The sequence below is a fragment of the Cherax quadricarinatus genome, chromosome 8 (assembly GCF_038502225.1).
Source record: "Cherax quadricarinatus isolate ZL_2023a chromosome 8, ASM3850222v1, whole genome shotgun sequence".
Lineage (NCBI taxonomy): Eukaryota > Metazoa > Arthropoda > Malacostraca > Decapoda > Parastacidae > Cherax > Cherax quadricarinatus.
In genome coordinates this window covers 16,223,989-16,368,167 of record NC_091299.1, presented here as the reverse complement: position 1 = coordinate 16,368,167, position 144,179 = coordinate 16,223,989, and the positions used below count along the sequence as shown (strand labels likewise).

At 40.8% G+C, this 144,179-nt stretch overlaps 2 protein-coding genes and 1 long non-coding RNA gene across 9 annotated transcripts in view; 2 read left to right on the top strand and 1 right to left on the bottom strand.

Annotated features, from left to right (window-relative positions):
* LOC128685193 (fatty-acid amide hydrolase 2-A) overlaps nt 1-1,967 on the top strand; it is a gene marked incomplete in the record, with an annotated part of 125,261 nt that extends 123,294 nt beyond the window's left edge. For both annotated transcript variants that reach the window (XM_070082905.1, XM_070082904.1), the window contains 1 exon segment: nt 1-1,967. This exon segment is cut by the window's left edge and continues 730 nt beyond it.
* A 698-nt stretch (nt 1,968-2,665) lies between these two features.
* On the top strand, nt 2,666-24,798 carry LOC138852405 (uncharacterized). Its single transcript, XR_011391729.1, has 2 exons — nt 2,666-6,344; nt 24,099-24,798. It is a non-coding gene; the product is annotated as an uncharacterized lncRNA (long non-coding RNA).
* Nucleotides 24,799-57,229: 32,431 nt separating this feature from the next.
* Nucleotides 57,230-137,184, bottom strand: LOC128685387 (uncharacterized). 6 transcript variants are annotated; one of them, XM_053771908.2, is made up of 6 exons: nt 137,008-137,184; nt 135,215-135,353; nt 121,572-122,564; nt 97,225-97,360; nt 66,687-66,893; nt 57,230-58,088 (listed from the first exon to the last, which is right to left on the bottom strand). In XM_053771908.2, the coding sequence occupies exons 3-6, from the start codon at nt 122,548-122,550 to the stop codon at nt 57,716-57,718; spliced, it is 1,695 nt and encodes a 564-aa protein (XP_053627883.1). In that variant the 5' UTR covers nt 122,551-122,564; nt 135,215-135,353; nt 137,008-137,184; the 3' UTR covers nt 57,230-57,715. The 6 variants fall into 6 exon arrangements, with proteins under 6 accessions (XP_053627883.1, XP_053627880.1, XP_053627879.1 ...); XM_053771905.2 differs by having other exon boundaries at nt 135,193-135,353; nt 137,008-137,182; XM_053771904.2 differs by lacking the exon at nt 135,215-135,353 and having other exon boundaries at nt 137,008-137,177.
* Nucleotides 137,185-144,179: the final 6,995 nt, after the last annotated feature.

Here is a 144,179-nt window from a genome sequence, read left to right as displayed (position 1 = left end):
TAGGTGTACATCTTTCAGAGAATTTACTTCAAGCAACTGAGCCACATTAAGCACTTATGCTACCATTACTTCCTCTATGATGCAAGGAAGAAGGGTTGGAGACAAATGATACGAAAACATTGAATGTATTAGTCATTCGCCTTGTGTGGAGGACAAGACAGGTACATTTTATAACTCGCAGGTTGCTACACGCTGTATATGGTGCTCCTCAACTTACGATGGGCTCATGTTCCGAAGAATTCATCGTAAGTTGAAAATATCCTAAGTCATATATGAATATATGATAAATAAATAAGTAAATAAATAACTACTGTCACTGAATAAGTAAATTGCATTTATGGACTTAGAAAAGTCATATGATAGGGTAAATAGGGAAGCATTGTGGCAGATGTTGCAAGTATATGGAATAGGCAGTAAGTTACTAAATGCTGTAAAGAGTTTTTATGAGGATAGTGAGGCTCAGGTTAGGGTGTGTAGGAAAGAGGGAAATTACTTTTCAGTAAAAGTAGGTCTTAGACAGGGATGTGTATTGTCACAGTGGTGGTTTGAAATATTTATAGATGGGGTTGTAAAAGAAGTAAATGCTAGGGTGTTGGAGAGAGGAGTGGGATTAAATTATGAGGAATCAGTACAAAATGGGAGTTAACACAGTTACTTTTTACTGATGATACTGTGATTTTGGGAGATTCTAAAGAGAAGTTGCAAAGGTTAGTGGATGAGTTTGGAAGAGGTGTATAAAGGAAGAAAGTTGAAAGTGAACATAGATAAGAGTAAGGTGAGGGGGAGGGAGGGTATCAAACAAGTCAGGTAAAGAAAAATTGGATATCACATTGGAGGGGAAGAGTATGGAAGAAGCAGACTTGTCAGCTGATAGGTTTATGAAGGACAAGAAGGGTGGGTAGTGCATTCAGGTATCTGTGGAGACAACGTTATCCATGGAGGCAAAGAAGGGAATGAATGAGAGCATAGTGGTACCAACACTCTTATATGGGTGTGAAGCATAGGTTATAAATGCTGCAGCAAGGAGGAGGCTGGAGGCAGTGGAGATATCATGGCTAAGGGCAGTGTGTAAATATGCAGAAAATTCATAGTGTCGAAATTAGGAGGAGGTGTGGAGTTACTAAAAGTATTATTCAGAGGGCTGAAGAGGGGTTGTTGAGGTGGTTTTGTCATTTAGAGAGGATAGAACAAAATAGGATGACTTGGTGGATGTATATTTAAATCTATAGTGGTGGGGAGGAGGGGTAGGGGTCATCTTAGAAAAGGATGAAGGGAGGAGGTGAAAGAGGTTTTGTGTGCAGGGGGCTTAGACATACAGCAGGCATATGTGAGTGTTTGAGATAGGAATGAATGGAGATGTGGCAGTAGCTAATTAGAGTTGACCCGATGTTGGTGAAAGGGTCATGATCCAAGGAATAGAAACTATCTACCCCTTTGTCAGATCAAACCTGATGATATTCTATTCCCTAGACACTGTTTGACCCCCTACAGTTTTAGTGCTTCCCCATGAATATAATAACTCAGAATGTTGGTGAATGCCAGCTGGGTGAGGCACTGTACATATGCTGCTACAAAATTTGCACACTTCAGCATTCATTTAGCCTGTTACACCTCAACAATCAGATCTTGCCTGTTGATATTTTGTTCTTTCATTCCCTTCAAGGGTGAAGGAATGCCTTGAAGCTTGTGAAGGAATCTTCATGCAAGAAATTGTAGCTACCTCTACCTACCTGAGATCAAACCAGGTTACCTACCATTCTCCTAATAGTAGTAGTATTATATTTAGTTGAAAAGCTAAACCTATATGGGTCATAGAGTGCCTGGGTAATAGGAAGCAATCAGGTTTGATCCAAGAAAGTGGAGGAAAAGTCAAAGGTCTTTCACAATCACCAAGGAACCTCAATTGAGTAAAGTTTATTTTCTTAATACATTGTGTTACATTATACACAGGTTTTACCATACGTGGAAAAGCCCATAATTACGTAATATATTTATGGCAGATTTAAGATTAAATGTACCTTAAAATAGTTTATATTATCATAACGTGGAGTTAAAAGATAAAGAATCACACACAAAGTGGGAGTTGTCACAGCTGCTCTTTGCTGATGACACTGTGCTCTTGGGAGATTCTGAAGAGAAGTTGCAGAGATTGGTGGATGAATTTGGTAGGGTGTGCAAAAGAAGAAAATTAAAGGTGAATACAGGAAAGAGTAAGGTTATGAGGATAACAAAAAGATTAGGTGATGAAAGATTGAATATCAGATTGGAGGGAGAGAGTATGGAGGAGGTGAATGTATTCAGATATTTGGGAGTGGACGTGTCAGCGGATGGGTCTATGAAAGATGAGGTGAATCATAGAATTGATGAGGGGAAAAGAGTGAGTGGTGCACTTAGGAGTCTGTGGAGACAAAGAACTTTGTCCTTGGAGGCAAAGAGGGGAATGTATGAGAGTATAGTTTTACCAACGCTCTTATATGGGTGTGAGGCATGGGTGATGAATGTTGCAGCGAGGAGAAGGCTGGAGGCAGTGGAGATGTCATGTCTGAGGGCAATGTGTGGTGTGAATATAATGCAGAGAATTCGTAGTTTGGAAGTTAGGAGGAGGTGCGGGATTACCAAAACTGTTGTCCAGAGGGCTGAGGAAGGGTTGTTGAGGTGGTTCGGACATGTAGAGAGAATGGAGCGAAACAGAATGACTTCAAGAGTGTATCAGTCTGTAGTGGAAGGAAGGCGGGGTAGGGGTCGGCCTAGGAAAGGTTGGAGAGAGGGGGTAAAGGAGGTTTTGTGTGCGAGGGGCTTGGACTTCCAGCAGGCATGCGTGAGCGTGTTTGATAGGAGTGAATGGAGACAAATGGTTTTTAATACTTGACGTGCTGTTGGAGTGTGAGCAAAGTAACATTTATGAAGGGGTTCAGGGAAACCGGCAGGCCGGACTTGAGTCCTGATGGGAAGTACAGTGCCTGCATTCTGAAGGAGGGGTGTTAATGTTGCAGTTTAAAAACTGTAGTGTAAAGCACCCTTCTGGCAAGACAGTGATGGAGTGAATGATGGTGAAAGTTTTTCTTTTTCGGGCCACCCTGCCTTGGTGGGAATCGGCCAGTGTGATAATAATAAAAAAATATCATAACCAAGTTAAAGGCTAAAGCTAAAAGAGTTGTAAGTGCTACAATTTAATTAAGCTACATGGAAATAAAAAATTCACGTACAAAGATCATTCTAAGCGATAGCTCTTGATTGTTAAAACCTGTATGTCAGAATGAAGGAATTGTGACAAAATGGTAGAATTTATGGGTGTAGAAGAACAGTAGTGAGGGGTGCATTATCTGGAGAGTTTATCTGGAGAGAGTTCCGGGGGTCAACGCCCCCGCGGCCCGGTCTGTGACCAGGCCTCCTTAGGTCATTGTCCCAGGATGCGACCCACACCAGTCGACTAACACCCAGGTACCCATTTTACTGATGGGGAACATAGACAACAGGTGAAAGAAACATGTCCAATGTTTCTACTCTGGCTGGGAATCGAACCCATGTCCTCATAAATATAACACTAATACCATTTCAGGAGGAAAACTGCAAAACTCTTCTCTTTTTGGAAGTAGAAAATGTCAGGGTGCAACCCATCTTATTGTCAGCCCAGTACTCTTATTGTAAGTCATGGATACAGTACATTCATTAAAGGATCCGTACATATAGTTGAGAGTCTGGCTGTATGATGTGAGATTGGAGCAGATATGTTAGGATTCAATAAAAGAGCATAGCCCCTTTTATGTGTGGCTTTTTTTTTTTTAAATGACAGCCAAAAAATGAGTGAGATACTTAAGTCCCAATATGACTCGGTGTTCAATGAGCTGCTGCCCAGACTAAGGGTCAACGATCCAAATGAATTCTTCATGAACGAGACCCAAAATTTGGTCATCTCAAAAATCTCGGATATTATCCTAACACCACAAGACTCTGAAGAAGCAATAAATGACATGCCCATGCACTCTGCCCCAGGCCCAGACTCATGGAACTCCATGTTCATCACCAACTGCAAGAAGCCCCTATTGCGTGCCTTCAGCATTCTATGGAGAGGGAGCATGGACACGGGTCATCCCATACTCACCAAAAACAACAGACATAGCCCCACTCTACAAAGGTGGCAGTAAAGCAGTTGCAAAGAACTACAGACTGATAGCACTAACATCCCATATCATGAAAATCTTTGAAAGGGTTCTAAGAAGCAAGATTGCCAACCACCTAGATACCCATCAGTTACACAACTGATGGGTATCTAGGGTTTAGAGCAGGCCGCTTCTGCCTGTTCCAGCTACTGGACCACTATGACAATGTCCTGGATGCTGTAGAGGATAAACAAAATACAGATGTAGTATACACAAACTTTGCAAAAGCTTAACTCACGAAATCGTAATGACATGATTGCAAACAAACCATACCACGGACGGGTTTGAGGGGACTTGAGCTAGAGTTCATCTGTAAAAACTTGCATTTGTGGTAACAGTGGTGCCTATACTAACCTTCCTATGGTGTAGAAATATGCCTAGTTGGATGAATCTTATTGTGGCTAGCTGGCCCAGTGGCTAACCTGATGGTCTGGAGTTTCGCGACTCTCTGATCGCGGGTTCTATCCCCGTCCGTGGTATGGTTTGCAGAAGCTTTCTACAAGTGTAACCATGGTGTAATAGTGCACAAAATGTGTGATAAAAGAATAACAGGAAAAATTGGTAGATGGATCTATAACTTCCTGACAAACAGAACACAAAGAGTAATAGTAAACAGAGTAAAGTCTGAAGCAGCTATGGTGAAAAGCTCTGTTCCACAAGGCACAGTACTCGCTCTCATTCTATTCCTCATCCTCATATCTGAATAGAGTTGTAAGCCATAGCTCCATGTCTTCCTTTGTGGATGACAGTCGGATTGCCATGACAGTGACCTCCATCGAAGACACAGCAAGACTCCAAGCGGATATCGACCAAATCTTCAAATGGGCCACTCAAAACAATGTGAAGTTCATTGAAGAGAAATTTCAATTACAGTGGAACCCCAGTTTTTGTATGCCCCAGCTTGCATGTAAAACTAGAGTTATTCTCTATAAAATGTACTTTTTTGATAATGTTTCCCATAAGAAATTATGTAAATTCAATTAATCCATTCCAGACACCCAAAAATATTAACAAAAAATACATTTTATGGAGAATAACCATGGTTTTACATGCAAGCTGGGGCATGCGAAAACCGAGGTTCCACTGTACTCAGATACGGAAAATTTGAGGAAATTAAAACTATCAGGGTATACGAAAAATTCTAACCATACAGTAGAGCAAAAAAGTAATGTGAAGGACCTGGGAGTGATAATGTTAAGAGGATCTCATCTTCAAAGACCACAACAGTGTATCTATTGCATCTGCTAGGAAAATGATAGGATGGATAATGAGAACCTTCAAAACTAGGGATGCCAAGCCCATGATGATTCTCTCCAAATCACTTGTTCTCACTAGGCTGGAATACTGCTGTACACTAACTGCCCCCTTCAAGACAGGTGAAATTGCTGACCTGGAGATTGTACAAAGAACTTTCACAGCACACATAAGTACAATAAGGCACCTAAATTACTGGGAATGGTTGAAGGCCCTTGATTTGTATTCCCTGGAATGCAGGCATGGGAGATACACGATAATATACACTTGGAAAATCCTAGAGGGATTAGTACCAAACTTGCACACGAAAATCACTCACTATGAAAGCAAAAGACTCGGCAGGAGATGCAACATTCCCCCAATGAAAAGCAGGGGTACTACGAGTACACTGAGAGACAACACAATAAATGTCCAGGGCCCAAGACTGTTCAACTGCCTCCCAGTATACATAAGGGGGATTACCAATAGACCCCTGGCTGTCTTCAAGTAGGCATTGGACAGGCACCTAAAGTCAGTACCTGACCAGCCAGGCTGTGGTTCATACATCAATTTGTGTGCAGCCAGCAGTAACAGCCTGGTTGATCAGACCCTGATCTACCACAAGGCCTGGTCTCAGACTGAGCTGCAGGGATGTTGACCCTGAAACCCTCTCCAGGTATGTCAAATCTTTCCCAGCTATTTCTGTAATTTAATATTAAATATTAAGCTAGTATACACTAGGCAAGTCAGTTCTGATAATCTTTGCAGGAACTTCTTGGTGAAGATGGGGTGCTCCTGTTTCCAAGTCATCCTACAACGGCTCCATATCACACCCAGCCAATCTTCAGGGCTTTCAACTTTGCTTACACTGCCATCATTAATGTGTTGCTGTTTCCATCAACACAGTGTCCTCTAGGCTTGAGCTCAAATGGTTTACCACTTGGCATCCAGGTTTGTCTTGGAAGATTCTTTGTGTCAGTATTTTTTTTTTTTTAATTTAATTTTAAATCAAAATTTTACACAGTATTTAACCCCATAACTGTCCAAACGATTGTATTTTTACTGCTAGTGATCCAAACGTAGATCAGCGTTTTATTTTTCCTGCGCCCCGAATATTTTGAAAAATAAAAAAATCATTTTTTTTATTGAAAAAAAGAGCACATTTTTCTAAGTGTTATAGGATAAAAAAAAAATTTAGGGTCAGTATTTATGGAGATATGAGGCCCAGAAGTTGGCACTGGATGCTCATGTGACAGCAACATAGAGTCCTGCCGCTTGCAGAAGTGTTGCCGATATACCTTTTTTTCTATTTTTCATATTATTTTATGTAATTTTTATGTTCTGATAATTACAATTTATAGTAGTTCTTGTCATTTCATAACCAATCTTCGTTCTGACACTAGTATTAGGTACTGAAATTGTACTCAAATTGTCACAAAGACATTGACAGGTGAACATTTACACCTGCCTTAGCCATTTATACTATTGTCTTGGAATATAAACAAAGTATTTATAGGTCCCAGCAATGTTTTGGATATGTTGAAGTATATAATAATAATGAGGAAGAGGAGGAGGAGGAGGAGGAGAAGGAGGAGGAGGAGAAGGAGGAGGAGGAGGAGGAGAAGGAGAAGGAGGAGGAGAAGGAGAAGGAGAAGGAGGAGAAGGAGAAGGAGAAGGAGGAGGAGGAGAAGGAGGAGGAGAAGGAGAAGGAGAAGGAGGAGGAGAAGAAGGTGACATGATAAGGGGAGATAACATCTGATAAGAGCTGACGTTTGATGAGCATAAACGAGGGTGGGGGAGGGTGCAGCTGATAAGAAAAGATTAGATGACCATCCACCTCCCTTTGTTTTTGCTGGCACACAAACATTTCTGTCTGTCTATTTGTCTGTCTGTCAAGCTCTCTGTCTCAGAGGAAGCCACAAGACTGCATCATCACCTTTACTCACATCTTCAAGCAGAGTATAGCACTTTGTCTGGATTTTTGGGTTATCCTAGGTAATTTATGCTACATATACTTGTATTTATGTGTATTTGTGAAACAGAGATAGACAAAGACATTGAAAGAGATAGACAGAGACAAAGAGATAGACAGATAGACAGAGACAGATAGACAGAGACAGAGATAGACAGACCCTAAACTTGGGGTTAACATCACTTTCCTCTTAAAAGAGAAGTGTTAATATGACATTACATCAGTGAATCCTTGGTGTTTGATGCACTGTTTGCTCTAACTGGCGCTCAATTTAACTGGTGCTCCCACAAGGTACTAAGTGGTCCCAGATTTTTTTAATACTGCGCACACCAAGTGTTAAGACCAATTCTATGCTGACCAAGCATCTCAGGCCAATCATGCCAAATTTGGAGGCAGGAAAAATAAAATGTATATATACGTTTGGGGTGCTATGCGAGTGAACGTATATATACGTTTGGACCGTTTAAGGGTTAAAAAAAATCTTGGTTGTATATAAGCCACCAGATGCAACCTCCCAATAGTTCAAGGAACAGCTACTGAAAATTGATTACTGTCTGGAAAGCCTTCCAGCTCTATCCCCAAACATCTTACTGCTTGGTGATTTCAACCCAAGGCATACAAAATGGAATTTTGTATGCCTTGGGTTAGGCGAAATTATCGTTAGGCGAATTAAGTTTCCCCATAAGAAATAATGGAAATCAAATTAATCCGTTCCTGACACCCCGAAGTATGAACAAAAAAAAATTTTTACCACATGAAATATTAATTTTAATACACACAAACTGAAGAAGACGTGCACAGTTACATGACACTTACCTTTATTGAAGATCTGATGATGATTGATGGGATGGGAGGAGGGGAGACTGTGGATGGTGTTAATGTTCAGAAGGGGAATCCCCTTCCATTAGGACTTGAGGTGGCAAGTCCTTTTCCGGGGTTACTTCCCTTCTTCTTTCAATGCCACTAGGACCAGCTTGAGAGTCACTGGACCTCTGTTGCACAACATATCTGTCCATAGAGGCCTGTACCTCCCGTTCCTTTATGACATTCCTAAAGTGTTTCACAACATTGTCAGTGTAATAGTCACCAGCACGGCTTGCAATAGCTGTGTGAGGGTGATTTTCATCAAAAAAGGTTTGCACTTTAAGCCACATTGCACACATTTCCTTAATCTTTGAAGTAGGCAACTTCTTCAATTTCTCTATCCCCTCCTCCAAAGCAGTTTCCTCAGGTGTGGCCTCTTGCTGTTGAAGATGATCTAGCAGCTCATCAGTGGTTAGTTCGTCATTGTCCTCCTCCACCAACTCTTCCACATCCTCCCCACTAACCTCCAACCCCAAGGACTTCCCCAATGCCACAATGGATTCCTCAACTGGCATAGGATTCCCAGGGTTAGCCTCAAACCCTTCAAAATCCCTTTTGTCTACACATTCTGGCCACAGTTTCTTCCAAGCAGAGTTCAAGGTCCTCTTAGTCACTTCCTCCCAAGCCTTGCCTATAATGTTTACACAATTGAGGATGCTAAAGTAATCTCTCCAAAACTCTCTTAGAGTCAATTGAATTTCTGAGGTCACTACAAAGCACCTTTCAAACATAGCTTTTGTGTACAGTTTCTTGAAGTTGGAAATGACCTGCTGGTCCATGGGCTGCAGGAGAGGAGTGGTATTAGGAGGCAAAAACTTGACCTTAATGAAGCTCATTTCCGCAGAAAGTCATTCTGCCACGTCTGAAGGATGACCAGAAGCACTGTCTAATACCAGGAGGCACTTAAGGTCTAATTTCTTTTCAATTAGGTAATTTTTCACAGTGGGGGCAAATGCATGGTGTAACCAATCATAGAAAAAGTCCCTAGTGTCCCATGCCTTACTGTTTGCCCTCCACAGCACACACAAATTAGCCTTGAGGACATTGTTTTTCCTGAACACTCTGGGAGTTTCAGTGATACACCAATAAAGGCTTCACTTTGCAGTCACCAGTAGCATTGGCACACATCAACAGAGTAAGCCTGTCTTTCATAGGCTTATGTCCTGGGAGTGCCTTTTCTTCCTGAGTAATGTAGGTCCTGCTTGGCATTTTCTTCCAAAACAGGCCTGTTTCGTCACAATTAAACACTTGTTCAGGTTTCAGTCCTTCACTGTCTATGTACTCCTTGAATTCCTGCACATATTTTTCAGCCGCTTTGTGGTCCGAACTGGCAGCCTCACCAAGCCTTATCACACTATGTATGCCACTACAATTCTTAAATCTCTCAAACCAACCTTTGCTGGCCTTAAATTCACTCACATCACCACTAGTTGCAGGCATTTTTCTAATTAAATCGTCATGCAACTTCCTAGCCTTTTCACATATGATTGCTTTAGAGATGCTATCTCCTGCTATCTGTTTTTCGTTTATGCGATCTCTGTTTCGAAAACAAAGTTGCACCTTTGGCAAGAACAGCTTCTTTGATTGCCATTTTCTTGGCCACAATAGTAGCAATGGTTGATTGGGGTTTTGTGTACAACCTGGTCAGCCCGGAGACATGCACTCCACTTTCGTACTTAGCAATGATCTCTTTCTTCATATCCATAGTAATTCTCACCCTTTTTGCTGTAGGGTTGGCACTAGAAGCTTTCTTGGGGCCCATGGTGACTTATTTTGCAGGTGCAATCACTAAAATGGCTGTGATAATATGAAATGTTCTGATTGTATGCTTGGAAGCGACCGCAGTAGCTGGCTTGTAAACACTGGCACCCACGGAACAAGTGAGGCGGGCTCAGGCCGCACGTGGATGCGTCTCGAACGAATCACGTTGAGCGAGTTTTTTAGCGCTAGCTAAGGCAAAATTTTTGCGTTAAAATGTATCGCTAGGTGGATTTAACATTATGCGATGCGTTCGTTAGGTGAGGGTCCACTGTATATCCTTGAGATAACCAGTGTACAACACAGTGACAAAATACCAGTGATAAAATAAAAGGAAATAAAATAAAAAACAATAGTGAAGTGTGGCAATGGTGGGGCAATCTACTTGTCCTGGTGTTGACATGTGACAAGTGATACACCAAGGTTCCAGTTACCACATACAGTGGACCCCTGGTTTGCGAAGCCATCGGTATCCAATAAATCCGGTATCCGAAGCATTATATCGCAAAAAAATTGCCTCGGTTCCCGTTACAAAACCCGGTATGCGATACGATTCGTGCGAGACGTGTCCAGTGTTTACAAGCCAGCCAGTGTGCGCGCATCTAAGGATACATTCGGTACATTCTGTATTATCCATATTATCACTGTTTTTGGTTCTTGTTTCTGCAAAATAAGTCACCATGGGCCCCAAGAAAGCTTCTAGTGCCAACCCATCGAGATCAAGGGTGCTAATGACTATTGAAATTAAGGAAATGTGTGCGAAGTGGCTTGAAGTGCAAACCTTTTTTGATGAAAATCACCCTGACACAGCTACTGCAAGCCGTGTTGGCAACCTGTACACTGACAATGTTGTGAACCACTTTAGGAAAGTCATAAAGGAACGGGAGGTACAGGCCTCTGTGGACAGATATGTTGTGCGACAGAAGCCCAGTGACTCTCAAGCTGGTCCTAGTGGCATTAAAAGAAGAAGGGAAGTAACCCTGGAAAAGGACTTGCTACCTCAAATCCTAATGGAGGGGGATTCCCCTTCTAAACATTAAAAACTTCGACACTCTCCCCTCCTCCCATCCCATCAATCATCACCAGATCTTCATTAAAGGTAAATGTCAATTATTCTATTGTGATTATTCTATTGTTATTATTGTTATTGTAATTATTATATTGCATTAAACTTAATATATCATGTGGTAAAAGTTTTTTTTTCATACTTTTGGGTGTCTTGCATAGATTAATTTGATTTCCATTATTTCTTATGGGGAATATTGATTCGCTTCCCGATAATTTTGGTTTATGATGAGCTCTCAGGAACGGATTAATATCGTGAACTGGGGGTCCACTGTATAATGAATAGACTAGGATACCGAGACATAGTTAGGTGTTACCACACAGTGGGTCGTGTTTTGTACCGAAGGTCTGTTTCTCATCTCATAAGGAATGTAGTGAATATAGTGCATAATATACGGAATTTATTCATGGGTCGACCATCACCTGCGGAAAAAAATAAATTGTCAGAGGTGACAGTGAAGTGCAAACTATCATACAAGTGTTATAACGAGGAAAAAAGGATACAAATAGGCAGTGATATAGTAAACTGAACCTATGGGTAAGAGTTAATCCTTTTAATCCCGAGTGTAGTGTAAAACTGTGGTATACAGTGGACCCCCGACATTCGATATTAATCCGTTCCTGAGAGCTCATCGAATGTCGAAAATATCAAAAGTCGAATTAATTTTCCCCATAAGAAATAATGGAAATCAAATTAATCTGTGCAAGACACCCAAAAGTATGAAAAAAAAAAATTACCACATGAAATATTAAGTTTAATGCAATAGAATAATTACAATAACAACAATAACAATAGAATAATTGACACTTACCTTTAATGAAGATCTGGTGATGATTGATGGGATGGGAGGAGGGGAGAGTGTGGATGGTGTTAGTGTTTAGAAGGGGAATCCCCTTCCATTAGGACTTGAACTGGCAGCCTCACCATGCCTTACCACACTGTGTATGCCACTACGATTCTTAAATCTTTCAAACCAACCTTTGCTGGCCTTAAATTCACTCGCATCACCACTAGTTGCAGGCAATTTCTTTACCAAATCATCATGCACTTCGACACGCACTCAACTTTCGTACTTGGCAATTATCTCTTTCTTCATTTCAATAGTCATTAGCACTTTTTTTCTCTAAGGGTTGGCACTAGAAGGTTTCTTGGGGCCCATGGTTACTTATTTTGCAGAAACAAGCACCAAAAACAGTGATAATATGGATAATATGGAATGTACCGAATGTATCCTTAGATGAGTGCACACTGGCTGGCTTGTAAACACTGGCACACACGGGGCAGTTCAGGCCACACGTGGACACGTCTCGTACGAATCGTATCGAATGTCGGGTTTTCCATCGGATGTAAGGCAAAATTTTTGCGTTAAAATGCATCGAATGTTGGATTTATTGAATCTCGATGCCATCGAATGTCGGGGGTCCACTGTAACTATATGGGAACAAGTGCGCAAGTGCCACCCACACCCCACCTCCAAGCCCCCCACCTTGTGCCCTCAACCCATTCCCCGGATCCTACACCACCCACCCAACAATCCCACCCCCTGGCCCCCCTCCTTGCACCCTCACCTTCTTTCCACAGACCCCTATCTCCCAGCTTACCACCCCACTGCACAACCCCCTCCTCCTATTGTCCCTACCCTCTACCCAAGGATACCCACCACCCAGCCCACCCCACCTACCAGCCACCCCATACTGAAAAGTGAAAACCTAGAAAGCGTAAGGAAGTTTCTAAGGAGCTTGCCAGAGTTATACAAAGAGTGGAAAACAGGGGAAAAGGAACAAGAAAAGGAGGAAAATGCAAATAGAGGTGAAAACCAAGGAGTGAAAGTAAGAGTAAGAGTAGAAAACGTCATATAGAGCAAGTCGGAAAAGAAGGAAACAGGGATACATAACATAGCGGAAAGGGGAAGGGAGGATGAGAAAACTAAAACAGGAACAAACAAAAACGAACAAAGGGAAGAAATTAGCCTAGAAGAAAGTGAACAAGAGAACTCGGATCAGGTGGCAGAACTTAGGAACGACACAGAATCAATAAATATAGGTAGTCAGAACATTTGCAGTTACTATGCTAAAGGTATGTGTCTATATGGCAGAGATTGTTGGAATAAATACACCAGAAAATGTGCGAACATGTTGAGGAAGGTAAAGTGTCGTTTCAACAAAAAGCGCAGGTACTTCCATCAATGCAGTCCAGGGAATGTTATGACCTGAGCTGCCCAGACCATCATGTAAAAGGAAAGTGGTGCTACAGAGTTAGCAGAGAAAGGGAAATTGAACAGCATTCTTTTTAACCCTTTGAGGGTCGACAGGCCCTCTCCGAAACTCGTTCTCAGGGTCAGCCAAATTTAAAAAAAAAAAAAATTATTTTTTCTTATGAAAAATAGAGTTTTTTTTCTAAACATTATAGGATAAACAAAAAAAATTTACCATCAATACTTACGGAGATATGGATGCATGAAGTTTGCAGAAAATGAGCCGCGTATGGCAACAGCGGCGACTGCCGCTCACCCGGTAAACTTTAGTTTACTTGTATTTGAAGGTTTGTTGTTTTTTTCACTATTTTATTTTTTCACATAACTTATGTGGCCTATGAGACCAAAGTAAGGTGCAATGTACATATATACACTCGTTGTATACAACACAATAAGCACACAAACATAATTATCAATATATTGTTTACAAAACTTGTTTACAAAAACAAACAATACAAAACATTGTTTATTATTATTGTTCTATAATATATATACCAATATACAGTCACTGAACATATTCCTATTAGTTCTGCAGCTTGTGGAACTCTGAAACATGGTGTCATACACAATGGTGTTTTATCTTTCTCCCTCATTCTATCTCTTTCAATCTGTCTCTCTCTTTCTATCTGTCTGTCTATCTCTGTCTCACAGGTACACATAAATACAAGTATACATAGTATAAATTACCTAGGATAACCCAAGAAATCCAGACAAAGTGCTATACTCTGCTTGAAGATGTGAGTAAAAGTGATGACACAGTCTTGTGGCTCTCTGAGACAGAGAGCTAGACGGATAGACAGATAGACAGGGAGCTTGACAGACAGACAAATAGACAGACAGAAATGTTAGTGTACCAGTACCAGTGTACTAGTGTTCCACCCTCCTCCTCCTCTTCTTCCTCTTCCTCCTCTTCCCCCTACTCTTCCTCCTCTTCCCCCTACTCTTCCTCATACTCTTCCTCTTCCTCTTCCTCCTACTCTTCCTCTTCCTCCTACTCTTCCTCTTCCTCCTCCTCCTCTTCCTCCTCCTCCTCTTCTTCCTCTTCCTCCTACTCTTCCTCTTCCTCTTACTCTTCCTCCTCCTCCTCCTCTTCTTCCTCTTCCCCCTAATCTTCCTCCTACTATTCCTCTTCCTCTTATTCCTCTTCCTCCTACTCTTCCTCTTCCTCCTCCTCCTCTTCTTCCTCCTACTCTTCCTCCTTCTCCTTCTTCTCCTCCTCCTCCATAGTGTAAATTACCAGGAGTCGGCAGCTGTCAAAATGACATATTGTCTCATTAGTCACTCCCCCCTCCCGCCTGTCAAAACAATGGGGTCGGATGCTGCTTCCCTTCCTCCATTCTATCTAATTATCTTTCTCCCTCATTCTATCTGTCTTTTTATCTCTGTCTCACAGGTACACATAAATACAAGTATACATAGTATAAATTACCTAGGATAACCCAAGAAACCCAGACAAAGTGCTATACTCTGCTTGAAGATGTGAGTAAAAGTGATGACACAGTCTTGTGGCTCTCTGAGACAGAGAGCTAGACGGATAGACAGGGAGCTTGACAGACAGGCAAATAGACAGACAGAAATGTTAGTATACCAGCAAAAACAAAGGGAGGGCGATGTTTATCTCATCTTTTGGCATCAGCTCTACCCTCATTTACCCTCATCAAACGTCAGCACTTATCAGATGTTATCTCCCCTTATCTTGTTACTGTCAGGGGTGAACATTTATTATTACATATTATTATTATTATTACCTATTATTATTATTATGTATTATTATTATGTATTATTATTATTATGTATTATTATTATTATTATGTATTATTGTTATTATGTATTCTTCTTCTTCCTCCTCCTCCTCTTCTTCTTCCTCCTCCTCCTCCTCCTCCTCTTCTTCCTCCTCCTCCTCCTCTTCTTCTTCTTCCTCCTCCTCCTCCTCCTCTGCCTCCTCCTCCTCTTGCTTCCTCCTCCTCTTGCCTCCTCCTGCTCTTGCCTCCTCCTCCTCTGCCTCCTCCTCCTCTGCCTCCTCCTCCTCCTCCATTCTTGGAACAAGTTTGAAGAGCTTGTAGTTCATAATCACTATCACTATCATCACCAATGCTCACATCTGAGTCTGGGATTTTGGAAAATAGGAGTTTCCTCTTTGATTCTGGTACAACTGAACGTGAACAAGATGGCCCAGCACCAGAGGTGGAAGGCTGTGGGTTGTCTGGGTTTTCCTCACTATTACCCATATTATGGTCATTAGTTTCGGTCAAAACCTCACCAGAACCTTGAAACTCATCTTCACTGTCACTTCCATCTGTCACTGGGGAACAAAAGTGTCCCAATTCGCCGAGGAGTGAGGAACTTCTTACCACAGGGCATGGTGGAAATTGTGTACTATGATGGCATTCCCACAATGCACCACTGGGTCCCAGATTTTTTTCCTACTGCGCACACCCACCACACAGACCCATTCTCTCACATCTAGGCTTATCAGCCTTTTCCTGTGAGATTTGAGGCCGCTAGAATTTATGCGTACTAGTACGACAAAAACCCCTACGCGTAAGACGTACTAGTACGACCAAAACCCTCAAAGGGTTAAAGATAAAAAGAGAAAAGATCAAAACAAAGGAAGAGACAAACAAGGGAATGTACAGAGAGGACAGGTGGGCAGTAAAATGGGGCGTACCAAACCTGGCATCAGCCCGTCAAGGCCGAATAAGCAAACAAACGTGAAGCCAGTACTGGAGAAACCAGGGGCGTGTACACCAGGGGACATACCAGGTAGTACACCATCAGTGGTACTAATGAAACACAAAGCAAGACGAAACATCCCACTTGGTAATTCCTGCTTCATATTTGCAAATATAAAGGGTTTGAAATCAAATAAAAATGACAAAGTTAGTTATGTCAGTGGGCTCCTAATAGAAGCGAATGCCATGTTTGGAGCATTTACAGAAACACATACAAGGGATGTTTTGGACGTAGAGATAAAGATAGAAAACTACAACATGTATAGATGTGATAGAATCAATAGGTCACAGGGAGGAGTAGGAATCTATGTAAAGGATACTTTCTGTTGCACAGAAGTGCTGAATTCTGCGAATGATGTAGTAAAAATTTTAGGCATTAAAGTTGAAAACAAAAATTTGGTAATTATCCTAGTATACAAACCACCATCGGCAACTGCTGAGGAATTCACAGATCAGTTAAGTAAGATAGATAGCTATCTGGTTAGGCTAGAAAATCCTACACCAAATATTTTACTCCTTGGAGATTTTAATCTCCCTCACGTAAAATGGAAGATGGTGCAACGTAATGTTATACCAGAAATATCCCCGGGAAGCACCCTGGCTCAGCAGGTACATACAGCAGGGCCCCACTTTACGGCATTCCACTAATACGGTCATTTCAAATTATGACCAAAACTCGCTATATGGCTCCCCCCACCTGACTTTCTAATACGATCACCGCGCCCCACCTTGTTTGTTTACATTCTTCGTGAGCTCAGTAAGCACTAAGTCTCTCCATTTTGTCTGGAAACTCCAAAATTTCAAATGTTTTTAAAAGTTATTTCATATTTTATATATACTCTGATAATTATACTTATGTATACCTGTACTTAAATAAACTTACATACTGTGCTGGCGTGCAGGTAAACATTAAAATCAGTAAGAGTGTCTTTTGTCTCCAGACGTCATATTAGTAATGATGATAATAATCATCGAGTCTCATTTAAATGTCGTATATTACGTTAATATACACATTTTCATTAATCCATCTATGATATTTTTTCAAAATTATATAATAAACACGATGCATAACATATAAATAAGATAAATACACCCCACAGTAGAATAAATAAACAAATGTGAGATGTGGCAGCAGACGACTTGCACAAGTGACGCCATATTAGAAATAATAATAATAATCACCGAGTCTCATTAATGTCGTATATTACGTTAATATACACATTTTCATTAATCCATCCATGATATTTTTTTCAAAATTATATAATAAACACGATACATAACATAAAAAGATGATAAATACACCCCACAATAGAATAAATAAACATAAATATGAGATGTGGTAGCCAGATAACTTGTATAAGTGACGCCAAGAATAACATTTTCTCTAATCTAACATAAGAGAAAATGTGTTACTGGGAGTAACTGTAGAAAATTATTCCTTTCGTATGTAAGTAAGTTTATTCAGGTATACATAAATACAGTTACATAGATTATCATACATAACAACATATGTGTAGAGAACCTAGGATAACCCAAAAAAGTCAGAGTGACTTATTTCCATTACCTTCACTCAGAGCATCATTTCTTCTCAAAATGATGTTACATGAGAATGGGAGTGTTCTTCTTTATTTATTCTACCGTATCAATGTAGAGACAACCTGTACACAATGTAACTTGTACACAAACCAGACGTGTACACTTCGTTTACAAAACTTACCTTCGCCTGGTTTGTTTACATAACTCTGCGCCTGTCCTCTTCTCATGCACTCATTCTCTCTCTCTCTCTCATTTATTCATTTTATCTCATTTACTTACTCCTGACCCTACATTAAGACTACAAATATTTTAAGGTAAGTAATGAGTGAACTGTATATACATTTTATTGCTCTGGGATGCTTAAATATCATAGAATAGTATGTGTGGGTGGGTTGGCCTGGTATGGTAGCCTGGCTGACTACCATACATACCACACTTGATTTTTTACAATAAATACTACTCATCTCACCCTATATTTTAAGGTAAGTAATGAGTGAACTGTATATACATTTTATCACTCTGGGATGCCTAAATATCATAGAATAGTATGTGTGGGTGGGGTGGCCTGGTATGGTAGCCTGGCTGACTACCATACATACCACACTTGATTTACAATAAATACTACTTGTCTCACCCTAGATTAAAACTATAAATATTTTAAGGTAAGTAATGAGTGCACTATGTGTGTATTGTACTTTTTTATTGTTTTTTGATGCCTGGTTCTATTGCTAACTTAATATATGTTAGTGTAAACTTGTTATCTAGTGTTTTTATGCATTTATAAGTGGAAAAAAAGGGTGTTCCACTTTACGGCGGTTTCCGCTTTACGGCGGTAGCCTGGAACCTAACCTGCCGTATAAGTGGGGCCCTGCTGTACCAGGGAAATAATGAGGTTTTGTGAAAAGTACTCTTTAAACCAACAGGTAATTGATCCCACTAGAAATGAAAATACCCTGGATCTGATATTCACAAACAACGAGGAACTGATCAGAGACATAACAGTTTCCAAAACTATTTACTCTGATCATAACATCATAGAGGTTCAAACTAGTATTAACTCAGTGGTAGGAAACTGCATTGCTAAAGTTAGAGACGGGATGTTCAGTAAGTTTAATTTTAACAACCATAGAATTAACTGGGAAGAAATAAACCAAGAGCTATCAGACATACCCTGGGAATCAGACATGAGCACCCTAAATCCCCACCAGTGCCTAGAGAAGCTGAATACAGAAGCATACAAAGTATGTATGAAACATGTACCATTGAGGAAACCCAGAGGAAGTTCAGATATAGAGAGAGAACGTAGGAGATGGTACAGAAGAAGAAAACGGGTTACTGAACTGCTTAAAAACACAAATATGCTAAAACAGAGGAAAGATAGACTTAGCAGAGAGATCACTGAATTAGAGCAAAAACTTAGGATGTCATACCTCACAGAAGAAGTACAAAGGAAACAAAAGGCCATACAGGATATTGCAAGAAACCCAAAATATTTCTATTCCTACGCAAAATCCAACCTAAGAACTAAGAATTGGACTACGAGAGTACAAAGAGACTGTATACTGAATTGGACCACTACTGAGAGGAGACTCGTATACTGACGACGAACAGGAAATGAGTGAAATCCTAAAAGAACAGTGTGAGTCGGTGTTCAGCATCCCACTAAATGACAGTAAGGTAGAAAATGCAGGAATATTTTTCACTCCAGAAGAAGGCCGCGTAGACCAACTAACTGACATTAGTACAAATCCCATAGATTTCGAAAAAAAAATGGAAAATGTGCCCACTCACTCAGCACCTGGACCAGATTCATGGAATGCTCTGTTTATAAAGAAATGCAAAGTACCACTAGCACGAGCCCTCAGTATTCTTTGGAGAAAGAGCTTAGATCTAGGTGAAATACTGGAGGCCTTATAAAGTGTAGACATAGCTCCTTTGCATAAGGGAGGCAGTAGAGCACTAGCTAAAAATTACAGACCAGTAGCCCTAACCTCTCACATCATAAAAATCTTCGAAAGAGTGATGAGACGGCAGTTTACAAATTTCATGGAGCAGCACAACCAACGTAACCCAAACCAGCATGGTTTTAGAGCAGGACAATCATGTCTGTCACAGCTGCTGAACCATTATGACAGAATTACGGAGGCACTGGAAGATGACCAAAACACAGATGTGATTTACACAGATTTTGCAAAGGCGTTTGACAAATGCGATCATGGAGTGATAGCGCACTAAATGAAGGCGATGGGCATTACGGGGAAGGTAGGCAGATGGAGTTTTGGTTTCCTAACACACAGAACACAAAAAGTAGTAGTGAACAGGGCAAGATCCAGCATCAGCAAGGTCAAAAGCTCAGTGCCCCAAGGCACTGTCCTGGCACCTCTGCTGTTCCTCATCCACATAGCAGACATAGACAAAAACACCCAGCACACTTTTGTATCATCATTTGCAGATGACACTAAAATAAGCATGAAAGTCAGTACGGTAGAGGACACTGAAAAAGTACACGAAGACATAAATAGGGTTTTCCAGTGGGCAGTGGAAAACAACATGACGTTCAATGGTGATAAGTTCCAGCTGCTTAGGTATGGAAAGAATGAAGAACTCAAAAGGAGCACTATATACAAAACTCAAGAGGGTCACCAAATAGAATGTATGGAACACGTAAAAGACCTAGGAATAATTTTGTCAGCGGACCTTTCTTTTAAAGACCATAACAAGACAAAGATCACGACAGCCAGGAAAATGACTGGGTGGGTATTGAGAACTTTCAAAACAAGGGAAATAATGCCGATGGTCACACTTCAAATCGCTAGTGCTCCCTCACTTGGAATATTGCTCAGTGCTGACGGCCCCGTTCAGGGCAGGAGAAATGTCGGAGCTGGAACAAATACAGAGATCGTTTACGGCTCACATTGAGCCAGTTAAGCACCTAAACTACTGGGAATGCCTGCAAGTCTTGAACATGTACTCATTGGAGCGGAGGAGAGAGAGGTACATAATAATATGTACCTGGAAGGTACTCGAGGGCTTGGTCCCAAATCTGCACACTGCCATAACATACTGGAGTGAGAGATACAGGAGGAAGTGCAAAATAAACCCAGTGAGGAGCAGGGGTGCAGTGGGGACAATAAGACAATAAGGGAACACTGTATCAACATCCAGGGTCCCAGACTTTTCAACATCTTACCAGAAGATATCAGAAACACTGCTGGAACAAGTGTTGAAGCCTTCTAGAGGAAACTAGACAAGTATCTCAACCAGGCTGTGATGGATATGTGGGGCAGCAGGCCTCCAGCAGCAACCGCCTGGTTGACCAGGCAAGCACCAGACGAGCCTGGCCCATGGCCGGGCTCAGAGAGTAGATATACTCTCGAAATTCTTCAAAGGTATATAAAGGTTCACCTCATCGTTGCACCAATTGCTCCTTTTCCCTCCCGCATCCACCCTCCTGTATCCATTAGCTTCTGTTGCACACCCTAACACTACTTTCTTACTCTACCCTATACTTCTTCAGCCTCATTTCCTATACTCTCACTAGCCTATTTTTCTCCCAACAGTTAAGATAAGATAAGATTTCGTTCAGATTTTTAACCTCGGAGGGTTAGCCACCCAGGATAACCCAAGAAAGTCAGTGCGTCATTGAGGACTATCTAACTTATTTCCATTGGGGTCCTTAATCTTGTCCCCCAGGATGCGACCCACACCAGTCGACTAACACCCAGGTACCTATTTGCTGCTAGGTGAACAGGACAACAGGTGTAAGGAAACGTGTCGAAATGTTTCCACCCGCCGGGAATCGAACCTGGGCCCTCCGTGTGTGAAGCGGGAGCTTTAGCCACCAGGCCACCGAGCCTGGTGGCTTTTTATCTTACCCTAACTACTTGCTTTAGGAAAATAAATGTTACTATTACCAGTGTAAATTTAACCAAATAACAGTACTCTTTTTCAGTAATACAGGATGTTCTTTGGTTGACTGCTTTAGTAGCACTAAACACCCCGAGTGTCTTATGATGGTTGCTTTCTTTGTGTGTCTTTAAATATTTATAGAGGTCATAAAATGCCTGAGAAATGGGAGGTAATCTGGTTTGATCTGAGAGATGAATAAAATCATAGAACAGGTGGGGCTTGAACCCATAGCAGGTGAGACCTAAAAGTCACAGGTTAGTGTACTAACCACTGGACCAACTTCAGACAAATGAATATTAACCCTTTCATTGTTGGTTCCATGATATTACAGCTTTGAAGCCAGTTTCGGTTCCGTAATACTACGCCAAAATTCTAGCAGCTTCCAATCTTGTGGGAGAAAGCTGGTAGGCCTCCCTATGTGAGAATGGGTCTGAGTGGTCAGTGTGCACAGTATAAAAAAAATCCTGCAGCACACAGTGCATAATGAGAAAAAAAAAACTGCAACCATGTTTTTGGCTTTAAACAGTGACTTTGCGGTGTACAGTGGACCCCTGCCTAACGAACGCATCACATAACGTTAATTCCACCATACAAAGCATTTGAACGCAAAGATTTTGCCTCGCCTCACAATAAAAAACTTGCCCAACGTGATTCCTCCCAAACCTGTCCGTCCAGCCTGAGAGCCTCAGCTGCCCTGCCGTCATTGTTTACAAGCCAGGGTGGCCGGTTGCATGCATACATTCGATACATTTTGTATTATATTCCATTGTTTATAGTGCTTGTAACTGCTAAATAAGCCACCATGTACCCAAAGAAAGCTTCTAGTGCCAACCCTGTGGTAAAAAGGGTGAGAAATACGTACTATCATACCACGGTCAGCTGCTGCTGCGCCACCGTCAGCTGTTGCTGCACCACAGTCAGCTGTTGCTGCACCACCGTCAGCTGTTGCTGCACCACCGTCAGCTGTTGCTGCACCACTGTCAGCTGTTGCTGCACCACCATCAGCTGTTGCTGCACCATCGTCAGCTGTTGCTGCACCACAGTCAGCTGCTGCTGCACCACCGTCAGCTGTTACTGCACCACAGTCAGCTGCTGCTGAACCACGGTCAGCTGCTGCTGCACCAAAGTGAGCTGTTGCTGAACCACAGTCAGCTGCTGCTGCACCACGGTCAGCTGCTGCTGCACCATGGTCAGCTTCTGCTACACCACAGTCAGCTGCTGCTGCTGCACCACTGTCAGCTGTTGCTGCACCACAGTCAGCTGCTGCTGGACCATGGTCAGCTGCTGCTGCACCACGGTCAATCTGTGAAAGACAGGCTAACTCTCATGTTTTGTTGTAATGCTAGTGGGGATTGCAAAGTGAAGCCTTTACTCATGTATCACTCTGAAAATCTCAGTGTGTTCAAGAAAAATAGTGTCTCATCACTTGTCAATACTCTTCAATAAAGGTAAGTGTCATCTTAACATTTATTTATGTAGTTATTGTGCATGTCTCATTGTTTTCTTTGTAGGGAAATGTATATTTTATGAAAAAAAAATTTTTTTTAATACTTTTGGCTGTCTGGAACGGATTAATTGGATTTCCATTATTTCTTATGGGGAAAATTAATTCGGCTAACGATAATTTTGGCTAACGGATTAATATCGTTAGGCGAGGGTCCACTGCATTTTCGCGTGGTTGTATTCTCATTTTCTTGGTATTTTTATAGAATGGGAGATATATTACAAAAATAGAGATGATTTTGAATGGTTTACAGACTAAAAGTAGCTTGAAAGTGAGCTCAAAGTAGTGGAAATGTTAAATTTCTGACGATGTTCATGAATAAACAACCTCATGCGTCCAATACACATCAACTGGTGGGTCTAATGTGCATTCACGAATGCGCCGATACTATTCATACACTTATTTCAATTATGCAGTAGTCTGAATAATTGTAAATCTTCTATTTTTTTGTGTGAATAAAAATTCAAAATGAGAAGCAAGTGTAATATAAGAGGCGCCCTAGAGATGTGACTGATGAACAGAGAAAATGTTATTTTAGTGCCAGGAATGTCTGCATTGTTTATTCTGGCCCCTGTTTTGAAATTGGCCTTTCTTGAATTTTGTGGGAAATTGGCCAAATTAGTAATTTCTGGTCACTTTTTTTGGGTAGTTGAAATAGGTGAATGGGTGGTGTCTTGTACTGAGTTGATAGAATAAAAGGAGTTCTAACAAAATAGCTGTGAGTTTGGTCGAGTGGAGCAAAGGATTTGGCCCAAAATAGGCAAAATCGCTGATGCACAAATATCACAGAGATCGCTAACTTCACAAGAGCATAATTCTGTAAGTTTTCCATCAAATTTCATACTTTTGGTTTCATTACCTTTGGAAAAAGATTGACTATCATTTCATAGGATTTTATTTTTTAATTTTTAGACACTATGAGCAAGTTTGTGAGCAGGGGTCTCGACACTCAAAGGGTTTACATTACAAAATTAATATTTTTTATTACAAAAATATTAGGCTGACTTCTGGTAAAGTTGCCAAATTTTGGTGCAAATAATAAAACTTTATACCTTGTTTATTTTCATATCTGTATAACTTTTTATCAAATAATACAGATCTTTGTTTCAGGTTGTTGCTAATCATTACCATGATCATCTCAGCCTGGCTGTGGCTGGGGAACTGGAGAAAGCCTTTGGTGGTTGGGTCTGCCCTTCGGAAGTGCCATAACCAGTCGAGAGACATTTGGAAGATACATGAGAATGGAGTTTCTCCCTATTTGCACCATTGTGCCTCATTGCATAATCTGTAATCAGTTGGGGATGTGTTAGGGTGTTAGGACAAACATTTTGCATATGGTTATTATGCGACTTTGCATGTCAAAAAAAAAAAATGGTAGCTAGAAGAACCATGAAAAGAAACCTGTTGGTATTCAGATTTATTTTATATTCATTACAATAATTAACATTTCATTCCTTAAAAGTTCCTAGGTGGACATATTTTCAGCTAGTTTTAAGTTATTTAAATTTGGCTTTATATTTTTAATGTATAATTTATTTTGTTTATATTACATAACTGAATAGTTGTTGATGCAGATATTTTTTTTTTTTTTTAATATTATGATACCCTGTTTACCTGATAATGTCTCCTACACTGCATATGAGACTTGAATAGCTGGCAGTGTTCTACCAAAGAAGTAACATATTTTATCAGAAGACTACAGCCAATTGAAAGTCTTCCAATCAATTCAGGAAAGTTGATATGGATATAAACTAGAATTTTTTGTACTTGATAGTTGCACTCTGGTATGAATAAAAGTTTGTAAATTAAATTTTGATTTAAATACACTTTCACAGTGGGCTATAATTTTTTTTTCAACAAGTTGGCCATCTCCCACTGTTACAAATAACGCGATTTCTAATAAGCATAGAGATCTCCAGTGAATACTAGAAAGGTCTGCCCTTCTAGCATCCAGCCTGTTACTGGGTTTTTGTAACAAGTAGTCAGTATCCTGGTCCAATTATCCATTAGAATTTAGTAAGATTCCATAGTGCTTCAGGATTACAACTGGTAGGCTACTAACTAAAGAAATTAAAATTTAATAAGTTTATTAAGTTGTCTAGGTGTATATTATCAAAGTAAATTATAGTAATAAATTGAATATAATATAGGATACAAGTTCCTACACTTCTCTCGTGTATAGTAGTATTGTGCTGAAGGCACATATCTCATCTTTATGGCTTTTAAGTACCGACTGGTACATTGTTAGCATTTAATAACATAATACAAATATATACAAGTAAGTTTGTGTGTATGTATGTAAGTGCTCTAAGTAGTTCACTATGTCTAAAGACTTGACTAGACTTAACCAATGACTGACAAAGTCCTCACATAAACTAACTTCTTGACCAACCTGGCAATCAGAACAGCTTGCTTGAACAATAAAGCAACTGATAAGCCGAACAGCTATATAACAAGCAACAGGGACACAATCAGAAACAAGAAGATAATATAACGACACTAAGTAGGGACCATCTGCAGATCCTCCACAAAAGCCGCAAAACTCCCATACTACTGAATCTAAGTTCAGCATTAGAAAATCCCCGACTGTGACAGTACACAGATACCAGTACAACTTAGGTCAGAAGCTACAGCTCAGGACCTGAGTTTCTCAGAGTGTCTATGCGACACACAACCTCAGTACAACGTCGAAAATCACTAAGTCTAGGCTATGTTCTGTGAACAAAGTTACACAGAGCCAACAACAAGAAAACGACAGAGACGATCTCCCAACAAGGGCCCACAATGGAGAGAGGAGTAGAGGGACCTCTTGCTAGAATTAAATTAAATAATCAAAAAGAAGCGCTAAGCCACAAGGGCTATACAGCGCTGCAGGGTAGGGAAGGAAGCGAGGGTATCGGGCGACAGAAGGGAGGAGGGATGATCAGAAGGTTACAGAAAAGTGTGAGGCAAGGGATAGTACGGGGGTAGAGGGTAGCAAGAGATTGAGGTAGAAAGGGCTGAAGGTATCAGAATTTGTGAAGTCAGTCAATTGTTGTCAAAAAGTCAATGAGAGAGTCCGGATGAAAGGTGGGTCCATCAGAGAGAAGGGAAGGTAAAGAGAGAGCAGCGGAGTGAAGACGACGGAGGTAAGTTCTGCGTGCTCGTTGATAAAGTGGGCAGTCCAACAGAATGTGGCTGACTGATAATGGAGCCTGGCAATTCTCACAGAGAGGAGCAGGGCGCCTCTCCATGAGATATCCATGAGTAAGACAAGTATGGCCAATGCGAAGACGGGAGAGAGTAGTCTCCCAACCTCGACACTGGTGATAAGAAGACGGCCAGTAACCTATACTCGGTTTAATAGATTGAAGTTTGTTACCGAGCATAGTAGACCAACGTTGTTGCCAACGGGTGTGAAGGTGGGAAGATATTGCAGCAAAATAATCCGTAAATGGAATACCTCTATATGAAACTGGTAGGTCATGTACTGCTGTCCGCGCAGCAGTGTCTGCCTGTTCATTGCCTTGTACGTCAACATGACCAGGGACCCAACAAAAAACAATATTTTTATGCTTGGTAAAGATGCAGCGTAGCCAAAGTTGGATACGGAGGACTAAGGGGTGAGGTGTATCAAATTTCTGTATAGCCTGTAGAACACTAAGGGAGTCTGAGACAACCACAAATGATGACACAGGCATAGATGCAATACGGATAAGTGCTGCAAGGATGGCATACAATTCAGCAGTAAAAATACTAGCCGAAGATAGTAAATGCCCTCGTATGACGCTGTCCGGAAACACTGCTGCGAATCCTACGCCGTCAGAAGACTTAGAGCCATCTATGTACACAGCAATGGCATGAGAATGAGAGTGGAAGTGGTCAAGAAAAAGAGAGCGGGAAGCGACCGTAGACAGTTGGGCTTTCGAGCAAGGGAGAGAGAGAGAACAGACTCGAACAGCTGGAACTTCCCAGGGGGGTAAGGAAAAGTGAGATGTTACATGAACATAGAAAGGTCGTAATTGAAGAGAAGACAAGAGCGAATGAAGGCGAAGAGAGAAGGGACGGAGTAAACAGGGGCGGCGAACAAATAAAGAATGTCTACTAATATCAGTGACCATTCTATAAATGGAAGGATTGCGGAGATCATGAGAGCAAACATAGTAGCGAAGGCAATGGGCATCACAGCGATCGGATAAGGATGGAACATTCGCTTCTGCATAGAGGCTCTCAACACGGGAAGAGCGAAAAGCACCAAGGCATAAACGTAATCCTTGGTGATGAATGGGGTCAAGGCTAGAGAGAGTAGCAGGAGATGCCGCTGAATAGATCTGGTCACCATAATCAAGTTTCGATAAAATGAGGGTGGAATGTAGGCGAAGGAGGGTTCGACGATCAGCTCCCCATGAAAGATGAGCAAGGGTTTTAAGAAGGTTCAACCGGCTGTGACAAGTTGCCTTCAGAGAGGTAATGTGAGGTTTCCAGGATAACCTACGGTCAAAGAGGAGGCCCAGAAACTTGACTGTATCACGTTCAGGGATACGGGAGCCATAGAGGTACAAAGGATGATCGGAGATGACAGAGCGTCTAGTGAAAGTAATTTGGTGGGTTTTAGTGCTGGAAATTTTAAACCCCTGTGTGGTGTCCCAATTGGAAACACAGTCGACCGCATGCTGGAGAGAAACTGTAATGAGGTGACAGTCAGCGCCTGCACAGGCAATAGCGAAGTCATCAACATAGAGTGATGACCAAATATTTGATGGAAGACTAGAGGCAAAATCATTAATAGCAAGGAGAAAAAGTGTTGTGCTCAGAACACATCCCTGGGGGACACCTTCAGCTTGGATAGAGTCCGGGGAGAGCACATTATTAACCCGAACACGGAAATGTCTTATCAGTTAAAAAGTTCTTAAGGAAGGATGGTAGATTGCCTCAGAGGCCTAAGGAGTGGGCTTGGGCCAAAATATTATACCTCCAAGTTGTGTCATATGCCTTCTCAAGGTCAAAAAATATGGCAATAACTGAGTGGTTATTCGCAAAGGCATTACGAACATACGTATCCAAGCGTAATAACGGGTCTATGGTAGAACGTCCCTTACGAAAGCCATATTGACGAGTGGAGAGGCTGTTGTGTGTCTCTAAATACCACACTAAACGTCTATTTACCAGGCGTTCCATCACCTTGCAAACTGCACTGGTAAGAGCAATGGGACGATAGTGGGAGGCTTCATGTCCCGTGGTGCCTGGTTTGCGGAAAGGGGGAACAATGGCAGATTTCCACAGCTGTGGAAGAACTCCTTGTGACCAAATAAGATTGAAAAGGCATAATAGGACTGCAAGGGCTGACTGATGTAAATGTTGTAGCATACGAATATGAATGTCGTCGGGCCCAGCTGCCGATGAACGGCAAGCTGAGAGTGTTGCCTCCAGTTCTTGAAGTGTAAAAGGCACATTATACTGTTCTTCTCTGAGAGAAGAAAAGTCCAAGGGTGCTAACTCTGGCAGACTTTGAGGAAAGAAACGAGAGGCATAGATGGAGCCCCTGAGAAATACGGACCAGATGATTGCCAATTTCATTGGCAACATCTAGTGGGTTTGCTATATCAACACCGGCAACCTGCAGAACAGGAGCCGGGTCAGGAGAATATTTACCACTCAGTTTTCGTACTTTTTTTCCAGACTGCACTCATAGAGGAAGCAGAGGTGATGGTGGAGACATAATCTCGCCAGCAAGTGCGTTTAGCATCACGGATGACACGGCGAGTGATCGCACGCTTCTGCTTAAAATCAAGAAGTCTCTCCGTGGTTCTATTGTACCGGTACCTGCCCCATGCAGCGCTTTTCAAACGTACTGCACGAGCACAAGCAGGAGACCACCAAGGCACGCATTTCTGAGAATGCCTGCCCGAAGTTTGGGGTACAGAATGAGAAGCTACGGTTAAAATGGAGGACGAGAAGAGGTGTAAAAGCTCATCAATGGAGGACGAAGAAGGAACCTCACTAAAAACAGTTAGTTGTGAGTAAAGGTTCCAATTTGCCCGATCAAATTGCCAGCGTGGGTTACGAAGAGGTGGTGAATATGAAGGGGAAGTAAGAATGATTGGAAAATGATTGCTGTCATGTAAATCCGGGAGAACAGACCAGGTGAAGTCTAATGCTGTGGAGGAAGAGCAGACCGAGAGATCGATGCAAGGGAGAGTGTGAGTCCGAGGATCAAAATGGGTGTGAGTACCTGTATTTAAAACATGGAGGGGGTGGGTGGCAAGAAAAGTCTCTAACTGAATGCCACGGGAATCACAGTGAGACCCCCCCCCAGAGGAAATGATGGGCATTAAAATCGCCAAGTAACAGAATCGGTGGTGGTAATGACGAAACAAGAAAGGCAATATCCGGAATAGATAATGCCCAAGAAGGAGAGAGAGATAAAGAACAGAGCATATACCACCTGTACAAGTGGATATGGGCTGCTGTGTAATGCAGCGAAGTACGAACAAATAGCTGATGGTATGGAATATCAGTGCGTAGAAGAAGGGCACTTTCATTAAAGGTCCCATCAGGAAAAGGATCTGAAGAATACAATAAATTATAGCCTGAGATGGGAGAGATAACAGCAGAGTGTAATTTTGGTTCCTGTAAGCAAACACCAACAGGGGAAAACTGGGATAGTAACATCTGAAGCTCACCCCGATTACCCCTGAGGCCGCGTATATTCCACTGTAAATAGGCCATGACTGGCAATGATAAAGATACTTGAAATCCGCAGGTAAGGGTTCCCACGGACTAGAGGGGTTAGAAAAGTCCACATGCGGAGGCAGCGGAAAACGTTCAAGCAGCGAAGGAACGGTGCGCTGTGAAGAAAGTTGCGCAGATGGAGGAGAGGAGAGAGAAGGAACAGAGGGTGGATCAGTGTCCATTGATGGTTTGGTCTCTGCAATATATTCAGAGATTGCTTCAAGTGTTTCGGAATTCAGAGACGTCGTATGGGAGACAATATTGGAGATGGCAGGGGGAGGATGAGCAAAGATTGGAACAGTAATGGACTGTACCAAGGTACAGGGGGGGAGCGCAAAAGGGTGGAGGGAACTGGAGAAGAAGCGTGGAAGGGGGCAGAGGCAGAAACTTGGGAGGTGGCAGAAGAGGAAGAAACTTGGGAGGGAACAGGGGAGTAGGTATAGTACGAGGAGGAGGGTGAACCTCTACACTTGTAACAGAGCCAGTGAGAGGGGAAGAACCCGGTACAGAGACAGGGAAGGTAAAATGAGGAGGTGGAAGAAGGAAAGGAGGGGTTAAAGGACCTTTTTTTGACTTCTGAGAAGTAGAGGGACGTTTGGGAGGAGGTGTCGTACGAGGTCTCGTCGATACTGAGGCTTGTGAGGGAGAACACGAAGCGTGAACAGACTGAGGCATTGAAGTAGGGATGTCTGAGCCTAGGACAGCAAAAGAATTAGATACAGGAGTGACTATGGGAGAGGTAACCACAGAGGAGGCTGCAGAAGATGGGACCCCAGAAGTGGGGGGACGTTTTGAAACACGGGAATAAGAAACACGAGGTAGTCTCCCTTGGAGGCAGAGATGAGAAACTGCCATGGCATAAGGGGGACCTTTTGCCTCTTTGAGGTAACGGATTTCCCGCTCATTTAAGTAGACTTGGCAACGGCGAGAGTACAAAGGGTGAGCCTCATGACAATTAAGGCAAGAGGGAGGGCGATTGCAAGACGAATAAGAATGGTCATCGGCACCACAGACTGGGCATTCGGTTATGGATCTGCAATATTTTGCTGGATGGCCAAATCGCCAGCAATTTCTACACTGTTGCGGTGTAGGGATCACCTTTCGAACTTGTAACCGATGTCCTGCTACATAAACTGAGGATGGGAGTTCACGGCTGTCAAAAGTTAACCCTTTCAGGGTCCGTCCCGTAGATCTACGGCTTTACGGTGAGTGTCCAAACCGTAGATCTACGCCATGAGCTCAGCTCACTCTGATAATCTGCGAGTGGTACATTTGGGCCTAGATATGAGAGAATACATCTATGTGGTATGTGTGCACCACATAAAACAGATCCTGCAGCACAATGTGTATAATGAGAGAAAAAAACTTAAATCATGATTTTTCGATTAAAACAGCAACTTTGCAGTGTTTTTTCGTATGTTTTTGTAGTTGTATTTGCGATTTCTTGGTCTCATTTGATAGAATGGAATAGAGATGATTTTGATTGGTTTTAGCACTGGAAATGGCTTGAAACTGAGCTCAAAGTAGCAGAAATGTTAATTTTTTTTTTTTTTTTTTTTTTTTTTTTGCTGATATTCAAGAGTAAACAAACGACCTCACACGTCTAATACATGCCAGCTGGTGGGTCTAATATGCATTCACAAATATGCTGATGATATTTATACAATTATTACAGTATTGCATAACAGTAATCTTCTATTTTTTGGTGTGAATAAAAAGTCATTATGTGAATAAAAAATCAAAATGGAATTTATTTGTAAAGCCTCAAAACGTAACTAATGAACAGAGGAAATGTTAGTTTAGTTCCAGGAATACCTACATTGTTTATTCTGGACCCTATTTTGAAATTGGAATATTTTGAACTTTGTGTTAAATTGGCCAAATTAACAATTTCCGATCACTTTAATTTGTAGTTGAAACACTGTATAGTCCTTGTGGCTTAGCGCTTCTTTTTTTATTATAATAATAATGTAGTTGAAACAGTTGACCTGGCGATTTCTTGTGCTCAATCGATAGAATAGAAGTAATACTAGTGAAATAGCTAAGAATTTGGTTGACTGGAATAATGTAATTGGCCTAAAATGGGAGTCAAAGTCGGCAAAATTGCCGATTCGTAAATATCGCTGACACTTCAAAATTCGCGAGAGCATAATTTCGTCAGTTTTCCATCAAATTTCGTACTTTTTGTTTGATTACCTTCACAAAAAAATTCTCTACCATTTCATAAGAAAAAATAACAAATTTTTTTTTTTTAAATTCTTGGACACTGGGGCACCACTTCAGATTTGGGCCTTGGACCCTGAAGGGGTTAAACAAGCCACATTAATAGGGTATTGTCTCCGCCCACGGGCAGGAAGAACATAAGTGTCTACCTTGAGGATTGGGAGATCTTGGAGTTCCAGCTGTTCAAGAATGTCATTGCCACATGTCTGGAAATTTTGTTGAACTGTGGTATGGGGCAGAATGACGGTACCACTACAAGAATTGAGGGAATGATGTTTTTCAATAGTGACAGGAACAGTATATGGGAAAGAAGAGAAAGATCATGAGCTTGGGTAGCATTCTGTACAGTGATGATGCGCGTACCACTCTTAAGAGCATGAAAAGAAATATCTTTACCAACATGGCATAGGAGTGCCTTGCCAATACTGTGGTCGGAAAGATAGGCGGTAGAGGAAGTCGGTCGTAAAGTGAAGAATTTAATCCATTGTGCAGTCTGAAACTGAGCGTGGAAAGGGAGTGCAGGACGTGTCGATCTTTTCTGAGAAGAACGAGAAGGTGGAGAAGTATCATCAGCAGGTAATTGTCGTTGGCGTTTAGGCGTGGGACCAGAGTTGGTCCGACGTGGAACAGGCCGGCGATTCGAAAATTGCTGCACCGTAGAGGGAGAGGCCGGAAGCATAGTCAAAGGAGAGTGGAGGTCAGATAAATCAAAGGAGTCAGTCAAGACCTCAGTACCTGAAGCAGGTGAGGAAACAGCACCGGCAAGAGGTACAGAGGCATGAGGAGTGTCCGAAGAGTGGTCCAAAGACGAGGCGGGGTCAGAACGGGGTGCGGTATCAAGAAGGTGCCCGGGGGTAGCAGGTTCATGGATTGGGTTCTCCATGGTTAGGTTACTTCTTTCTTTTTGTTTTTAAGAAAAAAAAAGAAAGAAGAAAAGAAAATAAAAATAAAAAAAAGAATAAAAAATGGGGGGGACTGGGGAGGGATAGTTCCTAGGAGGAATGAAAGGGCCAGAAATCTCCCTCCGCGCCCAAGAGGACCTCAGCACTGCAAGTAGCGTAGATGCAGCATGGAACCCATGCTATACCCTACCCATCATGCCAGTAAACCAGCAATCCGGGATAGCAACCTCACATCTGCCGAGCTACCTCGGTGGACAAAAGAGAGGGCGGCCGGATATCCGCCACAAAGCATACATCCTTCGGCCACCACCCCCGAAATCCGAAAGGTGGCTTCCAGAGATACACCCGTCGCCCGAAAGACACCCAAAGCAACTCTCCGGGATACCGGAGAGGGATCGGGACATCCCCAGGCAATCCAGATTCCACGGCAAACTACGCCACCGCCAAGAACCTCAACGGAATGGGATGGACCTTGGTACCCTTTCCCCTACCTAGGAACTAGCGCGCCTGTGGGAAAAATCCCAAAGGCCAAAAAGAGGAAGGGCAAAAGGGAGGGGTGGGGAGGGGGAGGATAGACCAGCGCAGGCCAGCCAGACTATTCCAGGTGAGGTGTGATCACCTCCCCTGATCACATGACTCTCCATGGACTGCTGCTGCCTAGCAACACACAAGCCGGCAGCGTAACGAGCGGAGAGAAAACACAGTAGTTAGACAATGCTGTCAGTTACTTAACACGAACTATGAGCACTGAATAATATATAAATGTTACATCCTACCTAATAATATAACTAAGTTAAATAATAATATAAAGCAATATATTTACAATTTAGCTAATATCGCAAGTATAAGCAATATAAAATTATATGAACAGGTAATATACACTATATACATTGTGACCCATTCAGGGGTCGCAATACCCACCTAGGCAGGGTAACCCAAAAAGAAAGAAAATCCCCAAAATGAAAATACTTTCATCATCATTTTTGTAGAGGCACCCAGATACAACAGTTTAGAAGCATATATAAAGATATATTACACATCCCTCCAAACTGCCAATATCCCAAACCCCTCCTTTAAAGTGCAGGCATTGTACTTCCCATTTTCTGTACTCAAGTCTGGCTAAATAAAAATAACAGGTTTCTCTGAATCCCTCCACTAAATACTACCCTGCTCACACTCCAACAGCTCATCAGGTCCCAAAAACCATTCGTCTCCATTCATTCTTATCTGACACGCTTGTGCACACTTGCTGGAAGTCTAAGCCCCTCGCCCACAAAACCTCCTTTACCCCCTCCCTCACCTTCCTTCCCCTACAAATTTATACGCTCTCCATATTCTACTCTGATGCATTCTCTCTAAATGACCAAACCACCTCAACAACCCCTCTTCAGCCCTCTAATACTTTTATTAACTCCACACCACCTCTTAATTTCCACACTTCATATTCTCTACATAATATTTAAACCACACATTACCCTTAGACAGGACATCTCCACTGCCTCCAACCACCTCCTTGCTGCAGCATTTACAACCCAAGCTTCACACCCATATAAGTGTGTCTGTAACACTATATACTTTCATACATTACCTCAGAGGCGTCGCTAGGGTTGGTGTCACCCGGGGCGGAATTGCTGGTGTCACCTAGGGCAGCATCTTTGGTTTCACCCCCATGAAATTCAAGGGTGGGGGGATGGGGGGTAAACTCCAGTTATGTCACTACAGCATGACCAGTAACTAATGTTTATCAATGAGAACGTTTAAGGGTCATAAACTGAACAGGAGAATACTTCTCAACTTTATTAATGATAAAATAAATAATCGTAGTAATATTGAGGAAACAAACTCAACTACCACTCTGAGTACAGCCAACAGATCCTACATTTATTCATCCTCAACAATACAAAAACAAAAAAAAAATTGAAAAATAAAGGAAATCATTGCAATATCAGAGAAACACTAGTTCCGATTTGACCTTGAGTACAGGTAACATCGCAGTAAATCTGAACTTACATTTCCTTACCTTCAATTATGCAAAATCATCTATCACGTCATCAAAATCAATCTATTACATCAAAATCAACGAAGGATTCTTCTCTATGTTGGTGAAGCACTGTTTTGGGCATTAGTGTTACCTTCTTTAGAGGCTCTATGGTGTCACCCGGGGCGGCCCCCCCCCTTACGACGCCTCTGCATTACCATCTTTGCCTCCATTGATAACGTTTTTTTGTCTCCACATATACCTCAACGCACCACTCGCCCTTTTTCCCTCATCAGTTTTCTGGTTAACCTCATCCTTCATAAACCCATCCACTGATACAACTCCCAAATATCTGAAAACACACTTCTTCCATACTCCCTCTCTCCAATGTGATATCCAATTTTTCTTTATGTAAATCATTTGATACCCTCATCACCTTACTCTTATCTATGTTCACTTTCAACTTTTTACCTTTACACACCCTCCCATAAGCACAGTATCATCAGCAAAAAGTAACTGTGTCAACTCCCATTTTGTACTTGACTCCCAATAATTTAATCCCACCCCTCTCCCCAACACCCTAGCATTTACTTCTTTCACAACCCCATCTATAAATACATTAAACCACATTACACATTCCCTGTCTAAGACCTACTTTTACCGGGAAGTAATCTCCCTCTCTCATACACACCCTAACCTGAGCCTCACTATCCTCATAAAAACTCTTTACAGCATTTAGTAACTTACTACCTATTCCATACACTTGCAACATCTGCCACATTGTTCCCCTATCCACTCTATCATATTCCTTTTCTCTTTCCATAAATGCAATGAAAACTACCCTACTTTTATCTAAATACATGACCATAACACAAGGCACAGGTCACTCTTTGTTCCTCGTGTCCATCGCACGCTATGCAAAAACTCAATGCACATAAAAGGCCCTAAAATCTGGAATTCATTACCTGTGAATATAAAAGAAACACTATCTGTTTATAAATTCAAGTCTCTTCTCAAAAATCTCTTACTCACCCACAACTAAATCAATACTGAATAATTGTATCTCATAAATTGTATCTCTTATATCTATCTCATTATTGTATCTCATAAATGTCAACCTGTGACCCAATCAAACTTTGTTACTATTTAACTTCATTACCTAACAGAATACTCCATTCTACTGATTACACAGCAACACAGTAAATGACCATATGACCTGTCTTTGTAATACTCATTTGTACTAAATTGTTATCTGTTTTACAATAATATTTGTACCACTGAATATATCATTGCTTAGTTAATCTTAAGTTAATTTTAAGCCTGCCCATAATGCTCTGCATACAAGGGGCTTTGGCATGCTGCACTTTAAAAATTGTATTCCTTGTACTTCTCTGTATCATGTTCAAATTAACCCTTTGAGGGTTTTGGTCGTACTAGTACGTCTTACGCGTAGGGGTTTTTGTCGTACTAGTACGCATAAATTCTAGCGGCCTCAAATCTCACAGGAAAAGGCTGATAAGCCTAGATGTGAGAGAATGGGTCTGTGTGGTGGGTGTGCGCAGTAGGAAAAAAATCTGGGACCCAGTGGTGCATTGTGGGAATGCCATCATAGTACACAATTTCCACCGTGCCCTGTGGTAAGAAGTTCCTCACTCCTCGGCGAATTGGGACACTTTTGTTCCCCAATGACAGTTCTAATACAGATGGAAGTGACAGTGAAGATGAGTTTCAAGGTTCTGGTGAGGTTTTGACCGAAACTAATGACCATAATATGGGTAATAGTGAGGAAAACCCAGACAACCCACAGCCTTCCACCTCTGGTGCTGGGCCATCTTGTTCACGTTCAGTTGTACCAGAATCAAAGAGGAAACTCCTATTTTCCAAAATCCCAGACTCAGATGTGAGCATTGGTGATGATAGTGATAGTGATTATGAACTACAAGCTCTTCAAACTTGTTCCAAGAATGGAGGAGGAGGAGGAGGCAGAGGAGGAGGAGGCAAGAGGAGGAGGAGGCAAGAGGAGGAGGAGGCAAGAGGAGGAGGAGGCAGAGGAGGAGGAGGAGGAGGAGGAGGAAGAAGAGGAGGAGGAGGAGGAGGAAGAAGAAGAATATGTAATGATAACAATAATACATAATAATAATAATACATAATAATAATAATAGGTAATAATAAATGTTCACCCATGACAGTAACAAGATAAGGGGAGATAACATCTGATAAGTGCTGACGTTTGATGAGGGTAAATGAGGGTAGAGCTGATGCCAAAAGATGAGATAAACATCTCCCTCCCTTTGTTTTTGCTGGTATACTAACATTTCTGTCTGTCTATTTGCCTGTCTGTCAAGCTCCCTGTCTATCCGTCTAGCTCTCTGTCTCAGAGGGCCACAAGACTGTGTCATCACTTTTACTCACATGTTCAAGCAGAGTATAGCACTTTGTCTGGGTTTCTTGGGTTATCCTAGGTAATTTATACTATGTATACTTGTATTTATGTGTACCTGTGAGACAGAGATAAAAAGACAGATAGAATGAGGGAGAAAGATAATTAGATAGAATGGAGGAAGGGAAGCAGCATCCGACCCCATTGTTTTGACAGGCGGGAGGGGGGAGTGAGTAATGAGACAATATGTCATTTTGACAGCTGCCGACTCCTGGTAATTTACACTATGGAGGAGGAGGAGAAGGAGAAGGAGGAAGAGTAGGGGGAAGAGGAAGAAGAGGAGGAGGAGGAGTAAGAGGAAGAGTAGGAGGAAGAGGAATAAGAGGAAGAGGAGGAGGAAGAGGAATAGTAGGAGGAAGATTAGGGGGAAGAGGAAGAAGAGGAGGAAGAGTAGGAGGAAGAGGAAGAGTAGGAGGAAGAGGAAGAAGAGGAGGAGGAGGAAGAGGAGGAGGAGGAAGAGGAAGAGTAGGAGGAAGAGGAAGAGTATGAGGAAGAGTAGGGGGAAGAGGAAGAAGAGGAGGAGGAGGGTGGAACACTAGTACACTGGTACTGGTACATTAACATTTCTGTCTGTCTATTTGTCTGTCTGTCAAGCTCCCTGTCTATCTGTCTATCCGTCTAGCTCTCTGTCTCAGAGAGCCACAAGACTGTGTCATCACTTTTACTCACATCTTCAAGCAGAGTATAGCACTTTGTCTGGATTTCTTGGGTTATCCTAGGTAATTTATACTATGTATACTTGTATTTATGTGTACCTGTGAGACAGAGATAGACAGACAGATAGAAAGAGAGAGACATTGAAAGAGATAGAATGAGGGAGGAAGATAAAACACCATTGTGTATGACACCATGTTTCAGAGTTCCACAAGCTGCAGAACTAATAGGAATATGTTCAGTGACTGTATATTGGTATATATATTATAGAACAATAATAATAAACAATGTTTTGTATTGTTTGTTTTTGTAAACAAGTTTTGTAAACAATATATTGATAATTATGTTTGTGTGCTTATTGTGTTGTATACAACGAGTGTATATATGTACATTGCACCATACTTTGGTCTCATAGGCCACATAAGTTATGTGAAAAAATAAAATAGTGAAAAAAACAACAAACCTTCAAATACAAGTAAACTAAAGTTTACCGGGTGAGCGGCAGTCGCCGCTGTTGCCATACGCGGCTCATTTTCTGCAAACTTCATGCATCCATATCTCCGTAAGTATTGATGGTAAATTTTTTTTGTTTATCCTATAATGTTTAGAAAAAAAAAAATATTTTTTCATAAGAAAAAATAATTTTTTTTTTTTTTAAATTTGGCCAACCCTGAGAACGAGTTTCGGAGAGGGCCTGTCGACCCTCAAAGGGTTAATAAATAAATAAATACTGTTCACATATATGCTTTAATGTAAACACTTGATCTACACATCCCCTAAGATAGTTTTCTTTTTCTTTTTAGTAAACTATAAGGGAAAAGGGGTTACTAGCCCACTGTTCCGGGCATTTTAGTTGACTTTTACAACATGCATGGCTTACGGAGGAAAGATTCTTATTCCACTTCCCCATAGATATGAAAGGAAAAGCAATAAGAATAAGAACTATTAAGATGAAATCAAAGAAAACTAAGATGAGTGTGTATACATAAACATGTACATGCATGTGTAGTGTGACCTAAGTGTAAGTAGAGGTAGCAAGATGTACCTGAAATCTTGCACGCTTATGAGACAGAAAAAAGACACCAGGAATCCTACCATACATTACCTTTGATGAGTTTCGAGAGTTTATCTACTCTGAGCTCGGCCATGGACCAGGCTCGTCTGGTGCTTGCCTGGTCAACCAGGCTGTTGCTGCTGGAGGCCCGCTGCCCCACATATCCATCACAGCCTGGTTGATCTGGCACCTGGTGAAGATACTTGTCCAGTTTCCTCTTGAAGGCTTCTACACTGGTTCTAGCCCTGTTTCTGATAGCTTTTGGTAAGATGTTGAATAGTCTGGGACCCCGGATGTTGATACAGTGTTCCCTTATTGTCCCCACCTCACCCCTGCTCCTCACTGGGTTTATTTTACACTTCCTCCCATATCTCTCACTCCAGTATGTTGTTATGCAGTGTGCAGATTTGGGACCAAGCCCTCAAGCACCTTCCAGGTACTATATATTATCATGTACCTCTCTCTCCTCCACTCGAATGAATACATGTTCAAGACTTGAAGGCGTTCCCAGTAGTTTAGGTGCTTTACTGGCTCAATGTGAGCCGTAAACAATCTCTGTATTTGTTCCAGCTCAGATATTTCTCCTGCCTTGAACGGGGCTGTCTGCACTGAGCAATATTCTAAGTGAGGGAGCACTAGCGATTTGATGAGTGTCACCATCAGCATTATTTCCCTTGTTTTGAAAGTTCTCAATACCCACCCCGTCATCTTCCTGGCTGTCGTGATCTTTTTCTTGTTATGGTCTTTAAAAGAAAGGTCCGCTGACATAATTATTCCTAGGTCTTTTATGTGTTCCTTACATTCTATTTGGTGACCCTCTTGAGTTTTGTATGTAGTGCTCCTTTTGAGTTTTTCATTCTTTCCATATCTAAGCAGCTGGAACTTATCACCATTGAACATCATGTTGTTCTCCATTGCCCACTGGAAAACCCTGTTTATGTCTTCCTGTACTTTTTCAGTGTCCTCTACCGCACTGACTTTCATGCTTATTTTAGTGTCATCTGCAAATGATGATACAAAAGTGTGCTTGGGTGTTTTTGTCTATGCTATGAGGATGAGAAACAGCAGAGGTACCAGGACAGTGCCTTGGGGCACTGAGCTTTTGACCTCGCTGATGCTGGATCTTGCCCTATTCACTACTACTTTTTGTGTTGTGTGTGTTAGGAAACTGAAAATCCACCTGCCTACCTTCCCCGTAATGTCCATGGCCTTCATTTTGTGCACTATCACTCCATAATCACATTTGTCAAATGCCTTTGCAAAATCTGTGTAAATCAGATTTTGATGATGTGAGAGGTTAGGGCTACTGGTCTGCAATTTTTAGCTAGTGCTCTACTAGCTCCCTTATGCAAAGGAGCTGTCTGCACTCTTAAGGCCTCCGGTATTTCACCTAGATCTAAGCTCTTTCTCCATAGACTACTGAGGGCTTGTGCTAGTAGTATTTTGCACTATTTATAAATACAGTGGACCCCCAGTTATCGGTCATAATCCGTTCCAGAAGGTCAGCCGACAACCGAATTAATATTTCCCATAAGAATTAATGGAAATACAATTAATCCATTCCAAACAAAAATATTCACAAAAAAAAATAATTTTTTTTAACAATTATGTAAGTACACCTACCATCCGACTTACAACCTGCTCGACTTACGACCACTCGACTTATGACCGTGTTTTTTTTTTGCCAAATTTCTGGGAAATAAACAACTATTTGTGTTGTACACAGTGTTTATCCTAAACCTTACAGTATAAAATACAGTACTAACAGCATAAAAAGTAAAGTAAAACATGAAATACCTAAATAAAACAATAAAAAAAGTCATTACAAAAATGTGATGTTGATATTCAGTAGTAAAGTTCGACTTACATCGATTTTGACTTACGACCGGTTTCTCGGAACCGAACTCGGTCGTAAGTTGGATGGTAGGTGTATTACATACCTTTATTGAAGGCTAATGCTGGCTTCTGGAAGATAGGGAGGAGTTAGTGTTTGGAAGGGGAATCCCCCTCCATAAAGACTTTAGGTACACAATCTGGCCACAATTTTCTCCAAGCAGAGTTCAAAGTCCTGGAAGTCACTCCCTCCCAAGCCTTACCTATAAGGCTTATGCAATGGAGGATAGTGATGTGATTCCTCTAAAACTCTCTTAGGGTCAACTGAGTGTCTGAGGTCACTTCAAAGCACTTTTGAAACTGCTTTTGTGTAGCGTTTTTTGAAGTTAGAAATGACCTGCTGGTCCATGTGCTGGAGGAGAGGAGTGGTGTTAGGAGGCAAAAACTTCACTGTGATGAAACTGAGTCCCTAAACACTTGGTCTTGCAAGTCTGGAGGATGTGCAGGTGCACTGTCCAGTACCAGGAGGCACTTGAGTGGCAATTTCTTTTCCAGGAGGTATTTTTCACACTTGGGCCAAACACATCATTAACCCACTGAAAATTTGCCTTGTGACCCATGCCTTATGATTAGCTTTCCACATCGCACACAATCAATTCTCAATGACATTGTTTTTTTTGAACACTGGGATTTTCTGAGTAATACACGAGTAAAGGCTTCACTTTGAAATCCCCACTAGCATTACCACACAACAAAAGAGTAAGCCTGTCTTTCATAGGCTTGTGTCCTGGCAGTGCCTTTTCCTCCTAGGTAATGTAGGTCCTGTTTGGCATTTTCTTCCAAAACAGGTATAATCCTCCGGGTTTAGCGCTTCCCCCTTGATTATAATAATAATAATAATAATCTTCCAAAACAGGCCTGTTTTGTCACAAATGAACACTTGTTGGGGTTCGAACCTTCAGCCTTTACGTAGTCCTGGAATTCATGAACATACTTTTCAGCTGCACATTTGTCAGAACTTGCAGTCTCACCATGCCTTACAACACTGTATATGCCACTACACTTCTTAAATCTATAAATCCATCCTTTGCTAGTCCTAAATTCACAAACTGCAGCACTTGTTCCAGGCATTTTCTCTGCAAGATCCTTATGCAACTGCTTTGCCTTCTCACAAATAGTAGACTCCACTACACTGTCTCCCACTAATTCTTTTCCTTAATCCACAATAATAATAACTTTTCCATCTCTTCCATTATCGGTGTCCTTTGTTTAGTTAGGAAAGCTACTCCTTTTGAAACATTAGCATCTTTGATTTGTTCTTTCTTTGCCAGGATGGATGCAATTGATTTATTCTTGCTGTACATCCTGGCAAGTTCCATCACCTTCATACCACTCTCAAACTTTTCTATCACTTCATGCTTAAATTCCATGATGTTTCTCGCTTTCTTTACCACAGGAACTTTACTAGGAACTTTCTTTGAAGCCATCTTTACTTATTTCGCAGTTGCACTGCAAGAAAAACCACTAAAAACAATGGTAAACAAGTGAAAGGTTTGGATGTATGAGCAGAAGCTTCCTCAGCCACTGAGAGACAAAGCCAAACTGAAGCGCAAGCTGCCCCAGCCGGCGAATGGACATGTCCAAAACGGCCGATAACTGAGTTGGCTGATAACCAAACTGGCCAATAACTGGGGGTCCATTATAGAGCATTCCATGAATCTGGTCCAAGTGCTGAGTGAGTGGGCATGTTTTCCATTTCTTTTTCGAAAACTATGGGATTTGTAATGTCAGTTGGTCTGTGCGGCCTTCTTCTGGAGTGAAAAATATTTCTGCATTTTCTACTGTGCTGTCATTTAGTGGGTTGCTGAACACCGACTCGTACTGTTCTTTTAGGATTTCACTCATTTCCTGTTCGTCATCAGTATACGAGTCTCCTCTCAGTAGTGGTCCAATTCTACAGGTAGTTCTTAGCTTGGATTTTGTGTAGGAATAGAAATATTTTGGGTTTCTTGCAATATCCTGTATGTCCCTTTGTTCCCTTTGTACTTCTTCTGTGAGGTATGACATCCTAAGTTTTTGCTCTAATTCAGTGATCTCTGCTAAGTCTATCTTTCCTCTGTTGTAGCATATTTGTGTTTTTAAGCAGTTCAGTAACCTGTTTTCTTCTATACCATCTCCTACGCTCTCTCTCTATATCTGATCATCTTCTGGGTTTCCTCAATGGCAACATGTTTCATACATACTTTATATGCTTCTGTATTCAGCTTCTTATGGCACTGGTGGGGATTTAGGGTGCTCATGTCTGATTCCCAGGGTATGTCTGATAGCTCTTGGTTTATTTTTCCCAGTGAATTCTATGGTTGTTAAACTTACTGAACATCCCATCTCTAACTTTAGTGATGCAATTTCCTACCCCTGAGTTAATACTAGTTTGAACCTCTATGATGTTATGATCAGGGCATATAGTTTTTGTTACTGTTATGTCTCTGATCGGTTCCTCGTTGTTTGTGAATATCAAATCCAGGGCATTTTCATTTCTAGTGGGATCAATTACCTGTTGGTTTAAAGAGTACTTTTCACAAAGCCTCATTATTTCCCTGGTATGTGCCTGTTGAGCCAGGGTGCTTCCCGGAGATATTTCTGGTATAACATTACATTGCGCCATCTTCCATTTTACATGAGGGAGATTAAAATCTCCAAGGAGTAAAATAGTATTTGGTGTAGGATTTTCTAGCCTATCCAGATAGCTATCTATCTAACTTAACTGATCTGTGAATTCCTCAGCAGTTGCTGATGGTGGTTTATGTACATGTACTAGGATGATTACCAAATTCCTATTTTCAACTTTAATGCCTAGAATTTCTACTGTATCATTTGTAGAATTCAGCAGAATTCATGTAAAACAAAACAGAGGCTTCCTTTTTACACTCACTTGGTAGGACAGTAGTACCTCCCTGAGTGGTTGCTGTCTACCAACCTATTACCTATTATTATTTTTATTTTGGTTCATTTCTATTCAATCTTATTTCTTCATATGGAATAAATGTTCTTTGGGCAGCATGTATAGCGTTTAGATTGCTGTCATACTGATAGCTCTCTTCATTAACCCCATCCACAGATGATAGGTGTTCTCTAAGCCTGTTGTAATCTGCTAAGCAAAAATCTGGGACCATTACCAAGTTATCCCTACTATCATACAGTGGACCCTCCCTTTTTGTCAATCTCCGTTATTGCTGATTTCCGTTTTCGCCAACTCTTTTCGTCAAAATATTGGTTCCGTTTTCATCGATATTCTCTGTTTTCATCGATGGTACGGAACCTGTCCAGTGCCCAGCATGCAGACAAAGCTGCCTCCCACATGCATTCTCAGGCAGTGTGAACATATCCTGCCAGGTCATATGAAACATTTCGTAATAATCCATTGTTTTTGGAACTTGTTTATTGTGTGTGACTGCTAAATAAGCCACCATGGGCCCAAAGAAAGCTCCTAGTGCCAGTCTTTTGGTAAAGAAAGTGAGGAACACAATAAAATCAAAGCTTTCAGGGTTGGTGCCGTACTAGTACGGCTTACGCACCAGGGTTGGTGCCGTACTAGTACGTGTAAATTCTAGCGGCCTCAAATTAAGCGGGAAACAGCTGGTAGGCCTAGATGTGAGAGAATGGGTCTGCGTGGTCAATGTGTGCACTAGGAAAAAAATCAGGTACCCAGTGGTGCATTGTGGGAATGCCATTTAGTACGCCTTGTTCACCATGCCTCGCAGTAAGAAACACCACTCCTCGGTGGGACACTTGTTCCCCAGTGACAGTTCTAATACAGATGGAAGTGTCAATGAAGATGACTTTCAAGGTTTTCAGCAGGTTGTGACCAAAACTAATGACCATAATACCGGTAATAGTGAGGAAAATCTAGATGACCCTCAACCTTCCACCTATGGTGCTGGGCCGTCTTGTTCACGTTCAATTGTACCAGAACGAAAGAGGAAACTTGTATTTTTCCATATCCAGGACTCAGATGTGAGCAATGGTGATGACAGTGATAGTGAATATGAACTCCAAGCTCTTGAAAACAGTTCCAGTAGTGAGAGTGAGGTGGAATATTCTCCAGCGAGGCGTCAGTATATACGACAGTATATGCGCTCTGGAAGTGTGCCATATGCTATTTCAAGGGTAAGGAGTACATCTCAGAGTACATCCCATGGCTGTACAACAGGCACAGGTAGTGAAAATGAAGATGATAGTGTTGCAATTGGGTTGAGAAATATGGATGCAGCAGCAGATGGTAGTGGTTACAGTGGGGCCAGCCGTGAGGCACCAGCAGTGGGCCATGCTGTTACCCATGCCGCTGAGTCAGCTCAGTTACAACAAAGACCAACCTCCACAACCACCTGTCAGTATCCAGTACCCACCAGCAGATCGCACCTGGGATTGGCAGGAAGCTGCCAATTTTGTTCCCAATCCCCATCACTTTGATGAGAGTCAGAGTGGAATACGGCCATCTTGTACACTTGGGAACAATGCCACTGAACTGGAATGTTTCGAGTTATTCTTTGGCAAACCCCTGATGGAAATTATTGTCAGGGAAAGCAACATATACTTCGATTACACCATGGCAAACAATACTTTCACTAAAATCACACCTACACCAGTGAAAGGAGACAACTGTTGCTGAGATGTATCTTTTTGCCACAATAATGCTTATGCCACATGTGTATAAGCAGTGTCAAATCATACTGGTCGACAGACCACCTGATTGCAACACCAGGTTTCAGTGATATTATACCAGTGAATCGATTTGTGCTGCTGTTACGCATGCTTCACTTCTCAGACAAAACCAGGCCTGACAAACAATAGATTAACCCTTTCAGGGTCTGTCCCGTAGATCTACGGCTTTACGTTCAGGGTCCAAACCGTAGATCTATGCCAAAATTCTAGCGCCGTCAAATTTAGCACGAGAAGGCTGGTAGGCCTACATCTAACAGAAGTTCACAATTTTGCCATTATATTCCAAAGCTCATTTATTTGATTACCACTTTATTGTTCACCACAACTTATATTAGTCCCTTTTATATTATAATTTTATACTATAATTCTAACTTTAAAGAATTACCTTTATAGTACTACCTACTATCATATTCCCAAGCTCCATTATTTGATCATCACTTTATTTGTATTAGTCCCTTTTATATTGTCCCCTTTATTTTAGCTTAAAAAAAAAAAAAAAACTACCTTAGCTCATTATTTTACATTTGTTAAATAATTCAGGTGCTATTTTTTAGCTTAAGACTATTTACTTTGTTTTATACTTAATTCTAACTATAGATTCACTACAAATCTTATGATTACAATTATTATTATAATCAAGGGGGAAGCGCTAAACCCGGAGGATTATACAGCGCCTGGGGGGGGATGTGGAAGGCATTCAGGCTTAATTCGGGGAACTGGAGCACAGATCCAATTCCCTAAATCAAGAGCCCCTCACCAACATCAAGGAACCTTCCTTGAGGGGTTATGATTACAAGCATTGATCCTGATACCAACCTCTTATTTAATGACTTAAATGAATCAAACAGTTACTGTAATTACTACACTGCAGAACAATCAAAGGCACTTCTCAGTGCCAACAACAACATAACTATCTTTAACTACAATATCAGATCTTTAAGCAAGCATTACGATGACCTCATAGCATTACTAAATTCCTTACATGCCAATATGTCCATCATTACACTAACTGAAACCTGGCTAAAGCCTGATAGTACAGATGTCTATGCCATTCCTGGTTACACAGCCATACACAACTGTAGGCCAGACCAACAAGGGGGTGGCACAGCCATATACTACTCAGACCAACTAGAATGTATCACTAATACTTGCACAAGGGATGAACATGGGGAATATATAATAGCCAAATTCAAATCCAAATACCTACAAAAACCTCTCACATTGATAAACATCTACAGAGGTCCACAGTCAAACATTAGCCAATTTAGTCAAAACCTAGGAAGTATGATAACTGATGCATGCATGAACAAAGATCACTTACTACTCTCAGGTGACTTCAATATAAATCTCCTGCAAGACCAGGACCCACACGTTACTGAATTCACAAACACAATGAGTAACTGTATGTTGCTACCAACAGTAACAAAACCTACAAGAGTTACAGAGACTAGTGTTTCCCTACTTGACCACATCTGGACCAACACCATATCCCCTTTAAAATCAGTCTCATAAACACGCATAATTACAGAGACAAACATTGACTGACCCAATACCTCTATAACAAGCACTGCCCTAAAAAAACTAAACAGATGACAGCTAAGAGACTGAACAGTCCCTGGCTAACACCCAGCATTCTCAAATCCATAAATACAAAACACCAATATGAAAAACAGTACAGAATGGGTCACATAACCAGAGACCAAACAAAACGTTACTCGTCAATCCTAACCAGCCTGATAAGAAGGGCAAAAAAATTGTATTATGAGAACAGATTATCCAACTTACGAGGTGATATAAAAAAGACCTGGAAAACCCTATCAGAAATTCTGGGAACAAAAAAGATATCACGAAATAGCGAAATAAAATTAGCAAAATCAGATGAACCCCAACTCCCACCAACAGAAACAGCAAACAGACTCAATGATTTCTTCTCCACTATAGGACAAAACCTTGCCAATAAAATCCCAAGCTCAGATACCCCACCAAATGACTACCTCACCGGCAACTACCCGAACACACTGTTCCTAGCTCCGACTAACCCATACGAAGTCTCCCTTATTATCAACACACTAAAAAACAAGGCAGGAGATTTAAATACCTTACCACCCTTTATATACAAAAAAGTGTCACAAGTGCTATCACCAATCATTGCAACACTCTTTAACAAATCCATTGAATCCTCCACCTTCCCTACAGTACTCAAAATAGCAAGGGTCACCCCGATCCACAAAGGAGGAGACCAAACAGAGTTGAATAACTATAGGCCAATATCCAACTTACACCCTCTCTCAAAAATCTTCGAAAAATTAATTCATAAACGAATCTACTCCTACCTTATCTCCCAAAACATACTCAACCCCTGCCAATTTGGATTCAGGCCTAATAAAAATACTAATGATGCTATTATACACATGCTAGAACATATATACACTGCAATAGAGAAAAAAGAAGTCCCACTGGGGATCTTCATTGACTTACGTAAAGCTTTTGATACAGTTGACCATGACTTGCTCCACGTAAAATTGTCACACTATGGTATAAGAGGGCACTCCCTCAACTACCTCAAGTCATACCTCAGCAACAGAAGCCAATATGTGTATGCAAATGGGGCAAACTCTTCTGCACAACCAATTACAGTTGGTGTCCCACAGGGAAGTGTCTTTGGCCCTCTTCTCTTTCTCCTATACATAAATGACCTACCAAATGCTTCGCAATTACTCAAACCCACTACATACGTCTTCTCCCACCCGAGCCCAGTCACGCTAGCCAATACTGTAAATACCGAATTACAGAAAATATCTACCTGGATGAGGACTAACAAACTTACACTAAACATTGACAAAACCTACTTCATTCAGTTTGGTAACAGAGCTACAGATGTCCCTCTTAACATAATGATAAACAGATCACCTATCACAAAGCTAACAGAGGGAAAATTCTTAGGAATCCACCTTGATAATAGACTCAAATTTCATACACATATACAACAAATTTCTAAGAAAATTTCCAAGACTGTAGGCATACTATCGAAGATACGGTACTATGCTCCACAGTCAGCCCTCCTGGCCCTATATCACTCTCTTATTTACCCCTATCTCACCTATGGAATTTGTGCATGGGGCTCAACAACAAGTAACCATCTCAGACCACTAATTACCCAACAAAAGGCTGCAGTTAGAATGATAACAAATTATCACTACAGGCAGCACACTCCACCAATATTCAATACACTCAACCTACTCACCATACAAAACATCCATACTTATTACTGCACCTATTACATACATAGAACACTTAACTCTGATATTAACCCTCCCCTCAAACATCTCCTTGCCAACCTCAACAGAACACATGACCATAACACAAGGCACAGATCACTCTTTGATGTTCCTCGTGTCCATCTCACGCTATGCAAAAACTCAATGCACATAAAAGGCCCTAAAATCTGGAATTCATTACCTGTAAATATAAAAGAAACACTACCTGTTTATAAATTCAAGTCTCTTCTCAAAGATCACTTACTCACCCAAAACCAAATAAATACTGAATAACTGAACCTTATAAATTGTATATCTTAAATGTTTCTCACAATTATATCACATAAATGTTAAACCTAAAACCCAATCTAACTTTATTATTTTTTAAATACACTACCTAACAGAATACTCCATTCTACTGAATGTACAGCAATGCATGCAACCATATAACCTGTCTTTGTAATACTCACTTGTGCTTTATAGTAATCTGTTTACATTAATGTTTTATCACTGATTTCATCATTGTTTAGTTAATCTTAAGTTAATTTTAAGCCAGCCCGTAATGCTATGCATAGTATAAGTGGCTTTGGCATGCTGCTCTTATCTGTATTTTTTTGTACCTCTGTATGTGTGCTCAAATTGTAAATAAATAAATAAATAAATAAATAAATGGGTCTGGGTGGTCAGTGTGCACACCATAGAAAAAATCTGGACGCCCACATGGCATTGTGGGAATGCCGGCAAAGTAGCTTTGTTCATAGTGCCTGGCGGCAAGATGCTCTCACTCCCCACTCACTCTCTGGGTGAATTCTGACTCTCCTCTTCACAACTTACAGTTCTAAGACTGATGGAAGTGGAGCTGAAGACGAATTCTATGGTTTTGAACCATATGGTACAATTGTGCCATATGGTACAATGGTACCATATGGTACAATGGTACCATATGGTACAATGGTGCCATGTCATACAATGGTATCATATGGTACAATGGTATATGGTACAATGTACGTATAGTACATTGTACCATATAGTACATTGTACCATATAGTACATTGTACCATATTGTACAAGGTACAGGGACCCTAATGGAAATAAATATGTCTGACTTTTTTGGGTTATCCTAGGTTCTCCAAACATATGCTGCTAAGTATGATATTCTATGTAACTTTATTTGTGTATAACTAAATAAACTTACTTATGATGCCACATGCACTTGAGTAAGTTTATTCAGGTGTACAGAAATACAATTACATAGATTATCATACATAGCAGCAAATGTATAAAATCCTAGGATAACCCAGAAAAGTCAGGGTGACTTATTTCTATAGTTATCCCTGTATCTGTACCATATGGTACCCTATGCCATATGGTACCCTGCACCATATGGTACCCTGTACCATATGGTACCCTGTACCATATGGTACCCTGTACCATATGGTACCCTGCACAATATGGTACCCTGTACTGCATGGTACCCTTTACCATATAGTACAATGTACCATATGGTACCCTGTAACATATACCGTGTACCATATGGTCAATAGGTGTTGGTGGCATGAGACACCAGCCAAGACTGAGTGAGTGGTGACACATGTTAGCTACTGACTCCCCAGTTTCCGAGACAAGTGCTTTGTCATCCACCTCAAAGAACACGTAAAGTTCCTGTACACTTGTAAATATGTAATAGAACATTACTAATATACAACATTTTTGCATATTTTTGTTGTAAACAACTATTGTAAACAAAATAATAATGAAAATATTAGTGTGTTGAATACAACAGTACCATATGGTACAATGAACCATATGGTATCATTGTACTGTATGGTACAATGTACCATATGGTACCGTTGCATCATATGGTACCATATGGTACCATTACACCATATGGTACCATAAGGTACCATTGCACCATATGGTACCATTGTATCATATGGTACCATTGTACCAAATGGTGTCATTCTACCATGTGGTACCATTGTATCATATGGTACCATTGTACCAAATGGTGTCATTCTACCATGTGGTACCATTGTACCATATGGTACCATTGTATCATATGATGCCATTGTACCATATGGTATCATTGCACCCTATGGTACCATTGCACCCTTTGGCACCATTGTACCATATGGTACTATATGGTACCATTGTACCAAATGGTGCCATTCTACCATGTGGTACCATTGTATTATATGTTACCATTGTATCATGTGCCATTGTACCATATGGCACCATTGTACCATATGGTACCATTGTATTCAACACAATAACCTCACTAATATTTTCATCATTTTGTTTACAATAAACTTGTAAACAAGTTTTGTAAGCAATATAATGATAAACAAATTAGTGCAGTTATTGAGTTGAATACAATGAGTGTACACTTATACAATATACATTATACTGGTCTCACAGGCCACAAATGTTATTAGAAAAAGAAAAAATTAGAAAAGAAAAGAAAAAAGTATAAAAAGCATAAAATAAAAAAATGGGATTTTGCGGAAGTTACTGATGTTGCCGCCACCCGGTCATTTTGGGTCAACTTCCCACCGCTGTATCTCGGTAAGTACTGATCAGAAAAAACTTTTTTTTGTCTTATTACCTTCACAAAAATATACTCTTTAATTCTGCAAGAAAAATTTTTTTTTTTTTTTTTTTCAAAATTTCTTGGACACTGGAGCACCACTTCAGATTTTGGCCTTGGACCCTGAAGGGGTTAAATAAGATTAGGAATGTGTTTGTGTATCTGAAACAGAAATTCAATATGTATTTTTATCCCTTCAGGAAGCTTGTTATTGATGAGTCTTTGATTCTGTCGAAAAGAAGACTGTCGTTCAAGCAGTATATACCAAGCATGAGGAAACGCTTTGGTATAAAGTTGTTTGTGCTTTGTGATTGCTACAGTGGTCTTGTATTGGATATAATTGTGTACACTGGAAGTAATACATTGCAAGATACCACAAAGCTACTGGGTATCTCTGGTGATGTGGTTAGAACAATGATGGAACCATATCTTGGTAAGGGGCATATATTATATACTGATAACTGGTACACAAGCCCGTTACTCAGTGATTTCTTGTGAGTGAACATGACAGATGTGTGTGGCACAGTGCGTGCAAAATGTAAACATATGCCCAGGTTCGACACTGGCACACGCAATGGTGAGGTGCAGGCGTTTACTGCCAATGACATCATGGCATTTCGGTGGCATGAAAAACGAGATATCACACTGTTGTCATCAGTTCCTTTAACGAAATGGCAGACACTGGCAGGCAGCATAGAGAGCAATGAACCCATTCTAAACCTGCAGCTGTGATGGACTACACCCTCAATATGCATTCAGTGGACAAATGTGACATGCAGATTGGGTTTGCTGATTGTATTCACAAGAGTTATAAGTGGTACATAAAACTTTTTCCATATTCTGGACATTTCCATGCTCAATGCTTATAATATGTATAAGATGAGGACCAGAAACAAACCACCATATGGTGAATTTTGCTTGTCTGTCATCAGACAAATAATAATCAAGTACCAAGGAACAACAACTGCAATAGAAAACTGCCCACAAAATTATCAACAACTACCTTCTTGTCTGAGGCCTGGTGAACACTTCCTAATGAAACTGCCTGCTACTGCTTTCAAGAAAAAGGTTCAGAAGAGGTGTTACATCTGTGCACATGCAAAAAACACCCACAACAATGCAGACACACTCATTTTGTGTGTGAGGAGTGTAAACACCATTGTGCATGACATCGTCTTTCAAAAACTTCCACAGGCTGCAGAACTTCTAAGAACATGTCCAGTGACTGTATATTTTTTTTTTTTTCAACAAGTCGGCCGTCTCCCACCGAGGCAGGGTGACCCAAAAAAGAAAGAAAATCCCCAAAAAGAAAATACTTTCATCATCATTCAACACTTTCACCACACTCACACATTATCACTGTTTTTGCAGAGGTGCTCAGAATACAACAGTTTAGAAGCATATACGTATAAAGATACACAACATATCCCTCCAAACTACCAATATCCCAAACCCCTCCTTTTAAGTGCAGGCATTGTACTTCCCATTTCCAGGACTCAAGTCCGACTATATGAAAATAACCGGTTTCCCTGAATCCCTTCACTAAATATTACCCTGCTCACACTCCAACAGATCGTCAGGTCCCAAGTATCATTCGTCTCCATTCACTCCTATCTAACATGCTCACGCACGCCTGCTGGAAGTCCAAGCCCCTCGCCCACAAAACCTCCTTTACCCCCTCTCTCCAACCCTTTCGAGAATGACCCCTACCCCTCCTTCCTTCCCCTATAGATTTATATGCTTTCCATGCCATTCTACTTTGATCCATTCTCTCTAAATGACCAAACCACCTCAACAACCCCTCTTCTGCCCTCTGACTAATGCTTTTATTAACTCCACACCTTCTCCTAATTTCCACACTCCGAATTTTCTGCATAATATTTACACCACACATTGCCCTTAGACAGGACATCTCCACTGCCTCCAACCGTCTCCTAGCTGCTGCATTTACCACCCAAGCTTCACATCCATATAAGAGTGTTGGTACTACTATACTTTCATACATTCCCTTCTTTGCCTCCATAGATAACGTTTTTCGACTCCACATATACCTCAACGCACCACCATGTATATATAATATAGAAAAATTTTAATAAACAACATTTTATTTTGTTCGTTTGTGTAAACATGTTTTGTAAATAATATAATGACAACAGTGTTTGTGCAGTGATTGTGTAGTATAGAAAGAGTGAATATATACAAAATAGTCCTCATGTTGGTCTCACAGGCCATAAAAGTTACTTGAAATGAAAAAATATTAAAAAATAATAGAAAAAGGTAGAAAAAACAAAATAAATGATGACCGGGTGACCGGCAATCGGCGATGTTGCCATATGCAGTTCAATTTCTATCAACTTCATGCCTCCATATCTCGGTAAGTATTGATGGCAAAAAAATTTTTTTAGCCTATAAAATTTAGAAAAAAAAAATTTCATAAGAGGAGAGGGCCTGTCAACCCTGAAAGGGTTAAAGAAAGAAATTGTAGCAAAGTACCAAAGTGGAGGAGGAAGAGAGAGGGGAGAATGTGCCTTCTTCAGTGATTCTACCATATGTATGATACTAAAGTAACACGAGTCGATAAAGGCTATAGCTCCAGCCAAAGATAAAGTGTAGCACTGACAGTGTAGCAAGTAAGTTAAGCAATTAATCGATAGAAAAAGGACAGCACGAACCTAACTCTTCCAATGATGTTGGAGTTATATAGGGCTACTGAGAATACAGCCGTCTCTGCTGCTGCCTTCACCAGCACTATGTACAGCTTATGCTCTCAATGGCCCTTATACACCCAACAACAACAACACAATGCCTTTTGTGACATACATATTTTATTCATTCTAGAGTACATGTATATGTCATGTTTCTAAGTTATTAATATTGTTTATGTCATATTAGATGAATCATGATAGATAAATAAGCCGTGGAGTTTATATTAGTATTGTATTGAAGCATACTGTCTCCAACAATAAACTCGCCTCTCCTTCCTCTGCCATACACCAATAAGAGTCTTTAATAAAGGTAAGTGTGATGGTAAATGTTCATTTATATATTTTATTAGTGCTTTATATTTATTTGTCATTCTTTTCTGCATGTAAATCTATATTTAAGCTAAAAAAAATTTTATTGTTAATACTTCTGGGTGTCTGAAACGGATTAACTGGATTTGCATTATTCCTTATGGAGAAGATGGTTTCCGTTTTTGCCGATTGCTCTGGAATGGATTAAACATGAAAACCAAGGGTTCACTGTACTTTCATTCAATGCTAAAGGTAATTAACTGAATTGTGGTCACTTGTGCCAAGTTCCTCTTTAATTTCTAAATTATTAACAAGGGTTTCCTTGTTTGTCAGGACCAAGTCAAGCACGTTATTTCTCCTTGTGGGTTCTGTAACAAACTGCTTTAAAAAAATTCCTGAACTACCTCTAAAAGGTCATTAGACTTGAGAAACAAAGGGAGGTGCCCGTATAAAAACAAAGCAATTGCAGTTAAGCTATGCACACTTATTTACCACACTCAAATTGATGCATGGTGTATATACAGATATATCCAGTCTTTTCTCAGTTCAACCCTGATTTTGTAAATGGAAAGAAGCAGGCAGGTGGTCCCTCAGGAACAAAACATACACTCATAACCTGTGACTTGTTAATGTACGAGTTTAATAACCAAACTAATGCACATTTCGCATATAGAACTTACTGTATTGACATGAAATTCAGTTTCCTCTCATTTAAATCCAGAATATGTAAATGAAAAAAAAGCAAAGGATTTACAAATCTTGAAGTCCCTCTGAATTTGTATAAAAACATTATTTCCAGTATCCTTACAATTTAGACCTAATGATGCAGAGGCTACGAAAGCACTGAATGTAAAAACATTAGAACAGCAGAGTACCATAGTAGTAGGCTTACTGGTCCATGCAAAGCAGATGCAATGCATACTCACCCACTTCCACTCACGTACTTGTCGAAACAATTTTTAAAGCTACCCAAAGTTTGGCGATGGTTGTAGATTTACTCCCTTCTGCAAGGCCTCAAAATATACCTCCTCCTCCATCTTATGTCTAGGGTTGAGCAAAAACCTGATTATTTGAGAGACAATATATCCCCTTCATTTGGCTGAGATAGATTTATGGTTGGTAATATACAGTACATACATTTGCTCACAGTATAAGGGTTAAAGGGCAAAAAGCCTGGTGAGTATACCAGATAAAGTGTAGGGCAGAATTATTATTGAAAGAGTTAGGAATGAGACATAAAAAAGAATTACTGTACAGAGGAACAAGGAGGAGTTTGGAAGGGTAAGGGACATGCAGATCACACATTTACACTGAAGTATTAGTAAACAATTCTTAGATAAGGTAACCAACTACTTGAAGCATTTATGTAATTAGAAAAGGCACATGATAGGGTGGGTGAGGAAGCTATGTGGCAGATGTTGCAAATGTACTGAATTTGTAGGTTACTAAAAGCAATAGTTTTAATGAGCAGAGTGAGGCTTAGGTTAGGGTATGTAGAGGAGAAGAGAGCTATTTTTCAGTAAAATCAGGTGATAGACATGGATGAATGAGGTACCTATGGCAGTTTACCATATTTTTAATTGAGGATGTAATGGAAGTGAGCAAGGTGTGGCAGTTAAAGGATAACAAATCTGATATATACTTGAATCTGTCACAGCTGCTTTTTGCTGATGACAGTTGTTGTGGAAGATTCCAATGAGAAGTTCAAAGGTTGGTGAATGGGTTAGGAAGGGAATATATTAGAAAGAAATACAGAGTGAACACAGAAAAGAGCAAAGTTTATAAGTAACAAAAAAAATTTAAGCAATTAAAAATTTGAAACTAGATTGGAAAGAGGGAATGTGGAGAAAGTGAACATATTTAGATACAGTATTTGAGTGTGAACATGTCAGCAGATGGGTCTATAAAAGACGAGGTAAACTATATAAAAGACAAAGGAAAAGGGTACAACGAGTGTTGAAACATCAATGGAGAGGAACAAGTTTATCTATGGAGGCAAAACAGAGGTATGTATCAGAGTAGAGAGATGCCAACCCCTTTGACATAGGTGTACAGCAATGAAGAAAAGACTGGAGGAAGCAGGCTGCAAACAGCAACAGCCTGGATGATCAGGCAAACATTAGAAGTGACTTGACCCAAGACCAGACTTTGGGAGTAGAAAAACTTTCGAAACTCATCAGAGGCACATCACATTTGAGAGAAATGTGTGGTGTGAATACAATGAAAAGAACTCCAAATATAGAAATCAGAAGATGGTGCTAGACTGCAAATCATTCAAAAGGCTGAGGGGGTTGCTGAAGTAGTTGGGGAATTTATACAGGATAGAGAAGAATAAGATAACCAAGAAACATAAATCCTGGATGGATGGAAAAATGGGGTAGGTGTCATCCCAGGAAGGGTTGGACAGTGGGTATGAACTGTGAAGGTTTTGAGTGGTAGGCACTGGAGTATCCAACAGATTTATGTGAGCATGTTAGATCAGGCTGAGTAGAGACAAGTGGTTTTAAAGTTTTGATATGCTGTTAGTTTGAGAGCAAAATTAACATTTATGAAGAGATTCAGGGAAAACTAGTTAGATGGACTAGAGTCCTGGTAGTGGAAAACAGTGCTTGCACTTTGGAGGAGTAGGGTGAAAGATATTATGTTTTGGAGGATCATTTGAACTGTGATGTCTGTCCACTTCTGGAAAGGCAGCTACTGATTTTTTTTTTTTTTTTTTTTTTTTGGGGGGGGGGAGGTTACTATTTTGGTAGGAAACAGCCAATGTAGTAAAAATATATGGTTAAGATGACAGATTAGCACAAGGTACAATCCCTCTCAACAAAAATATACATACAAATACTAGTGGATAATAAAAACTTACCAATCAGAACCAATTTTATAAACCACAAAATCTTTACACAAAGTGGGTGACTAGTACAGTATATACTAAATATTTTTTATATATTAAAGTTTCTTAATCTGTGTTTCAAGGCACAACTTCATCAGCTTTAAAAGCTGCCCAATATATAGTATATAATAAAATTACATTAATCCTTTACATGTGAACATTACCCACATGAGTAATAAAAAACAAATTACCTGTAAATTTATCCCCAGACAAGTCTGAATAATACACTCTGAAATAAGGATACATGATTGATTTTATAGTGCAATAAAAAAAAATTTAAATATCATACAGTGAAACATCTCAAATTAAAACTACAGTACAATACATATTTCTTCACAGCCTACCCTCAAGGCAAGAAAGGGTATGAGACACAGACCTTCAATAAGGCAAGATAAGGTATCAGACACATCACATTAGAGAACACAGCTGTATATCACTAATGAATGCCATTAGTGCAAAGTTTCAACTTGGAGATGATTCATTACTTTGACTTTTGAACACCCATTGTTGTGGAGGCACATACTTTACTACCCTTGACCCACCAGCACCAAGAACAGCACCCTGACCCTGAGGAAGATAAAGAGGTGACTGCCCTCTCTGTGGGTATGATGGGGGTGGAGCACTAGGCCGACGCCAATCACGATATACCATGGCTATTAGCAAGTACATGCCACCAATTAATTTCTCTATAAAAGCAAGTAAAGACTGCAGAAATGGAGTGATGTTGCGTAAAAATATGCCTACTTCCCGGATGTAACGCAGTCCAAGATTGTGAGTGTCTCTCCAGAATGAAAAGAGACCTATCACCAGCGTCATAACCAGTACAGCAACGAACCTGCCAACAAAAAAAAGTTGAATATATACTGCCTTACATTTAACAAAAGCTGAATATCAAAAAATTGGGTTAATATAAATTACCATCAAGTTCCGAGTTAAAAAAGGGACCTCATACTATTTAAACCCTTAACCCTTTCAGGGTCCGTGCCGTAGTTCTAAGGCTTTGAGTTGAGGGTCCAAACCATAGATCTACGCCATGAACTCTGCTCACTCTGATAAGCTGTGAGCGGTAAATTTGGGCCTAGATATGAGAGAATGCAGCTATGTGGTATGTGTGCACTACATAAAACAAATCCTGCAGCACACAATTCATAATGAGAGAAAAAACTGAGACCGCAATTTTTGATTTGCGATTTCTTGGTCTCATTTGATAGAATGGAAGACTTATTACAGAAATAGAGATGATTTTGATTGGTTTTAGTACTGGAAATGGCTTGAAACTGAGCTCAAAGTAGTGGAAATGTTAAATTTTTGCTGATGTTCAAGAGTAAACAAATGACCTCACACGTCTAACACATGCCAGCTGGTGGGTCTAATATACATTCACAAATGTGGTGATATTATTTATACAATTATTACAATATTGCATAACAGTAAATCTTCTATTTTTTGGTTTGAATAAAAATTCATTATGTGAATAAAAAATCAAAATGGAATTCATTTGTAAAGCCTGAAAATGTAACTAATGAGCAGAGGAAATGTTAGTTTAGTGCCAGAAATGCCTGCATTGTTTATTCTGGACCCTATTTTGAAATTGGAATATTTTGAACTTTGCGTTAAATTGGCCAAATTACCAATTTCCGATAACTTTATTTTGTAGTTGAAACAGTTGACTTGGCGATTTCTTGTGCTGAATTGATAGAATAGAAGTAATACTAGTGAAATAGCTAAGAATTTGGTCAACTGGAATAGTGTAATTGGTCTAAAATGGGAGTCAAAGTCGGCAAAATCGCTGATGCGTAAATATCGCCGACACATCAAAATTCAAGAGAGCATAATTTCGTCAATTTTCCCTCAAATTTTGTACTTTTTGTTTTATTGCCTTCAGAAAAAGATTCTCTACCATTTCATAAGAAAAAATAACAATTTTTTTTTTTTAAATTCTTGGACCCTGGTGCACACTTTGAAATTTGGCCTCTGGACCCTGAAAGGGTTAATACAGTTCTAGTGATTCAAATCATACATCTCCAATGCCCCAGTCTCTGAGCAGACCTTAATTAAAAAGGAAACATTACAGGACTAGAAATTATTAGGAAACACAAAGAAATATATACAAGTAAACACTGAATGTTATTAGAAGTTTGAAATTTGTGCAGTTTACCATAAAGAAGTTAAGAGTTTTTTGTTCTAACAATTTAAATATTTCTCAATATTAGAAGCTGTAATAATAAATTCAATACACTTGCATTAAGAAGTTTTGCAATAATTTGTTGACTGTTAGCACGAGGCATGGGACGATGCCAAATTTTTATCCGACACCGATACCAACGCCAAAAAAATTAGCAGATACCTTCTGCTACCAATACTTAATTTTAGGTCAATATGGATAATACTAATACTCTGGCACACCCCTAGTTAGCACTTTCACTGCTACGTCAGCCACAAAAATCTTAGCAAACTTCTTTTATACTTTAGTTTCCAAAATGATATTCAATTAGAAAACCAAATTAATGTCAATATACCATTCTACCAGATGAGTATAGGATGGAAACCTGTAATTCTTTACACAATGCTAGAACTGCGGGTGTCTTATTCTTTCTGTTTCATAAACATGCAAGATGACAAGTGCATCTTCCTGCTTCTACTTATACTACAGTGGTACCTTGAGTTACACAGCTCCCAACTTGAAAAACTATGTAAGTGTATTTTTGTAATTGCTTTTGTAAGTGTATTTTTGGGGGTCTGAAATGGACTAATCTAATTTACGTTATTCCTTATGGAGCAAATTCGTTTGGTATCAGCACTCGAACAGCCTTCTGGAATGAATTAAGTTCATAACTCGAGGTACCACTGTACTTAGTGTATACTACACATGCATGTACATGTATGTGTATACACAAATAACCAGCACATAGGAAAGAGAAGCTTACGACTACATTTTGGTTCAGTTTGGACCATTTACAATGTCGGTCTGACATTGTAAATGGTCAAAGTTGGACCGAAATGTCATCGTGAGCTCCTCTCTCCTATGTGCGAGTTATCTGTGTATTGTTATCACAATATTGTCCTTTTTATTGTTCTTTTTGCATGTGTATACACATGTGTATGTGTATACACCTGAGTTTCCTTCTATTTTCTTAATAGTTTATGTTCTTATATTGCTGTATTCCTTTCATCTCCATGAAGATGTGGAGAAGAATCCTTCATCAGCCATGTGCATCATAAAAGGCGGCTAAAATGCCAAGAATAAGGGGCAAGTAACCCCTTTTTTTTACAAATTACTAAATTCAAAAAGAAAAACATTTTAAAGCAAGACAATAACTATGATAAAAATTTTAAATAAAAACCAACAGACTTGGTATTCATTTACCATTATTATCATACTGTCAATATTTTTATTTTGCATTAGTCATACAAAACAGCAGAGGAGTTAATAAAATACTGTACTTAATATAAACTACTCAGAACTACAAGCAACAACAAGACACTGAATATCATCTTCCTTACATGTAGCATTCATACCAATGAGTGAATGAGTGCAAGAAACCGCCTAATCCACTACGTACTTCAATTACCCAATATAGTGAATCAGAAATTGATAATTTGGCCAATTTTACACAAATTTCAAAAATAAGATCCAGAATAAACAATGCAGGCATTCCTGGCACTAAAATAACATTTCCTCTGTTTATCAGTTACATTTCCAGGCTTTACACATTAATTCCAGTTTGGTTTTTTGCTCACACCAATAAAAACAGAAGATTTACTGTTATGCAATATTATAATAATTGTATAAATAATATCAGCACATTTGTGAATGCATATCAGACCCACCCACTGACGAGTATTGGACATGTGATGTGATTTGTTTACTCCTGAATACAGTGGTCCCTCAATAATCGTCCGGCCTGAGAGTTATCCATTTCGGAAATAGTCCCGTTATTTTGTCTAAACGTTGGGTCGCAAATGGTCCGTTAACTCACTAATCGTCTTTCGTCCTGGATGCGTACTCACGTCTCTGAGCCATTCCCAGCCAGTGTGCCATTGTTTACCAGTGAGCGACGGTCCTCTCACGTGTTCATACGAAATATTTCATAATATTCCATTCATTTTAGTGCTTGCAAGTACTAAATAAGCTACCATGGCTCCAAAGAAAGCTCCTAGTGCCAAACCTTTGGTAAAGAAGGTGAGAAATACGATTGAATTTCAGAAAAACATCATTGAACAATATGAAAGGAGCAAGAGTTTCAGCAGGAAGAGCAACAGATCGCAGCTCAGAATCTTGCTGCAGAGGAGCAGGAAGAGAGATGGAAGAAGGTGCCTTCTTCAGAAATTAAGGAGATTTTTGAAATGTGGGGTAGGATGGAAAGATTTATGGAGAAACATCACCCTGAGAAGGATGTTGCAAGCCATATTGGCAACTTGTGCAGTGACAAAGTCTTGGCCCATTTTAGGGACGTTTTAAAGAGACGCCAGAAACAGAGCTCCCTGGACAGTTTTTTTTTGTGAGACAGGACTCCAGTGACTCTCAAGCTGGTCCTAGTGGCATTAAGAAACAGAGAAGAGAAGTAACCCTAGAAAAGCACTTGGTACCTGAGGTGTTGATGGAAGGGGATTCCCCTTCCAAACAGTAATTCAATGTCTCTCCTCCTCCAGTCTTCCATACACTAAGAAGAATCGCCAATAAAGGTAAGTGTTATGCTGTTAATGTTTCATTCATCATGTGCCACTGTATTGTTTATGTACTACATCTATATTTCATGTAAAAAAAATTTTTGTTTTAATACTTCTGGGTGTCAGGAACGGATTAACTGTATTTACATTATTTCTTATGGGGAAAATAGATTCGAAAATCGTCTATTTTGATAATAGTCCTACTTCCAGGAACGGATTATGGACGATAAGTGAGGGAACACTGTATTAGCAAAATTGAACATTTCCACTACTTTGAGCTCAATTTCAAGCTATTTTCATTTTTCAAACCAATCTAAATCATCTCTATTTCTTTAATATATCTTCCATTCTATCAATTGAGACCAAGAAACCGTGAATATAACCATAAAAACTATATGAAAATACACAGCAAAGTTGCTGCTTTAATCTACAAACGTGGTTGCAGTTTTTTCTCATTATGCACTACGTGCTGCAGGATTTTTTTATTTGGTGCACACTTATCACATAGATATGTTCTCTCATATCTAGGCCCAAATTTACCACTCACAGAGCTGAGCTCATGGCATAGAACTACAGCACTGACCCTGGCTTCATAGCTGTAGAACTACGGCACAGACACCTCAGAGGGTTAAATTCAGTAATATATAAAAGAGAAGGGAATTACTAGCCAATTGCTCCTACTAATTTTTATTATACAACATAAATATTGTATATCCTACATAGTAGATTGGTAGACAGCAACCGTCCAGGGAGGTACTACCGTCCTTCCGAGTGAGTGTAAAATGAAAGCCTGTAATTGTTTTACATGATGGTAGGATTGCTGGTGTCCTTTTTTCTGTCTCATAACCATGCAAGATTTCAGGTATGTCTTGCGACTTCTACTTACACTTAGGTCACACTACACGTACATGTACAAGCATATATATACACACACCCCTCTGGGTTTTCTTCTATTTTCTTTCTAGCTCTTGTTCTTGTTATTTCCTCTTATCTCCATGGGGAAGTGGAACAGAATTCTTCCTCCATAAGCCATACGTGTTGTAAGAGGCGACTAAAATGCTGGGAGCAAGGGGATAGTAACCCCTTCTCCCGTATAAATTACTAAATTTAAAGAGAAATTTTCATTTTTCTTTTTGGGCCACCCTGCCTCGGTGGGATACGGCCGGTTTGTTGAAAAAAAAAAAAAATATTGTATATACTAATCACTCTCTGTATCAAGGCTGAGTACTAGTCCACATTACATTACAGTACTTAAAAAATAAAACTGTAGTCTTGCTCCCTCCAGTAGTATAGAGCTGCATTTTGTGCCATGTCATTTTTTAAGATAAATTTTTCCTGGTTTGTGCTTCAACATCATGTCTAGGAGCATCACAAATATGTCTACAGTATATTGTGCTGAAGATTGCTCAACCATGTATACTTATTACTTCATAATTAAGATGTTCAAATTTCATTGTTTTGAATACTAAATTGTAAAACATACTTCATATTGTAAATTGTTTAAATTGTTCTATTGTAAAACTGTAATACTTCAAAATTGTAAAGTTCAATTTCTTTTAAATTGTTCTATTGTAATACTGTAATTTTTATAAAATAATTCAAAACTAATTATTCTCTACTAAACTTCCCTACTAGCCTTATTAAAGTCATACAGTGGACCCCCGGTTAACGATATTTTTTCACTCCAGAAGTATGTTCAGGTGCCAGTACTGACCGAATTTGTTCCCATAAGGAATAGTGTGAAGTAGATTAGTACATTTCAGACCCCCAAACATACACGTACAAACGCACTTACATAAATACACTTACATAATTGGTCGCATTCGGAGGTGATCGTTATGCGGGGGTCCACTGTATAGGCTTCACTTTGCAATCCCCACTAGCATTACAACAAAACATGAGAGATAGCCTGTCTTTCATAGTCTTGTGTCCTGGGAGTGCCTTTTCCTCCTGAGTAATGTAGATCCTGTTTGGCATTTTCTTCCAGAACAGGCCTGTTTCGTCACAATTAAACCAATTAAACACTTGTTGGGGTTGGAATTTTTCAGCTTTGCCATGCCTTATCACACTGTGTATGCCACTATGATTCTTAAATCTCTCAAACCAACCTTTGCTGGCCTTAAATTTACCAATATGAGCACTAGTTCCAGGCATTTTTTCTGTTCACCTGGGTGTTAGTCGACTGGTGTGGGTCGCATCCTGGGGGACAAGATTAAAGACCCCAATGGAAATAAGTTAGACAGTCCTCGATGACGCACTGACTTTCTTGGGTTATCCTGGGTGGCTAACCCTCTGGGGTTAATTGTTTCTTGGTATTCTCGATAAGCCACACCAACAACAGTCTCTCCACATCTTCAAGTAGTACAGCTGACCGTGGTGCAGCAGCAGCTGACAGTGGTGCAGCAACAGCTGACAGTAGTGCAGCAGCAGCAGCAGCAGCTGACCGTGGTACGATAGTATTTCGATAGTATTTCTCACCCTTTTTACCACAGGGTTGGCACTAGAAGGTTTCTTGGGGCCCATGGTGGCTTATTTAGCAGTTACAAGCACTAAAAACAATGGAGTAATACAAAATATATCACAGGTACACATGGAATCGACCACAACGGCTTGTAAACAATCGTTTTCAAGTGGCTGGGCCCGCTCAGGCCGCTTGGACACGTTAGGGACGAAAGCCTTTAGATGAGTTTTTCGCCATTGTTAGAGCCAATATTCTGATGCCAAAGAGCGCCGTTAGTCTATTTTGGCCTTAGTCGATGCCGCCGTTGGTTGAGGGTCCCCTGTATTATTAATTTAGGGAACTGAAGCTCTATCATTATAATAATAATAATAATAATAATAATAATAATAATAATAATAATAATAATATAATAATAATAATAATAATAATAATATAATAATAATAATAATAATTATTATTATTATTATTATTATTATTATTAATTTAGGTAACTGGAGCACAGATCCAATTCCCTAGATCAAGAGCCCTTCACCAGCGTCAAGGAACCTTGACGCTGGTGAGGGGCTCTTGATCTAGGGAATTGGATCTGTGCTCTAGCTACCTAAATTAATAATAATAGTAATAATTCTAGGTAGTAGGTTGGTAGACAGCAACCGCCCAGGGAGGTACTACTGTCCTGCCAAGTGAGTGTAAAACAAAAGCCTGTAAATGTTTTACATGATGGTAGGATTGCTGGTGTCCATTTTTGTCTCATAAACATGCAAGGTTTCAGGTACGTCTTGCTACTTCTACTTACACTTAGGTCACACTACACATACATGTACAAGCATATATATACACACCTCTCTGGGTTTTCTTCTATTTTCTTACTAGTTCTTGTTCTTGTTTATTTCTTCTTATCTCCATGGGGAAGTGGAACAGAGTTCTTCCTCCCTAAGCTATGCGTGTTGTAAGTGGCGACTAAAATGCCAGGAGGAAGGGGCTAGTAACTCCTGTAACCCACCCTGCCTTGGTGGGATACAGCCGGTTTGGGGAAAGAAAGAAGAATAGTAATACTACTAATAATAATAACAGTAATAATAATAACCAATAATAATAATATTATTATAATAATAATGAACGCCACCAACTCAGGGCACTGTTTACCTCTGTGGGAGCAGTCCTCTCATGCTTTGCTTACATTTTTGACAGTCATTTGGCCAAATTTCATTTTTCTAAGCATGGGTCCTAAGAAAGTAAGTGTAAAAGACAATGCTGAGAAGAGGATGATTTCCATGGAATTAAAGCATGAAATCATAGATAAACGAGCAAGGTGTCCAGGTTTTGCGTTGATGGGGAAGCAGGGGGAGCTGGCTCGTAACTCAGAGCAAAAAATCAACCCAGGGATGGCTATCTCAAAAAACTCGTATGTTGGGACACTCGTAAGTCAAAATTCCACTGTGTTATTATTATTATTATTATTATTATTATTATTATTATTATTATTTCAACGTACCAGCCGTATCCCACTGAGGTGGGGTGGCCCAAAAGGAAAAACGAAAGTTTCACCTTTTAAATTTAGCAATATATACAGGAGAAGAGGTTACTAGCCCTTGCTCCTGGCATTTTAGTCGCCTCTTATGACACACATGGCTTACGGAGGAAGAATTCTGTTCCACTTCCCCATGGAGATATTATTATTTTTATTATTATCATCATTGTCATTATTATTATTATTATTATTATCATCATTGTTGGTGTCTTTTCTGTTTCATAAACATGCAAGATTTCACATACGTGAAATTGTAAAGGACCTGCCTAGTATGGGCCAGCAGGCCTCCTGCAGCGTTCCTCCTTTCTTATGTTCTTATGTTCTTACGTCTTGCTACTCCTACTTACACTTAGGTCATACTACACATGCAGGTACAAGCATATATATACACACCCCTCTGGGTTTTCTTCTATTTTCTTACTAGTTCTTGTTTCTTGCTTATTTCCTCTCATCTCCACTGGGAAGTGGAATAGAATTCTTCCTCCGTAAGCCATGCAACTAAAATGCCAGAAGAACGGGGCTGGTAACCCTTTCTCCTGTATACATTACTAAATTTAAAAAGAGAAACTCGTTTTTCTTTTTATGTCACCCTGCTTCAGTGGGATATGGATAGTCTGTTGAAAAAAAAAAAACTGAAAAACAAATTTATACAACATGCAATAGCTGACAGCAGCAAGGGGGGACCCCCCCCCCCTAAAGGAGTCCCCTGTACCTCTAAATTCACTACTGCCAACATTTACAGAAAGCTTCCTGTGCTATGTCACACATACCTGAATACTTCCTTTATATTACCAAGGGTAACTGTTGAGCTAAGTGTACACCAAACTGCAGAAAAGCTCAACTGGCAAGCTTGATTCACCCATTCCTGGAATTGTTCACGTAAAGTCTGAAAGCTGGTGCCGGAATCTGTCAAAGACTTCATTTGATGTCGCCTTCTTCGAGCTATATCTGTCTCACCATCATGTTCATGAATTCTTCTGAAAAGATCAGCATAAAAAGAATAACTAACAGTTTAGAACCCCCTCTTAATATCACAAACACACACAGAAAATAGAATAACAGCAAAGGCTAATTTTTAGTACTGTACATATAAATAAAAACAATAGAATCATATACAAAACTTATTTTAAAGCTCTCAAATATAAGGAAAGAGCTATGAGGTTTTCGCTGGCAAATTGGACATCAGCAATTTCCTTTCCATAATCAAATACAGCAATGAAGAAACAAAAATGATGCTTAACAATTTTTTTTTATTGTACTAGTAAATGACTTGCACAAGAAACTGCTAAACTGTTAATTTGTATTCCTCTTTGACAGAGATGCACAATCTTTTCAATTGCCAAATAATGAATAAAAAGGAAACTATGAAATCTCCACTTCATAGGCCAATGGAATGTACAGTGTCAAGTCATTGTTAGTTTGATTTTTAATATAAGATATCAAGGGGTGCAACTGTGCCACTCAAGGGTCGCAGGTTATGCATCCCTGGAATCTACAATATTTCACGACGTACTATAAAAAGTTTCCTGTGTTTGAATTTTTGTGCACTTCTTGGGTGAAATAAGGCAGTGGCACAGATCACATTGTGCAGTTCTCCTTTGTGAAATAGTGTAGTGAGTTTCAGTGCAGCTGGTCATTATGCTGAAGTTAGATGGGCATTTTTTATGTCATGCCGTAAATGCACTGTTCCAACTTCTTTCTTGTGTATTATTATTATTATTATAATCAAAAAGAAGTGCTAAGCCACAAGGGCTATACAGCGCTGCAGGGTAGGGAAGGAAGCGAGGGTATTGGATGGCAGAAGGGAGGAGGGATGATCAGTAGGTTACAGAAAACAGCGGGGCAGGGGATAGTACGGGAGTAGAGGGTAGCAAGAGATTGAAGTAGAAAGGGCTGAAGGTATCAGAATTTGTGAAGTAAGTCGGTTGTTGTCAAAAAGTCAATGAGAGAGTCTGGATGAAAGGTGGGTCCATCAGCGAGAAGGGAAGGTAGAGAGAGAGCAGCAGAGCGAAGACAACGACGGAGGTAAATTCTGCGTGCTCGTTGATAAAGTGGGCAGTCCAACAGAATGTGGCTGACTGATAATGGAACTTGGCAATTCTCACAGAGAGGAGCAGGGTGCCTCTCCATGAGATATCCATGAGTAAGACGAGTATGGCCAATGCAAAGACGGGAGAGAGTAGTCTCCCAACCTCGACACTGGTGATAAGAAGACGGCCAGTAACCTATACTCGGTTTAATAGATTGAAGTTTGTTGCTGAGCATAGTAGACCAACGTTGTTGCCAACGGGTGTGAAGTTGGGAAGATATTGCAGCAAAATAGTCCGTAAATGGAATACCTCTACATGAAACTGGTAGGTCATGTACTGCTGACCGCGCAGCAGTGTCTGCCTGTTCATTGCCCTGTACGTCAACATGACCAGGGACCCAACAAAAAACAATATCTTTATGCTTGGTAAAGATGCGGCATAGCCAAAGTTGGATATGGAGGACTAAGGGGTGAGGTGTATCAAATTTCTGTATAGCCTGTAAAGCACTAAGGGAGTCTGAGACAACCACAAATGATGACACAGGCATAGATGCAATAGGATAAGTGCTGTAAGGATGGCATACAATTCAGCAGTAAAAATACTAGCCGAAGATAGTAAATGCCCTTGTACGATGCTGTCCGGAAACACTGCTGCGGATCCTACGCCGTCAGAAGACTTAGAGCCATCTGTGTACACAGCAATGGCATGAGAATGAGAGTGAAAGTGGTCAAGAAAAAGAGAGTGGGAAGCGACCGTAGACAGTTGGGCTTTCGAACAAGGGAGAGAGAAAAAACAGAATCGAACAGCTGGAACTTCCCAGGGGGGTAGGGAAAAGTGAGATGCTACATGTACATAGAAAGGTGGTAATTGAAGAGAAGACAAGAGCAAATGAAGGCGAAGAGAGAAGGGACGGAGTAAACAGGGGCGGCGAACAAATAAAGAATGTCTACTAATATCAGTGACCATTCTATAAATGGAAGGATTGCGGAGATCATGAGAGCGTACATAGTAGCGAAGGCAATGGGCATCACGGCGATCGGATAAGGATGGAACGTTCGCTTCTGCATAGAGGCTCTCGACAGGGGAAGAGCGAAAAGCACCAAGGCATAAACGTAATCCTTGGTGATGAATGGGGTTAAGGCTAGAGAGAGTAGCAGGAGATGCCGCTGAATAGATCTGGTCACCATAATCAAGTTTCGATAAGATAAGGGTGGAATGTAGGCGAAGGAGGGTTCGACGATCAGCTCCCCATGAAAGATGAGCAAGGGTTTTAAGAAGGTTAAATTTTCCAGCACTAAAACCCACCAAATTACTTTCACTAGACGCTCTGTCATCTCCGATCATCCTTTGTACCTCTGTGGCTCCCATATCCCTGAACGTGATACAGTCAAGTTTCTGGGCCTCCTCTTTGATCGTAGGTTATCCTGGAAACCTCACATTACCTCTCTGAAGGCAACTTGTCACAGCCGGCTTAAACCCACGTGTGGTGGCCCAATTGGAAATACGGTCGACTGCATGCTGGAGAGAAACTGTAATAAGGTGACAGTCAGCGCCTGCACAGGCAATAGTGAAGTCATCAACATAGAGTGATGACCAAATATTTGATGGAAGACTAGAGGCCAAATCATTAATGGCAAGGAGAAAAAGTGTTGTGCTCAGAACACATCCCTGGGGGACACCTTCAGCTTGGATAAAGTCCGGGGAGAGCACATTATTAACCCGAACACGGAAATGCCTGTCAGTTAAAAAATTCTTAAGGAAGGATGGTAGATTGCCTCGAAGGCCTAAGGAGTGGGCTTGGGCTAAAATATTATACCTCCAAGTTGTGTCATATGCCTTCTCAAGGTCAAAAAATATGGCAATAACTGAGTGGTTATTCGCAAAGGCATTACGAACATACGTATCCAAGCGTAGTAAGGGGTCTATGGTAGAACGTCCCTTACGAAAGCCATATTGACGAGTGGAGAGACTGTTGTGTGTCTCTAAATACCACACTAAACGTCTATTTACTAGGCGTTCCATCACTTTGCAAACTGCACTGGTAAGAGCAATGGGACGATAGTGGGAGGTTTCATGTCCCGTAGTGCCTGGTTTGCGGAAAGGGAGAACAATGGCGGATTTCCACAGCTGTGGAAGAACTCCTTGTGACCAAATAAGATTGTAAAGGCGTAATAGGACTGCAAGGGCTGACTGATGTAAATGTTGTAGCATACGAATATGAATGTTGTCGGGCCCAGGTGCCGATGATCAGCAAGCTGAGAGTGTTGCCTCCAGTTCTTGAAGTGTAAAAGGCACATTACACTGTTCTTCTCTGAGAGAAGAAAAGTCCAAGGGTGCTAACTCTCTGGCAGACTTTGAGGAAAGAAATGAGGGGCATAGATGGAGTCCCTGAGAAATACGGACCAGATGATTGCCAATTTCATTGGCAACATCTAGTGGGTTTGCTATATCAACACCGGCAACCCGCAGAACAGGAGCCGGGTCAGGAGAATATTTACCACTCAGTTTTCGTACTTTTTTCCAGACTGCACTCATAGAGGAAGCAGAGGTGATGGTGAAGACATAATCTCGCCAGCAAGTGCATTTAGCGTCACGGATGACACGGCGAGCGATCGCACGCTTCTGCTTAAAATCAAGAAGTCTCTCTGTGGTTCTATTGTACCGGTACCTGCCCCATGCAGCGCGTTTCAAACGTACTGCACGAGCACAAGCAGGAGACCACCAAGGCACGCATTTCTGAGAATGCCTGCCCGAAGTTTGGGGTATAGAATGAGAAGCTGTGGTTAAAACGGAGGACGAGAAGAGGTGTAAAAGCTCATCGATGGAGGACGAAGAAGGAACCTCTCTAAAAACAGTTAGGTGTGAGTAAAGGTTCCAATTTGCCTGATCAAATTGCCAGCGTGGGATGCGAAGAGGTGGTGAATATGAAGGGGAAGTAAGAATGATTGGGAAATGATCGCTGTCATGTAAGTCCGGAAGAACAGACCAAGTGAAGTCTAATGCGGCGGAGGAAGAGCAGACTGAGAGATCGATGCAAGAGAGAGTGTGAGTCCGAGGATCAAAATGGGTGTGAGTACCTGTATTTAAAACATGGAGGGGGTGGGTGGCAAGAAAAGCCTCTAACTGAATGCCACGGGAATCATAGTGAGACCCCCCCCCCCAGAGGAAATGGTGGGCATTAAAATCACCAAGTAACAGAATCGGTGGTGGTAATGACGAAACAAGAAAGGTAATATCCGGAATAGATAATGCCCGAGAAGGAGAGAGATATAAAGAACAGAGCGTATACCACCTATGCAAGTGGATACGGGCTGCTGTGTAATGCAGCGAAGTACGAACAAATAGCTGATGGTATGGAATATCAGTGCGTAGAAGAAGGGCACTTTCATTAAAGGTCCCATCAGGAAAAGGATCTGAGGAATACAATAAATTATAGCCTGAGATGGGAGAGATAACAGCAGAGTGTAATTTTGGTTCCTGTAAGCAAACACCAACAGGGGAAAATTGGGAGAGTAACATCTGAAGCTCACCCCGATTACCCCTGAGGCCGCGTATATTCCACTGTAAATAGGCCATGATTGGCAATGATAAAGATACCTGAAATCCGCAGGTAAGGGTTCCTACGGACTAGAGGGGTTAGAAAAGTCCACATGTGGAGGCAGTGGAAAACGTTCAAGCAGCGAAGGAACGGTGCGCTGTGAAGAAAGGAGTTGCGCAGATGGAGTAAAGGAGAGAGAAGGAGCGGAGGGTGGATCAGTGTCCATTGATGGTTTGGTCTCTGCAATATATTCAGAGATTGCTTCAAGTGTTTCAGAATTCAGAGACGTCGTATGGGAGACAATATTGGAAATGGTAGGGGGAGGATGAGTAAAGATTGGAACTGTAATGGACTGTACCAAGGTAGGGGGGGGCAAAAGGGTGGAGGGAACTGGAGAAGCATGGAAGGGGACAAAAGAGGCAGAAACCTGGGAGGTGGCAGAAGAGGAAGAAACTTGGGAGGGAACAGGGGAGGAAGGTACAGTACGAGGAGGAGGGTGAACCTCTACACTTGTAACAGAGCCAGTGAGAGGGGGAGAACCAGGTACAGAGACAGGGAAGGGAAAATGAGGAGGTGGAAGATGGGTAGGAGGTGTTAACGGACCTTTTTTTGACTTTTGAGAAGTAGAGGGACGATTGGGAGGAGGTGTCATACGAGATCTTGTCGCTACTGAGGTTTGTGAGAGAGAACACGAAGAAGCAAGATCAGACCGAGACGTTGAAGTAGGGATGTCGGAGCCGAGGACAGCAAAAGAATTAGCTACAGGAGTGACTATGGGAGAGGTAACCACAGAGGTGGGTGCAGAAGATGGGATACCAGAAGTGGGGGGACGTTTTGAAACACGAGGTAGTCTCCCTTGGAGGCGGAGATGAGAAACTGCCATGGCATAAGGGAGACCTTCTGCCTCTTTGAGGTAACGGATTTCCCGCTCGTTTAAGTAGACTTGACAACGGCGAGAGTACGAAGGGTGAGCCTCATGACAATTAAGGCAAGAGGGAGGTCGATTGCAAGACGTATTAGAATGGTCATCGGCACCACAGACTGAGCATTCGGCGATAGATCTGCAATATTTTGCTGGATGGCCAAATCGCCAGCAATTTCTACACTGTTGCGGTGTAGGGATCACCTTTTGAACTTGTAACCAATGTCCTGCTACATAAACTGAGGATGGGAGTTCACGGCTGTCAAAAGTTAAACGAGCCACATTGCTAGGGTATTGTCTCCGCCCGCGGGCAGGAAGAACGTAAGTGTCTACCTTGAGGATTGGGAGATCTTGGAGTTCCAGCTGTTCAAGAATGTCAATGCCACATGTCTGGAAATTTTGTTGAACTATGGTATAGGGCAGAATGACGGTACCACTACAAGAATTGAGGGAATGATGCTTTTCAATAGTTACAGGAACAGTATCAATATGGGAAAGACGAGAAAGCTCATGAGCCTGGGTAGCATTCTGTACGGTGATGATGCGCATACCGCTCTTAAGAGCATGAAAAGAAATATCTTTACCAACATGGCGTAGGAGTGCCTTGCCAATACTGTGGTCAGAAAGATAGGCAGTAGAGGAAGTCGGTCGTAAAGTGAAAAATTTAGTCCATTGTGCAGTCTGAAACTGAGTGTGGAAAGGTAGTGAAGGACATGTCGATCTTTTCTGAGAAGAACGAGAAGGTGGAGAAGTATCATCAGCAGGTAATTGTCGTTGTCGTTTAGGCGTGGGACCAGAGTTGGTCCAACGTGGAACGGGCCGGCGATTCGAAAATTGCCGCACCGTAGAGGGAGAGGCCGGAAGCATAGTCAGAGGAGAGCGAAGGTCAGATAAATCGAAGGAGTCAGTCGAGGCCTCAGTACCTAAAGCGGGTGAGGAAACAGCACCGGCAAGAGGTACAGAGGCATGAGGAGTGTCCGAAGAGTGGTCCAAAGACGAGGCGGGATCAGAACGGGGTGCGGTATCAAGAAGGGGCCCGGGGGTAGCAGGTTCATGGACTAGGGCTGCCATGGTTAGGTTACTTCTTTCTTTTTGTTTTTAAGAAAAAAAAAGAAAGAAAAGAAAATAAAAATAAAAAAAAGAATAAAAAAAGGGGGGACCAGGGAGGGATAGTTCCTAGGAGGAATGAAAGGGCCAGAAATCTCCCTCCGCGCTCAAGAGGACCTCAGCACCGCAAGTAGTGCAGATGCAGCATGGAACCCGTGCCATACCCTACCCATCATGCCAGTAAACCGGCAATCCGGGATAGCAACCTCACATCTGCCGAGCTACCTCGGTGGACAAAAGAGGGGGTGGCCGGAAATCCGCCACAAAGCATACCTCCTTCGGCCACCACCCCCGGAATCCGAAAGGTGGCTTCCAGAGATACACCTGTCGCCCGAGAGACACCCAAAGCCACCCTCCGGGATACCGGAGAGGGATCAGGACATCCCCAGGCAATCCAGATTCCACGGCAAACTACGCCACCGCCAAGAACCTCAACGGAATGGGATGGACCCCGGTACCCTTTCCCCTACCTAGGAACTAGCATGCCTGTGGAAAAAAAAAAAAAAAAAAAAAAAAGGACGGGCAAAAGGGAGGGGTGGGGAGGAGGAGGAGGAAAGGAAAAAGGGGAGGATGGGATAGGGAACGGGGGATTGGGGGGTAATTAGATTCGGTCTGAGGAAGTAGACCGACAGGTCTAATTCCTCAGACCAAGAGCCTCTTCACCACGCCAGAGAGCCCCCCTTGAAGAGGTCTTTCTTGTGTAAAAGAATGAAATTTTTATAAAAAAAAAAAAAAAAAAAGTAACGTGTCTGTGTGTCAAATTGCATTTTAAGTTTCACAGCTAGTGAACTCTTAAAATGCTTCAGCAAGCATCTGGGGATGAAGTAATTAGTCGGACACAGTTTTTTGAATGGTTTTCTCTATTCAAAGCAGCATGAATGTTAGCTGAGGATGATGAACGCTCTGGTCATCCATCAATGTCAAAAACAGATGCCAACATTTAAAAAAGTGAGGAAGGTATTCATTAAGATCATCATCAGCATATCCAGGACATTGCAAGTGCTGTAGGAATTTCTTATGGGTAGTGCCAAAGCATTCTGAATGAGTGGCTGCGAAATTTGTGTCCTGCTTGCTGACTCAAAAAAAAATGACATGGTGGGCATTACCCATCCTTACTCCCCAGTCTAGCCCTCCCTTGCCCCCTGGGATTTTTTTCCTCTCCTCAAAAACAAAAATGAAACTCAAGGGGTAGTAATTAAAGAATGTGTAAGAGATTCAAGCAGAATTGCAGGCTCTGCTAGATGCTTGAATGTTAGGAATGAAGATTTCCAGAATTGTTTTGAGAAGTGGCAGAGGCGCTGGGATCAAGTGTATGTATAGCCTCCCGTGGAAAGTACATTGAGTGGGACAACTTCAACTAGGTGATTAGGTCAGCTTACACGTATATTCTTTTTGTAGCAGTTTGGAAACTTTTTGATAGCATCTCATGTGTCACATTAAATATTTTTCCATTTTATCTCTCTTAACCCTTTCAGGGTTGGTGCTGTACTAGTACGGCTTACACGCCAGGGTTGGTACCGTACTAGTACACGTAAATTCTAGCGGCCTCAAATTAAGCAGGAAACAGCTGGTACGCCTAGAGGTGAGAGAATGGGTCTCCATGGTCAGTGTGCACGGTACAAATAAAATCAGGGACCCATTGGTGCATTGTGGGAAAGCCATTTTATTACACCTTTTTCACCATGTCTAGCACTAAGAAACTCCTCACTCCTCGGCTAATTGCGGCTCTTTTCTTCCCAAGTGACAGTTCAAACAGAGTTGGAAGTGTCAATGAAGATGAATTTCATGATTGTCACAATTTGTGAAAGCAAGTGTAAGGCTGCTGAACAAGGTGGTGGTGGTAGTGGTGGTGTTCTTAATTACAGTAATGACAAATACAATACTTGTGTTGAAAACTATAGTGAGCATCATAATGAAGGCAATGGTGTCTATGATGTTAGTAATAGTTATGAGTGTAATATAAGTGGTGGTGCAGTGTGATGAGGGCAGTGGTGTCTATGATGTTAGTAACAGTGATGAGCATAATATAAGTGGTGGTGCTGAGTGTGATGAAGGCAGTGGTGTCCTTAATGTTAGTAATAGTGATGAGTGTAATATAAGTGGTGGTGCCGAGTGTGATGAGGTTAACCACACTGACATTAAAGTTGAATACAATACTGTTGATAAATGTAATGAACACAATGTTGGTAGTGGTGTTGGTGATGACAGTTATAGTGATGCTTGTAATGTTAGTGGGAGAGGGAATGTGAGTGGTGGTGTCACCTATCATACATTCACACATGAACAGCGTCGTGCTCTGAGTAAACAAAGACTCCCACGAGGCCTTACAACTGGAAATGCACTTAAAAAACTCATGGACCAGGGTAACACTGCTGACATTGATAAGGTCTGCTATTTATATGAACAATTTTTTCATTATGCTGAGAAACTCAACAAGATCCCAGGACTACTATAATGGATCAAAGCTCGTATAAACTTTCTATATTAAGCTGGAATATTGCATCACTTACAAAAAGACTTCTTGACCTTCATCATAAATTAGCCACTGAACCCATTGATGTTGTGTGTCTACAAGAGTGCAGTCCCTGAAAAATCCCAACCCCCTAAATTACCATTATTTGTTGCATATAACCTCAAATCTACTAACTCTTGTGCTCTATATATTAAAAAATCACTTCCCCATCAACTTCTTGCACATAAGAAAACAGAGGGGCTACAGTATCACGGTGTTAGGATTTATATTGGGAACTCTGCTCTCAACATATTTAACTTGTATGCTCCTGGTGATAAGTTTAATTACTTGGAGCTCCCAACTTGTGCTCATTCTGAACCTATTCTTATTATTGGCGATTACAATGCGAGACACAAAAGCATTGGAAACTCACAGTTTGGTAATTGTAATGGCAATCAACTGTTGTCACTCTTAAATAGTCATGATTATGTGCAAATTGTAGGTGTCCTTGAACCCACACATATCTATGGAGGTGTCCTTGATCTGTGTCTTGGCTTCAACATTACTTCTGCCAGCTGTGAGTCTTTCATTGTAACAGATATAGCATCTGATCATTTCCCTAGGCTAACCTCTCTAGATATTGGTAATACTATCCTTCTTGGTGGGATATTCAAACGGAAACGTTTTAATGTTCCCACTGATCAGCATGATGACTTTGTTGCACATGTGACTGACTGGTATAATTCCTATGAGTGTTCCTCTGTAGAGACCTTTAACCATGACTTTGTGAGCAGTATTCAGAACTACTTAGAGCCGCCACTGAAACCTCTTGGTACTCTAAACCCAACAAACTTTCATAATAATCATACCTCCTTTAAAAACCATACTCATTACAATTATTCTAAACTTCGTACACTGAAACATACTGCTCGCAGACTAGGCCTAACCTATAGAAAACATCGTACCCCTGGAATGCTGAGGCTCTTTCAAACTGCCCTTGCTGCTGCCAGAGAGCGTATGACAGAACTGCAGCAAACAGACTGGGAAAAATTTGTCAACTGTCTTAATGCTCACACCCCACTTAGCCAGGCATGGAGGGACATAAATAGAATTAAAGGTAACAGAACTGGGCAGATCGTGCAACCTCATCCCTTACATAGGGCGAATGAGTTAGTCAGAGCTTGGGCTGCTACATCTAGCTATGACAATCTTCCCAGTACCACACAGGCAAAATTAAATGACAAATATGATGCAAGGGAGAGACTTGTTTGCTTTATGCTCAGAAAGGAAGATGACTGCAACATTCCTTTCACTAATTATGAACGTGATGCAGCACTAACTAAGGGCAACTCCACATCGCCTGGTGAGGATGGTATTACTTACAACATACTCAGATTGCTGTGTCGAGTACCAGGTAATCCATTACTTGAATTACATAACATGAGCTATGTAACTGGGGAGCTCCCTCAATCTTGGACCAACAGCCTCATCATTCCAATTCCTAAGCCCAATCAACAAAATGCATTTCGCCCAATATCTCTTACTAGCTGCTTGTGTAAAACATTTGAGAGAATGAGTCTTAATCGTCTCATGTAGAGAATCAAAAAATTTTTGTCTCCCCGATTGCATGGTTTCATGCATGTAAGGAGCGTGCATCATTGCATAGCCACCTTTCTCACCCTGCACATTGACAGCTCATACACTACCTTCCTTGACCTTAAATCCACTTTCGATGTAGCCAACCGACATGTAATCATCAGTGAACTTGCCAGAATGGATGTTGGAGGATGGCTTCTCCACTGGATCAAAGGCTACCTGTCCAACAGAAAGCCATCTGCGTTGTTCCAGGGACAGAGAAGTGTAACTAAAGACTTTGAATTAGGAACACCACAGGGAGGTGTGCTCAGTCCCACACTGTTCAATATTCTAATTAATGCATTACTTAATGCTATGCCTAGTCAGCCCCATCATTATATGATTAGTTTTGCTGATGATACAATGATTCACACCACCGGATTCCCCAACACCCAAAACATTCTTAATCATGTACTAGCCTCGTGTCAGGACCTGGGGTTGATAATCTCTACTGATAAAACAAAGATACTCAATAGGCATCCTCCTCGACAGAGAGGCACAGTTCGTCAGATCCAATTGCATGATGGGTCTCTTCTAGAATATGTAAGCAGATACAGGTATCTAGGCTTTGAGGTTCCACTACTTGGACCTGTTGTAACAAGACTTCGTCGCCAATGCAAAGAAAGACTAAGAGCACTTAGAGTTGTTGCTGGGTTTCACCCCAGGTATGGTGCTAATGTTAAAATTGTGAAAATGATGTATCTTGCTTATATTAGATCATTGGTTGATTATGCTGCACCACTACTTGCTCTTGTGTCTGACTGGAAGCTTGAAGGGCTGGAAAAACTGCAGAACGAAGCAATGAGGATCATTTTAGGATGCCCTTGTACTGCCAAAATTTTAAATATGCAAAAAGAACTTGATATTCCAAGCATCAGAGATCGTGTTACTGAAAGAAATATCCTAATTGGGGTTAATAGGCTCAGGCAAGCCCATTCAAACCCCTGCACAGAAGCCCTCCAAACTTTCCTCAGCACTGGTGAACACTCCTCCAGATGGATCGAAAAAACCGGAACCGACCTCGGCATGAATCAGATACATGATCTATGTCAAGTAATGCAACAGCTGCACTTCTCCGCTCCATGGGATATTACCCCATTCCAAACTACCATTCCTCCATTTCCCCCCAAACTACTTCTTAAATCACAACCAAAACTTCGCCTTGAAGCCAAACATGATGCCTTAAGCTGTATTGATAACTTAGTCACACCGCATACACTCTCGCAAATTATTTACGTTGATGATTCTGTTCACCAATCCACTGGTGCAGCTGGTAGTGCTGCTGTTGTCATACAGAGTGATGGCTCTCTTAAAGAAATTGGAGCACGCATCAATAATTGGGCCTCTACCCTTCAGACAGAACTGTTTGCCATACTCCTTGCACTGAAACGCATCTATGTATCTAAGACTGACAGTTTAATTGAAACTGATTCTCTGTCATCCATAAATGCTCTCAACTCATTAAGCATAAATTGTGGCATGCTTGTGTCAGAAGCCAGACACAGGTATGGTAAGATTGTGGACAGTGGAGTCAGAGTGCACATGCTGTGGATTCCATCTCACATTGGTCTTTGGATGCATGATAGAACTGATAAATTGGCTAGGCTGTATGCTTTCAAAGAGGGAGTAGATTACAATCTTGGCTTGTCAGGTAGTAGTTTGAGAACAATAATACGAAAAGAACTTCAACTGAATTTTATTGACTTAAGACTCAAGAGAGATTGACACCAGTGAGTCCATCTATCATCATTCTATCATGCAGGAGGAGCCACATGTCTATGGTGCATCCAACAAAATAAGCACTCTTGGATGTCACTACCACCCGGCTCCGGCTGGGTTACAAGTATCTTCGGCAGGTTAAATCACCACCACCAGATGTAGACCAAACGAAATGTAAACTTTGCCAGATAGACTATTGTCACACCCTGCATCATTATGTACTGGAGTGCGATAAAATTAATGAATTTAGAGACAACTCACTCAGAAATGTTCAAGAAATGGCAAAGTATTTTATCCACAGTGGTATATTACAGACCATTCTGGAGAAATACCCTGACTTTGCTAGCTGTAAATAAAGCATTACCACATGTGTGCATGTATGTGCATATATACAGTGCTCCCTCGTTGTTCGTAATTAATCCGTTCCTGGAGCCGTTACTATAAAAGAAATTTACGATTTACGAATATATTTTCCCCATAAGAAATAATGTAAATACAATTAATCCGTTCCTGACACCCAGAAGTATTAAAACAAAAAAATTTTTAACATGAAATATACATGTAGTACATAAACAATACAATGGGAAATGATGAATGAAACATTAACAGCATAACACTTACCTTTATTGGAGATTCTTCTTAGTGTATGGGAGACTGGAGGAGAGAGTGGATTGTTTATAGTTTGGAAGGGGAATTCCCTTCCATCAACACCTCAGGTACCATTTGCTATTCTGGGGTTGCTTCTCTTCTCTGTTTCTTAATGCCACTAGGACCACCTTGAGAGTCACTGGAGTCCTGTCTCACAAAATAACTGTGGAGAGAGCTCTGTTTCTGGCGTCTCTTCAACGCTTCCCTAAAATGGCCCAAGACTTTATCACTGTACATGTTGCCAACCTGGCTTGCAACAACATTGTTAGGGTGATGTTTCTCCATAAAGCTTTCCATCTTACCCCACACAGTAAAAATCTCTTTAATTTCTGAAGAAGGCACCTTCTTCCATCTATCTTCCTCCTCCTCTGCAGCAAGATTCTGAGCTGCGATGTGTTGCTCTTCCTGCTGAAGCTCTTGCAGCTCCTCAGTGGTGAGCTCTTCATTGTGGTCTTCCACCAATTCTTCCACATCCTCCAAACTCACATCCAACCCCATGGAACTTCCCAGTGCCACAATTGATTTTACAACAGACATAGGCTCATTAGGGTCAGTCCCAAATTCTTCCAAATCCCTCTTGTTGACACAATCTGACCCATGCCTTACTATTAGATTTCCAAAACACACACAATTTACTCTTCATAACATTGTTTTTCCTGAACACTCTGGGATTTTCAGAATGGTACACTAGTAATGGCTTCACTTTGAAATCCCCACTAGCATTAGCACAGAACATTCGTATCAGCCTGTCTTTCATAGGCTTGTGTCCTGGCATTGCCTTTTCCTCTTGTGTAATGAAGGTCCTCTTTGGCATTTTCCTCCAAAAGAGGCCTGTTTTGTCACAATTGAACACTTGTTCAGGTTTCAGTCCTTCAGCCTCTATGTACTCCTGGAATTCATGCACATATTTTTCAGCCGCCTTGTGGTCCGAACTGGCAGCCTCACCATGCCTTACCACACTGTGTATGCCAGTACGGTTCTTAAATCTCTCAAACCAGCCTTTGCTGGCCTTAAATTCACTCACTTCACCACTATTTGCAGGCAATTTCTTTACCAAATCTTCATGCAACTGCCTAGCCTTTTCACAAATAAACGAAGTCATAAGAGTATCTCCTGCTAATTGTTTCTCATTTATCCACACCAATAATAACTTCTCAACCTCTTCCAGTACTGGTGATCTCATTTTTGTCAGCATAGTTACTCCCTTTGCAACAACAGCATCCTTTATTTCATTTTTCTTGGCCACTATGGAACATAAGGTTGTGTAGGGTTTCTTATACATCCTGGACAGTTCGGCCACACTTGTACCACTTTCATATTGTTCAATGATGGTTTTCTTAAACTCAATCATATTTCTCACCTTCTTTACCACAGGCTTGGCACTAGGAGCTTTCTTTGGAGCCATGGTAGCTTATTTAGTACTTGCAAGCACTAAAATAAATGGAATATTATGAAATATTTCGCTGGAGCACGTGAGGGGACCTTCGCTCACTTGTAAACAATGCCAGACTGGCTGCCGCCCTGGCTCACACCGTGGGTACGCTTCCCGGACGAACTACGACTCGTGAGTCAACCTATGAAAAGGGAGTCCATGTTTATACGAAAATACCCCTATGATTGGCGAATTTTACGATTGCCGGGAACTACGAAAAGCGGGGGACCACTGTATATGTGTGTGTGTGTGTGTGTGTGTGTGTGTGTGTGTGTGTGTGTGTGTGTGTGTGTGTGTGTGTGTGTGTGTGTGTGTGTGTGTGTGTGTACTCACCTATCTGTGGTTGCAGGGGTCAAGTCATAGCTCCTGGCCCCACCTCTTCGCTGATTGCTACTAGGTCCTCTCTCTCCCTGCCCCATGAGCTTTATCATACCTCGCCTTAAAACTATGTATGGTTCCCGCCTCCACTACGTCACTTTCTAGGCTATTCCACGGCCTGACTACTCTATGACTGAAGAAATACTTCCTAAAATCCCTTTGATTCATCCGAGTCTTCAACTTCCAATTGTGACCTCTTGTGCGTGTCCCTTCTCTGGAACATCCCGTCTCTGTCCACCTTGTCTATTCCGCACAGTATTTTATATGTCGTTATCATGTCTCCCCTGACCCTCCCGTCCTCCAGTGTCGTCAGGCCGATTTCCCTCAACTTTTCTTCATAGGACAATCCCCGTAGCTCTAGGAATAGCCTTGTTGCAAACCTTTGCACTTTCTCTAATTTCTTGACGTGCTTGACTAGGTGTGGATTCCAAACTGGTGCTGCATACTCCAGTATGGGCCTGACGTAAATGGTATACAGAGTCTTGAACGAATCCTTACTGAGGTATCGGAACGCTATCCGTAGGTTTGCCAGGCGCCCGTATGCTGCAGCAGTTATCTGATTGATGTGCGCCTCAGGAGATATGCTCAAATTCAAATTCAAATTCAAAGTTTATTCTCTATAAGGATTACAATGCTGAGTTTACAGAATTTGGTTATTGTATTGTTTACATGTAGTAAAATAATAATTACAGAGTGTACCACTAGAACACCTAGCATGGCTAGGCATTTCAGGCAGACTTAAATTAAATCTTAAGTTTAAAATATTACAAAATTATGAGGTAAGTTGGTATTATGGCTAAGTGACTAAATACTAGTTTGTGAGTTTAGCAATGTGAATGCTTTTGTTTTGGCACTATACATAGTTTCAGTATTGGAGTATAACAGGCCAACTTATGACTAGTTAAGATTCATTATTTTGAGATTGAGATTGATATTTCTGTTTATGGTCAAATGGGTGAGTGAGTGTAAGTGTTAACCACCAGGTGGTATTCGTGTAATTAGTTGACAGGGTGTATCAGGGAGATAAGATGTTTTCTGATGGTAGTTTTGAAGGTGATGAATGTGTCTGCAGTTTTAGAATTTTCAGGTAGGGTGTTCCAGATTTTAGGGCCTTTGACATACACTGAATTTTTGTAAAGGTTTAGTCGGACACGGGGAATGTCATAGAGATGTTTGTGTCTGGTATTGTGCCTGTGGGTTCTGTCGCAACTATCAAGAAAGCGTTTTAGGTCAAGGTTAATATTGGAATTTAAGGTCCTGTAGATGTAGATTGCACAGTAGTAAGTGTGGATGTACTGAACAGGGAGTAAGTTTAGATCTATGAAGAGTGGGGGGGTGTGTTGCCAGGGATGGGATTTAGTGATTATTCTTACTGCGGCTTTTTGTTGGGTTATTATTAGCTTTAGGTGTGTTGCTGCAGTTGAACCCCAAGCACATATAGCATAGGTGAGGTATGGATATATAAGTGAATGGTATAGTGTGAGAAGGGCAGTTTGCGGCACGTAGTATCGTATCTTGGAGAGGATCCCAACCGTTTTGGATACTTTTTCGGTTATGTGTTGGATATGGGTGCTGAAGTTCAGGTTGTTGTCGAGGTATAGGCCTAGGAATTTGCCCTCATTATGCCTGGCAATTAGAGTGTTGTCGATCTTAATGTTAATTTGCGCATCTCCTGCTCTGCTACCAAACATAATGTAGTAGGTTTTGTCAGTGTTAAGCGTAAGTTTATTGGCTGTCATCCAAGTCGATATTTTGATCAGCTCCTCATTAACAATGGTGTTGAGGGTGGCAAGATTAGGGTGAGAGATGACATAAGTCGTGTCGTCAGCAAAGAGAATGAGGTTCAGGTGTTGAGATACGTTTGGAAGATCATTGATGTATATGAGGAAGAGCAGGGGACCAAGGACACTTCCCTGCGGAACTCCAGTATCAAGTGGCTGTGTTGTTGATGCTGTGTCTGTAATGTGCTTGGTGTTATACTCACCCCCAGATCTTTTTCCTTGAGTGAGGTTTGCAGTCTTTGGCCATCTAAACTATATTGTGTCTGCGGTCTTCTTTGCCCTTCCCCAATCTTCATGACTTTGCATTTGGCAGGGTTAAACTCAAGGAGACAGTTGCTGGACCAGGCTTGTAGCCTGTCCAGGTCTCTTTTTAGTCCTGCCTGATCCTCATCCGATTTGATTCTTCTCATTAACTTCACATCATCTGCAAACAAGGACACTTCTGAGTCTATCCCTTCCGTTATGTCGTTCACATATACCAAGAACAGCACAGGTCCTAGGACTGACCCCTGTGGAACCCCGCTTGTCACACCTCGTCACGTACCATGACTCATTTTTGCCTCCCTGTCAGGTATTCTCTGATCCATTGCAGTGCCTTTCCTGTTATGTGTGCCTGATCCTATAGCTTTTGCAGTAACCTCTTGCGAGGAACTGTGTCGAAGGCCTTCTTGAAGTCCAAAAAAATGTAGTCGATCCACCCCTCTCTCTCTTGTCATAAAACTCTAGTGGGTTTGTGACACAGAATTTTCCTTCCCTGAAACCGTGCTGGTTCTCAATTATACACTTGTTTCTTTCCAGGTGCTCCACCACTCTCCTCCTGATGATCTTCTCCATGACCTTGCATACTATACACGTTAGTGATACAGGTCTGTAGTTTAGTGCCTCATGTCTGTCTCCCTTTTTAAAAATTGGGACTACATTTGCCATCTTCCATACCTCAGGGAGTTGCCCAGTTTCAAATGATGTGTTGAAGATCTTTGTTAATGGCACACACAATATATATATATATATATATATATATATATATATATATATATATATATATATATATATATATATATATATATATATATATATATATATATACGTATATATATATATACGTATATATATATATACATATATATATATACGTATATATATATATACGTATATATATATACGTATATATATATATACGTATATATATATATATACGTATATATATATATATGTATATATATATATACGTATATATATATATATACGTATATATATATATACGTATATATATATATACGTATATATATATATACGTATATATATATATATACGTATATATATATATATACGTATATATATATATATACCTGTTCTTAGTAACCTATACATGGAATTTTTTGAAACAAGGTTGCTTAACACAATCCTCCCTAATAGAGCTAAATGGTTCAGATATGTTGATGATATTTTGTGTCTTATGCCCAAAAATGTAGATATACACCATTTTCTTGGAAAATTAAATAGCTTAGCCCATTCTATAAACTTTACTGTCGAGTTTGAAGAAAATAACTCATTGCCTTTTCTAGATGTTTTAATTATTAAGGGTAATAATGAATTCAAATTTAAAATTTACAGAAAACCTACAAATAACTGTTCCTATGTCCACTATTATTCCTCGCATCAAGATAGAGTCAAACTGTCTGTTTTCTCATCAATGTTTTTGAGAGCTTTACGAATTTGTAGTCCTGAGTTCATAGATGAGGAAATATCCAAAATTTATGAAATAGGTAATGATTTAAAATACCCAAGAAATGTAATTGATAAATCTTTTAAAGTTGCTAGGAACACTTTTTATAATCCAAAAAAGGGCAACCAGCCTTATTCAACTAAAAATATGTTGGTTCTCCCTTACCATGAAAACTTGGTTGATATGCCTTCTCTTCTTAAGACTTTTAATATTAAAGTTGTATTCAAAAATCTTGATACAGTAAAAAAACTTTTGATTAAGAATTCCCCCCAAAATGCTGATGGATGTGTCTATAAGATTTCTTGTAAAATTTGCGATAAAGTTTATTACGGTCAAACTGGTAAAAATCTCGAACTAAGATTAAAACAACATAAATATAGCATTAGAACTGGACAAGATTCCAATGCTCTATTTATTCATGTAAGAGATTTTAACCATCCAATTGATTTTCAAAAAGTTGAGAAAGTAGTATCAAGCAAGTCCATGGTCGACAGGAATATAATTGAATCTTGTTTCATAAAAAGCAGTTTTGACAATAATATGAATATTTCCTTTGGTTTATATAAATTAGATCCATTTATAATTAATAGAATTTGGGTAGAATTTAATAATACACTGGACAAATAAATAGCTTGGGGGTGAGTTTTGCAAAGGACCTGTCCAAGTTGGCTCGCCGCGCGTCACGTGTTTAACCGTTGTGGGATCTGATAGTGAGGTGCTGGCCGACCCCTTATATAGCTTCCTTGGATGCTTCACTTTCATAGTTCCTTGATAATGTGAGTAGTCACGAAAGCGCTTGGAATTTCTCTATTCTTTCAGAGTGGTTGTTTTGCATATTTTGAAATCACCTGTTTACTGTGATCTTATTGCATATACGTATATATATATATACGTATATATATATATACGTATATATATATATACGTATATATATATATACGTATATATATATATACGTATATATATATATACGTATATATATATATACGTATATACAGTGGACCCCCGCATAGCGAACGCCTTGCATAGCGAACAATCCGCATAGCGAACGCTTTGTTCGCTGAAATTTTGCCCCGCATAGTAGACAAAAACCCGCTCAGCGAACTTCGTCCGAGACGCGTCCAATGTGGGCCCTCAGCCAGCCTCACATGTGCCGCCCGTCCCATTGTTTACCAGCTAGCCTCCGCGGTAACATTCAAGCATACACTCGGAATATTTCGTATTATTACAGTGTTTTCGGTGCTGTTTCTGGAAAATAAGTGACCATGGGCCCCAAGAAAGCTTCTAGTGCCAACCCTGTGGTAAAAAGGGTGAGAATTAGTATGGAAATTAAGAAAGATTTTGAAGGGTTTGGGGCTAACCCTGAGAAGCCTATGCCAGTTGTGGAATCCATTGTGCCTACTTCAAAAATTAAGGAAATGTGTGCACAGTGGGTTGAACTGCAAACCTTTATGGATGAAAATCACCCTGACACAGCTGTTGCAAGCCGTGCTGGTGACTATTTCAATGACAATGTTATGGCCCATTTTAGGAAAGTCTTGAAGGAACGGGAGGTACAGAGCTCTATGGACAGATTTGTTGAGCGACAGAGGTCCAGTGACTCTCAAGCTGGTCCTAGTGGCATTAAAAGAAGAAGGGAAGTAACCCCAGAAAAGGACTTGCTACCTCAAGTCCTAATGGAAGGGGATTCCCCTTCTAAACAGTAAGAAGATAATGCTCTCCCCTCCTCCCATCCCATCAATCATCACCAGATCTTCAATAAAAGTAAGTGTCATGTAATTGTGCATGCCTTTTTCAGTTTGTGTGTACTAAAATTAAAATTTTTTTGTGGTAAAAAAATTTTTTTTTCATACTTTTGGGTGTCTTGCACGGATTAATTTTATTTCCATTATTTCTTATGGGGAAAATTAATTCGCATAGCGAACATTTCGCATAACGACCAGCCCTCTTGCACGGATTAAGTTCGCTATGCGGGGGTCCACTGTATATATATATGTATGTATATGTATGTATATGTATGTATATGTGTGTGTGTGTGTGTGTGTGTGTGTGTGTGTGTGTGTGTGTGTGTGTGTGTGTGTGTGTGTGTGTGTGTGTGTGTGTGTGTGTGCGTACACTTACCTAGTTGAGGTTGCAGGGGTCGAATCCAAGCTCCTGTACTCACCTAATTGTGGTTGTAGGGGTCGAGACTCAGTTCCTGGCCCCACCTCTTCACTGATCGCTACTAGGTCCTCTCCCTCTCTGCTTCCTGAGCTTTGTCATACCTCTTCTTAAAACTATGTATGGTTCCTGCCTCCACTACTTCACTTGCTAGGCTATTCCACTTCCTGATGACTCTATGACTGAAGAAATACTTCCTAACGTCCCTGTGACTTGTCTAAGTCTTCAGCTTCCAGTTGTGACCCCTTGTTTCTGTGTCCCCTCTCTGGAACATCCTATCTCTGTCCACCTTGTCTATTCCCCGCAGTATCTTGTATGTCGTTATCATGTCTCCCCTGACCCTTCTGTCCTCCAGTGTCGTCAGTCCGATTTCCCTCAACCTTTCCTCGTACGACATTCCCCTGAGCTCTGGGACTAGCCTTGTTGCAAACCTTTGTACTTTCTCTAACTTCTTGGCGTGCTTGACCAGGTGTGGGTTCCAGATTGGTGCTGCATACTCCAGTATGGGCCTAACATACACAGTGTACATTGTCTTGAACGATTCCTTATTAAGATATCGGAACGCTATTCTCAGGTTTGCCAGGCGCCCGTATGCTGCAGTAGTTATCTGGTTGATGTGTGCCTCCGGTGACGTGCTCGGTGTTATGGTCACCCCAAGGTCTTTCTCCGTGAGCGAGGTCTGTAGTCTTTGTCCACCTAGCCTATACTCTGTCTGTGGTCTTCTTTGCCCCTCCCCAATCTTCATGACTTTGCATTTGGCAGGGTTGAATTTGAGAAGCCTGTTTCTGGACCACATGTCCAGCCTGTCCAGGTTTCTTTGCAGTCCTGCCTCATCCTCATGTGTGTGTGTGTGTGTGTGTGTGTGTGTGTGTGTGAGAGAGAGAGAGAGAGAGAGAGAGATGAGAGAGAGTGATGAGAGAGAGATGAGAGAGAGATGAGAGAGAGAGAGAGAGAGAGAGAGAGAGAGAGAGAGAGAGAGATGAGAGATGAGAGAGAGAGATGAGAGATGAGAGAGAGAGATGAGAGAGAGAGAGAGATGAGAGAGAGAGAGAGATGAGAGAGAGATGAGAGAGAGAGAGAGAGAGAGAGAGAGAGAGAGAGAGAGAGAGAGAGAGAGAGAGAGAGAGAGAGATGAGAGATGAGAGATGAGAGATAGAGATAGAGATAGAGATAGAGATAGAGAGAGAGAGAGAGAGAGAGAGAGAGAGAGAGAGAGAGAGAGAGAGAGAGAGAGAGAGAGAGAGAGAGAGACACACACACACACACACACACACACACTCAGCCTCTTGGCAAAACTTCAAGCACTGGGAATTGCAGGCTCTATGCTATGTCTCCTCAGTGACTACCTTCATGGTAGATCTCTAAGTGTAGTTCTCAATGGAATGGAATCAGCAAGACATCCTATTGGGGCAAGTGTTCCACAAGGAAGCGTGCTGGGTCCATTGTTATGGAATGTCTACTTCAACGACCTTCTTCATCTCATCCCAGAATCACATGCATATGCAGACGGCTGTACACTGACATTCACTTATCCAAGAGAAGAAATGCCAGCTGCTCTAAGCTACATCAATCACCAGCTGAGAGCTATATCAGCTTGGGGAAATAGATGGCAAGTAACATTTGCACCTGAGAAAATGCAAATGATGATCGTCTCTAGGCACCATGATGGTAATGCTGGTGCAGTAGTAAGGATGAATGGGAGGATGTTGGCACCTGGAGAAGAAGTTGATATCCTTGGGGTGAAATTTGACTCCAAGCTAACCATGAAGAACCATGTTGTAAATCTTGCAAACAAGGCAGCCAGGAAGCTTACAGCACTTCGCCGTATCTCCCATCTGCTTGACAGTAGGGGTTGCAAGATCCTGTACGAGGCACAAGTACGCTCACACCTTGAGTATGCTCCACTTTCTTGGTTTGCCTGCCCCCCCTCTCATCTGCGGCTGCTTGACAGAGTAGAGAACAGAGCAAGACGTCTCATCTCTCGCCTGGACCCATCCTGGATAGATCTGTCATTTCAGCAGAGCCTTCAACATAGGAGGGATGTGGGTGGCCTTACTGTTATGTACAAGGCCAATATTGTCAAAATACCACACTTGGATCCACTTCGAGGACAGCGTGAAACAAGCTTTTATGCCACAAGACGGGCAGAAAGCAGCAACTTCACTCTGGCTGTACCCTTCTCCAGAACATCACTCCATCTGAGATCATACATACCCAGGATGACTAGAGTATGGAACACATTCGTACAGCATAATGATGTCAACGAGATAAAGTCAGTTGATCAAATGAAAATGCTGGCCCACAGATGGCTCCAACTTCATCCTGTTTCCTACTTGTATGTCTCATAACAATAAAAATGCTTTCAAATGAGCTGATGTAGGTAACAGCTCTTAGCTTGCCAATAAAGTTAGGAATCCTTAACCTGTAAATAGATGTCAATAAAGCTAGGGATCCTTAACCTTGTCAAACCCTGTGTAAAAAAAAAAAAAAAAAAAAGAGAGAGAGAGAGAGAGAGAGAGAGAGAGAGAGAGAGAGAGAGAGAGAGAGAGAGAGAGAGAGAGAGAGAGAGAGAGTGAGAGTGAGAGAGAGTGAGAGTGAGAGAGAGTGAGAGAGAGTGAGAGAGAGTGAGAGAGAGTGAGTGAGAGTGAGAGAGTGAGAGAGAGTGAGATTGTGAGAGAGTGAGATAGTGAGAGTGATAGAGAGTGAGAGTGAGTGAGAGAGTGAGAGTGAGAGTGAGAGTGAGACACACACACACACACACACACACACACACAGGGTTGAAGAACTTCATGCGGGAGGTCCAGTGGGACAGAGAACTGGCAGGAAAGCCAGTAAATGAAATGATGGAATATGTAGCAACAAAATGCAAGGAGGCAGTGGAAAGGTTCATTCCCAAGGGCAACAGTAACAACGGGAAGACCAGAACAAGCCCCTGGTTTACCCGACGGTGTAAGGAGGCAAAAACAAAGTGCAATAGAGAATGGAAAAAGTACAGAAGGCAGAGAACACACGAAAATAGGGAGATCAGTCGCAGAGCCAGGAATGAGTACGCACAGGTAAGGAGGGAGGCCCAGCGACAGTATGAAAATGACATAGCATCGAGAATCAAGACTGACCCGAAACTGTTGTATAGCCACATCAGGAGGAAGACAACAGTCAAAGACCAGGTGATCAGATTAAGGACAGAAGGTGGAGAACTCACAAGAAATGATCAGGAGGTATGTGAGGAGCTGAACAGGAGATTTAAGGAAGTTTTTACAGTAGAGACAGGAAGGGCTGTGGGAAGACAGCACAGAAGGGAACATCAAGAGGGAATATACCAACAAGTGTTGGATGACATACGAACAAACTGAGGAGGAGGTGAAGAAGCTCTTAAGTGACCTTGACACTCAAAGGCGATGGGACCGGACAACATCTCCCCATGGGTCCTTAGAGAAGGAGCAGAGATGCTGTGTGTGCCTCTAACCACAATCTTCAACACATCCCTTGAAACTGGGCAACTACCTGAGAAATGGAAGACAGCTAATGTAGTCCCCATATTTAAGAAAGGAAACAGAAACGAGGCACTAAACTACAGACCTGTGTCTCTGACATGTATTGTGTGCAAAGTCATGGAGAAGATTATCAGGAGGAGAGTGGTCGAACACCTGGAAAGGAACAAGATTATAAATGAAAACCAGCATGGGTTCATGGAAGGCAAATCTTGTATCACAAACCTCCTGGAGTTTTATGACAAGGTAACAGAAGTAAGACACGAGAGAGAGGGTTGGGTAGATTGCGTTTTCCTAGACTGCAGGAAGGCCTTTGACACAGTTCCCCACAAGAGATTAGTGCAGAAGCTGGAGGATCAGGCACACATAAAAGGAAGGGCACTGCAATGGATAAGGGAATACCTGACAGGGAGGCAGCAACGAGTCATGGTACGTGAAGAGGTATCACAGTGGGCGCCTGTTACGAGCGGGGTCCCACAGGGGTCAGTTCTAGGACCAGTGCTATTTTTGATATATGTGAACGACATGATGGAAGGAATAGACTCTGAAGTGTCCCTGTTCGCAGATGACGTGAAGTTGATGAGAAGAATGTAATCGGACGAGGATGAGGCAGGACTGCAAAGAGACCTGGAGAGGCTGGACATGTGGTCCAGTAACTGGCTCCTCGAATTCAATCCAGCCAAATGCAAAGTCATGAAGATTGGGGAGGGGCAAAGAAGACCGCAGACAGAATATAGGCTAGGTGGACAAAGACTACAGACCCTCACTCCGGGAGAAAGACCTTGGGGTGACCATAACACCGAGTACATCACCGGAGGCACACATCAACCAAATAACCGCTGCAGCATACGGGCGCCTGGCAAACCTGAGAATAGCGTTCCGATACCTCAATAAGGAATCGTTCAAGACACTGTACACTGTGTATGTTAGGCCCATACTGGAGTATGCAGCACCAGTCTGGAACCCACACCTGGTCAAGCACGTCAAGAAGTTAGAGAAAGTACAAAGGTTTGCAACAAGGCTAGTCCCAGAGCTCAAGGGAATGTCGTACGAGGAAAGGTTAAGGGAAATCGGACTGACGACACTGGAGGACAGAAGGGTCAGGGGAGACATGATAACGACATACAAGATACTGCGGGGAATAGACAAGGTGGACAGAGATAGGATGTTCCAGAGAGGGGACACAGGGACAAGGGGTCACAACTGGAAGCTGAAGACTCAGACGAGTCACAGGGACGTTAGGAAGTATTTCTTCAGTCATAGAGTTGTCAGCAAGTGGAATAGCCTAGCAAGTGAAGTAGTGGAGGCAGGAACCATACATAGTTTTAAGAAGAGGTATGACAAAGCTCAGGAAGCAGAGAGAGAGAGGATCCAGTAGCGATCAGTGAAGAGGCGGGGCCAGGAGCTGAGTCTCGACCCCTGCAACCACAATTAGGTGAGTACAATTAGGTGAGTACACACACACACACACACACACACACACACACACACACACAACAATCAATATTTGCACCAATAACTCATTACAGTTGTGACCGGGTGTGGAAGCGTGAATTGCTCATTACTCTATAATTTGTTCATGATTGTAGCCATGTATAAACGTAAGTAACCATTCTTACAGGATTCATTACCTTTGTAACTTGTGAGCTCATTACCGTTGTACCTAGTTCAGCTATCAAAACTTTGGGGGCCCAATCCCTGGACCCATTACGTACCTCTGTAATCTGTAAATACCTTTGCAACTTGTCATGATTGTGACCAGACCTACCTGGAGTTCATTACCTTTGTAAATTGTGAGTTCATTACCTTTGTAATTTGTGAGTTCATTACCTCTGTAACTTGCTCAGCTATCCAAAACTTTGGAGTCCAGTCCCTGGACCAATTTTGTACCTCTGTAATCTTTTGACTACCGCCCACAGGATGGGTATGGGGTGCATAATAAACATATTAAACTAACTGATAACAGATGTCATAACACTATTCTTCAAGGAGTGTCATATACATATACTCCAGGCAGACAGAAAGACAGACAAGCAGAGACAGACAGACAGACAGGCAGGCAGAGAGACAGGCTAGACAGACAGACAGACAAATAGACAGAGAGACAAGACATGTTTGTGTGTAACAGTGATAAATACAGGGAGGGTTAGCTGGAGCAGTGGGCATTTATCAAATGTCGCTGGGCTGTATAGGGATGCCTTTCATAACACCATGCTTCAAGGTATGTGCCAGGGTATCTAAAACATTGTTGGGACCTATAAATACTTTGTATATATTTCTAGACAATAGTAAATAACCTAAGCAGGTGTAAATGTTCACCTGTCAATGTGATTGTGACTATTTGAACACCATTTCAGTACCTAATATTAGCGTCAGAACAAAGATTGGCTATGGAAATACAAGAACTATTATAAATTGTAATTATCAGAACATAAAAAACATATAAATTAAAATAAAAACAAGAAAAAAAGGTATATCGGCAACACTTCTGCAAGTGGCAGGAGTCGATATTGTCGACAGGTGAGCATCCAGAGCCAACTTCACGGACTTATTTCTCAGTAAGTACTGACCCTAAAATTTTTTTTTAAACCTATAACATGTAGAAAAATGTGCTCTTCATTTTAAAAGAAAAAAACAATTTTTTTGTTTTTCAAAATTTTCAGAGTGCCACGTGAGTGAACGTAGATCTACGTTTGGACAGTTTAACCCTTTGACTGTTTTGGTCATGTATATACATCTTATAAAGGTAGTAGGTTGGTAGACAACAACCATCCAGGGGGGTACTACCGTCCTGCCAAGTGAGTGTAAAACAAAAGCCTGTAATTGTTTTACATGATGGTAGGATTGCTGGTGTCTTTTGTCTGTCTCATAAATATGCAAGATTACAGGGACGTCTTGCTACTTCTACTTACACTTAGGTCACACTACACATACGTGTACAAGCATGTATATATACACACACCCCTCTGGGTTTTCTGCTATTTTCTTTCTAGTTCTTGTTCTTGTTTATTTCCTCTTATCTCCATGGGGAAGTGGAACAGAATTCTTCCTCCGTAAGCCATGTGTGTTGTAAGAGGCGACTAAAATGCCAGGAGCAAGGGGCTAGTAACCCCTTCTCCTGTATATATTACTAAATGTACAAGGAGAAACTTTTGTTTCTCCTTTTGGGCCACCCTGCCTCGGTGGGATACAGACGGTGTGTTGAAAGAAAGATATACATTTTATGAGCCACCGTGTTTGACGTATATATACTCATAAATTCTAGCGGCTTCAAATCAAGCAGGAGAAAGCTGGTAGGCCCACATGTGAGAGAATGGGTCTGTGTGGTCAGTGTGCACCATATAAAAAAAAATCCTGCTGCACGCAGTGCATAATGAGAAAAAAAACTCCAACCGTTTTTTTTTTAATTAAAATGCCGACCTCGCAAGAGTGTAATTCCACCAGTTTTCCATCAAATTTTATTCTTTTGGTGTCATTACAATCGGGAAAAGATTCTCTATCATTTCATAAGAAATTTTATTTTTTTTTCTTAAATTTTGCGACACCAGGAGACACCTCAGGATTTGGGGTTGTGACAGTCAAGGGGTTAAGGGTTAAGAGTGTAACATTAAGAGTGTAGCATTATTGTTTTCCTTATGAAACCACAGTGTGATTTAATGCAGTTTGCCTTAAAAACACTGTTATAATAAAAGCATGGGAAGGTATGTAGTCAAGAGCAGGAATGGCCAATGTGGTGCCCCCGCCTCCGCTACCACTACTCAAGATACATAATATTTCATTCATTCTAGTGTATATATCAAGTTTTTATGTTATTAATATTGTTTATTATGTCATTAATATTGTTTATTATGTCATATTAGATGAATTGTGATAGATAAATAAGCCATAGAGTTGATATTCGGGAAATTATTGAAGTAATTTGTCGTGCCTCCTAAGAGCCAGAACAGATTAATTCCATTTCGATTACTTTAACCCTCTCAGGGTTGGCAGACCCTCTTCTAAACTTGTTCTCAGGGTCGAAAATTTTTCAAAAAAAAAAAAAAAAAAAAAAAAAAAAAAAAAAAAAAAAAAAAAAAAAAAAAAAAAAAAAAAAAAAAAAAAAAAAAAAAAGTAATTTTTTTTCTTATGAAATGATAAAGAATTTTTTCCCGATCATAATGACACCAAAAGTATGAAATTTGATGGAAAACTTACGGAATTATGCTCTTGCAAAGTTAGCGGTCTTGACGATGTTTATGCACCAGCGATTTCACCCACTTTGAGCCCTATTTTCGGCCAATTCCAATGTACCAGTCGACAAAAATCACAACCATTTTGCTAGAACTCCATTTTTTCTATCAAAAGAGTACGAGAAACCACCCATTTACCGATTTCAACTATCCAATAAAGTGGTCAGAAATTGGCAATTTTGCCAATTTCACACAAATTTCAAAAGATGCCAATTTCCAAATAGGGTCCAGAATTAACAAGACAGACATTCATAGCACTAAAATAACATTTCCTCTGTTCATTAGTCTCGTCCCCAGGCCTCTGTTACATTTCTTTTGCTTTCCACTTTGAATTTTTATTCTCAAAAAAATAGAAGATTTACTGTCATGCAGTCTACTGCACTGGTGTAGAAATGGTATAAATAATATCAGTGCGCTTGTAAAAGAATGCATCTACCATCTGACTTACAACCGAGTTCAGTTCCGAGAAACCGGTCATAAGTCGAAATGTTCGTAAGTCGAACTTTACTACTGAATATCAACAAAACAGTTTTGTAATGACTTTATTTTATTGTTTTATTTTGGTATTTCATGTTTTACTTTACTTTGTATGTTGTTAGCACTATATTTTATACTGTAAGGTTTAGGATAAACACTGTGTACAACACAAATAGTTGCTTATTTCCCAGAAATTTGGCATAAAAAACACGGTCGTAAGTCGAGCAGGTCGTAAGTCGGATGGTAGGTGTATTAGATTGAGCAGTTGACGTGTATTGGACACATGGCATAATTTGTTTACTTTTGAACTTTGGCAAAAATTGAACATTTCTGCTACTCTGAGCTCAATTTCAAGGTACTTTTCTTTGTGAAACCAATCAAAATCATCTCAATTTCTGTAAAAATGTCTTCCATTCTATAAAATGAGACCAGGAAAACTAGAATGCAGCCATAAATAGCATATGAAAATACACTGCAAAGTTGCTGTTTTAAACCAAAAACATGGTCGGAGTTTTTTTTCTCATTATGCACTGTGTGCTGCAGAATTTTTTTCATACTGTGCATGTTCACCACGTAGACCCATTCTTTCATATGTAGGCCTACCAGCTTTCTCTCAATAGATTTGAAGGCGCTAGAATTTATGCATACTAGTACGGCACCAACCCTGGCATGCAAGCCGTACTAGTACGGCACCAACCCTGAAAGGGCTAAATAAGGAAAATTGACTCTGCATATGCACCAATTCCAGATGTGAGCAAGGTCACGGAACTGATTAAACTCGTAAGTACAGGTTCCACTGAATTCCGGTGAATTTTGGGCAGACTAGTCCTAATGCTTAAAGATTATTTAAGAACTAAACATTAGTTAACCTCCAACCTCCTCTTACCACAAAAAACACTGTACAGGTACTTACCCAGTAACCCTTAAACAGGTAACAATTTATTTACATAATTTACTTGGCATAATGTATATACAGTACATATACACAAAGTCAAAGAGCTCTATATTTCACTTGATCTGACATTTTAAACCTTTCAAACAACTTCTGGGTTGGGTGCAACCTGGCCCCTTCTAGAAAATAAACAATGACCCATGTAGTGCATCTGGTAGACAGTACTGTAGTATATGGGCATCCACTACAGTACTACACTCCATTTGGAACTATGGCAGAGAAATGATAATTTAGTGAAAGTCAAATTAAGAGGATTTCCAGGTAAAGTTATATCATACATAGCAGTGGTGCAAGTTGCAGTGAAGACACTGTAGGATTTAACAGAAATAAAGAACCATTTAAGAGCAGTGATGAAAATATGAGCAATCTTTTGTAATATACAGGCGGCCTCTCAACCCTGCACACTTTAAACTGAACTTCAAGTACCATGAACTTTAAACTATACATGAACCTGCATTCCAATGACACTTTCTTCACATACAGATTGTTAGAATAATGGAATGGATTACATGAGGAATTAATACATATGGCAACCACTGAAAAATTTACATAGTAACAGACACAAATAAGTAATCACACATAATCACCAATGGCAGGGAAATACCACCAAAGAGCTATAAATATTTCTTACCTAATTTCTTTAACTAAAAGTCTAAGGCCAAACTGTGGTTCAAGATGAACTCCTGTGATTGTGTACCAGTAGTGACCAGGTATTGGAGGAGCAGGCAGCAAGACCCACAAGCAGTAGCATGGACTCTCCCCAGGAGCTGAAACATTTATACACAATTACATAAATATACAAAACATAAATATACAAAACATAAATATACAAAACATAAATATACAAAACATAAATATACAAAACATAAATATACAAAACATAAATAAACAAAACATGAAGAATTTCAGAAATGTTTTAGACATTATTGCCTTGTGATGCAGAATACAGCTTATTATCAGCAGGCAATCAGATTCAAAGGAAAGGGAGCATAGCTCCAACTGTTTCACTCGGGAACCCTTCACCAGCTTCAAGGCACCACCTCCCTTAAAAGGATAACATTAGAATGCCTCTTCTGACTGATTTCAAACTTTAAATACTGATGTATCTTAATTAAAATGTTTGAACTGTTATTGGACCTGGCAGATGCAAATCTGCAAACTTTTAAAAAATCCAGATTTTTTTGTTTTTCAACTCAAGAATGCCATTTCTGACTGACTTCAATTTTTCAACACTGATGTAGCTTACTTAAAAAGGTTTGAGTATCAGTGGGCTAAGTGCTAATTTTAAAAAATTATTACAAAATCTTTGGCACTGGTTTCTTTACCCTGTAAACACTATTATTATAATCCCTTATGCATAGATCATAACATAAAAAAATATAAGAATGGAGGAACACTGCTGAAGGCCTACTAGCCCATACTAGGCAGGTCCTTCTCAAATCCTTTCTCGCCCATATATGTATATTGTCCAACCTATTCCAAAGCTACCAAACAAGTTAGCCTCAATGCTTCATGAGAAAGAGGTCCTAATCAAATCCGATCCTTCTCACTCGCAAATTTGTGTAACCTATTTTTTAAAGCCCCCGTTTTTAAGCTTCTATGACCTTACTTGGCAGAATGTTTTACTCATTGACAACTGTCTGAAAACTAGTAATATCTTACATCTTTTCTAGATGTAAATTTATCTAATGTAAATCTGCTATTTCAAGTTCTTCATTGTTTCCATATAATCAGTAATTGTTTATATTGCATTTGTTTGTGCCAGTCTTTAACGTGTATTATTGAAAATGGTATAAAATTCTGATAAGTTCAAGATTAACACACCAAACTGTTGCGTGTGTGTCTTAATCATCAACTTGTATACTTCAATGATATCTCCTCTCAGTTTACATCTCTGAAGTGAATGAAGGTTCAAGGATCTCAACCTATCCTTGTATGAGATTCCTTATACAGTGGATTAATTTTGTCATCCCTCACTGTATGTTCTCTAATGCATTAATATCCATTCTGTAGTATGGCATCCAAAATTGAGTTCTTTCAAGACTATCTCTTCACCAACTCCATGGTGTTTCAGTTCCTTCAGTACCCTGGTGATAGACCAGGTGCTTCAGCTCCTTTAGTACCCTGGTGATGGACCAGGTACTTCAGTTCCTTCAGTACCCTCCTTAATAGTACCCTGGTGATGGACCAGGTGTTTCAGCTCCTTCAGTACCCTGGTGATGGACCAGGTGCTTCAGCTCCTTCAGTACCCTGGTGATGGACCAGGTGCTTCAGCTCCTTCAGTACCCTGGTGATGGACCTGGTGCTTCAGCTCCTTCAGTACCCTGGTGATGGACCAGGTGCTTCAGCTCCTTCAGTACCCTGGTGATGGACCAGGTACTTCAGTTCCTTCAGTACCCTCCTTAATAGTACCCTGGTGATGGACCAGGTGTTTCAGCTCCTTCAGTACCCTGGTGATGGACCAGGTGCTTCAGCTCCTTCAGTACCCTGGTGATGGACCAGGTGCTTCAGTTCCTTCAGTACCCTGGTGATGGACCAGGTACTTCAGTTCCTTCAGTACCCTGGTGATGGACCTGGTGCTTCAGCTCCTTCAGTACCCTGGTGATGGACCAGGTACTTCAGTTCCTTCAGTACCCTCCTTAATAGTACCCTGGTGATGGACCAGGTGCTTCAGCTCCTTCAGTACCCTGGTGATGGACCAGGTGCTTCAGCTCCTTCAGTACCCTGGTGATAGACCAGGTGCTTCAGCTCCTTCAGTACCCTGGTGATGGACCAGGTACTTCAGTTCCTTCAGTACCCTGGTGATGGACCTGGTGCTTCAGCTCCTTCAGTACCCTGGTGATGGACCAGGTACTTCAGTTCCTTCAGTACCCTCCTTAATAGTACCCTGGTGATGGACCAGGTGTTTCAGCTCCTTCAGTACCCTGGTGATAGACCAGGTGCTTCAGCTCCTTCAGTACCCTGGTGATGGACCAGGTGCTTCAGCTCCTTCAGTACCCTGGTGATGGACCAGGTGCTTCAGCTCCTTCAGTACCCTGGTGAGGGACCAGGTGCTTCAGCTCCTTCAGTACCCTGGTGATGGACCAGGTACTTCAGTTCCTTCAGTACCCTGGTGATGGACCAGGTGCTTCAGCTCCTTCAGTACCCTGGTGATGGACCTGGTGCTTCAGCTCCTTCAGTACCCTGGTGATGGACCAGGTACTTCAGTTCCTTCAGTACCCTGGTGATGGACCAGGTACTTCAGTTCCTTCAGTACCCTGGTGATGGACCAGGTACTTCAGTTCCTTCAGTACCCTGGTGATAGACCAGGTGCTTCAGCTCCTTCAGTACCCTGGTGATGGACCAGGTGCTTCAGCTCCTTCAGTACCCTGGTGATGGACCAGGTGTTTCAGCTCCTTCAGTACCCTGGTGATGGACCAGGTACTTCAGCTCCTTCAGTACCCTGGTGATGGACCTGGTGCTTCAGCTCCTTCAGTACCCTGGTGATGGACCAGGTGTTTCAGCTCCTTCAGTACCCTGGTGATAGACCAGGTGCTTCAGCTCCTTCAGTACCCTGGTGATGGACCAGGTGCTTCAGCTCCTTCAGTACCCTGGTGATGGGCCAGGGGCTGCAGCTCCTTCAGTACCCTGGTGATGGACCAGGTACTTCAGCTCCTTCAGTACCCTGGTGATGGACCATGTGCTTCAGCTCCTTCAGTACCCTGGTGATGGACCAGGTACTTCAGTTCCTTCAGTACCCTGGTGATGGACCAGGTGTTTCAGCTCCTTCAGTACCCTGGTGATGGACCTGGTGCTTCAGCTCCTTCAGTACCCTGGTGATGGACCAGGTGTTTCAGCTCCTTCAGTACCCTGGTGATGGACCTGGTGCTTCAGCTCCTTCAGTAGCCTGGTGATGGACCAGGTGCTTCAGCTCCTTCAGTACCCTGGTGATGGACCAGGTGCTTCAGCTCCTTCAGTACCCTGGTGATGGACCAGGTGTTTCAGCTCCTTCGGTACCCTGGTGATGGACCTGGTGCTTCAGCTCCTTCAGTACCCTGGTGATGGACCAGGTGTTTCAGCTCCTTCGGTACCCTGGTGATGGACCAGGTGCTTCAGCTCCTTCAGTACCCTGGTGATGGACCAGGTGTTTCAGCTCCTTCGGTACCCTCTTTAACCCTTTGACTGTCGAGACCCCCGCTCACAAACTTGCTCTCAGTGTTGAAGAATTTAAAAAAAAAAAAAAATTTCTTAAGTAATGATAGAGAATCTTTTCCCGATTGTAATGACACCAAAAGTACTTAATTTGATGGAAAACTTACGGAATTACGCTCTTGCGAAATTAGCAATCTTGGCAATAATTACACATCGGCGATTTCACCCACTTTGAGCCCTATTTTTGGCCAATTCCATTGTTCCAGTCGACCAAACTCATAGCTATTTCTTTAGAACTCCATTTGTTCTATCGATTGAGTACAAGAAACCACCCATTTATCGATTTCAACTACCCAATAAAGTGGTCAGAAATTGGCAATTAGGCCAATTTCATGCAAATTAAAAAATATGCCAATTTCAAAATAGGGTCCAGAATGAACAATGCAGACATTCCTGGCACTAAAATAACATATTCTCTGATCACCAGTCATGTCTCCAGGCCCCTCTTATATTACTCTTGCTTTCTATTTTGAATTTTTATTCACACAAACAACAGAAGATTTACTGTTATGCAGACTTCTGCATTATTGTAATAAATGTATAAATAATGTTAACCCATTCGTGACAGCATATTAGAATGGCTAGTTGTACACTTATTGAACAATAACATCATTCGATTACTCTTGAACATCTGCAAAAATCGAACATTTCCGCTATTTTGAGCTCAATTTCAATATCAAATGAGACCAAGAAAACGAGAATACAACCATAAATACTATACGAAAATACAAGCCAAAGTCGGCGTTTTAATCCAAAAACAAGGTCGGAGGCTTTTTTCTCATTATGCACTGCGTGCTGCAGGATTTTTTTTTATACTGTGCACACTGACCACACAGACCCATTCTCTCACATATGGGCCTACCAGCTTTCTCCTACTTGATTTGAAGCCGGTAGAATTTTGGAGTATAAATACGTCAAAAACACTGGCTTGTAAGATGTACATGTATATACAGTGGTTCCCCGCTTTTCATAGTTCCCGGCAATCGTAAATTTCGCCAATCAAAGGGATATTTTCATATAAACATGGACTCGCTTTTCATAGGTTGACTCGCGAGTCGTAGTTCGTCCGGGACGCGTACCCACGGCGTGAGCCGGGGTGGCAGCCAGTCTGGCATTGTTTACCAGTGAGCGAAGGTCCCCTCACGTGCTCCAGCAAAATATTTCATAATATTCCATTTATTTTAGTGCTTGCAAGTACTAAATAAGCTATCATGTCTCCAAAGAAAGCTCCTAGTGCCAAGCCTGTGGTAAAGAAGGTGAGAAATACGACTGAATTTAAGAAAACCATCATTGAGCAATATGAAAGTGGTACAAGTGTGGCCGAACTGTCCAGGATGTATAAGAAACCCTACACAACCTTATGTTCCATAGTGGCCAAGAAAAAGGAAATAAAGGACGCTGTTGTTGCAAAGGGAGTAACTATGCTGACAAAAATGAGATCACCAGTACTCGAAGAGGTTGAGAAGTTATTATTGGTGTGGATAAATGAGAAACAATTAGCAGGAGATACTATTATGACTTCGATTATTTGTGAAAAGGCTAGGCAGTTGCATGAAGATTTAGTAAAGAAATTGCCTGCATATAGTGGTGAAGTGAGTGAATTTAAGGCCAGCAAAGGCTGGTTTGAGAGATTTAAGAACCGTACTGGCATACACAGTGTGGTAAGGCATGGTGAGGCTGCCAGTTCGGACCACAAGGCGGCTGAAAAATATGTGCATGTATTCCAGGAGTACATAGAGGCTGAAGGACTGAAACCTGAACAAGTGTTCAATTGTGACGAAACAGGCCTCTTTTGGAAGAAAATGCCGAAGAGGACCTTCATTACACAAGAGGAAAAGGCAATGCCAGGACACGAGCCTATGAAAGACAGGCTGATGCTAATGTTCTGTGCTAATGCTAGTGGGGATTTCAAAGTGAAGCCATTACTAGTGTACCATTCTGAAAATCCCAGTGTGTTCAGGAAAAACAATGTTATGAAGAGTAAATTGTGTGTGTTTTGGAAATCTAATAGTAAGGCATGGGTCACGAGGGAAATTTTCATCGAGTGGTTCAATGAAGTGTTTGGCCCTAGTGTGAAGGAGTATCTCCTGGAAAAGAAATTGGATCTCAAGTGCCTGCTAGTAATGGACAATGCACCTGCTCATCCTCCAAACTTGGATGACCTAATTTTCGAGGAGTTTGGGTTCATCACAGTAAAGTTCTTGCCCCCGAATACCACTCCTCTCCTCCAGCCCATGGACCAGCAGGTTATTGCAAACTTTAAAAAACTCTACACAAAAGCAATGTTTCACAGGTGCTTGACTGTGACCACAGACACTCACTTGACCCTAAGGGAATTTTGGAGAGAATACTTCAGCATCCTCCATTGCATAACCCTTATAGGTATGGCTTGGGAGGGAGTGACTACCAGGGCTTTGAACTCTGCCTGGAGAAAATTGTGGCCAGATTGTGTCGACAAGAGGGATTTTGAAGGATTTGGGACTGACCCTAATGAGCCTATGTCTGTTGTAAAATCAATTGTGGCACTGGGGAGTTCCATGGGGTTGGATGTGAGTTTGGAGGATGTGGAAGAATTGGTGGAAGACCACAATGAAGAGCTCACCACTGAGGAGCTGCAACAGCTTCAGCAGGAAGAGCAACACATCGCAGCTCAGAATCTTGCTGCAGAGGAGGAGGAAGAGAGATGGAAGAAGGCGCCTTCTTCAGAAATTAAAGAGATTTTTACTATGTGGGGTAAGATGGAAAGCTTTATAGAGAAACATCACCCTAACAAGGTTGTTGCAAGCCAGGTTGGCAACATGTACAGTGACAAAGTCTTGGGCCATTTTAGGGAAGTGTTAAAGAGACGTCAGAAACAGAGCTCTCTCCACAGTTATTTTGCGAGACAGGACTCCAGTGACTCTCAAGGTGGTCCTAGTGACATTAAGAAACAGAGAAGAGAAGCAACCCCAGAAAAGCAAATGGTATCTGAGGTGTTGATGGAAGGGGATTCCCCTTCCAAACTATAAACAATCCACTCTCTCCTCCTCCTCCTCCTCCAGTCTCCCATACACTAAGAAGAATCTCCAATAAAGGTAAGTGTTATGCTGTTAATGTTTCATTCATCATTTCCCATTGTATTGTTTATGTACTACATGTATATTAAATGTAAAAAATTTTTTTGTTTTAATACTTCTGGGTGTCAGGAACGGATTAATTGTATTTACATTATTTCTTACGGGGAAAATTGATTCGTAAATTGTAAATTTCGTTTATAGTAACGGCTCCAGGAACGGATTAATTACGAAAAATGAGGGACCACTGTATATGACCAAAACAGTCAAAGGGTTAATAGTGCCCTGGTTATTAAAGTTTATTCCATGGGTGGAGTAGAAGGTGGGTTGGGCAGGTGTTATAGTTTGTGAGCTTGGTTTTAGGTTTTAGGGGGACCTGCTTAGTGTGGGCCAGTTGGCCTGCTACAGAGTTCCTCCTTTCTTGTATTTTTATGAGTGAGAGGGGTTCGATACGAGTGTGATATGCACATTAGTTAAGAGGGTTATTGGGGATTATTGTTTGGGTAGCATGAAGATGAGCTGGGCAAATATTTTTGTTAGTGGGGTTGGATTTGATAAGGACCTGCTCAGTATGGGCCAGTAGGCCTGCTGCAGTGTTCCTCCTTTATGTTCTTATGATAAATTCAGCTGCATTATCTAAGAAAGGCCTTATTAACCCTTTGATTGTTTTGGTCGTATATAGTATAAGTCTTATGAGCCACCGTTTTTGACCATCACTACCACCTTCTACCACTATCACAACTGCTACCACCATCACTACCACCTTCTACCACCATCACTACCAACTTCTACCACCATCACTACTACCGTCTACCACTATCACAACTGATAGCACCCTCTACCACCATTGCTATCACCCTCTACCACTATCACAACTGATAGCACCCTCTACCACCATCACTACCACCCTCTACCACTATCACAACTGCTTCCACACTACCACCACCACTTTCATATTTTTCTACAAACTTTATCTTAAATTATGTGTGTTTCTCACATTCTTTACCAAAGCACTGGCACTAGAAGCTTTCTTTGGAGCCATGGTGACTTATTTAGCAGTTGCAAGCACTAAAACGAATGGAATATTATGAAATGTATCGTATGAACTCGTGGGATCATGCTCACTCACTGATAAACAATGGCACACTAGCTGGGAATGGAGTGTGAGGCGGCTCGGGGCTGTGTGTACGCATCCCAGACGAACGACTATTTGCGAGTCAAATGACAATTCGTGAGCCAATGTTTTCACGAAAATAATGTTACGATTTTCAAAAATTACGACTATCGAGCCTTACGATTATCGAGGGACCACTGTAATACTAGTGAAATAGCTAAGAATTTGGTCGACTGGAATAATGTAAGTGGCCTAAAATGGGAGTCAAAGTCGGCAAAATCGCTGATGCATAAATATCACTGACACATCAAAATTCGTGAGAGCATAATTTCATCAATTTTCCATCAAATTTTGCACTTTTTGTTTTATTACCTTCAGAAAAAGATTCTCTACCATTTCATAAGAAAAAAATAACAAAATTATTTTTTTTAAATTCTTGGACCCTGGTGCACACTTTGAAATTTGGCCTCTGGGCCCTGAAAGGGTTAATTCAGGGAACTGGAGCACAGATCCAATTCCCTAGATCAAGAGCCCTTCACCAGCATCAAGGAACCTTCCTCGAGGAGAGCACTTCTGAAACACTGCTTTTGTGTAGTTTTTTGAAGTTAGAAATGACCTGGTCCATGGGCTGGATAAGAGGAGTGGTGTTAGGAAGCAAGAACTTCACTTTTATAAAACGGAAATCCCTAGACAACTGGTCTACCAAGTTTGGAGGATGAGCAGGAGCATTGTCCATTACCAAGAGGCACATGAGTGCAATTTACTTTCCAGGAGGTATTTTTTTCACACTCGGGCCAAACACTTCATGGACCTAGTCAATGAAAAGTTGCCTTGTGACCCATACCTTATGATTAGCTTTCCACATCACACACAATTTACTCCTGATGACATTGTTTTTCTTAAACACTCTGGGATTTTCAGAATGATACACAAATAAAGGCTTCACTTTGAAATCCCTACTAGTATTAGCACAGAACAAAAGAGTTAGCCTGTCTTTCATAGGCTTGTGTCCTGGTAGTACCTTTTCCTCCTCCATGATGTAGGTCCTCTTTGGCATTTTCTTCCAAAACAGGCCTGTTTCATCACAAATGAACACTTGTTGGAGTTGGAATTCTTCAGCCTCTACGTATCCCTTGAATTCCTGCACAAATTTTTCAGCTGCACGTCTGTCAGAACTCGCAGAGTCACAACATGCTTCTTAAATCTCTCAAACCAGCCTCTGCTGGCCTTAAATTCACTAACATCATCACTAGTACCAGGCATTTTCTTTACGAGGTCCGCATGCAACTGTCTTGCCTTTTCACAAATGATCGTCTCTGAAACACTATCTCCCACTAACTGTTTTTCCCTGATCCACAACAACAACTCCACTTCTTCATTTGTTTGTGATCTCTTTTTTGTTAACATGTTTACCCTTTTGCCACATTAGCTTCCTTGATTTGTTCTTTCTTTGCCAGGATAGAAGTGATTATTGATTTGTTTTTGCCAAACATCCTGGCAAGCTGGAGCACCCGCACACCACTTTCATATTTTTTTATTACTTCCTTCTTAAATTCCATCGTGTTTCTCACTTTCTTTACCAAAGGAACTTTACTAGGAACTTTCTTGGGGCCCATGGTGACTTATTTCACAGTTGCACTTAATAAAAAAAAACATCAAAAACAATGGATTTTAACCCCTTCAGGGTCCAAGGCCAAAATCTGAAGTGGTGCTCCAGTGTCCAAGAAATTTTGAAAAAAAAAAAAAAAAAAAAAAAATTTTATTACAGAATTAAAGAGTATATTTTTGTGAAGGTAATAAGACAAAAAAAAAATTCTGATCAGTACTTACCGAGATACAGTGGCGGGAAGTTGACGCAAAATGACCGGGTGGCGGCAACATCAGTGACTTTCGCAAAATCCCATTTTTTTATTTTACGTTTTTTATACTTTTTCTTTTCTTTTCTAATTTTTTTTCTTTTTCTAATAACATTTGTGGCCTGTGAGACCAGTATTGTGTATATTGTATAAGTGTACACTCATTGTATTCAACACAATAACTGCACTAATTTGTTTATCATTATATTGCTTACAAAACTTGTTTACAAGTTTATTGTAAACAAAATGATGAAAATATTAGTGCGGTTATTGTGTTGAATACAACGGTACCATATGGTACAATGGTGCTATAGGGTGCAATGGTACCATATGGTACAATGACACCATATGATACAATGGTACCATATGGTACAATGGCACCATTTGGTACAATGGTACCATATGATACAATGGTACCATATGGTGCAATGGTACCATATGGTGTAAAGGTACCATATGGTACATTGTACCATACAGTACAATGATACCATATTGCAATTGTACCATATGGTACAATGGCACCATATGATACAATGGTACCATATGGTACAATATGGTACAATGGCACATGATACAATGGTACCATATGATACAATGGTACCATATGGTGCAATGGTACCTTATGGTACCATATGGTGTAATGGTACCATATGATGCAATGGTACCATATGGTACATTGTACCATACAGTACAATGATACCATATGGTTCATTGTACCATATGGTACTGTTGTATTCAACACAATAAACACACTAATATTTTCATTATTTTGTTTACAATAGTTGTTTACAACAAAAATATGCAAAAATGTTATATATTAGTAATGTTCTATTATACATTTACAAGTGTACAGGAACTTGACACGTTTCTTGATGTGGATGACAAAGCACTTTGTCTTGGAAACTGGAGAGTCAGTAGCTAGCTGTCGTCACTCACTCGGTCTTGGCTGGTGTCTCATGCCACCAACACCAATTGACCATATGGTACATGGTATCATATGTTGCAGGGTACCATATGGTACACTGTACTATATGGTATAGGGTATCATGCAGTACAGGATAACATATGATGCAGGGTACCATATGGTGCAGGGTACCATATGGCACAGGGTACCATATGGCACAGGGTACCATATGGTACAGAGTACCATACGATCCAGGATTGTTTTTTAAAACAGTTTGTGACAGAGCCAACTAGGGGAAATAACCTCCTTGACTTGGTTCTTGCCAGTAGGGAAACACTAATTAATAATCTTGAGGTTAATGATGAGCTTGGGGAAAGTGATCACAAATCACTCAGTTTTAATATACAGTGGACCCCCGCATAACGATCACCTCCGAATGCGACCAATTATGTAAGTGTATTTATGTAAGTGCGTTTGCACGTGTATGTTTGGGGGTCTGAAATGGACTAATCTACTTCACAATATTCCTTATGGGAACAAATTCGGTCAGTACTGGCACCTGAACATACTTCTGGAGTGAAAAAATATCGTTAACCGGGGGTCCACTGTATCATGGAATTCCCCTAATAATGGCAATCAAGTCTCTGTCCCTGACTTCTGCTTGGCTGATTTCATAGGACTGAAAAATTACTTAGGTGGGCTGAACTGGAATGACCTGACTAAGGGTCAGGTAGGTGGTGATGGTTGCCGATATGACGCTTTCCAGGGCATAGTTCTAGCTGCTCAGTCAAATTATGTTCCAAATAGGGAAATCAGATCAAACAAAAATGATCCTAAATGGATGAACAATAGATTAAAATATCTAATTGGTCAAAAGAGAGGCATATATAGGCAAATCAAAAGAGGGGAGGGGCAATTAAGAAATCGATATATTCAGTTAAAGAGAGAAATAAAAAAAGGAATTAGAAAAGCAAAAAGAGATTATGAGGTTAAAGTTGCAAGAGATTCGAAGACTAACCCAAAAGGATTCTTTCAGGTATACAGAAGTAAGATCAGGGACAAGATAGGTCTACTCAAAAGTTCCTCGGGTCAGCTCACTGACAGTGATAAGGAAATGTGTAGAAGTTTTAACACATACTTCCTCTCAGTTTTTACACAGGAGGATACCAACGATATTCCAGAAATGATAAATTATGTGGAACAGGACGATAATAAACTGTGCACAATTAGGGTCACAAGTGACATGGTCCTTAGGCAAATAGATAAATTAAAACCTAACAAATCCCCAGGCCCTGATGAACTGCATGCAAGGGTTCTAAAGGAATGTAAAGAGGAGCTTAGCAAACCTTTGGCTAATCTTTTCAACATATCACTACAAACTGGCATGGTGCCAGATAAGTGGAAAATGGCAAATGTGATACCTATTTTCAAAGCAGGTGACAGGTCCTTAGCTTCGAACTATAGACCAATAAGCCTAACCTCCATAGTGGGAAAATTTATGGAATCAATAATTGCCAAGGCAGTTCGTAGCCACCTTGAAAAGTATAAATTAATCAACGAATCTCAGCATGGTTTTACAAAGGGGCGTTCCTGCCTTACGAATTTATTAACTTTTTTCACTAAGGTATTTGAGGAGGTAGATCATGGTAATGAATATGATATTGTGTATATGGACTTCAGTAAGGCTTTTGACAGGGTCCCACATCAGAGACTATTGAGGAAAATTAAGGCACATGGAATAGGAGGAGAAATTTTTTCCTGGATAGAGGCATGGTTGACAAATAGGCAGCAGAGAGTTTGCATAAATGGGGAGAAATCAGAGTGGGGAAGCGTCACGAGCGGTGTTCCACAGGGGTCAGTGTTAGGCCCCCTGCTGTTCACAATATACATAAACGACATAGATGAGGGCATAAAGAGCGACATCAGCAAGTTTGCCGATGACACCAAAATAGGCCGTCGAATTCATTCTGACGAGGACATTAGAGCACTCCAGGAAGATTTGAATAGACTGATGCAGTGGTCGGAGAGGTGGCAGATGCAGTTTAATATAGACAAATGCAAAGTTCTAAATGTTGGACACGACAATAACAGTGCCACATATAAACTAAATAATGTAGATCTTAATATTACGGATTGCGAAAAAGATTTAGGAGTTCTGGTTAGCAGTAATCTGAAACCAAGACAACAGTGCATAAGTGTTCGCAATAAAGCTAATAGAATCCTTGGCTTCATATCAAGAAGCATAAATAATAGGAGTCCTCAGGTTGTTCTTCAACTCTATACATCCTTGGTTAGGCCTCATTTAGATTATGCTGCACAGTTTTGGTCACCATATTACAGAATGGATATAAATGCTCTGGAAAATGTACAAAGGAGGATGACAAAGTTGATCCCATGTATTAGAAACCTTCCCTATGAGGATAGACTAAGGGCCCTGAATCTGCACTCTCTCGAAAGACGTAGAATTAGGGGGGATATGATTGAGGTGTATAAATGGAAGACAGGAATAAATAAAGGGGATGTAAATAGTGTGCTGAAAATATCTAGCCTAGACAGGACTCGCAGCAATGGTTTTAAGTTAGAAAAATTCAGATTCAGGAAGGATATAGGAAAGTACTGGTTTGGTAATAGAGTTGTGGATGAGTGGAACAAACTCCCAAGTACAGTCCTAGAGGCTAGAACATTGTGTAGCTTTAAAAATAGGTTGGATAAATACATGAGTGGGTGTGGGTGGGTGTGAGTTGGACCTGATTAGCTTGTGCTACCAGGACGGTTGCCGTGTTCCTCCCTTAACCCTTTCAGGGTCCGTCCCGTAGATCTACGGCTTTACGTTCAGGGTCCAAACCGTAGATCTACGCCATGAGCTCAGCTCACTCTGATAAACTGTGAGTGGTACATTTGGGCCTAGATATGAGAGAATACATCTATGTGGTATGTGTGCACCACATAAAACAGATCCTGCAGCACACTGTGTATAATGAGAGAAAAAAAATGAAATCATGATTTTTCGATTAAAACAGCAACTTTGCAGTGTTTTTCGTATGTTTTTTATAGTTGTATTTGCGATTTCTTGGTCTCATTTGATAGAATGGAAGACATAGTACAGAAATAAGAGATGATTTTGATTGGTTTTAGCACTGGAAATGGCTTGAAACTGAGCTCAAAGTAGCAGAAATGTTAAATTTTTGCCGATATTCAAGAGTAAACAAACGACCTCACACATCTAATACACATCAGCTGGTGGGTCTAATATACATTCACAAATATGGTGATGATATTTATACAATTATTACAGTATTGCATAACAGTAAATCTTCTATTTTTTGGTGTGAATAAAAATTCATTATGTGAATAAAAAATCAAAATGGAATTTATTTGTAAAGCCTCAAAACATAACTAATGAACAGAGGAAATGTTAGTTTAGTGCCAGGAATGCCTACATTGTTCATTCTGGACCCTATTTTGAAATTGGAATATTTTGAACTTTGTGTTAAATTGGCCAAATTAACAATTTCCAATCACTTTATTTTGTAGTTGAAACAGTTGACTTTGCGATTTCTTGTGCTCAATCGATAGAATAGAAGTAATACTAGTGAAATAGCTAAGAATTTGGTTGACTGGAATAATGTAATTGGCCTAAAATGGGAGTCAAAGTCGGCAAAATCGCCGATTCGTAAATATCGCTGACACATCAAAATTCGCGAGAGCATAATTTCGTCAATTTTCCACCAAATTTCGTACTTTTTGTTTTATTACCTTCACAAAAAGATTCTCTATGATTTCATAAGAAAAAATAACAAATTTTTTTTTTGAAAATTCTTGGACACTGGTGCGTGACTCCAGATTTGGGCCTTGGACCCTGAAAGGGTTAAGTCAAGGTGACCTGACCTGACTAGGTTGGGTGCATTGGCTTAAGCTGGTAGGAGACTTGGACCTGCCTCGCATGGGCCAGTAGACCTGCTGCAGTGTTCCTTCGTTCTTATGTTCTTCTTCTTAGTACAGGATACCATATGGTACATATACAGGGATAACTATGGAAATAAGTCACCCTGACTTTTTTGGGTTATCCTAGGATTTTATACGTATGCTGCTATGTATGATAATCTATGTAATTGTATTTCTGTACACCTGAATAAACTTACTCAAGTGCATGTGGCATCATAAGTAAGTTCATTTAGTTATACACAAATAAAGTTACACAGAATATCATACTTAGCAGCATATGTTTGGAGAAGCTAGGATAACTCAAAAAAGTCACAGACTTATTTCCATTAGGGTCCCTGTACCATATGGTATAATGTACCATATGGTACAATGTACTATATGGTACATTGTACCATATGGTACCACTCTACCATACAATACCATTGTACCATATGATACCATTGTATGACATGGCACCATTGTACCATATGGTACCATTGTACCATATGGCACAATGGTACCATATGGTTCAAAACCATAGAATTCGTCTTCATCTCCAGTTCCATCAGTCTTAGAACTGTAAGTTGTGAAGAGGAGAGTCAGAATTCGCCCGGAGAGTGAGTGGGGAGTGAGAGCTTCCTTGCCGCCAGGCACAATGAACAAAGGTACTTTGCCAGCGTTCCCACAATGCCATGCGAGCGTCCAGATTTTTTCTATGGTGTGCACACTGACCACCCAGACCCATTCTCTCAGATGTAGGCCTACCAGCCTTCTCGCGCTAAATTTGATGCCGCTAGAATTTTGGCGTAGATCTACGGTTTGGACCCTGAACATAAAGCCGTAGATCTACGGGACGGACCTTGAAAGGGTTAAGGAAACGTTTGGATGAATGCGTGGAGTATGTGCTCACTCGCCAACAGACAAAGGGAGACTGGCTAACCAAAATGCGGAGTCCTGCCGGGAGAGGCAGGCTAACACGTCTAATACAGCCGATATACAAGGCAACGGCCGAAATACGGAGCAGAATTTCCGCTGAAAAAATGGCCTAAATATGAATCGGCTGATAAACACAGCGGCCGAAAAACGAGGTTCCACTGTGTAGTACAGTGGACCCCCGAGTTTCGTGATTAATCCGTTCCAAAGAGCCTGCCGAAAGTCGAAATTCATGAAACTCAAAACCATTTTCCCCAGAAGAAATAATGGAAATAAAACTAATCCGTTCCAGACACCTAAAAATATTAAAATAAATTTTTTTTTTTCAAATTAAATAAAGATTTACATACTGAAAACAATCAGAAATCAAATACATGCATATAAAAAAATAATAATAACATTACACTTACCTTTACTGAAGACTTCTGGGTGGATGGAAGACGGGAGGAGGGGATAGGAGGAAGGTGTACACTACTGTTTGGAAGGAGAATCTCCTTCCATTAGGACTTCAGGTAGCAAGTCCTTTTCTGGGGTTACTTCCCTTCTTCTTTTAATGCCACTGGGAACAACTTGAGAGTCACTGAACCCCTGTCGCACAAAATATCTGTCCAGAGGTGTCTGTTTCTGGCATTTCTTTATGATTTGCCTGAAGTGGGACAAGGTTCTGTCACTGAACATGTTGCAGATATGGCTTGTTTCAGCTTGGTCAGGGTGATGCTTTTCAACAAAACTTTGCAACTCATTCCACTTTGAACACATGTCCTTAATCACCGAAGAAGGCACCTCCTTCACTCTCTTTTCCTCCTCCTCTGAAGCAAGTTCCTCAGCTGTGGTCTGATGCTGTTCCAGTTGAAGCTCTTGCAGTTCATCAGTGGTTAGCTCTTCCCTGTGGTCCTCCACCAACTCTTCCACATCCCCATCACTCACCTCCAGCCCCATGGACTTGCCCAATGCCACAACACCTTCCACAACAGGCAGAGGGTCGGCAGGGTCAGGGTCTGCCTCAAACCCTTCAAAATTCCTCTGGATCGTGTTCTTCTCTTTCTTTACCAAAGGGCTTGCACTAGCTTTCCTTGGGCCCATGGTGACTTATTTAGCAGTTGCAATCACAAAAAAAAATGGATTATGTATGAACCCGCAGGGTGATGGTCACGTGTTGGTAAACAATGGCACACTGAGCGTGAATGGCGTGGGAGACTGGCTTTGTGTGCATGGTGACGGGTGGACGGGTACTGGACGGTCACCGAATCACGAGTCTAATCACAAAACTCAAGGCCAAATTTTGCCGAAAAAACTTGCCGAAAGTCGGATTTCACGAAAGTCAATGCTGCCGAAACTCGAGGGTCCACTGTATATATAACGTACAAGATGTGTGCTAATCGACTGTTTATGTTATCAGTAAGGCTTCCAGTCAACAGTAGGTTATTAGCAGTTAAGTTTTTGAGGAGTCAATTTTTTTTTTTTTTTTTCAACAAGTCGGCCGTCTCCCACCGAGGCAGGGTGACCCAAAAAAGGAAAGAAAATCCCCAAAAAGAAAATACTTTCATTATCATTCAACACTTTCACCACACTCACACATTATCACTGTTTTTGCAGAGGTGCTCAGAATACAACAGTTTAGAAGCATATACATATAAAGATACATAACATATCCCTCCAAACTGCCAATATCTCAAACCCCTCCTTTAAAGTGCAGGCATTGTACTTCCCATTTCCAGGACTCAAGTCCGACTACATGAATCCTTTCACTAAATATTACCCTGCTCACACTTCAACAGATCGTCAAGGTTATATGCAGATATTCGACTGCACAAGGGGTCAGCGCCCTTAACTCCCTCATTGTTTAGGGGTCAACTGTAATAATAATTATTATTATTATTTTTACTATTATTTTTATTACTACAGCCTCTCCTCACTTAACGACAGAGTTCCATTCCAAGGACCAAACTGGTAAAAGAATTCGTCACTAAGTGAGGAGCATACAATAATGGTAATGGGTTTATGTCAACCATCTTTGATATTGTTTTAATGCCACCTTTGCACCATTTATAACATTTCTGGTATATCTTTAACCCTTAAACGGTCCAAATGTATATATACGTTCACGTGCGTAGCGCCCCAAACGTATATATACGTTTTCGTTGTCATTCATTCAACATTGCCATGATAAGCCTAAGTCACCTAGACATGAGAGAATGGGTGTGCGCACTCACTGTGCGCTATATTAAAATAATTGGGGATGCCCGAGTACCATATGCTCTTTTTTCCTATTAAAAAGACAATTTTTTTTTCAATCGAAAAAATTTGGGGCGCTACGCGAGTGAACATATATATACGTTTGGACCATTTAAGGGTTAAATGTTTATACAGTATATTATAATAAACAAAATAAAGGAAATCAGCTCTAATATACTTTATTTAGGTAGGCATACTGGTCAGAGAGCCTGTCATAAGTCTAAGTCGTCAGTAAACAAGTACATCACTAAGTGATATACTGTATACCTTTGATATACCTTTGAAGAGTTTCGAGAGTTTATCTACTCTCTGAGCCCAGCCATGGGCCAGGCTTGTCTGGTGCTTGCCTGTGAGGAGGGAATGTATTACTATTTTTACTGTTATTTTCACTACAGCAGAACTTCATTCAGCGTTTGAATGTATCGCACCTCAAATTCACCAGAGTCCAAACAATTTTGTTCAGAAAAAACTGACCTGGCCTTTGAACATTTTTCTGGAGTCCGAACGCATTGGCCTGTTTAAAATTCAGTTGTAAAAATATTTTACATGAACTTAACTCTCAGAGATTTTTGGAAGAGTCAATCAACATCCTCGTGTGTGAGGCTGAATTATTTATTTATTTATTATTAATTTGAACATGATACAGTGAAGTACAAAGTTATTACAGTGCAACATGCCAAAGCCCCTTGTATGCAGAGCATTATGAGCAGGCTTTAAATTAACTTGAGATTAACTAAGCAATGATATATTCAGTGGTAAAAACATTATTGTAAACAGATAACAATTTAGCACAAATGAGTATTACAAAGACAGGTCATATGGTCATTTACTGTGTTGCTGAGCATTCAGTAGAATGGAGTATTCTGTTAGGTAATGTAATTAAAAAATAGTTTGACTGGGTCACAGGTTAGACATTTATGAGATACATTAATGAGAAACATTTACTAGATACAATTTATGAGATACAATTATTCAGTATTTATTTAGTTGTAGGTGAGTAAGTGATTTTTGAGAAGAGACTTGAATTTATAAACAGACAGTGTTTCTTTTATATTCGCAGGTAATGAATTCCAGATTTTAGGGCCTTTTATGTGCATTGAGTTTTTGCATAGCGTGAGATGGACTCAAGGAACATCAAAGAGTGATCTGTGCCTTGCTTTATGGTCGTGTGTTCTGTTGAGGTTGGTAAGGAGATGTTTGAGGGGAGGGTTTATATCAGAATTAAGTGTTCTATGAATGTAGTAGGTGCAGTAGTAAGTATGGATGTTTTGAACCTCAACCTCAACAGAACACATGACCATAACACAAGGCACAGATCACTCTTTGATGTTCCTCGTGTCCATCTCACGCTATGCAAAAACTCAATGCACATAAAAGGCCCTAAAATCTGGAATTCATTACCTGTAAATATAAAAGAAACACTACCTGTTTACAAATTCAAGTCTCTTCTCAAAGTTCACTTACTCACTCAAAACCAAATAAATACTGAATAACTGAACCTTATAAATTGTATATCCAAAATGTTACTCACAATTATATCACATAAATGTTAAACCTAGGACCCAATCTAACTTTGTTATTTTTTTTAAATACACTACCTAACAGAATACTCCATTCTACTGAATGAACAGCAATGCATGCAACCATATGAGCTGTCTTTGTAATACTCATTTGTGCTTTATAGTTATCTGTTTACAATAATGTCTTATCACTGATTTCATCATTGCTTAGTTAATCTTAAGTTAATTTTAAGCCAGCCCGTAATGCTATGCATATAAGTGGCTTTGGCATGCTGCTCTTACCTGTATTTTTTTTTTGTACCTCTGTATGTATGCTTAAATTTCTAAATAAATAAATAAATAAATAAATTGGTGGAGTGTGCTGCCTGTAGTGGGAATTGGTTATCATTCTGACTGCAACCTTTTGTTGGGTAATTAGTGGTCTGAGATGGTTTATTGTTGTTGAGCCCCATGCACAAATTCCATAGGTGAGATAGGGGTCAAACATTAGCCAATTTAGTCAAAACCTAGGAAGTATGATAACTGATGCACGCATGAACAAAGATCACTTACTACTCTCAGGTGACTTCAATATAAATCTCCTGCAAGACCAGGACCCACACATTACTGAATTCACAAACACAATGAGTAACTGCATGTTGCTACCAACAGTAACAATACCTACAAGAGTTACAGAGACTAGTGTTTCCCTACTTGACCACATCTGGACCAACACCATATCCCCTTTAAAATCAGGCATAATCACAGATAATACCACAGACCACTACCCTACTTTCCTCATAACAACTCTTGGTAAATTACCCCAAGACACTACTAAAGTCACCTTCAGACTTCACAATGAGGCAGCCATTAACCCTTTGAGGGTTTCAGACGTACTAGTACGGCTTACGACCCAAGGTTTTTGATGTACTAGTACACCTAAATTCTAGTGCCCTCAAATCTAGTGGGAGAAAGCTGGTAGGGATTCATATGAAAGAATGGGTCTATGTGGTCAGTGTGCACAGTCTAAAAAAAATCCTGCAGCACACAGTGCATAATGAGAAAAAAAAACTTTGACCATTTTTTTGGAACAAAACAGCGACTTTGCACTGTATTTTCGTATGGTATTTATTGTTGTATTCTAGTTTTCTTGGTCTCATTTTATAGAATGGAAGGCATATTACAGAAATTGAGATGATTTTGACTGGTTTTACAATGAAAGGTACCTTGAAATTGAGCTCAAAGTAGCAGAAATGTTCGATTTTTACCAAATTTCAAAAGTAAACAAATCGTGCCAAGCGTGCAATACACGTCAACTGGTGAGTCTAATATTCTTTCACAAGTGCACCAATAATATTTATACCATTTTTTACAGTAATGCAGTAGTCTGCATAACAGTAAATCTTATATTTTTTGTGAGAATAAAAATTCAAAGTGGAAAGCAAAAGAATATAAGAGGGGCCTTGAGACGTGACTAATGACCAGAGGAAATGTCATTTTAGTGCCAGGAATGTCTTTCTTGTTTATTCTGGACCCTATTCGGAAATTGGCATCTTTTGAAATTTGTGTGAAATTGGCAAAATTGCTAAATTCTGACCACTGTACTGGATAGTTGAATTTCATAAATGGGTGGTTTCTTGCACCCATTCGATAGAAAAAATGGAGTTCTAGCGAAATATTCATGTTTTTTGTCGACTAGTACAGTAGAATTGGCCAAAAATGGGGCTCAAAATGGGCAAAATCGCTGATGCGTAAACATCGCCGAGACCGCTAACTTTGCGAGAGCATAATTCCGTAAGTTTTCCATCAAATTTCAAACTTTTGGTGTCCTTATGATCGGGAAAAGATTCTCTATCTTTTCACAAGAGAAAATAATTTTTTTTTTTAAATTTGGCCGACCCTGAGAACGAGTTTCGGAGAGGGCCTGTCGACCCTCTAAGGGTTAATAACTTCACAACAGAAGTAACAAACATTGACTGGCACACTGAGCTAGAAATCTATACAGATATTGACGAATGTATTAATAATTTTCTAAAAAAGATCCAATACCTCTATAACAAGAACTGCCCTAAAAAAACTTAACAGATGACAGCTAAGAGACTGAACAGTCCCTGGCTAACACCCAGTATTCTCAAATCCATAAATACAAAACACCGATATGAAAAACAGTACAGAATGGGTCACATAACCAGAGACCAAACAAAACGTTACTCGTCAATCCTAACCAGCCTGATAAGAAGGGCAAAAAAATTGTATTATGAGAACAGATTATCCAACTTACAAGGTGATATAAAAAAGACCTGGAAAACCCTATCAGAAATTCTAGGAACAAAAAAGATATCACGAAATAGTAAAATAAAATTAGCAAAATCAGATGAACCCCAACTCCCACCAACAGAAACAGCAAACAGACTCAATGATTTCTTCTCCACTATAGGACAAAACCTTGCCAATAAAATCCCAAGCTCAGATACCCCACCAAATGACTACCTCACTGGCAACTACCCAAACACACTGTTCCTAGCTCCGACTAACACATACGAAGTCTCCCTTATTATCAATGCACTAAAAAACAACGCAGGAGATTTAAATACCTTACCACCCTTTATATACAAAAAAGTGTCACAAGTGCTATCACCAATCATTGCAACACTCTTTAACAAATCCATTGAATCCTCCACCTTCCCTACAGTTCTCAAAATAGCAAGGGTCACCCCGATCCATAAAGGAGGAGACCAAACAGAGTTAAATAACTATAGGCCAATATCCAACTTACACCCTCTCTCTAAAATCTTCGAAAAATTAATTCATAAACGAATCTACTCCTATCTCATCTCCCAAAACATACTCAACCCCTGCCAGTTTGGATTCAGGCCTAATAAAAATACTAATGATGCTATTATACACATGCTAGAACATATATACAGTGGACCCCTGGTTAACGAACTTTTTTCATTCCAGTAGTAAGTTCAGGTGCCAGTACTGACCGAATTTTTTCCCATAAGGAATATTGTGAAGTAGATTAGTCCATTTCAGACCCCCAAACATACACGTACAAACGCACTTACATAAATACTCTTACATAATTGGTCGCATTTGGAGGTGATCGTTAAGCGGGGGTCCACTGTACACTGCAATAGAGAAAAAAGAAGTCCCACTGGGGATCTTCATTGACTTACGTAAAGCTTTTGATACAGTTAGCCATGACTTGCTCCACATAAAATTGTCACACTATGGTATAAGAGGGCACTCCCTCAACTACCTCAAGTCATACCTCAGCAACAGAAGCCAATATGTGTACGCAAATGGGTCAAACTCTTCCACACAACCAATTACAGTTGGTGTCCCACAGGGAAGTGTCCTTGGCCCTCTTCTCTTTCTCCTATACATAAATGACCTACCAAATGCTTCACAATTACTCAAACCCACACTATTTACAGATGACACTACATACGTCTTCTCTCACCCGAGCCCAGTCACGCTAGCCAATACTGTAAATACCGAATTACAGAAAATATCTACCTGGATGAGGACTAACAAACTTACACTAAACATTGACAAAACCTACTTCATTCAGTTTGGTAACAGAGCTACAGATGTCCCTCTTAACATAATGATAAACGGATCACCTATCACAAAGCTAACAGAGGAAAAATTCTTAGGAATCCACCTTGATAATAGACTCAAATTTCATACACATATACAACAAATTTCTAAGAAAATTTCCAAGACCGTAGGCATACTATCGAAGATACGGTACTATGTTCCACAGTCAGCCCTCCTGGCCCTATATCACTCTCTTATTTACCCCTATCTCACCTATGGAATTTGTGCATGGGGCTCAACAACAATTAACCATCTCAGACCACTAATTACCCAACAAAAGGCTGCAGTCAGAATGATAACAAATTCCCACTACAGGCAGCACACTCCACCAATATTCAAAACACTAAACCTACTCACCATACAAAACATCCATACTTATTACTGCACCTATTACATACATAGAACACTTAACTCTGATATTAACCCTCCCCTCAAACATCTCCTTGCCAACCTCAACAGAACACATGACCATAACACAAGGCACAGATCACTCTTTGATGTTCCTCGTGTCCATCTAACGCTATGCAAAAACTCAATGCACATAAAAGGCCCTAAAATCTGGAATTCATTACCTGTGAATATAAAAGAAACACTACCTGTTCATAAATTCAAGTCTCTTCTCAAAGATCACTTACTCACCCAAAACCAAATAAATACTGAACAACCGAACCTTATAAATTGTATATCTTAAATGTTTCTCACAATTATATTACATAAATGTTAAACCTAAGACCCAATCTAACTTTGTTATTTTTTAAATACACTACCTAACAGAATACTCCATTCTACTGAATGTACAGCAATGCATGCAACCATATGACCTGTCTTTGTAATACTCATTTGTGCTTTATTGTTATCTGTTTACAATAATGTTTTATCACTGATTACATCATTGCTTAGTTAATCTTAAGTTAATTTTAAGCCAGCCTGTAATGCTATGCATACAAGTGGCTTTGGCATGCAGCTCTTACCTGTATTTTTTTGTACCTCTGTATGTATGTTCAAAATATTAAATAAATAAATAAATAGTACCGTAACTTCGATAGTATGCCTACGGTCTTGGAATTTTTTTTGGAAATTTGTTGTATATGTGTTTGAAATTTGAGTCTATTATCAAGGTGGATTCCTAAGAATTTTCCCTCTGTGAGTTTTGTGATAGGTGATCCATTTATCATTATGTTAAGAGGGACGTCTGTAGCTCTGTTACCAAACTGAATGAAGTAGGTTTTGTCAATGTTTAGTGTAAGTTTGTTAGTCCTCATCCAGGTAGATATTTTCTGTAATTCGGTATTTACAGTATTGGCTAGCGTGACTGGGCTCGGGTGAGAGAAGACGTATGTAGTGTCATCTGCAAATAGTGTGGGTTTGAGTAGTTGCGATGCAACTACTCAACTGATAATTAAAGCCTGGGAAATACTGTTTCGGACACACAACTTTTTGCAGTTCGAACACCACTTAGGAACCGATTAAGTTCAAACACTGAGGTTCCACTGTATAATATTATTACTATTAACTGCACCTACCAAATTTAATTGTAAAAAACTAATCGTCACAATAAAGGATAGATTAAATTCCAGAAGGAGCAATATTAACTGCATGCTAACATTAATTACTGCATTAACTAATACATCTCAGACCAAGAAAACAAAAATCAATAACTTACGAGTTAGATTTATCCACTTGGTTCCTTCATGCACACCAGGAATGCTTGTGATGATGGCATTAAGATGCTGGTTCATTTCAACTTCCCACTCATCCACTTCTATCACATCCCGGTAGGCATGCACAGTGTCAACCCATCTCCGTTCTTCAACCCAGCCAGAAAATATACGTCCACACAACTGCTGCTCTATGTATTCTAAACTGCCAGGAGAAAACTTGGATTTAATATGAGTTTTGTTGCTACTTCCTTTTTTTTTTCTTGATGACACTGATGAATCAGAGTTCCTACCATCTTTAGATCCTATATGTGATTTTTGCTTCTTGGTTTTACTCCTGACCTTTACACCAGACAAGTCAGAACTTGCACAAGCCTCTGAACCTGACATCTGGCTTACTGATAGCTGAGATTCTGACTCTGTGTCCCACTGTGAATCCTTTTCTTGATTTTTATTTACAATTGGAAAGGAGAGTGTGTGTGTGTAATAGCTCGTAGCTTTATTCATGGTGCTTGGAGCACTAGCACCATTATTATCTGGGTTCACTTTCTTATCAGGCACATCACTAACATCCCTTGTTCCTTCTCTTCCAATTGCTTTTCTGCTTGTGTGAAGCAAAGAAATGCCATCTGATGAATACGTTCTTTCAACCTCTTCAGTTTCTTCCTTCTGACACTCAGAGTTGCTCAAAGTTGCACCTTTATAAACTACTCTATCTAATCTTCTGTTATCATTGGTATCACAAAATTGTGCATGTTCCTTTTCATCCTGCTTTATGTATCTTTCTCTCACAGTCTGTCCTTCCTCTTGTACAACTTTTCTCTCATTATTTCTAATTCCTGCAATATGCGAAGAAGGCACGTGCTCGAGGATATTTGGCGGAGTGGTAATCTGTGAAGTATCCTTATCATCACTATGGGTGGGCAGACACCCATCATCTGGGCTAACAGTATGTCCTCTTTTATTTACTGCATTTCTCTCCATTTCAGATACGGTTCCTAAAACAGAAATTATAGTTATAACTCTGTACTGTATATTGCAGATGAACTTGAAAATATTGCTGAAAATCTGCCTCCCCCATACAAGAAAAACAGCAAAGTAATTGTGAAAATTCTCTGAAATGTTAGGTAAATTATTTTATATTACTTTACATAAATTTTAGCAAGAAAAGTTTAGTGCAAAGTAAACAAAAATCATAATGAATGAATGGAATGTATGCATGGATGTATTGATGTATGTATGCATGCAAATGGTAAATAAATCCTAAAGGAAGAATTATGAACAGGCTATATAGTGAAGGATGGAAAAAATGCTTCATATATGAAATATAATTATGAGAACTGTTTGATGTGTAAAATAAACTACGTTACAGTAAACCCTCAATTCAATGGACTAACAGGTGGAAGTGGGTGGGCTATAATAATAATAATAATAATAATAATAATAATAATAATAAATAATAATAAATAATAATAAAAATTATACCTAGGTAGTAGGTTGGTAGACAGCAACCACCCAGGGAGGTACTACCGTCCTGCCAAGTGAGTGTAAAACGAAAGCCTGTAATTGTTTTACATGATGGTAGGATTGCTGGTGTCCTTTTTCTGTCTCATGAACATGCAAGATTTCAGGTACATCTTGCTACTTCTACTTACACTTAGGTCACACTACACATACATGTACAAGCATATACAGTGGACCCCCGCTTAACGATCACCTCCAAATGCGACCAATTATGTAAGTGTATTTATGTAAGTGCGTTTGTATGTGTATGTTTGGGGGTCTGAAATGGACTAATCTACTTCACAATATTCCTTATGGGAAAAAATTCGGTCAGTACTGGCACCTGAACATACTACTGGAATGAAAAAAGTTCGTTAACCGGGGGTCCACTGTATATACACACCCCTCTGGGTTTTCTTCTATTTTCTTTCTAGTTCTTATTCTTGTTTATTTCCTCTTATCTCCATGGGGAAGTGGAACAGAATTCTTCCTCCGTAAGCCATGCGTGTTGTAAGAGGCGACTAAAATGCCGGGAGCAAGGGGCTAGTAACCTCTTCTCCTGTATATATTACTAAACGTAAAAGGAGAAACTTTCGTTTTTCCTTTTGGGCCACCCCGCCTCGGTGGGATGCGGCCGGTGTGTTGAAAGAAAGAAGAATAAAAATTATAATAATAATAATATTTTATTTTGACATGATACATGTTTGCACAAAGGAATATAATACAGTGGACCCCCGCATAGCGAACGCCTTGCATAGCGAACATTCCGCATAGCGAACGCTTTGTCCGCTAAAATTTTGCCCCGCATAGTAGACAAAAACCCGCTCAGCGAACTTCGTTCGAGACGCGTCCAATGTGGGCCCTCAGCCAGCCTCACATGTGCCGCCCGTCCCATTGTTTACCAGCTAGCCTCCGCGGTAACATTCAAGCATACACTCGGAATATTTCGTATTATTACAGTGTTTTCGGTGCTGTTTGTGGAAAATAAGTGACCATGGGCCCCAAGAAAGCTTCTAGTGCCAACCCTACACCTCAAAGGGTAAGAATACCCATTGAAATTAAGAAAGAAATCATTGATAAGTATGAAAGTGGAGTACGTATCACCGACCTGGTCAGGTTGTACAAGAAACCAAAATCAACCATCGCTTCTATTGTGGGCAAGAAAACGGCAATCAAGGAAGCTGTTGTTGCCAAAGGTTTAACTGTGTTTTCGAAACAAAGATCGCAAGTGATGGAAGATGTTGAGAGACTCTTATTGGTGTGGATAAATGAAAAACAGCTAGCAGGAGATAGCGTCTCTCAAGCGATCATATGTGAAAAGGCTAGGAAGTTGCATGACGATTTAATTAAAAAAATGCCTGCAACTAGTGATGATGTGAGTGAATTTAAGGCCAGCAAAGGTTGGTTTGAGAGATTTAAGAAGCGTAGTGGCATCCATAGTGTGATACGGCATGGTGAGGCTGCCAGTTCGGACCACAAAGCGGCTGAAAAATATGTGCAGGAATTCAAGGAGTACATAGAAACTGAAGGACTGGAACCTGAACAAGTGTTTAATTGTGATGAAACAGGCCTGTTCTGGAAGAAAATGCCAAGCAGGACCTACATTACTCAGGAGGAAAAGGCACTCCCAGGACATAAGCCTATGAAAGACAGGCTTACTCTTCTCATGTGTGCCAATGCTACTGGTGATTGCAAAGTTAAGCCTTTATTAGTGTATCACTCTGAAACTCCCAGAGCGTTCAGGCAAAAGAATGTCCTCAAGGATAATTTGTGTGTGCTGTGGAGGGCAAACAGTAAGGCATGGGTCACTAGGGAATTTTTCTATAACTGGTTACACCATGCATTTGCCCCCAATGTGAAAGATTACCTAACTGAAAAGAAATTAGACCTTAAGTGCCTCCTGGTGTTAGACAATGCCCCTGGTCATCCTACAGACGTGGCAGAGCGACTTTATGGGGACATGAGCTTCATTAAGGTGAAGTTTTTGCCTCCTAATACCACTCCTCTCCTGCAGCCCATGGACCAGCAGGTCATTTCCAACTTCAAGAAACTGTACACAAAAGCTCTGTTTCAAAAGTGCTTTGAAGTGACCACAGACACTGGATTGACTCTAAAAGAGTTTTGGAAGGATCACTTTAATATCCTCAGTTGTGTAAACCTTATAGGTAAGGCTTGGGAGGGAGTGACTAAGAGAACCTTGAACTCTGCTTGGAAGAAACTGTGGCCAGAATGTGTAGACAAAAGGGATTTTGAAGGGTTTGAGGCTAACCCTGAGAGGAGTAGTATACCAGTTGAGGAATCAATTGTGGAATTGGGGAAGTCCTTGGGGTTGGAGGTTAGTGGGGAGGATGTGGAAGAGTTGGTGGAGGAGGACAATGAAGAACTAACCACTGATGAGCTGATAGATCAACTTCAAGAGCAAGAGGCCAGACCTGGGGAAACTGGTTCAGAGGAGGGGAGAGAGAAATTGAAGGAATTGCCTACTTCAAAGATTAAGGAAATGTGTGCAAAATGGCTTGAAGTGCAAACCTTTTTTGATGAAAATCACCCTCACACAGCTATTGCAAGCCGTGCTGGTGACTATTACAATGACACTGTTGTGAAACACTTTAGGAAAGTCATAAAGGAACGAGAGGTACAGGCCACTATGGACAGATATGTTGTGCGAAAGAAGTCCAGTGACTCTGAAGCTGGTCCTAGTGGCATTAAAAGAAGAAGGGAAGTAACCCCAGAAAAGGACTTGCTACCTCAAGTCCTAATGGAAGGGGATTCCCCTTCTAAACACTAACACTCTCTCTCCCCTCCTCCCATCCCATCAATCATCACCAGATCTTCAATAAAAGTAAGTGTCATGTAATTGTGCATGCCTTTTTCAGTTTGTGTGTACTAAAATTAACATTTTTTTGTGGTAAAAAAAATTTTTTTCATACTTTTGGGTGTCTTGCACGGATTAATTTTATTTCCATTATTTCTTATGGGGAAAATTAATTCGCATAGCGAACATTTCGCATAACGACCAGCCCTCTTGCACGGATTAAGTTCGCTATGCGGGGGTCCACTGTACTTGGGTGTATATGCCAAAAGCTGATTTGTATGCAGAGGATTTTGGGCAAACTTAAAATTAACTTAAGATTAATAAGGCAATAACAATACATATGATCATTAGACGAGTTACACTGAATACAGGAGAATTGAGAATTATATCAGGTAATGCTATATGGCTTTAAAAAGTCTTATATAGAAGATGTACAATTTTGATTATTAAATTTAGGCAGACACAATTGAGTGATTAACCCTTTGACTGTTTCGGTCGTATATATACATCTTATGAGCCACCGTGTTTGACGTATATACAGTGGTCCCTCAATAATCGCCCAGCCTGAAAGTCGTCCATTTCGGAAATACTGTAGTCCTGTTTTTTCGTCAAAATATTGGCTCGGAAATGGTGCGGTAACTCGCTAATAGTCCTTCGTCCCAGACGCGTATGCACGGTCTGAGCGGCCTCGAGCCACCTCAGCCTTTCCTTCCCAGCCAGTGTGCCATTGTTTACAAGTGAGCGACGGTCCCCTCACGTGCTCCAGTGAAATATTTCATATTTCATTTATTTTAGTGCTTGCAAGTTATTTAAGTGCTAAATAAGCTACCATGGCTCCAAAGAAAGCTCCTAGTGCCAAGCCTTTGGTAAAGAAGGTGAGAAATACGATTGAATTTAAGAAAAACATCATTGAACAACATGATAGTGGCGTACGTGTGGGCGAACTGGCCAGGATGTATAACAAATCCCGTACAACCATATCTTCCATCATAGCCAAGAAAAAGGAAATCATGGATGCTGTTGTTGCAAAGGGGGTAAATATGCTGACAAAAATGAGATCACCAGTACTTGAAGATGTTGAGAAGTTATTATTGGTGTGGATAAATGAGAAACAATTAGCAGGAGACAGTCTTATGACGTCGCTTATTTGTGAAAAGGCTAGGCAGTTGCATGACGATTTGGTAAAGAAATTGCCTGCAACTAGTGATGATGTGAGTGAATTTAAGGCTAGCAAAGGCTGGTTTGAGAGATTTAAGGAGCGTACTGGCATACACAGCATGGTAAGGCATGGTGAGGCTGCCAGTTCGGACCACAAGGCGGCTGAAAAATGTGTGCATGAATTCCAGGAGTACATAAACAGTGAAGGACTGAAACCTGAACAAGTGTTCAATTGTGATGAAACAGGCCTCTTTTGGAAGAAAATGCCAAAGAGGACCTTCATTACACAAGAGGAAAAGGCAATGCCAGGACACAAGCATATGAAAGACAGGCTGACACTAATGTTCTGTGCTAATGCTAGTGGGGATTTCAAAGTGAAGCCATTACTAGTGTGCCTTTCTGAAAATCCCAGAGTGTTCAGGAAAAACAATGTTATGAAGAGTAAATTGTGTGTGTTTTGGAAATCTAATAGTAAGGCATGGGTCACGAGGGAAATTTTTGTAGAGTGGTTCAACGAAGTGTTTGGCCCTAGTGTGAAGAATTACCTCCTGGAAAAGAAATTGGATCTCAAGTGCCTCCTAGTAATGGACAATGCACCTGCTCATCCTCCAAACTTGGATGACCTAATTCTGAAGGAGTTTGTGTTCATCACAGTAAAGTTCTTGCCCCCAAATACCACTCCTCTCCTCCAACCCATGGACCAGCAGGTCATTGCAAACTTTAAAAAACTCTACACCAAAGCAATGTTTGAAAGGTGCTTGAATGTGACCTCAGACACTCACTTGACCCTACGAGATTTTTGGAAAGAACATTTCAGTATTCTCCATTGTGTAAGCCTTGCGAGGGAGTGACTACCAGGACTTTGAACTCTGCTTGGAGAAAATTGTGGCCAGATTGTGTCCACAAGAGGGATTTTGAAGGGTTTGGGGCTGACCCTGATGAGCCTATGTCAGTTGTTAAATCCATTGTGGCACTGGGGGCTTCCATGGGGTTGGATGTGAGTTTGGAGGATGTGGAAGAGTTGGTGGAGGACCACAACAAAGAGCTAACCACTGAGGAGCTGCAAGAGCTTCAGCAGGAGCAGCAACAGATGGCAGCTCTGAATCTTGCTGCAGAGGAGGAGGAAGAGAGATGGAGGAAGGTGCCTTCTTCAGAAATTAAGGAGATTTTTGAAATGTGGGGTAGGTTGGAAAGATTTATGGAGAAACATCACCCAGAGAAAGATGTTACAAGCCATATCGGCAACTTGTACAGTGACAGAGTCTTGGCCCATTTTAGGGAAGTTGTAAAGAGACACCAGAAACAGAGCTCTCTGGACAGTTTTTTTGCGAGACAGGACTCCAGTGACTCTCAAGGTGGTCCTAGTGGCATTAAGAAACAGAGAAGAGAAGTAACCCCAGAAAAGCAATTGGTACCCAAGGTGTTGATGGAAGGGGATTCCCCTTCCAAACAGTAATTCATCCAATCAGTCTCCTTCTCCAGTCTTCCATACACAAAGAAGAATCGCCAATAAAGGTAAGTGTTATTCTGTTAATGTTTAATTCATCATGTGCCACTGTATTGTTTATGTACTACATCTATATTTCATGTAAAAAAATTTTTTGTTTTAATACTTCTGGGTGTCAGGAACGGATTAATTGAATTTACATTATTTCTTATGGGGAAAATTGATTCGTAAATCGTCCATTTCGATAATAGTCCCACTTCCAGGAACGGATTACGGACGATTATTGAGGGACCACTGTATACTCATAAATTCTAGCGGCTTCAAATCAAGCAGGAGAAAGCTGGTAGGCCCACATGTGAGAGAATGGGTCTGTGTGGTCAGTGTGCACCATATAAAAAAAATTCTGCAGCACGCAGTGCATGAGAAAAAAAAAACTCCAACTTTTTTAATTAAAATGCCGACTTTGTGGTCTATTTTCGTATAGTATTTATGGTTGTATTCTCATTTTCTTGGTCTCATTTGATAGAATGGAAAACATATTATAGAAATAGAGGTGATTTTGATTGGTTTTACTATGAAAAGAACCTGGAAATGGAGCTCAAAGTAGGGAAAATGTTTGATTTTTGCCGTGTTCAAAAGTAAACAAATGATGTCATTTTCCAATAAATGTCCAAGTAGCCATTCTAATATGCAGTCACGAATGGGTTGACATTATTTATACAATTATTACAATACTGCAGTAGTCTGCCTAACAGTAAATCTTCTATTTTTTGTTTGAATAAAAATTCAAAATAGAAAGCAAGAGTAATATCAGAGGGGCCTGGAGACATGACTGATGAACAAAGAAAATGTTATTTTAGAGCCAGAAATGTCTGAATTGTTCATTCTGGACCCTATTTTGAAATTGTCATTTTTTAATTTTCGTGAAATTGGCCAAATTGCAAATTTTTGATCATGTTATTGGGTAGTTGATACTGGTAAGTGGGCAGTTTCTTGTACTCAAGCAATAGAAAAAATGGAATTCTAAAGAAATAGCTATGAGTTTGGTCGACTGGAACAATGGAATTAGCCGAAAATAGGACTCAAAGTGGGCGAAATCGCCGATTCATAAATATCGCTGAGGTTGATAACTTCGCGAGAGCGTAATTCCGTCAGATTTCCATCAACTTTCATTCTTTTGGTGTCAATACAATCGGGAAAAGATTCTCTACCATTTCATAAAATATTTTTTTTTTTTTTTTTCAAAAATTTTGCGACACTAGGAAACAACTCAGGATTTGGGGTTGCAACAGTCAAGGGGTAAACATTTGAGATGAATACAGATATTGAAAGTAAGTACAGTGGAACCTCTACAGTGGACCCCCGCATACCGTTGGCATTACATAACGTTAAATCCGCATACCGATACATTTTATCGCTAAGATTTTGCCTCGCATACCGCTAAAAAACCCGCTCAACGCTGTTCGTCCGAGACGCGTCTAATGTGCGGCCTGAGCCAGCCTCACATGTTCCACCGGTGGCATTATTTACCAGCCAGCCTCCGCGGTAACATCCAAGCATACAATCGGAACATTTCGTATTATTACAGTGTTTTTGGTGATTTTATCTGCAAAATAAGTGACCATGGGCCCAAAGAAAGCTTCTAGTGCCAACCCTACAGCAATAAGGGTGAGAATTACTATAGAGATGAAGAAAGAGATCATTGCTAAGTATGAAAGTGGAGTGCGTGTCTCCGAGCTGGCCAGGTTGTATAATAAACCCCAATCAACCATCACTACTATTGTGGGCAACAAAACAGCAATCAAGGAAGCTGTTCTTGCCAAAGGTTCAACTGTGTTTTCGAAACCATCACTACTATTGTGGGCAACAAAACGGCAATCAAGGAAGCTGTTCTTGCCAAAGGTTCAACTGTGTTTTCGAAACAGAGATCGCAAGTGATGGAAGATGTTGAGAGACTCTTATTGGTATGGATAAATGAAAAACAGATAGCAGGAGATAGCATCTCTCAAGTGATCATAAGTGAAAAGGCTAGGAAGTTGCATGAGGATTTAATTAAAAAAATGCCTGCAACTAGTGATGATGTGAGTGAATTTAAGGCCAGCAAAGGTTGGTTTGAGAGATTTAAGAAGCGTAGTGGCATACATAGTGTGATAAGGCATGGTGAGGCTGCCAGTTCGGACCACAAAGCAGCTGAAAAATATGTGCAGGAATTCAAGGAGTACATAGACAGTGAAGGACTGAAACCTGAACAAGTGTTTAATTGTGATGAAACAGGCCTGTTTTGGAAGAAAATGCCAAGCAGGACCTACATTACTCAGGAGGAAAAGGCACTCCCAGGACATAAGCCTATGAAAGACAGGCTTACTCTGTTGATGTGTTCCAATGCTAGTGGTGATTGCAAAGTGAAGCCTTTATTAGTGTATCACTCAGAAACTGCCAAAGCGTTCAGGCAAAAGAATATCCTCAAGGCTAATTTGTGTGTGCTGTGGAGGGCAAACAGTAAGGCATGGGTCACTAGGGACTTTTTCTATGACTGGTTACACCATGCATTTGCCCCCAATGTGAAAGATTACCTAACTGAAAAGAAATTAGAACTTAAGTGCCTCCTGGTGTTAGACAATGCCCCTGGTCATCCTACAGACGTGGCAGAGCGACTTTATGGGGACATGAGCTTCATTAAGGTGAAGTTTTTGCCTCCTAATACCACTCCTCTCCTGCAGCCCATGGACCAGCAGGTTATTGCAAACTTCAAAAAACTGTACACAAAAGCTCTGTTTGAAAGGTGCTTTGTAGTGACCTCAGAAACTCAACTGACTCTAAGAGAGTTTTGGAGACAGCACTTTAATATCCTCAATTGTGTAAACCTTATAGGTAAGGCTTGGGAGAGAGTGACTAAGAGGACCTTGAACTCTGCTTGGAAGAAACTGTGGTCAGAATGTGTAGACCAAAGGGATTTTGAAGGGTTTCAGGCTAACCCTGAGAGGAGTATGCCAGTTGAGGAATCCATTGTGGCATTGGGAAAGTCCTTGGGGGTTGGAGGTTAGTGGGGATGATGTGGAAGAGTTGGTGGAGGAGGACAATGAAGAACTAACCACTGATGAGCTGCTAGATCAACTTCAACAGCAAGAGGGCAGACCTGAGGAAACTGGTTCGGAGGAGGGGAGAGAGAAATTGAAGAAGTTGCCTACTTCAAAGATTAAGGAAATGTGTGGAATGTGGCTTAAAGTGCAAACCTTTTTTGATGACAATCACCCTAACACAGCTATTGCAAGCCGTGCTGGTGACTATTACACTGACACTGTTGTGAAACACTTTAGGGAAGTCATAAGGGAACAAGAGGTACAGGCCACTATGGACAGATATGTTGTGCGACAGAAGTCCAGTGACTCTGAAGCTGGTCCTAGTGGCATTAAAAGAAGAAGGGAAGTAACCCCAGAAAAGGACTTGACACCTCAAGTCTTAATGGAAGGGGATTCCCCTTCTAAACATTAAGACTCTCTCCTCCTCCCATCCCATCAATCATCACCAGATCTTCAATAAAGGTAAGTGTCATGTAACTGTGCATGCCTTTTTTAGTTTGTGTGTATTAAAATTAATATTTCATGTGGTAAAAATTTTTTTTTCATACTTTGGGGTGTCTTGCACAGATTAATTTGATTTCCATTATTTCTTATGGGGAAAATTCACTTGCATAACGATAATTTCGCATAACAATGAGCTCTCAGGAACGGATTAATATCGTTATGCAGGGGTCCACTGTACTTGTGAGCGCATCCACATGCAAGTTTTTCCAAATGCGAGCAGTTGATGGGTCTATTTTTTGCTTCCATACACGAGCAAAATTTCCATAAGCGAGCAGACCTCAAGGCAGGTTCCTTGATGTTGGTGAGGGACTCTTGCTCTTGATCTAGGGAATTGTATTTCATTTGTTTGTTGGACTATCTTATTGAAATTTGGGCAATGTATGATGGAAAGATGCTTCTTCATGTACACCAAAAATGAAAGAAATCGGAGCATAAATAATGGAATTCACTTCTCAGCAATTAGCCACCCCTTAGCGGCATTTTTTCGTATAATTTTTATGTTTGTATTCTTGTTTTCTTGGTCTCTCCTCTCCTCTCCTGCAGCCCATGGACCAGCAGGTTATTGCAAACTTCAAGAAACTGTACACAAAAGCTATGTTTGAAAGGTGCTTTGTAGTGACCTCAGAAACTCTATTGACTCTAAAGGAGTTTTGGAAGGATCACTTTAATATCCTCAATTGTGTAAACCTTTTAAGTAAGGCTTGGGAGGAAGTGACTAAGAGGACCTTGAACTCTGCCTGGAAAAAACTGTGGTCAGAATGTGTAGACAAAAGGGATTTCGAAGGGTTAGAGGCTAACCCTGAGAAGCCTATGCCAGTTGAGGAATCCATTGTGGCATTGGGGAAGTCCTTGGGGTTGGAGGTTAGTGGGGAGGATGTGGAAGAGTTGGTGGAGGAGGACAATGACGAACTAACCACTGATGAGCTGCTAGATCATCTTCAACAGCAAGAGGCCAGACCTGTGGAAACTGCTTCGGAGGAGGGGATGGATAAAGTGAAGAAGTTGCCTAATTCAAAGATTAGGGAAATGTGTGCAAAGTGACTTACTTGAAGTGCAAAGCTTTTTTGATGAAAATCACCCTCAGACAGCTACTGCAAGCCGTGTTGGCAACCTGTACAATGACACTGTTGTGAACCTCTTTAGGAAAGTCATAAGGGAACGAGAGGTACAGGCCTCTATGGACAGATATGTTGTGTGACAGAAGTCCAGTGACTCTCAAGCTGGTCCTAGTGGCATTAAAAGAAGAAGGGAAGTAACCTCGGAAAAGGACTTGCTACCTCAAGTCCTAATGGAGGGAGATTCCCCTTCTAAACAATAGGCTCAACACTCTCCCCTCCTCCCATCCCATCAATCATCACCAGATCTTCATTCAAGGTAAGTGTCATGTATTCTATTCTTAGTACCTGGAGTTTACCTGGAGAGAGTTCCGGGGATCAACGCTCCCACGGCCCGGTCTGTGACCAGGCCTCCTGGTGGATCAGAGCCTGATCAACCAGGCTGTTACTGTTGGCTGCATGCAAACCAACATACATACTACAAACTGTGCATGTCTTCTTCAGTTTGTGTGCATTAAACTTAATATTTCATGTGGTAAAAGTTTTTTTTTCATACTTTTGGGTGTCTTGCACGGAGTAATTTGATTTCCATTATTTCTTATGGGGAAAATTGATTCGCTTTCCGATAATTTTGGTTTACGATGAGCTCTCAGGAACGGATTAATATCGCGAACCATGGGTCCATTCTATGTATAATAATAATACATATATAATAATAATGTACTACATAATAATAATTATAATAATAGATGGCTTCAAAAGACCATCACTAGATGGCAGTGTTTACCACAACAAAGAGGGAGCGGTTGTGGCTGCCTCCGCCTGTTACATGATGACATTTTTATTCATTCTAGAGCGTATATCAGGTTTCTAATGTTATTAATATTGTTTATTATTTCATATTAGATGAATTGTGATAGACAAATAAACTGTAGAGTTGATGATTGAGAAATATTCAAGGAGTATTTTGTCCTTTCTCCAGATAAACTTGTCAGCCACCACCACATATATAATGACATATTTTATTCATTCTAGAGCATATATCAGGTTTCTATGTTATTTATATTGTTTATTATGTCATATTAGATGAATTGTGATAGATAAATAAGCCGTATAGATGATATTCACAAAATTATTCAAGAAGTATTTTGTCCGGTCTCAAGACAAACTCTCGTCCATCGCCGACACCGCCCATACCACTATATGAATTACATATTTTATTAATTTTAGAGTATATATCAGGTTTCTGTGTTATTTATATTGTTTATTATGTCATGTTAGATGAAGTGAGATAGATAAATAAGCGAAATTATTGAAGTACAGAATTCCACTGGAACGGATTAATTGCATTTCAATTAATTTAAATGAGGAAAATTGACTCTGCAAACGAGCAAATCCAGTTGCGAGCAAGGTTGTGGAACGGATTAAATTCGCAAGTAGAGGATCCACTGTATATATTGATGAGAAAGTTTTACCTATGTTCATAAGAACATAAGAAAGAAGGAACACTGCAACAGGCCTAATGGCCTATGCGAGGCAGCTCCAATTCTCATACTGGCTTAAGCCAATACCTTGACCTAGTGAGGTCAGACACGTCACTTAAGGGAGGAGCACTGCATTTGACCTAGTAGCACAAGCTAGTCAGGTCCAACTCACACCCACTAATGTTGTGGTCACTAGGTCATTACTAAATATTCAGTGCTGATGGGCTTTATATATGTTTTTATGTTCATATTCTGTAATATGCTATCTGCTTTCTGGTGCCCAGCACCCTTCCCGATGCCAAGTCTCATTATCCTTTACAGCCATTCACATGAATGGATCTTCCTGGATTTCCTGCTCTATTTCTGCAATATTGCAAGCACTGACTGCAACATAAAAGGCCTAGTGCTACCATTCATCTCTCCCTGTGGTTATTTTGCATCTTGTTTCACTCGTTCATGATTATTGCATAAAAGAGACAATACGTTTATCAGAAACAAATATAAATTTTATGTTGGATATTTGGGAATAAGTATATGAATAGTAAATAGCTAAATATCATTACTAAAGCTAACTAGGTACCTGAGAGCTTAAGTGGTAGCACCTTTGGCTTGCAGCTAACTTGTCTTGGGTTTCATCCTGGGACAAGTGGAAATGCTGTGCAATTTCCTTTCACCTGTTGCCCTGTTCACCTAGCAGTAAGCAGGTGCCTGGGGTGTTAACTGACTGTTGAGAGCCCTGTCCTGAGAAAGTAGATCACAGGATTTCAATGTTAATAGGCCAAATTAAATTGATTAGCTTTCTTTGATTATCCTGGATTACTCACACATCAGATTAATGGTCTGAATAAAATCCTCTAAGATACATACCATGTGTAGATATCATAATTTTCATACCTGTGTCATAATGGAAATAAGTCACACTGATTTTTATATTGGGTTATCCAAGGTTAAATCTAGATAATGTAATACTGTATGAATATAAGTACCAAAATTACATGTGCCCTCATCACTATTGTTAACACACACACAAAAAAAAAAATCATTATGTACATTTTCCCAGGACAGAAGTTCATTAACATTTTTATATTACAGCACAAACAGCAATCATGTTATCTAATGCACAAAAAAAGTTATTTATTGCACAAATTTTTTATTTGTGTTATGACAGGCAAAATAAAAGCATCATTTATTATGTACTTTTTTTTATTTGGTGAGTTGTACAATAAAGATAAGCTATATTTTGAATAGTAAATAAGCTATATTTTGAAAAGTTTATTAACATAACTTAACCCAACCTAACTTAGACCAGGTGTAAAACTGTAAGTTAAGTTAGGTAATAATGAGTTGTTACATTAAAAAAAAGCGTAATAATTACAGACAACAATTCATTGGAATTCGGTCAATATTTTACACTTTTCCATATGTACAACCTTTATAGTGTGCATCATGGATTAAGCAGCAATCATTTCTTGTGCAAACTATTTTGAGAGATAGGAAGAAACAAAATCATTTAGGTCATGCATCACACTGACCAAATGTAAACTACCACCTCACCTAACCTATCCTAAATGATACCTTGCCTAATGATGTATACCTGGAGGGTGTTTTGGGGGTCAGCATCCCAGCGGCCTGGTCCGTGACCAGGCCTCACGGTGAATCAGGTCCTGATCAACCAGGCTGTTACTGATAGCTGCATGTAAACCGATGTATAGTAACCTAATCTAAGAAATTTTTGTCAATATCTCCTAAAATAATATTTCCACAAGTATTTACTTATTCCATGATGTACATGGCTTGTATGTACTGAAAAGTGTAAATTATTATCTGATTTCCACAGAGTAGTTGTCAGTAAAAAGGTCTTTCCCCATTGGTATTAAACACATGTATATATCTCCACTGCATAACACACTTAATACTGGACAATTTACATTAAAAATACCCGGGAATAAAGTACACATTGACCAAAATATCATGTATATTATGTATTAAATGTCTTAAATAAAAAAAAAATCTAAATGTATTAATGTACTAGTTAAAACATTACGAAGGAATGCAGCTTTAACACTGAAAGTTTCAAACTATGCACATGTAAGTCACCTGTCAATAAATAAAACAACTACCTTTCAATAACTGTCGACTACAAAAACTCATTATTTAACAATCTCTACAAAAAAAAAAATGATTAAAATACGTGTAATCTTAAAAAAATAATCCCCCACCGTAAACAAAGTACAAGTATTGTTAATCCAAGTTCACTATTTTCATGAGGTTTTACTAGAGTTTAAGGTGCCACTGGAGTGAAGCAAGATCAAGTAGGTGGGTCTGGGAGAGAGATAATAATGACTGATAAGGTAGAAACATGTTAATTACAGTGATAACCAAATATTAACATTACCTGGGAGGGTGGGTCCAGCTGGCTGCCTCAACACTCACCTCACTCACTCACACTCCCGCCACCTTTGAAAAATCAATGAGTTCTGCTTGTAATAGTACTAATTTTTAATACTACTAGCAGTAATAATAATACATATAGAAAATTATTTTATTCGGGTAACTCCGTAAAGTTACGATGTCATCAGATTGTCTTATTTCCACTTGAGTCCTTTGTATCCTCTGTCCCTCTCTCTCCCCCAGGATGCCACACACAACAGGTACCTACTTACTGCTAAGTAAGTTTATTTAGGCACAGGTACACATAGGTACAATTATCATACACATAGTGTGCTACAGTGGGTGAACAAGGGCAGCAGGTGTGAGGAAACGTGCCCAACGTTTCCTCTCGTACCGGGGCTCGAACCCCGGTCCCTCGATTAGTTTTATGTCTCATACCCGTGGTGTGGGAGGTACTTAAAGATAACAGAGGCGCATAATGGGTCCAGGGACTGGGCCGCAGAGTTTGATAGCTGAACAAATTACAGCGGTAATGAACTCTTTACATGTTTATATCTGGTTACAATCGTAGAGTTCTTGATGCAGAAATCAATTAGGTCACAAAAAAGAGAAAAAAAAAAGATTGTGGTTATGGGTTATTCACAGTGGACAGAGTCTGGGTATTTTTCCAGAATGGTTGGTAGTACATCACTGTGGATAAAATACTTTGACATTTCTTGAACATTTCTGAGCGAGTTGTCTCTGAATTCATTAATTTTATGGCATTCCAGCATACAGTGACGCAAGGTGTGACAATAGACCATCTATCAAAGTTATCCTAGGTAATTTACACTACGTATGATAACTGTACTTATGTGTATCTGTGCCTAAATACACTTACCTACTTGTTTACTTGTTAAAGTTCACATCAGTGTGGGCTGAGGCTACTAACTATGCCACTAAATACCATCAACAGTAACAGTTGTGTGGAAATTTTTAATATAAGTTCTGATTGATTTAATCTTGGGTATAATTTGTATTATTTGTGAATTTGTTTAGTTCGAGACGGGGTGTAAAATGAGGAAAAAAAAAATCGGCAAGTTTATAACTGAGTTTACCCTCTAATTATTATCATAATGTATTTAATTTGGGTAACTTGTGTAAAATGTTAGGACACTAACTGAAGAATAAGAGAATAACATTGTAAATGTGTGAACCCAAAGATCAGTTGAATATTCTGCACATGCAAGATGGTCATAATCATAAATCTTGTGGGAAGGTTTAAAACAAAGTTAATACTGTCACACAAGTTAGTAAGTTTATTTAGGTACAGGCACACATTTCTACCATTATCATATATGGTAATATGTATAGAATACCTCGGATAACCCCCAAAAAGTTAGACGAAGTGACTTATTAAGAGAAGTGACCGAATTTAGCCACTTCCAGGTAAATTAAGGTTAGGAATTGTGAAATTTTAATTTTAGAGATAAATTGAGAAAATGTTAGGTGAGAGCTCAGTAATCTTCGTAGTACAATAAGATGTGGAATGTACGTAGTAAATTTGTGAGTGTGACGCATCTCTGTCAAAGAAGTAACCCACGGTGATAACTGAACTCCGTCTGACGTCTTCACCAGATGGGAGAAATAAGATTAGTGTGCTCTTGCTGACTGATTAATTTATTTAGCTTTCCCGAAATGCTCTGCATAACCACGAGCTTTCTGCATACATTCAAGTGTCAACCATTTCTGTATCAACAATGTATCATGTAGACATAAACTTAAATCTGAATGTCATAAATATACAGTCCATTTTATTGACACTGATATCAATGTTCAGTATAGCTGCTATAGACAGGCTACCTGGAGAAGGTTTCGGGGGTCAATGCCCCCGCGACCCGGTCTGTGACCAGGCCGCACGATGGATCAGTGCCTGATCAACCAGGCTGTTACCTAGCCGCACGCAAACCGACGTACGAACCACATCCCGGCTGATCAGGTATTAACTTTCAGTGCCTGTCCAGCGCCTTCCTGAAGACAGCCAAAGGGCTAAATTTATATTAGTGTCCATTATTTATAAATGATACTCTACTATTTGTTGTTCTAGCTCAATATCTCATCTCGGGTTTAGGAAGATGGACTTCCTCTAGGCACCATGGAAGGGTGCCAGCGACCTTGGCACTCCTCCAAGTCCTGCATGCTAATAAGTTGCCTACATCCTTTATTGAACACCTCTGTAGCTTCTCGGTAATTAATTCCCCCAAAGTTTAGTTAGTTAGTTTAATATGTTTATTATGCACCCCATACCCATCCTGTGGGCGGTAGTCAAAAGATTACAGAGGTACATAATTGGTCCAGGGACTGGACTCCAAAGTTTTGATAGCTGAGCAAGTTACAGAGGTAATGAACTCACAATTTACAAAGGTAATGAACTCACAATTTACAAAGGTAATGAACTCCAGGTAGGTCTAGTCACAATCATGACAAGTTACAAAGGTATTTACAGATTACAGAGGTACGTAATGGGTCCAGGGACTGGGCCCCCAAAGTTTTGATAGCTGAACTAGGTACAAGGTAATGAACTCACAAGTTACAAAGGTAATGAACTCACAAGTTACAAAGGTAATGAATACTGTAAGAATGGTTACTTACGTTTATACATGGCTGCAATAATCCAATCAATCATCCTGATTCACTGTCAAGTGTAGTCCAAACAATCATCCTAAATGACTGTCAAGTGTAATCCATTCAATCATCCTAAATGACTGTCAAGTATAATTCAAACAGACATCCTGGATGACTGTCAAGTTCTGGATTGACTCCAAACTTAATAAACCAGACTTGAAATATATCTATGTACTACACGATCATTATGACAACGACATATAAATCCCAGGTTATAATCTATTCAGATGGGAGAGACTAAACAGGCAACAAGTGGGGGAGGGGGGTTGGCTTGTACGTTACAGAGTCGTTCATTTGTTCAGAACTACTAAACACTTCAAATGATATAGTTGAAGTTTTGGCAGCAAAGACTAAAAACCAAAACCTTGTCATTGTGGTAGTGTACAAGCCTTCAGATACAACTTCCCAGCAATTCCAGGAGCAGCTTTTGAAAATTGACCACTGTCTGGAAAATCTCCCAACTCCTGCCCCAAACGTCTCACCACTAGGAAATTTCAACTTGAGGCACCTAAAATAGAGGAGTATAGCAAACAATGTTTTAGCAGAGATCACCCAAGGAGGCAGCTCAGATGAAAATTCACACACACACGAACTATTAAGTCTCTGCACCAAACTCACCTTAAACCAGCAAATATTAAAGCCTACCATCGAAGACACTGCGAGACTCCAAGCGGACATCAACCAAATCTTCGAATGGGCGACTTAAAACAATATAAAGTTCAATGAGGAGAAATTTCAGCTACTCAGATATGGGAAACTTAAAGAAATTAAAAATGTATCAGGGTATACAACAAATTCTAACCATACAATAGAGTGGAAAAGTAATGTGAAGGATCTGGGAGTGATATGTCAGAGGATATCACCTTCAAAGACCACAACAATGTATAACGAATTTGTTTGGTGTTCTGGTAGCGGGGAGTAAATGATACGTCTTCGGAGGCTTCTTACTTTATTGTTAAGTCGTGGTGGGTACACAGGCTTGTGTGTTGTTTGAGCCCATGGCCCGGGAGGGCCATCCCACGAGAGAGAGCTAGGAGCAGCCTTGTGTCTTGCTGCTAGGCCGCTGTGTGAGTGAGAGTGAGGCAAGTCTGGGCATACTGAAGTGGCAAGGCCTATAGGTGGCAGCACCAGCATGGCGCGAAATATGAACTAAGCTGGCAGACAGCATGGGCTGTCTGTGCAGACAGTACAGGCTGTCTACATACGCTTGGCCACCTACCGCGCGTCGTCCCGACGCGACAATACTGGTAGTAAAAGAAAATCGGTCTCTCTCTCGTAGGAACAGGGCACAGAACACAAAATAAAAACATATATATACATATGGACATGGAAAAAAAACTTCCTACAGGGAGGGAAGAAAAAAACATGTGGGGTGTGCTAAACATTGTGGTCATAGGCAATGAGCGTCAAAGGGCATCACTGCACGCCTTCCTGCGTCTGGACAGATACTGCAACACAGGAGACATGGCTGCGGCTGAGCTGTGACGTAACAGGGTACGGTCTCCTCTGGAATGGTGAAGCAGTCATCATAGGAGTCGCTGCAGGTTTTCACTCAACCTGGGACACGACATGCTGGTGCCCTCGAGTGAGGCATCGACAAAACTCGGCAACTGGGCAAGACTTCTGGCAAGCGACTCAGGAGGACACTTCTCGACTGGTACTGTCGCTGGGCTGTCACTGCCGGCGAGCATGGAGCGAGTTGTGGAGCGAGTCGTGGCAGAGACGACTGGGTGAAACATCTGGGAGTCATAACATCATACACCAGACTGCAGTGAGAGAGCTAGCAGTCAAAGTGACATCTTTGTGCAGGCTGCTCACTGAAGCTTGTGACATGAGGCTGACACAGTGTGTCATTCTCTCGGCAGTTGGAGTTATAGCAGAGGTTAGTCTAAGAGTCCCCAGACTTGTTTCTCTACATATAACTGTACTCTGAAGGTCTGGAGGTGAAGTGAAACAAATCTCGATGGGAATCGTAGCAGGTACGATTCTGCAGAACATCACGAGCGACGAGCATAAAAGCTTTCTGTACAAGAGGGCTCGGTCACTCGGGGCTGTCTGATAGCTGTCAAACACACTGGTCACACGGGTGACTTAACACAGTGGTGCTACTCAGGTCTGGCTCAGACCTCACTGGACACAGAAACTTTAAACACCCGCAGTATATCATGGCTTAAACTAGCAAATGATGCTTTTCTGTGCATAAAACTGACTAAGACATACTAAAATGTGAGAACGCTGACTGAGAGGAATAAATTAACACACGACATATATTTTCTCTCAATCTTCTCGACAATACTGCAATAATTACAGAACACTCGATGGTGACATCATGTGATGTCAGGCGTGATGTCGCGAGGTGACGTCAGAAGCGCTGTGACGTCAGCAGACATCTCGTGGTGATGTCAGGCAGACATCATGACGTCATGAAGTCGGGCAGCATCGTGGGTGACGTCGATGTGATGCGGGCAGCAGACCACAGCATGAGGCCTGGGACATCTGGTAACTCACGTGGCCTGGTAGATCCACGTGACATCGCCCACACCCACGTGGCGTCGTGATCTACGTGGCATGCTGGTCCACGTAGCTTCGAGTGGCCTCGGGCACTTGGATACACAGCTCTGGCAATGAATTCACATGGAAAACAGCAGAAAACACAGCAGAGGGAGTGAGTAATGGTGTATGGTAGGCTGGTGAGGTGTGAGTAGGGCGAGCATGGGCAAGGTGAGGAACGGCCACTTCCTCCTCCTCCTCCCCCACCCACAAACACGTGGAGAAGCTCACACTGGACGCAGAAATCACCACAAAACTCACCTCTGGCTTGCTGAAACAGCTGTGCTGAGCTGAACAACAACAGCAACATACAAGTGACACTGAACACGTGACTTGAGAAACAGCGTGGGACGCTGTAGCGTTAAGTCACTTACAATTCTCGAAGAATTTCGGCAAATTTCGGCTGGATCCTGCTTGTACCTGTGTCTGGGTGCTCAAACATGCAGACACGACATCAGGATAACTTGTTGAGAGACGGATGTTTCTTGTGTAGGGTGATGAAGTGAAGATGACTTCATACCTCTCCTTCCTCTCTCTGGGCAAACAACTGCTGCGACCACCGCTGCAAGTGGGTGGTTCAATGATACTTCTTCAGAGGCTTCTTACTTTATTGTTAAGTCGTGGTGGGTACACAGGCTTGTGTGTTGTTTGAGCCCATGGCCCGGGAGGGCCATCCCATGAGAGAGAGCTAGGAGCAGCCTTGTGTCTTGCTGCTAGGCCGCTGTGTGAGTGAGAGTGAGGCAAGTCTGGGCATACTGAAGTGGCAAGGCCTATAGGTGGCAGCACCAGCATGGCGTGAAATATGAACTAAGCTGGCAGACAGCATGGGCTGTCTGTGCAGACAGTACAGGCTGTCTACAAATGTATCTACCTCATCCGCTAGGAAAATGATAAGATGGATAATGAGAACCTTCAAAACTAGGGATGCCAAGCCCATGATGATTCTCTTCAAATCGCTTTTGCTCTCTAGGCTGGAATACTACTGTACACTAACGGCTCCCTTCAAGGTTGGTGACATTGCAGACCTGGAGTGCACAAAGAACTTTCACGGCACACATAAGTGCGATAAGGCACCTAAACTACTGGAAACGGTTGAAGGTCCTTGATCTGTATTCCTTGGAATGCAGGCGAGAGAGATAAATGATAATATACACTTGGAAGGTCCTGGAGGGATTGGTACCAAACCTGTACACGAAAATCACTCCTTATGAAAGCAAAAGACTCGGCAGGAATTACAACGTTCCCCCGATGAAAAGCAGGGGTGCCAAGGGTACACTGAGAGACAACACTAAGTGTCCAGGGCCCAAGACTGTTCAATTTCCTCCCAGCATACATAAGGGATATTACCAATAGACCTTTGGCTGCCTTCCGGAAGGCACTGGACAGGCAACTAAAATCAGGGTGCTGGTGGGAGGGATGGGAAGGGTGATGGTGGGAGGGATGAGAAGCGAGCTGGTGGGAGGGATGGGAAGGTTGCTGGTGGGAGGGATGGGAAGGTTGCTGGTGGGAGGGATGGGAAGGGTGCTGGTGGGAGGGATGGGAAGGGTGCTGGTGGGAGGGATGGGAAGACTGCTGGTGGGAGGGATGGGAAGGTTGCTGGTGGGAGGGATGGGAAGGTTGCTGGTGGGAGGGATGGGAAGGTTGCTGGTGGGAGGGATGGGAAGGTGCCGTTGGGAGGGATGGGAAGGTTGCTGGTGGGAGGGATGGGAAGGTTGCTGGTGGGAGGGATGGGAAGGTTGCTGGTGGGAGGTATGGGAAGGTTGCTGGTGGGAGGGATGGGAAGGTTGCTGGTGGGATGGATGGGAAGGTTTCTGGTGGGAGGGATAGGGAAGGGTGCTGGTGGCAGGGATGGGAAGGGTGCTGGTGGGTGGGATGGGAAGTGTGCTGGTGGGTGGGATGGGAAGGGTGCTAGTGGGAGAGATGGGAAGCGACCTGGTGGTAGGGATGGGAAGGGTGTTGGTG

Excerpts from the sequence above, each read along its gene's own strand:
- LOC128685387 (XM_053771902.1), bottom strand. The coding sequence starts at position 136,763 with ATGAGTTTTTGTAGTCGACAGTTATTGAAAG. Across the intron at positions 97,361-121,571 it reads CAAGTGGATAAATCTAACTC|CTCCTGGGGAGAGTCCATGC; the intron begins GTAAGTTATTGA and ends TAAATGTTTCAG. Across the intron at positions 66,894-97,224 it reads CTTTTAGTTAAAGAAATTAG|AAGAATTCATGAACATGATG; the intron begins GTAAGAAATATT and ends TGATCTTTTCAG.